Raw genomic sequence first — 136251 nt, forward strand, 5'->3', positions numbered from 1 at the left:
CTATTTTGATCAGTTTTGATCTACAGTCCTTGGGGGTTTATTCCTAATGCCTATCTATGTTTGTTTAGGGTTTCTTTGGTTAACTTGGACCTATCCTCTGACTTTTCTCTGGAGTTATTCGAATCAAGTTAAGGTAAGGACGTTCGTTCACAAATAATCTAAATTACATGTTTGCTCATATTGGAATTGAATTGCATGATCATACTATTGTTTTTAGAACTTGTTTATAATTGTATTGTTGTTTTGACTACTGTAACTACAGTAGAACATTACTCATGTGATTTGCCTCTCTATATTGAATATGAATGATTGGTTATTACTCATATGAATGGCTTATCAATTATGATTATGATTGACTGAATTGAGATGTGATTAACTAAGGTTTAACTGGGGAATGGGGAATGCCCTTTTGGCATTTCTGCCTTTGGACACCAGTGGAGGCGGTATGGGCTGCTTTCCTATGGTGCCCCTTGAAGCTTCCTTGATTACTGGTTGACATACCTAGGGCTTGTCCAACAGTGTTTGACTAGGGATACCCTATTATATTAGACCTTATCAGAGGGGAATTGAGACCGAATGACCCGTGGCAACAATGGGGATTTGTGGGCGCTCAAGACTGGTAACCAACCCGTGAGAGGACATGAATCACATTGTGAGGGGCCATTCATTGGTAGGGTCGCATTTAGTAGACCTAGGCTCATGGGCACTCAAGACCGATAACCAACTCGTGAGAGGACATAAGAGCTTCCTGTCTATTATTTGTGGATGACCAATAGGGTTAAGAGTCCATAGTCCAAGTTGGTCGGTGCCATAGGATACGATGACTCCAGAGGGAAAGATACCGGAAAGGATCGCGAGAGTCGAGGAATAGAAGTATCTAACCTTAAGTTGATATAACTAAGTAGATGACTTGCATTGGGCTAAGATTAACCTTGACATGCGCCAATACTTAGACCAATGGTGGTGAGCGATAGTGTTGACCTAAACCCCAGCAATGGAATGTCCAAGTGGGATGTAGGACCCAGTTACCCCTAGAGAACCCAGGATACCGAGACGGTTGAGGGAGAGCGATTTGAGACTTACTCAGAGGAGTATGGTGTTTTATCTTAAAGCATGTCTGCCACTAGAGACCAGCATATATAGAGTTAAAAGCATATTTGCATAACTATTTCATATCACATTGCATCATGTATGTTTTGTAATTATGTTATATGTGTTGTTTGTGAATGAACTACTTGCCGAGTTCTTTTGAACTCATTACTTTTGGACAATGTTTGTTAGATCTTTCTACAGGTACTGATGACTATGAGAACCAGTACTATGAGACCGCAATGGATGATTCATACAGTTCCCAAGGCGCTGGTGGTGAAGACTACCAGTGTGATGTTCGAATATATCAGGATTAGTTAGACTCTAGTGCTTGTGTGTCGGCGTTGGGATACTAAAGTCTTTACGTTTTGACATACTCTTTTTAGATTAGAGACATATGTTTAGTCTAGTTTTATTCTTAGATTGATTCAGTTTTAATTCCTTTTAAGATTGATCTACCTTTCCCGCTCTGTTATAGAGTGATTTTCCACTACACTCTATAATCTAATTATTCTTTTGGTATCTTATTTTCGCACTCTGATTTGATTGTAATATTTCAAAGAACCTTTATTTGATTACTTCATTAATAGTATTTAAACATTGATTTAGTCTCATTCTTGATTATATTATTGTGAATGTGGGAGGTTGATTGCTATGAATTGATCTTCGGGGTTGTGGATCACACATTCGGGTATCGCAGTTAGGGTATCGGTTGGGTGGATGTGACAATTGGTTAGCTAAATTCTTTAAACAATAAATACAAGTTCTAATCATGTGAAATTACTGATGTCTCACCTTGTTGTGGCAAAATGATTAGAGCATCGGATTTGGCTTCAACCCCGAAATCACCTGTAGCAGGGCATCCAACAGGTTTGTGTCCAACCCCAAATGTTCACTATATTGATATCTAGGTTTTAGAAAATAGGTTGCACAATTAAAGAAGCTTACAGTTAGAAGTTAGAGTTAGGATTGAATGAATTACCAATACCTACGACTACAAGTCAACAACCCACAATATTTACTTACCGGTCCTATGCAAGGGATGCATCAGATAGGCAGTCCATCGTGCATACACAATATTCAAGAAAACCTAGTGCCCTCTAGGGTTTGTTGCCTCTATAGCAACCTTCATATGCTCAAGGGGTGCATATAGGTGGGGCATGCAGGGTCCCCTCAAGGAAGAGTCCACCATATGGAAGACCTTCATAATAGGCTCTAAGGTCTGCAATAGCATAATAACATTTCTCCAGAACTCATCAGATGATATTGTATTTTGTGCCTTGCGCCCATTGGTCATACTGAATTATCACAAACTCATTAAGTCAATAGATAGTAAATAACTAGATATACAAGATAATCATAGACTCAGTATAATAATTTGTTAGATGAAATAGTAGATAGTTATCTTACTTGGATCCAACCCAATTAAACCACTCTTGGGACGCAAACATGGATCTGAAGCCCGACTTCTTCTCTTGCATACTAATCAAGGCGACGGAATTCATTGTGAATCTTGTCGGACCAGGTCTCACCAACTCATCTCTACATGATTTCCTCATCATGGCCAAAGCAATGTTATGATTGTAAATGAAGTTGGTTACCTATCTAGCCTTTTTAACTGTGTTCTAGACAATGCTAATTTTTCCAATGTCCTTCAACATTAGGTCGATAGAATGAGCTGCACAAGGTGGTTAAAAAAGATGATAGTTTGGTGAACTCATCAACACTTCACTGGCTTTCTTGAAGTTGGAGCCATTGTCAATGACATTTTGCACCACATTCTTCCTCCCAACCTCATCTATCACATCCTGTAGGAGACCAAGGATATATCTGTGGTCTTTTGTATGACAAGTAGCATCCACTGATTTCAAGTTAATTGTTCTCCTATCACAGTACACCATAAAGTTGATGATGGACTTTCTCATCGGACCGGTCCATCCATCAAACATGATGGTGCATCCATATGTATCCCAAAGGATTTCATAGTCTATATACTATTGTAGCTCTTCCTTCTCCTCTTAAAGGAGGGTGATCATCAACTTTGTAAGGGTGGGGCATTTGCAATAGCATCAATCATGTGCCTGTAGTATGGACCCTGCGCCATGTTTGCTAGAATGGAACTGTAATACGTCCACTTTGATACTGTTTTTTTAACCTTCTTGGCCATACCTTTCCATGCACTAGAAATCTTGGGCTGCTTGGCCCCCTTCTTCTTGAAAACTTCAGGTTCCTACTCTAGGGTTAGGTCCCCATGGCGTGGATAATCAAATGGTGTTGGTCCTGCTAGATCTGATATACGAGGGGCCCTCTAACTCTGTGATCTGCTAAACATGCCAAATACACCACCCCTCCCCTCAGATTTAGATGGTCTAGCCCCTGCAGCCCTAGAGGAACTAGTTCCTGAAGCTCTAGCTTTGGCCCCATCCTGATCCTGATTGTGCAATTGCCTGATATTTGCCATGACCCACCACATGTCCCTCTCCTCTTGATCTCTCACCACATCAACAGGATCAACATCCCGATCATCATCTGAATCATTTCTGTATGATGATGGTCCCGCACCACATCATCTAGTGCTTTGTTCACTCTCCTCTGATCATCTTTCTTCTTCCCCTTGGCTTTCTATAAATCCCTAAGTGCCTTCACTACATCTGGATATGCCTTTGTGCATGTGGTCACATTCTTCAAACTCCCGATGATGTGACCCTTAAACCGGTTGATGCCACCTGAGTAGATTTTCTTCCCACAAAATTTACATTGTGTTTTATTCTTATCTCCATCAATAGCCACATAGTATTTCCATGCTAGGTCAATCCTCCCTCCTACTGCTGGTTTCTCAGGCTCTCCCCATCCACTCAGTGGTCGTGGCCGTCCGCGTCCACCCTGTGAAAAACCAACTCCCCTCTGACTCCCACTAGCAAACATGATGACTATTGCATTCAAAATGATTGCATAAGTCACTGAACAACACCAAAATAATTTTCTCCACACAAATAAACAATCATGTATGATGCACTTAAGTAAAAGTGTATAACTAGCAATTCTTAAATAAAATGAATTTTTACAATTTTTTGGAGAAAAAAAAAAGGTTGCCCATATCAAAACCGGCGAGGAAGCCACATGGGCAACTCTTGAGACATACTTACATCATTATTCCATAATTTTCAAACCATTTCCCCCATTTTCCCCTATTTTCCCCTATTTTCTCTATTTATTCATGACTATTGATATTTTTATAATTTTTTGAAAAATAAAATAATTATTTATTGTGTGGAAAAATATTTTTGCTCCATGAGTCCATAGATCGGCTCATGGAGTTCCACATATGTTTTTTCTATCATCATACAACAGATATATTACTTAAAAAGTAAGCATTTTCAATGTGAAAAATACAAATTTTTACTCTAAAAAATAAAAAAAATAAAAATTTCCTTTGCGAAAAAAAAAATCCTACTTTGTGAGCTCGTAGATCGGCTCACAGTATTCAACATACTTTAATTTCATAACCATCCAACAACAATATGGCATGCATTTTGTTAAGAATTAGTTGGAGAAGAATGATTACCACTGAGATGAAAAAAACTCGCAGATCTATGCGAAATCCTCTCAATTGACAGAAACAACGTGATATCTATCAATAACGAAGCAGGATGTACTCGTAGATGTCCAAGATCATACCAAAATATGGTGAGAATTGCAAGAAATAGGAGAGAGAGAGAGGCTCTGGAGAAGTTTGGAGAGAAGAGAGAAAATATAAAAAATCAAATTGAAATTCGGTGGAAAATTTGATTGACGTTTCAATATATCATCGAATTCTCATGATATATTGAGAACGGTCGAAAAATCGACGGTTGACAATTTGTCGTCGATGTGAAATCTAGCCTTAACCCTAAACCGGAAACCCTGTTGTTTGTAGGTCCGAAGACCTGAAGTGAAGGTAGAAGACAACTATGGGCCATCTCAATGGAAGACATGGTGTTTGACCTAGAACCCATGGAAATTGATGATGGAGTCCCATACTTGGAAACTTTGTCAGAGTTGGAGAAGAAATTGCACCTTGATGAAGAAGAGCTTGGTTGATGGACTGAAGCCTAATTGGACATGGTTTGAAGGCATTCTTCCATGCTAGGTGAGTTACTTGATGAGTTGGGAGAAGCCCCATTGAAAATATTGAGGTTTGGTGCTTCAATGATCTAGGCTTGCTGTCAACCTGGATCTACTGGGCCAATCGACCCACAGTCTCAGGGTTTAATTTTAAGCTTCTGATTTAGGGTTTTGATGCTCTATTTAATAGGACTACGTGGTTTTTAGCCACTCTTGTTTCTAAAACCTCTGGAGAACGTGGAGAACCTCTCTCAAGCCCTCTCTTTGGTGTGTGGAAGATCCAATGCGAGTTCTCAAGTTCTTCGGCGATTATTCCTCATTAAGGTTAGTAATCTCTCTTAATCTTCTATGATCTTCTCTTCTATTGATGGTTTATCATCATTGTGATTATGAAGATGGTTTTGTATCCTTGCAAACACCTCTTCTTCAATCTCTGTAGTTGTGAGTGAATCTCCATTCACTCCAGTGCTCTTATGATCTACGAAATTGAATTTCATGAAGAGATCTTGTGAAATCTTCATGAAGGTGTGATCATTCTATTGTTTTTATATTTCAAAGCATGTTAGATTCACTCATATATTAGTTTCTATCATTGATCTACTATTGTTATTCTTCTAGAGTGAATTCTCATTCTCTCTAGCCTCTCCGTTGAATCCACGGACTGTTTTCTCTGAAAACCTTATTTTTGATCAATTTAGAATTCTACCATTTTGATCAATGTTGATGTCCAATCTATACTAGTTAATCTTAGATTATTGTTCTAGAAGTTCCTTTGAATTTTCGGAATGTTTTGAATACCAGAAGATGAGTTTCAAATCAAAATTCAGAATTTTGCTTCATACTATTCATTGGGTCAACTGGACCAATCGACCTAGCCAATCAGCCCAAGCTGATAGTAATGGATTTCTTCATTTGTTTCGATCCGTTTGACTTCTAATCTTCTAGGGTTTGTTCCTAATTATTGAACCATGCTTGTTTAGGGTTTGTTTGCTAACCTTGGACCTATCCTCTTTGTTCCTCCAGAATTATTCGAAGTTATTTAAGGTAAGGACGGTTGATTTTCTAATAACCTAGAATGCATGATCTTTGGTTTATGATTCGGATTTGCATGACCATACTACTGTTGTCTTAGTTTTCTTATGAATATATTACTGCTGTAATTTCTTCAACTACAGTAGGTCTTGTTCATGTGATTCTTTTATCAATTTGATCATGTATGATTGATTATCTTTCTATGTATTGAATTATCAGTTATGTATGTGAATGACTAATTTTGGGAATGTGATTGCCTAAGTATAATTTGGGAATGGGGAATGTTCTTTTGACATTTCTGTCCTTGGACATTAGTGGAAGTGGTATAGGACATTTCCTATGGTGCCCCTTGACTCTTTCCCGGATTATTGGTTGACATACCTACTTGTCTAGCAGTGTTTGGCTAGGATGTCCATGTTACATCATACCCGATTCGGAAGGGTATTGAGACCGAGTAACCCGTGGCAGCAATGCGGGTTTGTGGATGCTCAAGACCGATAACCAACCCTTGAGAGGACATGAATCACAATGTGGGGGCCATTCATTGGTAGGGTTGCAGTAGTAGACTTGGGCTCATGGGTGCTCAAGACCGGTAACCAACCCATGAGAGGACATGAGAGCCTCTCGTTTACTATTTGGGTTGATGAGTCCGTAGTCCGAGTTGGTTGTAGCGATAGGTTACGCTGACTCTAGTGAGAAGGGTATCGGAAAGGATAGTTAGAGGCGAGGAATGGAAGTATCTGACTCTAACTTGATATAACTAAGTAGAAGACTTGCATTGGGCTAGGTTTAACCTTGACATGCGCCAATACTCAGACCAATGGTGATGTGAGAGAAGGGTGACCTAAACCCTAGCCAAGGAATGTCCGAGAGGGATGCAGGATCCAATTACCACCGGAGAACCCAAGATACTGAGATGGTTGAGGGAGAGTGATTTGAAACCTACCCAGAGGAGTATGGTGCTATGACTTACAGCATATGATTGACTTAAAGCATATCTATGCTATGACTCAAAGCATAGAGTTATAATCATACATGCATTGTCTGTTTCATATCATTTTGCATTCTTTATGATTTGCTATCATGCTTTGTTGTGTTATTATGGAATAAACTGCCTTGCTGTGTTCTTTTGAACTCACTCCTTTTTGCAAACATCTTTATTAGACTTTATCTGCAAATACTAATGACTATGAAGGCCAGTATTATGAAGCCCAATAGGATGACGCATACTATGCCCAAGGTGTCGGCTACGGTGAGTATGATGGTGAAAAATTCCACAGTGACGGTGTATCGTACTAGGATTAGTCGCACCCATGTGCTAGTTCGGCGTTATCTAGATACTGAGACTTATACTTTTAGAAGTGTTCTCTATAAGCTTGAAGAGACACTAGTTTAGTTTTGATTACTTCTTTTCTATTTCTCTTATTTTGGGAATCAATTGTAATCTTTCTTTTTACTTTCGATCTACATTTCCGATATACTGTAGAGTGATTTTCCGCTACACTCTACATTTGATTATTATATTCGTATTATTCTTTTTCTGCACTCTGATTATATATACATGTGTTCTTTTGAATCTTATCTTGATCTTCTAGTTAACATAGTATAACATTACTTTAGTCTTGTTCTTGATTGTATTATTGTGAATAGGAGAGGTTGATTTCCTTGATACTGATCTTTGGGTCTGTGGATGACACACTCGGGTATGCCAGATAGGGTACCGGCTGGGTGGATGTGGCAGCCAATTTCTAGGCGACATATCATCGACTTAATGACTAAGTCATTTCGCTGGGGGGGGAATCGTGTCGCCCTCCAACGACATTGCGATATATCGCCCTGTGTCGGTAATATATCGCTGACACATTGAACTTGGCTATATGGTGGCACCTACAACTAAATAATAAAAATAAGATGGGCTTTGAGGATGGTCATGACTACTTGTTTTCTATAGACACTAGAAAGTAAACATGTCACAATACCACACTCCCATTTTCCAAATTACTTCTGGACCTCATACTTGAAGGATATATGAGGGATTTCATCTTCCTTGAGCTCCAATAATGATAACGATGTTCTTGAAGTATGGGTTCTGCTAGACTTCTTGCTGCCTCTATGGGATATATGATGCAACTTCTAAATCTTGCTGCCTCCATAAGTTGTGGTCTTCCCATCTTCTACTTTCTACATCTGTGATCGTCACTATTCATGGTTTCAGAGTGTTTGTGCAAGAAAAACCCACTTGCAAAAGTCTAGCATTGGAGTGTTTCTTCTCAGCCAAAACAATGACTCAGCTTGACCAAAACAAAAATTCACTATTTAGCATTGAAGTAAACTTTGCTTTTTGAGCAACCCGGCTTTCGCACCTGCAGCCGAGTGCATAAGCAACCAGAAACGACGCCACCTATGAGACCGAAATATATTTGTTATTAAGTATCGATGCAAATTTTGTTTTTTGAGCAAGTCTTTTCAAGATGGTTGGGGCATTGGAATGACTATGCTCGGCCAGCATTGGAGTTGTTTTTGCTCAGCCAGAACTAGACCTGTAAATGGATAGCCAAAATTCGCCTCCGAATTCGCATTCATATTCGTTTAAGGGTATCCGTATCCGAAAATTTTGTTACCGGAAAATATCCGTATCCGTCCATTAAGCAACCGGATTCGGATTCTGATAATTGCTTATCAGATCGGATAATATCTGGATAAAATTTTATCCGGATAGAGTAAAGTATTTAACATTTTTTCTGTAAAAATAGATGATAATCGAATTCGGATACCGATAATCGGATTTGGATAGCGGTATTCGGAAATTAGAAATTTATAATAAAAAATGTAAAAAAGTGACAATTATCAATCAATAATCGGATATTTTATATGATCAGATTGTTATCGGATATCCGATAAAGTTTCGGATTCAGATTCGGATGCTTTCTCTAAACTTTTGTTGGATTCGGATTTGAATTCGGATAACGGATTTGCTAATCGGATTCAGATACTGGTGTATCCGAGCCGAATCCGGTCCGTTTACAGGCCTAGCCAGAACAATGACTCAACTCGACTAGAACAATAATTCGCAATTTAGCCTCAATTCGCTTTTTGAGCATATCTTCGATTCGCTATATAGTATCGATGTAAATTTCACTCTTTAGCATCAGTTCGGTTTTTTTAGCAAATCTTCGATTCACTATTTAGCATTGAAGTAAATTTCACTTCTTGAGTAACAAATCGAGTTTGCTATTAAGTATCAAGGCAAAATTTTCTTTTTGAGCAAGTCTTTTTAAGATGTTTCGGGCACTGGAATGATTATGCTCGACCTAAACAATGACTCGACTCGACCAGAACAATAATTTTCTATTTAGCATTAGTTTGCTTTTTGAGCAAACCTTCAATTCGCTATATAGCATCCATGTAAATTTCACTCTTTAGCATCAGTTTGCTTTTTGAAAAATCTTTGATTCATTGTTTTAGCATCGATGCAAATTTCGCTTCTCGAGCAAATATGTTGTTTAGCATAAATTCGCTTTTTGACCAATTCCCAAGTTACCATTCTCGGGAGAAGTGGTCAAACATATATCTACTTATACCGAGCAAGTAACCATGGCAACTTGGCAAAGTCATCGATCAAGGAGGAGGACAATCAACGATAATTCAATAGCCAAAGAGGCGATAAAGATGACTAAAGGATTTACGAAAGGATTAACACAATCTTGACCAATACAGGGTTGACCAAACAAGCTTGCTATCAAATAAAAAAAGTTTTACAAAGGCCAACATATGAACGACTAAACCTAGCTTAGACCAAGAAAAGTTGTAGTCTGGTGGAGCCTTCTTGACTAGACTAGCCAGAGCCTCATCGAACTCATCTTGTCGAAAACACTAGTCTCTTTCTTGGTTGTTTGAGAACTGAACTTGGAATGAAAGGTCAAGAGCTTGACCACGACCAGTTTGACCAAATCAGTGGTTTGAGTACTACGAAAAATTCAGATGCATTCAACCAAAACATTGTCTTAAACAGAGAGGATGCAAACGATCTTATCTAAATGCACCTCTTGCAGTATTGGTCAAGAAAAAGTCATACCAAACTCTGCCTGACCAAATCAAAGCTTGATTAAGAAGAAGACCTAGTCTATTGATCCAAGCATGAAGTCACCATGACCAAGTGACTTATGGTCGACCTAAAATAGTCTGACCAAGGTCAACCACGAATGGACCAGACTAATCAGAACTTGGTTGAACATGGGTGAGCCACGTAACATAATGTGCGCATTAAACCACGAACACAGGTAGAGTTCAACTAACTTCCAAAGACTTTGAAATGGATTCATGGTCAAACAAGGAGACCAACAAGGACTCTATCTGGTCTTGGAGACCAGTGAGGATTCCAGATTGAAAGATCAGCAGAAAAAAAATGGCAACTTGAAAGTTTTGGAAGTCATTGATCAACCATGGAAGAATGCTCGACCCAAAAAAAAAAAAAAATACAAGAATACTGTGACCGACCACATAAAGTGAGCAAAGGCAAGAGGAATATAATGTTGTTGATTACAAAAAGCTCGACTAACTGTCAAGCATGCTGAGTTGTAACTCAGGAAAGAACAATCATATAAAATTCCATCATCCTACCATGCTGCAGGTTTTACTTTGCGCAACTGTCACATCGACATTGAATGCATGTTGGCACTGTCTTTAAAATTGATTGAACACAAGTCAAGCCAAAAATCACTCGACTAGATCAAATCCTAGTTGGGATAAACTTGGTTCCTTGGCCCAAACACGGAGTTAATGTGACCAAGTGACTAGGGGGGCTTATGTTATGGACGATTCATAATAGATCTACTAAGTCGACCAAAGAAGAACCAGACCAACCAAACCTTGGTTGGACCACGAATAAACATATGAAATATAGGCACTAAGCAACGTGTAAAATGTGAATCGTAATCAACCTCCTTAAAGATAGAGATAAGGATCTTGATCAAGTCAAATAGTTTGAATTGCTATTAGAGTCCAGATCAAATTGCACAACTACAACCCAAGTAATACTTTTACCAGATAAGATTCATCCTCCTCTCCTCTATTAAGTTAGAAACAATTATAGAGTTCAAGTTGAACACCATCACCGCACATCCAAGGTATCTCAAGTTATAACAACCCACAGCTTCACCATTATTAGGTACACATTCTTGGGTTACTCTCTCTAGCATTGTGAGCTCTACACTTCCATTGACTTGATCGTTGGAGATGTTCCTCGACCAACCCGGTCTAGCACCTTTTTTGCATGTTGTTAGCTCGCGCTACCTAAAAGGTTTTTGGACCAAGTATTGGCACTGTCACATCCTCCCAGCCGGTACCCTAACTGGCATACCCGAGAGAGTGATCCACAGCCCCGAAGATCAAGTATCGAGGAAATCATCCTCCCACATATACAATAACATAATCATAAGCAGGAAATAATCAAGGTTTAAAATATTATAAATAAAAGATTAAAGTCAAGAAATGAATAATCAATATAATCAGAGTGCGAAAAATGATACCAGATGTAATCACATCAAAAGAAGTAGAGTGAGGCGGAAACTCACTCCACAAAATACAGCGGAACGCAGAATGCAAGTCTAAAAGAAATAACAACTAAATCAAAGGAATTAAGAGAAATAACTAAACATCAGGGTTTTCTATTCTATAGATAACGTCTTCAAAATAGTGGACTTCATCAATCCATTTGAGACGTTCCACCTCCACGTTGTCTTTAATCGTAGTACGCAGCTTGATCAACTGAGGGATCATCAGAGTAATCTTGATTGTTTCCAACACCTTGCGTGTAGTACGCTTCATCGGCTTGCGCTTCATCGTACTGTTCGCCATAGTAATCAGTGTACATGTAGAATAGTCTAACAAAAACAATGTACAAAAGGAATGAGTTTCGAAGAAACTCAGTAAGGTAGTTAATCCATAACAACATAAATAACATGGAAGCAAACCATAACAAGATGCAATGCAACATGAAACAAATAATGTATGTATGCATCTAAACTCTATGTATGCTGGTCTCTATGGCAGACATGCTTTAAGTCATAGCACCGTACTTCTTTGGGTAGGTCAAACACACAACGCCTTTTGGTAGTGGGTCCGGCATCCCTCATGACAAACCATGGCAGGGGGTTAAGTCAACACACTCTCTCACAACCATTTGGCATAAGTACCGGCGCATGTCAAGGAAAAGCCTAGCCCAATGCAAGTCATCTACTCAGTTACATCAACTTAGGTCCAGATACTTCCATTCCTCGCCCCTGGCGATCCTTTCCGGTATCCTTTCCACTAGAGTCCTAATAGTTCCGGACTACGGACTCATCAACCCTATTGGTTATCTACATATGGTAAACGGGAAGCTCTCATGTCCTCTCACGGGTTGGTTACCGGTCTTAAGCGCCCATGAGCCCAAGTCTAGCCATATGCAACCCTCCAATACATGGCCCCCACAATGTGATTCCCGTCCTCTCACGGGTTGGTTACCGGTCTTGAGCGCCCGTGAATCCCCATTGCTGCCACGGGTCGTTCGGTCTCAATACCCTTCCGAATCAGGTCTGATATAATAGGGGTACAACCTAACCAAACACTGCTAGACAGCCCTAGGTATGACAACCAATGATTCGGGAAAGTGTCGATGGACAACCCCGGAAACATCCCATACTATTTCCGATAATGTCCAAGGACAGAAGTGTCAAAAGGACACCTCTCAATCCCAAACCAAACTTAATCAAACACAGTCTCAGATCAGTCATGACATATACAATCAGCAACTCATTATATAAAAGAGAATGTAAAGTCATGATCAAAACATAAAACAATATAGTAATAAGCAATCTCACATAAGTCTAAGTAATAAAAGAAACATGATAAAGAGCTACTGTTCTCACAGTAGTACATCAGAATATAAAGTGTACAAACAGTAAACAACTCATAGTTTCGTAAAGTAGAAACCAGAGAGTATGCAATCTATGTAGTTAAGGAGATAACTGTCCTTACCTTCTAATTCGTAAAGGAACTTAGAGAATCAACTAAGACCTTGACTAAACCTGAGAAAAGAGTTTTAAAATAAGTGTATACTATGAGTTAGGAAAGATACATAGAAGGAAAGATACATAGAAGGAAAGATCACAATTCAATCAAAACAGACCAAGAATGGGGTTGCTGTACCCATTGGTCGACTGATTGGTTTACTGCCCTAGTCGACCAACAGAGACAGTAGCCTTCAAAAATCAGAATTTTTAGAATATGAATCCGAATTTGGTGGTTCAAAAGGGTACAAAATAAGGGGGAAACTTTAATGGAAACATCTAAGTCTATAGAGGACAACAAACCATTAATCAAATCAAGTTTCCAGGTCACAACTCAGGAACCAGAAAGTTAATCTAATTAGGTTAAACATAGATCATGAAGGTTACAATTCTAGTAAAGAAAATAAAGTGAGAGTCTTCTAACATGATCAAAATAGGGGTTCTTGATTTTACCCAAGAAATTAGGGTTTCACCTTTTTTGGCTCCCATGAAAAAGGTTGAGAGTTCCGGATGAAGGGAGGTAAATTGATAGTCAAAACTAACAAGAAGAATCATTCAATGATAAAGTTTAGGTTCATATAAATTTTACCCAAGAGGTTTCCCTCTCATGGGGAATTACCAAAGGTTCTCCAGATGACCACACAAGGTTAGGGTTTCAAGGGTTAGGGTTTCCAGGATTCAACTGGCAAGGGTTGAGATCATGATGATGATGATCATAGATCACAAGGAACATGATGAGATCATGGAATAGATGGTTGCAAAAATGCAGCATCATCTTCCTGATCTCAATCAAGAATAGATTCAAGAAAAGAAAATCAGAGATAGAGAGGAAAGAGATCATACACATACCTTTGATTCAGGAGGATGAAGATTGCTTGAGTTCTTGCGAGATATCAACCAAGGATGCAAGGAAAGCGATTAGAATAGGGTTCTAACTCGTTCCAGAGGCTTAGGAGGCAGATGAGGCGGAGTATTCCCGAGATTAGACTTAAATAGAGTAGCCATGATTTAAATTTCAAAAACAGAATCAATTGGTCGATTGGTCCAGTCAACCAATGAGTCGACCAATCAGAACAGGAGTCCGGATCAGCTCCCTTGACGGGGAGCACTTTGTGCTCCCCCTACGCTTCCTGACCACAAATATCAGTGGGGCCCACAGTGAAAAACACTTTTTGGAAAAAATAAAAAAAGTTTTCTTTTTCACCAGTGGGACCCACTGTTTTTGTGGTCAGGAAGCCATGGGGGAGCACTCTGTGCTCCCCAGACGGGGAGAAGATCCGGATTCTCAGAACAACAACTTCAAAATAGGGAATTGAAGGCTCAGATCAAGTCCAAACATCAAGGGGTTTTGCACACACCTAAAGTGACATACCTAGTAGGTAGAAATGCCTTCGAACCAATACAGAGAGCACTCTAAGTCCATCAACTAATCAAATCTTCATCAGTGTGCAGTTTCCATAGAAGGGACACTGACATCCACACTCAAGGATTCCACTCCAGCCATCAAGTCCTCAACAGAAATGGCCCAAAGATGACTTCTTGCCTTACTTTGGGTTACTGGACCTACAAACAACAGGGTTTTCGGGTCGGGGTTAGGGTTGGGTTTCACAGGCATCGTCTATGGAAACTTGATCAAGGCTATAGAACGGGTGGCAGAATGTCTAGAGAAGATCAATCAATGCAGGTTTAAAGATAATCTAGATTCATTCGAAAGGAAAAAAGGGCGGCAAACTTCTTTTCCCTACTAGCCTCAGCCAAGTGCACCAAGTATTCAATGCTTGGACCTACATTTTATATAGTTTAATGCACCGAACCAAGTACCTAGTAGGTGAACATGGACATACAACAAAAACCAGGCTGGATAGATCCTATTGTCCAATATCTAAAGGATGGCATACTCTCAGAAGACAAGTAGGAGGCTCGCGCCAGAAGGTGTCGAGCATCACGGATACGCTTTGAAAGAAGGACGTCATTAGAAGACGTTGGTTATAGGAGCATTGTCGCGCGGCCTAGGGCTAGTAGGTGCATTAGTGGAAGTCCACAAAGGGGATATGTGGAGCTCATATGGGAGATTGAGCACTAACCTACAAGGTGCTCCAACAAGGATCCTATTGGCCGAGGATGCAATAAGACACGATTTAATATGTCCAGAAATGCAAGCAATGTCTGTTGAACGGTCCAATCCCAAGGAAGTCAGCTCTTCCATTAACATCCATTGTAGGTCAATTCCATTTGCCATGTGGAGAATGGTCTTGTTTGGGAGCTTCACCCTAGCTTTAGGAGGTCAAAAATACTTGGTCATGACAATTGATTATTTCACCGAATGGATTAATTAGAGCCATTGGCCCCCATTACTGAGAAGCAAATGGAAAAGTTCTTCCAGAAAAATATCATACATTAGTTCGGGATGCCCATAAGTCCTGGTCACAACAACCATAAATAGTTCCATATCCTGTAACTTTAAAGAATTTTGTGGTCAATAAAGCTATAACGTCGTATCCTATTATGTCCAATACGTTTCCCAATTAAGTAAGTGCGTTTTCCAAAACTTGAAATTTTGTAGGGTACTACCACAATTTTTAATGGCAAAAATCCAAAATTTCATTTTGCTAAAGGTATCCTAACTAGCTAATATATGTCTTTTGAAAGGTTACTTTGAATGGCTAACAAACAGGCCATAAGGTAAGAGAGGTTTTTTGGAGACAAGTCTAAGTGGTGTCCATTGCTCTCTTATATAAAGGTTGGATGGGTTGTTAACACAAGCATCATATCTTAAGCTTTTTCTTTCAAACATATCGCTGGAAACGGATTGATGAATGTAGTAACTTCTAGATCCTTAAGTGCTATTGCATTCCGAAATGTACCTATGCAATTAGAGGTTAAACACACTGTCAACCCATATGCACAATTTGAGGCGCTTAAACACCTTAAAGAATTCTCTTTAAATTGATTTGGGTTTTTAACCCCGTTTATGTATCAAAAAAAAAAAACACCTTAAAGAACATGCCCCCACGGCATGTCTCAACTCTCCCAATAATTGTTTGTATATATCACCAGAGGGATGTGTGTGACTATGGTTTTGACAGGTGATCGTTCATACCATTCAGAACAGAGAAATTCTTGTACTTGATATTTATCTATTTGTCTTATACAAATGCCCATGATATAACATTTCCAACAAGGGCCGGCCATTAAGAGAGATCTGAAGATCTTAATTTATTATTATCATTAAATTTTTTTTTTAATCAGACCAGAAGTTTAAATTCATTGAGAAACATATGAACTTAAAAAAGCGGGGGATCTACATGACTGAATAACCAGGACCACCACCGCCTTCTGGCACTGTCCACTCGATATTCTGTCTTGGGTCCTTGATATCACATGCCTGTGAAAAGATCCACTCGTAAAAGTAAATAAGTTTTACAGAATGATGCATGAACTCAAAACAAACAATACGGAATGATTAGTTAACGGTAGGTAGGAGTTCAGGTCAACAAATCATGCATCAAATTTCATGAAAATAAGTATCTTGATAAGAAGCGGAAAAAAATCACCCAGAAAGCCTCATCCCATCAGGGTAAAAGTAAAACTACCTATGGTTTCAGAGGGAGGTAAAAGTAAAACTACCATTTTGATGTATTTTTGTAAAAACAGAAATATGCTGGTCAGTTCCTGTTAAAATAAGTCAATCAGAAGCTAATATGCTCGAATCACCATCTCCCTCAAGACCCATACATGTATACATAAACTTGACCAAAAAGATCGTCAAAGTCAAGGGGAGGGGGGGGGAGGGGGTGAAAGGAACCCTCAAAGTACAAGAAAATCTAACAATTGAAATTAAAGATGAAATTATTCAAATGCATAGCAACACAATTTGAGTATTAAACCACCAAATTTGACATTAGATTCACAAAAAAAAAATTGAATTTGAAGTTAACTGAGGCTCTTTTTGGTATCAATTATCATTGTCAATTATGAGAAATTTTCATTATTTTAAATTGTTTGGCATCTATTCTAAATTTTATTTTTATTTAAAATAATAGAAAAAGCTCCAAAATTCATAATGAACTTTTTGTCCATTATGGATTATGATGAGAATTTCATTATCTTCCTTTGTGTAAGTTTACTTGAAGTTTTATAAATAAGATGAGGGTAAAATAGTCAATACACATATTTTTTTATAACAACTATACTTTTTCCTTCTTTTCTCACTTGTTTTCTATCATTTTTTAACAATTTTTTATCTTGACACCAAACTTATTTTCATTTCATAATTTATTTTTGATAAAATTCACCAAACCATTTTTCATTCTTGACCAATAATGAATTTTTGTACTTATTTATTTTAAATAGGCATAATAGAGAATGAAAATTGATACCAAAAAGAGCCTGAGATATCATGGTTTTCTATTTTTGTCAGGAAATCATGGGTCGGTACTAAAATGTATGTTTTGATCAAGTTTCGATACATTTCAATCAGGTTTGACTGATTGAAAAACAAGCAGCAACTATCAGAATGGCAACACAGAGCAGTGAACAACACTATCAATCTAGGGTATGAAAATGAAAAAAATCACTTCGGCCCTGGTTTATGCATATTTAGTGGTGAATAAAATATTTACTGCCAATTAAATAAGAGAGAATATACAAAAAGTAAAACTCAGCCTTCATAATGGGGAAGAGGCCCAATTTATAATATTCAAGACATGCATGTTTAGAGTTTCCACTTTGGGCCAAAATATGATCACTTAACTGATGAAATCAAGGTGGGAGATCTCGCCAAGATCTCACTATTTTGGAATAGCAAGATGAGAGGAGAGACAAGAATTGAGAGATGAGAGATCTCGCCATCTCTGGTACAACCACCTGGTTTAGGGGGTTTTAAAACCCCCTATCTCGCTTGAGAGAGGCATATCCACTCTCGTTGCAACCCTCAAAACCTGCCGAAAACTTGATTTTTAGCCGGAATTTGTTGGGGATTCAACTTTTAAACATCCTTAACATATCTATTCAAACCTATTTCAACTAGATCTTCAACAAAGATAAGATTTTCCCCAAATTTGAATTTTTTTAAATAGAATGTTCTACAATGGGTGTGAGTCTAGTATAAATATATGTTGATCTACACTTTCATGGAAACAAATTTAATTTTCTGTTATTAATTTTTTTTTTGTATTCAAAAAATATATTATCTAAAAAATAAAAAATAAAAAATATAAAAAAATACTTATGATATGAATGTGATTATCACTTATATTAAACTACATTGAGAGGGCTACAACCCCATGTATTCATATTTTGATTATCATGCTAGTTGTATTTATTTTTATTATTAATTTAAATAATTAAGTAAAATAATTATGAAAAACAATATTTTATTAAAAAATTATATATATATATATATATATATATATATATATATTATTTTTTTTTTTTAAATGATGCTCATATTATGTAGTTTATTTACTTATTTACTTATTATTATTTTTTAATTAAATACAAACATGTCTGTTTGAGCATTATATATATGTTATCTTAGAACAAAGTGTGTGTTTTGTTGTTTTGTAAATTGCTTTTACATAAAATAATTATGAAAAACAATATTTTATTAAAAGATTATCTTCTTTTTATTTTTATTATTTATTTTTATATAAATGATGCTCATATTATGAAGTTTATTTTAAAAATACATACATGTCTGTTTGAGCGGTGTATATATGTTATCTTAGAACAAAGTGTGTGTTTTGTGGTTTTATAAATTATTTTTACATGTTTTTATTTATCTAAAAATTATTCTAATGATTATTTGAGAACATTCATGTATGTATTTTAGTGTTGTAGACTTGTATCTTAAATGGAAACTAGTGGGAATGGCGGCACTGGAAATGGGACTCAGGACATTGCTTCGCAACATGGGGATCCATTGACTATTGACAAGAAAAAATCCCGATGCAAGTATTGCCTCAAGACCTTGAATTCTGGTGGTTCAACTAGATTAAAACAACATTTGGCTGGTGGCTACAAAGATGTTGCCAAGTGTCCCAAGGTTCCTTATGAAGTGCAAAAAGTAATTGTAGCAACTTAAAAGGGAGGGAGACAAAAAAAATAGGAGATGACACAAAAGCAAAGGGAATTTGAGGATACAGTGCTAGGTAGACCTTTTGTTGATCTTGATGAAGAGTGAGACAACGATGAGGAGAGGAGGAGGGTTATGGGTATTGAGTCACAGGCTAAGTAGAGACAGATGAAGGCTGCAATGGATGCTAGTAGACAGTCCTTACATTTTGAGAATGTGAGACAATATGTACACACAAGAGGAGTAGGTGGTTCGGGATAAGGGGCATCCATGCCACCTAGACATAGTTTTCATGGAAGTGAGAGGATTGAAAGGAGGAGGAAGACTACACATTATGATGCCACATTTGACCAAGACCCCTCCCCTTCAAGCATCAAGACACCTATCAAAGAAGCATTCCATATATGTTTGCTGGAGGTAGAGAAGGCAGTAGGGAGGAGGAAGCTAGGTTGGCGATCAACAAATTCATATCTACAACAACATTGCAGCTAGTGTAGCCTAAACACCATACTATCAGGGGCTGATCAATGCAGTTGCTAGGGCAGGTGTAAGGGTTAAAGGCCCAACAGCTTGGGAAGTAATGAATAAATATTTACCAAAGGTGAAGCAGGAGGTGGAGGAATACATTGGTTTATTGAAGAAAAGATGGACTACATATGGTGTTACTGTGATGGCTGATAGATGGACTGGTCCTACTAGACAACCCATCAATTAATTTCATGTTGAGCTGCAATGGAAAGACATCCTTCCTTAAGTCAATGGATGCCTCAGATAAAATCAAAGATGCTAACTACCTTTACAAGCTTCTTAGGCAGGTTTTCCTCAAGGTAGGGTCAAGCAATGTTGTCCAGATTGTCACAGATAATGGTGCTAACTTCAAAAAAGCTGGTGAAATGTTGATGAAGAAGAAGAGCAGTAGGATCCACCTCTTTTGGACACCAAGTGCGGGAAGAGAAAGTCAATCAGTGCTGTGGTTGACAGGGCTAGAAGGGTCAATAATTTTATTTACAACCAAGGTTATGTGTTGAAGATGATGAGGAACCACTGTAAGGGTGATCTAGTCAGACTTGGATTGACTAGATTCGCTGCCAACTATGTAGCTCTGAAAAGCTTCCAGAAGAAAGTGGTGGGTCTACGGCACATGTTTGCAAGTGAGGACTGGTTTAATTGGTGTGGATCTAGCCATCTTGATGCAATAGTAGTCCAACAAACCATTGTTGATAATTCCTTTTGGAGGCAGTTGAATAGGACATGGGCATTTTAGAGCCTATTGCATTTGTTTTAAGGATGGAGGATTCGGAGAAGAAGCCCACAATGCCCCACATATATGTTGCCCTCTAGCAAATGAAAGAGTTGGTTAGAGCTGCTACCCCTGGCTCCTTCAAAGCCCAATAGAGGATCATCAATGATAGATGGGAGACGCACTTGATGCATCCTTTGCACTTGGCTGGTGAGTCACTTTTAAGTCTTTAAGTTTTTGTTGTATACTTTAATTTACATTGCTAATTTGTTATAAGTTATAATTTATAAACAAGTAAACAACCAAATCACTAACCAAATTTTTATTTCCACAATACAAGCTTACTACCTCAACCCAAAGTACCATTACAAGAATGATCTTGGGCTTAATGTAAAGATAATGAATGTGGTGCAAGACGTGGTGGAGAAGCTTGTGCAAATCCCGTCATGCAAGGGACAATTAATGGAGAGGTGAGAACTTATTTAAGTATTTCTTCAACTTCTTGCATTAGTGCACTATGCATATACAATAAATAAATACAATAATTGAACAATTGGCGTACAGATCAGGGAATTTAGGAATGCCTCTGGGAGTTTGGAAAGCCTTCTACGGTTGCAACTAGGCAAAAAATGATCATGTTAAATAGGCCATTACTAATTTATTATAACTCTATAAGCGATAACTGATAAGTTATATAAGTATTCGCCAAATCTTAGGGACATAAAATTAAAGTACTCTCACACACTTGCTCATCCTCTGATTGCGAGAGGAAGTGGAGCACCTTCTCGCTTATCCATAGTAAGGTACGGAACAGATTGGGAGTAAGAAGCTTGAAGACTTAGTGTATGTGCGTTACAATATGAGATTGAGACTAGGGCACATACAAGATGATATAAATGATGAAAATCGGGAACCGATTGAGTTTACTGATATATTCCACGAGCCCCCCCGTAGATGATGAGGAAGATGATGTCATATATCAATAGGTTAGGGATCGAGATGGCCTAATGTTGGATGGGCCAGCAGGGCAGCTGGATCCTTCCATTGCTGATGCCATGGGCCCAAATGCTATGGCTGACCACGTCTTCTGATGAGGGTTAGGCTCTGTAGCAGCATCAACAGTACCAAGTGTACCATTTATGGAGCCACCTATCAACTTGAAACAAGATGATGCCGATGATACCAGAGGGTCAAGTGGCCCAAGTCAGCCATCGAGTCATGGAGGCAGTCAGGCTGGTGGTATTGCTAGTGGAAGTTAAGGTCAACAAAGGGAGTCACCTCCACCAGGTCCGAGTCATCCGACACATGCGAGCCATAGTTCCCCTATCTCCTAGGCTTATACTAGGAGCTGGAAGAGCAAATCAAACTAGGGGCAAATAAATGATGATGCAAGCATGCAGAATCTTGAATTAAACATGGGAAGCATGAGCTTAAATCATGGTCATAGTGGTTCACAACAGCAAAGTTTGGCCAGTTGGCAGTCATCGAGGTACCTATATGGGGATCACAGCACCGGGTCAGATTACATTGGGTATTCTTCTTATGGAGATCATGTTATTCCTTAAGACCCTACACCAGGAGAGTACATACTGAAGGTGGGTTGTTGACTGATTGGCTTAGAAACCCTTACCTATATATTCAACAGCAACACGAACAACAAGAGCAACAATGGCTCTTTCACCCACCCACGATTGATGGTTACCCCAGAGTGTTATTCCTTCAGTATTCTGACATGGAAACATATCTGTTCCACATAAACCGATATATGACATACTACAGTGATAAGTTGACTTCGGAGTCATATGCGGACACCATTCAGAATCAGTTGATGCAAAATGTTGAGTGATACTCTTGCTGTCTTGTAGAGTTGTAGTCTTGTAATCTTGTTACTCTTGTACTCTTGTGATTGTGAACTTATGGATTATGATTTATGACTTACTAAAAGTCTAAAACTTCTTATGATTGTAAAATTTTGAAGACATTCAAGTTCTTTGATAGTTATATGTGTAATGTATTTGATACTTGATAGTTGATAACTTGAATTACTTGATATCTCTACATTACATGTTGTTTAACCTTGCATTTCATAGCATTTCGGTTTTACACAGAGTCGACTTAGAAGACATACTTAGGGTTATTTTCTCACAAATCTAAGGCCACCATTGTGTTCAAAAGGCCTTAAATAGGCTAATACCAAGTTTCATCCCAACCGGGGCCCTAAATCCCTCCGAGATGGGCCACCGAGTTTAAACTAGAAATTTTGTATATCTCGACCAAGATCTCGCCACCTCGGTCGAGATCTCGGTATTTTGAAGTGGCAAGATCTCACTTGAGATCTCCCACCATGGATGAAATAGCCAAAGAAAATAGCCAGCTCAAACAAGCAATTCGCTGTTCCAAAAGGGGCTGGAAATTAGATGAGGGGTTTGTGAGATCTAAGGTTTTGGCTTGGCAAGTTAGGGGAAACCTAGGGTTTATAAAAATGGGAAAACAATGCTGCCGCAAGAGAGAGGAGAGGTGGAAAGGAGGAAAAGGGACTGGCACTGAATAGGGGTGGGGAATGGAAGGGGAGTGGGAGAATAGGGGTAGGGGACATGGGGTGATGCTGCCACAGGTTGGGGAAGGGGAAGGAAGGTTTGCAATGGGAGAGGGGGGGGGGGTTGAATGGAAATAGGGTTTGGGACTTGGGGGTTGGGGGTGCAGTTGGCTGTTGGAGGCAAGAGGGAGGGGAGAAAGAGGGGCTGTGATGAAGGAGAAATGAAATAGAAGAATAGGGCAAGGGTGTCGGGATGCGTACTTGTTACAGGAAGGGGTTGAAGAACTTGAAAAATTGCAGCAATTTAAAGACCAATGGCAGCCGCAGTGTTATTTCCTCAGGAGACCCACGACTCCAATATTCACCTTCAATTCCCAAGTTTATTCAATAATCAAGTCTGTCCTCTTTACAAGCTGGGGGCTACATTTATAGCCTTACGTGATGGACTCATACTAGGACTCAACATTAGAAGGTGATTCAAACTAGGACTCTTATTGGACTTAGGAGTCTTATTCTAACAAGGGACTCTGAAACTCAGGATAATTCAAGTAACAAAACATGAGTGGGACTAGACCCCTCGCAGAAATTAGAATATGATTAAGGGAACCCCTCTCTAATTGGGACTCTTCAATAACTTGACCAAAACTAAACCAAACTTCAAAACAAAAATAAAACTGAAATCCTAGTAACAGGTTGGATCCAACAAACCCTAATTTGACTCGACAAGAACAGGTAAAACTTACCAAAATGCCTGTATTCATGTGCACTCTCCTAAAGTTAAGTGTAGGGATGGCACCTTAGGCCCTGTTTTGACCCTTAGTGTAGTCCTCAATCTGGTTCACATCATATATATATCCCAGAGACCTCTTTCCAGATCATCCCACTTCTACTCCATGCATCCTCACCAATTTCAAGAAACTCTATTTTTGTCACTGCTTTCGCTCTGGTTTAGGATCTTAGCATTGGCCCTCATTCATTTGAGGCTACATTACCATAATTCTTCATACAGCAGATATTTGGGGCAATCTCTGGATGTATATGTCCGTTTATGGTTGGGTCTTAGAGGGGTTCATTGAGTATAGTTTGATTCTCTTTTGGTTGCCTCTTTGTGCAGCTTCAGCATTTATCTATTTGGTTGTATCGTGATTCTTTTGTGTAATAAATTAGTTCTCTCAGGATAAATCAATTAACAACAGGAACCTGGATTAATTACCAAGCAACAATTCCATTTCAGGTTGGTAAATCTACTTGGCAAAATGAAAACCATTCATAATAAACATCGTCCACTATGCCTAGTAAATCAGCGAAACTCATGACAACAAAGCATTACCTTGCAATGCAGGCAATTTTGAGCATTGATTTGCAACTTCTGCTGGCCTTTCTCATCTGGCACATACCTGTATAATGTTTGAGGGATATTCAGACGAAAATCAAGATAGAAAGTAAATGCAATTACAATATCAAGTACTATTGGCATTACTCATATACACGTGCTGGACAGTAACGTGACTCGGGTGCAGAAAATTCTGGCAGATTAACAAGTTCAGGAACCCTTGAATCCTTCAGACGAAGATGAGCTGGTTGGTTATGTTCATGGTTTGTATTGCTCCTACAACAATAGAGTAGAAAATAAAAATCACAGGAAAGTGAAAATGAAACCCTAAGGGAAGGAGAATCATTGCTATACCATCAAAAGTCCTCCCTGTTGGCCCCCATTATCTCTTATAAACGAACATTTTCCTTCCCCCAATTGTTCTCTCCCAAAGTTGATTCATATAATCATATTTTGTTTTTTGGACACTCACATATCATATTTCAGTAACAACTGAAAGAATGTGATGTGTTAGAGGTTGGTATCACTGGTTGGATTAAAATCCTGCTTTTAGCCCCACCTCTTTTGCCAGAGCAAGATATAATATTGGATAGATCCACCTTACATAAAAATGGAAGTATACTTGCAATCATGAACAAATAGGATAGGGCTTTACATTTCACCAATAATGAAGATTATGATGCTGACAAGGTTTCTATCAACCTGAAGCTGAAATTTAATCAGAAATAATTAAATTAAAGTTGAAACCAGGTAAGTTTTTGGTAAAAATCAACATATAATTGGCTGATCAAAGAAAGTAAAAACCATTGAAACTGATTGGAAACGGCCAAAACTTGCATTGTTCTTTCCCGGAATTGAATAAAACTTGAACCATGGTGAACATGGTATGAAATCTCAGTGAAATTTTGCCAAAATCTTGAAGAACTCAACCTTGCTGAAACAAAAGAGCAGGTTGAAACAAAAAATGAATATAAAACCAACCGTCAGTGTCTCGATCTGAAATCTTGAGATTTCAAAATTTTTGGTTAAATTCTCGAAAATTAAGGAAGACTCCACTCAAGGGATGTATTTGATTTCTGGGGATTATATCTTCTCCTACCTAACCCACTAGCCATACATGCTACCAACAGCTACTTTGTACCAAATTTCAACAATATTTCACTGAAATCTTGGTACTTTTGGTCATCTTGATCATAGTTCAAGATTTTGTTTCATCTCCATATCTTGGTCTGGTCGAGACCATTAAACTATGAAGATTTCAGCCGAAACCTACTACAAATTCTAGCAGGTTTCAGTGGTATCCTTTGGTATTTTTTTGGGTCCGGTTATACTTGGACAGCCTATTTTAAGGGCTATAAACACATATCCATGTTTGGTTGACAGGAAACAACTCACAATGGTCATTTGGGTTCGTGCTCAAGCTTGGTTGTATGCTATTAAAACTAAATGTAGTTTTACAAATCTAAACACGTTTTCAGATTGACATCAATGATAAGCAAATTAATATGAAAATTAGGCAAATCATTAAACTACAACACATACCTAAAACATATACACATACATCATCAATGGTCAAATATCAAATACAACTCATGTGCGAACTGTGTAAGTATAAGAGTTTATAGAACAACTTCGATTCATATGAAAAAGAAAAACAAAGAAATTCCTTTGAAGTATAGACTAATAGAAATTTCTTTGTTGGCCTTGCTCAATCCCACTGTAAGTCCATCGGAGTCAATGTGCATTGCGTTCTAATGGTGACACATACAAATCCCACATCATTGACCCCAAGAAGAACTGAACTTGGTTACCACAAAATTGAAGAAAACACTTCAATCATGGTGTTGGGAGCTTCAATCCACCGCAATCATGAGTTTGCCGGTACTTTTGTCGAATCTTCCCCTTGATATGAGGTATTATTTTCTCAAAAATAGTGAAAATACTGTAGGAAGCCAGGCTTCCTATCAAAATCTCGAAGAGAAAAGGTCTTAGTCAAGATCACGATGAAACCTCTTATTTCCTCCTTTTTACATAAAAGTCCCTTGAATTACCGATATTTAGGGAAATCTCGAGATTTCGTAGATTTTGGTCGAAATAATGGTCAAAATGGTTTCCACCCACCATCTAGTTTCGTGGGGTTGAAACATCTGAAGTTCACCATTTCAAAGTTTGCAAAATTTTATATCATAATGAAGTATCACGATGAATTGAGATTTAGTACCCTGTTTGTAGCTATATTAGTTATTTGAAGTTAGTGACAGTTAGTTAACAAATTTAGTGATAATGTAATTTAGGCGATAAGCCTCCAATTCCACCCCCTATTTTGAACTGCTAATCGAAAAAGCACGTTGTCATTACCTTAGGTTTAGGCTTTTAGTATTTGCTTGCCTCAATTTGATCGATTGGCTCTATCCCCCCACCCCTCTTTGTCCCACTTGGTATATATCCTCATCTACTCCTCCCCACACATTTTCCTTCCCTTGGTAATATGATTAATTATTGCCCCCAAACAAAGTAAACAAATAAATAAATAGAAGAGTATTTTCCATGAGCAAACCTATAGAGAGAGGTTGGCACATCAAATGAAAGCAATCCATCTGGTTTGGGGTATTGAATAGGAGTGTGTAATCTTGCAACCTACAAATGAGAAGTGATAGAGTTAATAAACCCATGCTGAAGTTACAGAATTGAGTATATATATAAACAATGGCATCCTTATGAGGACAACTAATATTAAAGAATCATGATTATCAAAGATTAACATACAGAAAAAACAAACGTAAGTTCATCTTTTCGTAATACAAATATACTGTATCAATTAGCAACATAATGTAATAACATTATAACATATGATTATGAACTACATAAAATTATAAATATGAAAATGATAGTATGGGGAAAATATTTTTTTGTTGTACGGGGAAAAAATATGCATGTTGTGATCCACAATATATACAATTGTTGGTTTGTTGCTTAACTTAAACATCCTGGATTTTTTCCCTGACTATTTTTGAAGTAAACAAATAATTCTCGAATCCATTAGTTGCTTAGATTTCTTAATTATGTTTTAATTCTAAAGTATGTTCGTATTGGCTGAAGGACTCCATTATAAAGCTACAAAGTTCCCAATTACACCCCACCCAGTGGGAAGAATAAGAAGTTGATCTTTATCTTATTCTTCTAAGCAATTGCTTGAGAGAATTTCTTTTAGTGGAGATTTGATGTGCTTGACATTTTTGAAGTCAAGGATGATTCCTAATGGATGCTACTATGTGGTTCAAACACTAATTCTAAGTCTGAGCATGGAATTACTCCACTTATGTAAGATCTTCATTTCTACCCCTTTTCTCTTACCTTAATTTCTTATTGATCCTATTCACCATAGCCCTGACCTAAGGGTTTCAATTGTGTACTGAAACTGTTTAACCGTACTGTACGACACCGTTTAAGCCTCACTGTTTTCAAATTCGGTACGGTATGTATCGAAAACGTCTTTTTGGAATTCGGGACGGTACAATTTTGGTTTCAGACACTGTACCGATTTACCATACACCAAAACCGCATTTATAATACCAAATACCATATATTGCACTGGTATTTGAAGGTTATTTTGTAATTTTATTTTACTTATACCCTAAGTACCTAACCCTATCTGGATCTTTAGTTCAACTTCGATTGAGAAAAAGAGAAAACCTAGAACCAAAAAAGAGAGACGAAGTGACAAACAAGGGAGAGCTAGGAGCTTACCATCTTCGTTTAAATCTTCACTTTTGTGTGTTTTGAGTTGGAATCACTGGGTGAGAGGCAAGAGGGTTACAGGACCTGAAGGTTGATTTGTTGCTATTGTAAGTGTTAAAAAGCAGAGGTGGAGATGAAAGAAGATGAGAAGGTAGTGGGTAACAAACTAATCTATTAATTAAAGCACACACCATTCAGACATTAAGCTGAATTTAAGAATTTCTGCTGGGCTCTCCTTAGCTGTATGTGTTCAGAAATTTATGACGAGCAAGGCAGCAAGCTTGGTCAGTCAAGTATTTGAGTTTATGATGTTTAATTGTTCAACGGTTGCTAACCTGTACTTAATCACACCACTTACTTGGGACCTGAAATTGTAGGCAAACAGGGTTCTCTGTGAAGAATGTGAATCATTATCAGAAACCAGCATTGTATAATCTTTGAGAAGTGAGGAAGTGACAATATCACAGAGAGATAATATGCCTTCTGTTCAAATATGTCCGATCGGTATATCTTCAGGTGGATTCCACTGAATGTCAAACATTCTTATTTAAAGAAACAAAAACCTTCATATGCCAGGGAATAAAACAGAAAAGTTATGGCTGGGAGAAAATATGCATTATTTGGCAACGTTTTCTCCAGTTTATCCTTAGTCTGTGGTATAGAATTATGAATATAAAAACCTTCGTATGCCAGGGAATAAAACAGAGGTTTGGCACAACAGAAGAAACAAAGTAAGGAACATTTACACCATTATTAGGTGCCTAAAGTAACCACTAACCGGATAAAACTAACACTAGAAACACCCATAAATCCATTTTCAAATCCAAATTAACCAAATCCATTTAGTAGCGACAAATTAGAAAATTAGAAGAATTGGTTTTTCTATACTGAAATTATACCGTACCATGTACTGAACCATGCCATTTTTCATGTAATGATTTTATACTGAAACCGTACTGAACCATTTTTTTAAAATACTGTTTTCATACCATACCGTATAAATTTGATACGATATGGTTTCGGTATGAGGTTTTGAAATTTGGTATGGTACCGTACCAAACTGAATTGACACCCTTACCCTACCTACCCTTCATCTGCCCCACTCAAGCACCGTGAACCCTGAACCATTGAGATGGGGGAGAGGCTGGGAATTGAAATTACTTGGGGGTGGGTGACGGGGGCAGATCAGTTCTTGGAGCAAGAAAACCTTCAACTAGGTGCTGCATCGATTCTCAGCCCTGAAGCACTCATGCACACTTCCTGGCTGCAACTCTCAATAATTTTAACGAACAACTGAATTGAATTACAACCATGGACCTGTATTTATAATCTGATATTAAGACTCCTACTTGGACTCTTAAAGAAAACCCAAATTGACTTCTAAGTTCTAACTAGGACTCCTATTTGATTTAACAACTGAGTCGTCCTCAACTAATTAATTATAAGGACTTCCACTAGGACTCTAACTTCAGTACTCGGACTCCAAATAACAAAAAGAAAGCAGATAAGGACTCCACAAAAGCAAGCTGGAATCATTCCAACTTAATAGTGCTTGAACTAGAGGTGAATGACAACCCAAAATGTCCCTACTAGGGTTTCAGCCCCCCCCCCCAGGGCAGTGCCGCAAGTTGCTAATGGGCCTGGGCTTTCTGGGCTGTCTCTTGATGTATACATCATTAGGGCTCCAAATGAGGGGTACTATGACCAAAATACCCCTGGCCAGAATTCAGCAGCCCTTAGTGCACCTTTTGGAGTCTTCTTACATCACATCATGCAGATCCAGCCATCAACTGAAGCCCTAACTCAAACCATAGGCTTCCCCATAAGCCCCTCCCCCCATCCCTGTTATAGTCCCTGGTCTAGCTCTAATTTCAGCAAACTCTTATCTACCCCTGCAACCAAAAAACCTTCAACTTCTATTTGCCAAACTTCTAACCATCAGCAAACTGTGCCCTTTTTAAGGAAACCTTCCCACCTACAGTACCTACACTTGACCAAAAGCCCGGCCAATAAATACCCTTCAGAACCCTTTAACAAGCCATCCCTACATGGCTTCAGCTGACCCTAAATTTTAAGGAATTCACATTTACCCTTCAGAATTCATTCCAGACCTTCCCCTAAATCTGCACGTCAGTTCCTTAGAGCCTTGTTCCCATCTGTTCACACTAACCCCAGAAAGCCCCCTCTTGCCTTCACATTTAAATCTCTAAGTTGCTACAGATTTTTCGCATCATCTCGGCAAATTGCCATTTGGTCCTCGGTTGAACCTTGAAAGCAAGGGTACATCAATAATGAGAAATACCCCGGTACCAAGGAAACTCCACATGATTACATCAGTAACCACTATAATTAGGACTCTAATACCCTAATAACTTCACAAGGGTGATATGACAGATGATGTGAAATCCCTTAGGATCCTAACCAAAAACCCTACTTATAGGCCTGATGACCTGAGGATCTAGTAGACGGAAGCTGTGGGTCAAACTTGAGACCATTAGATTAGCCTCAGAATCCATATGGACTTGGATGGTGGATGGTGGTTTTGTTGCTTTGTTGGAATTTAGAAGAAGATTTTATTGAACCTAGATGGATTGGGAAGGTGGATTTCCATCTCTCGAATGTTAAGAGTTGGGAAGTACTCAAGTCCATGTATGGGCCCTTAGTGTGTGATCCCTAAGTTTGTGTAAGTCTTTGCAATGAACCAGATCGATCGGCCATCTTGCTGCTGAAAAGTGGTGAGGACGATTTGTCCAAACAAGATGGGCATTTTGGGTTTTCGGACTCTAAACCCTTATTTAATGAACCTTAACCTCAATTTCAGGATTATTGCATTCCTAGACAGCTGAGAAACCTAGAATGAGTTAGAGAGTTCATAATGATGCAGAAAGAAGAGAGATTTGAGGCAAGAATCACGAATCTTCATTGCATTTTCGATCTTGAAGGCAAGACATCAATCTTTTCTATTGTTTTCTTACTCTTCATTTGTTTTGGGATTGATGAATGTGTGGAAGCTATTTTGGGATTAGATCCAGTAAGGAAACCCATGTTTTCCATCAATCCTAGCCAGATCTAGTACAAGGGAAGAGATTCGGGTCTCTCCCAATTGCTGAATTTTTCCTGGAGTAGAATCCATGAACCTCAGTTTCATTAGATTCTTAGGATTTGTTTGTGGGTTTTGTTCATGGTTATTTAAGGGTGTTTGAACATGCCTTAGGGACGAAATCCATGCTTGAGATCAACCTAGAACCCTTTAAGGATTGGGGATCTAAGATGAGAAATTCAGACTTGGGTGTCGTTCCTCACCTGGAAGGTCGTGGGGGCGGTTGACCACCCAAATAGGTTGGACCAACTACCCCTCTTGCTGTGTTGTTTTTGGGGCTTTTTCTTGGTCAGTTTGATTTGAAGCCCTAATTAAATAACATGAACATGTTATTAGGAGTTCTGGTAGCTTGCTAGCACTATTGATTGTAGGTGAGTGAGGGAGACAATCCTCACTTATTGGATGATGCTTGATTTTAGTTTGCTTCCTATAATATGCTTACAATATTCTGTGGTGATTACTCGTGCTGTTAGGGCATGCATGCATGGGTTTTTTTGTGGGAATATGTTTAGCATGTTGTTAAATTACTTCTCTCTTTTATCATATGAATTGTTGTATAGTGGGCTGGGTACTTATGTAGATGCATTCATACTTGCAATAAATAGGGATTGTGGTTCAGGCCATTGCCCTAGGTACCTCTTGCATGTCATGTAGATTGTATGTTGCATTCTATGGATGTCTAGATGTCTAAACGCGTGGCTAGGGACCCTTTAGCCTGCTACAACCCCTCTAGTATGGGTATTGAAGTCGAGTCACCTGTGACAACGGTAGACGTGATTGTGGGCATCCAACAATTGGTAATACTCTCGTGAGGAGACAAAATCCTACCTGCGTGTCATTCATGGCACGCTTGCATATGGTAGGTGTAGCTCGTGGGGTGCCCAATGGTCACCAGGACTCCGTGATGGGACACGAGAATATTCACCTTATTATACGTGGATGACCATTGGGTTACGAGTGATAATTCGACAGTCAATAGAAATCCCATAATGATTAATATTCCCTAGACTTTGAAGGATACCAGACCAATAGGGCATTAGGCATGAGGAAGGGTATCTGGACCTTGAGTAACATTATGAGTAGATGACCTTTTACGTTGGGCTAGGTATTTCCCTGACATGTACTAGTCTCATACAAATGGTTGTGGTGAGAGAGGGTGGAGCTATATCCCCTTACCTTGGTTGTGATGTAGACCTAATCCCCATACCTTGGTTGTGATGTAGACCTAATCTCCATACCTCGGTTGTGACGCCTAATAGTCTGTTTTGACCTACCCAGAGGGGGCTGGTAGTATCTTAATGTTTGTTGCCTAGATAGAGACCGGCATAGATGCATTCCATATGTCATTGCATATTTCATCCTGGCATCCTTATTATGTGTTCTGTGAGATTTGTTTGCCTTGTTGAGTTCTATGGAACTCATTCATTTGGAAACATATTATAGACTTTGTTGCAGGTTATGATAACTAGGTCGCACAAGAATACTCGATACTAGTAGAGACATACAAGACTCCAGTGGTGGAAGACTACGAGCCACATGGTGAGTTGTATGCATGTTTGGAGTGCTCCTAGGGCACTTAGCCATTTTGATTGGAGGGTTACTATTTATAGAGACGTAGAGAATATAACTGGAGGGAACATCATTTTGTTAGATTTTATTAAAGGATGTAACTAAACATAGTTTCACTTTCATTCCTTTTTGTTCCGGTTGATGTTCGTTATTCCTTTTGATAGTTATGTATATTGGACGTTTTATTCTTTTTGCTCACTGATTATGATATAGTGTGGATTATTATAATCTTAGCTTGTAACCTGATCTTGTGATGTGGATCATATCCACTTGTAGTCAGGTGGGTCCGACACCATCAAGTGGGGTGCGACAAATGACGTTTCATAAAGAGTAAATGTAGGATGGATGAAATGGAGAGTTGCGTCTATTTATATCATTGATGAATTCTTGTAACACTTGATAAGGAAAAGTTTATAAAACAATCATATGAGTGGATATTATGGATCATGCAGAATGTTGGGTAGCTAAAAAGCATTACATAAATGAGCTCAGTGTGGGTGGGCATACCAAATTACCAATGTTGAGATTGTTTGAGTTATTAGTTAGGAGTAAATTTAGACCAAATTAGACGGTCACCGAGTCACACTATAAGGACAAATGAAAGTAATAATAGGAGACGTGACTTCATTATTGTTGCAACAAGAATCTCCATTTCTCTCCATCTCATGCATTGTATGTTTTCTCTCTGTCATTCCTTCATTAAAGTTAGACAAGTAGCAAAGCCAGTAAGAATACAGGATGAATGATCATATTAGAGCTGATTTGGGTTAGCCCTGATGCATTAAGCAATCAAGAAGTCGAGGTGGCACGACCATGTTCAATGGAGGCCTCTAGCTGCATAGTCTAGAGGAGTGATTTAATTTGGATTGAAAGAACTAAAAGAGCAAGGAGCAGACACGACCTTAGGAGGAGTGTGAGGAAAGACAAGCATTACTAGGACTGTTGTGAACCAGATCCTAGGGTTTAGTTGTTAGAATATTGCCTTAGAATAAAGCTTACTTTGGAATCCTCTTCACTTAGAATCAGCAGTCTTTTAGGACTGAAATTTCCTTTGGTGGAGGTGTTTTGCATAGATTTAGGGTCTCGAGGAATTTCGGGAATTGGGTTATGAGTAATTTCAGGAATATGTATGGTCGGGAAGTGATGATTTCCTAGGAGGAAAGGTTAGGTTAATGTTTTGTGATCAAATATGATATGCTCTAAGATAATAATTAGGATCCTAATGATACATAACCCCCCATGGGAGATACAGGATAAATTCCTTGAGATGGAAGCTTGGGTCTATAGGTGTTGGAATGGGCTGAAACTTGCAGAGAATGTAGTTAATAATTTAGGGATATGATTCTCCAAAGTTTGGTGTGGGGGGGCTTTGGATGGCTAAATTAAAAGATATTAAGGTTCTTCTTTTTTGGGTCTTGGGAAGTACGAAAATTCAAGAAAATAATTATATCTTGAAATCAAATAGTTAGAATGGGGTCAAATTGGGATCTAAGGTAATTAGGGACTTAGGGTTAGGGGGTGAGGTTTCTAAAGTTTAGGACAAATGTAACATTTAGATTGGTGTAGAACTAACCTAGAAATTTGGATCTCTAGAAAAGTGCAAAAATTCAAGAAAATTCAAAAAAATAAAAAAGAAGGGTGTGACGGATGGGGAAGAAGTGGGAAGGCTAGGAATGGGGTTGGGCATGCAGTACTTGTAGAGGAAGGGAAGCAGAAGATCTTCAACATACTCAGTCTCACAAACCTACCCCAGGCTACCCTCCAAGAGAGCCACAACTCAACCACTCTTCCTTCAATTCATAGCTTTATTCAATAAGTCAAATCTAATTTGTACAACCCAGAGTGGTTTTTTTTATAACATACAGAAAGGAAAACATAAAAGACTCTACTTCCAAAAGAAAACAAGCTAGGACTCTAACTTGCAAACCTATTCTAAATAAGACATACTTGACTAAAGACTTTAAATCAAACAAGGATTCTATCAGATCTCACTTTAAAAGGATCCAATTTGGATTTTGGAATTTAAGGGTGGATATGGAACCCTAGTAAGAAACAGATTGAAACTAGGGGACTCCTTCACAACTAGAAATACAACACTGACGAGGACTCTTTAATAACTTGCAAATTAATGAATCAAATTCAAAAATAAATTAGATCTAGGGTCACACTAACATACTAAACCCAACTAGACCCTAAGTGGACTCAACCAAAAAACAGCAAAGTTACCAAAATATCCCTATGCTTGAACAAAATTACTTGGGTTACTGGTAGGGCTGGAGGGTGCTGATAAACCCCTTGGGCCCTCATTAGGTGGTCCTGGATTTGGTTTACATCAAGAAAAAATAAAATATGGCCTCGAATAGAGCTGATTTTAGGAGAAGGATCAGTGTAGCCAATACCATTTAATTAGAAAAAGGCAGAGCTTTTGTTGTTGAAAAACTGATAAATAACTGTGCAAGTAGACAACAAACTTCACTAAAGACAATAGACAGAAGATTAGCATATCAACTCTTACAAGGTACACAGGATAAAACTTCAGCCAAGTTCTTATGCATTACACTCTCAATAACTAGTAACCTCATAAAAAATCACAGGTTCCAGGACAAGAGGCTCACTTCTGTTGCTTCATGATCAGGTTTTCCATGTTTCAACGTCAATGGGGACCTTCCCTTTAAAATGTAGCTGTTAATGAAAACAAAATATTAAGTATTGACAAATAAATTCAAGAGCAGAGAATCTCTGGCAAATCATTAGTGATAATTGAGATCTTACTGCTCTATGGCAGAAAATGCCACACCCGGGAAAAGCCCATACTTGAATGCCTACAAGAACCAAAAAATATTCCAAGTGAATAAACAAGGATGTCGTAAAAAGTAACTTTAAATCAGTGTCTTCAGATGGTAAAAGCATAACATAGGACAATTAACTTTCCGAGTAGGATGTAAGCCTCAAAGTACAGAATATGAACCTCCTGGACACTACTAAACAATAAAAAATTGGGGATACCAAGTGCAGGAGGCTCATGTTACTGTGGGATCTGGGAGGGCGATAATGTAAACAGCCTTAACCCTGCTTCCCAGACAATGTCACCTCAAAGCAGCAAAAATCTGGACTGATGAGTGGGGTGACCATACTGAAACCTAGCCACCGCTCATCCACTTCCAATGGCTGGAAACAATCATTTTCTTATGTCTTGATCTCAAGAAAATCAGGCAGTCAACCAGGGCTCTACCAAAATGAAAGCCAAGACGTAGCCTGGACCACTCGAGTCAGCTTGAAGCAGGCCTTAAAGTGGATAGGGATCATGCAAAATTGAGCATTCATTCTTGGGTGGACCAGCCAGCTCACACGAGCTTAGTCCTTAGAGCATTGTTTTCCTAAAGTATATTCCGATTCATGGATTTGGTTGATCGAAGTTCTATTGGTAGTTGTAATTAGCAATTAAGTCAACATAGTTAGATTCTGGGATTTGCTATCCTAAGTAGGATTTAAGTTATTATAAATAGCAGTGTCAGGGTAATTAGCCATTCAATTTATTACATAAAGTTTTAAGTTTTCTTTGATGGACGCTGGACGAATCAGTAAGGAGTAAGATATCACTGGAGGACAGCGTGAATGTGTGATTGTGTACCTTATTGGGAGGAAGCCATAGTTATCCTTCTGTCTTCTAATTCTTGATCTTTTCTTCATCAATATTAACTGTTTCATCTGGTTCAGTTCAACCTGGCCGCTACCCATTTGACTGTATTTTCGGTATGCATACCATTCTCTTTCAGTGCTGATTCATAGGACGAACAGTCTCAGTTTGACCTGCTTGATACCCTGTTATGACACTCTTTTGTCAAAGATGACTTCCTTGTAGAGAGGAATCATCCACTCTTTTGTGATCACAAAGGTTCTTCTGAACAGCATATTCGATCAGGGATTATGCCCTTTTTAATCAAGCGTTTGGTTTGTATTGGAACAAAGGGCATTTGAACTGTTAAACTTGAGGTCGGTTCTGAACTTCAGACCAATCTGTTGATTAGGTTGAATTTAGTTTAAGCTTTACAATTTTTATGATCTCTGTTGAAGTATATACACTTGGGATATTTACTGTGACACTAAAAACTCCCAAAACTTATGTAGCAAGACTCCAACATTAGAAATAGAAAGTAGAATAACATCAATAGCATAATATTGTTCACGTAAACAGTACAAACAAAGTTACTGTTCACGTAAACAGTAAAAAGCAGATTGTACTGTTCACGTGAACAGCACCGTGAACAGTAAAAAACAGGTTTTACTGTTCACGTGAATAGTGTCGTGAACAGTAAATATCAAAAGTGTATATACTTCAACAATCTCCAACTGTGAGATCACATTGATTCCTAAATTATTCCCAAACCGCTCATCCTTTCATTCCCATCTTCTGGAGGTTCTAATCCTTCCTATTGATTAATGTTTGCTAGAGTTTGGTGTTATTCTGGGAGGGTTGAGTTTTGAGTCAGTTTTAGAGTTTCAGAGTGGGACTTTTTATATGGGAGAGTAAGGGAACCCATCTAGAAGGATTTTGAAGTTACTCCCACCATCATCACCCCCCCCCAACCTGTGTGGAGGGGACAATCAAAAGGAAAGTGCAATCCATCCCCCAACCAAAAGAAGACCAAAAAATAAAAAAGGGAGCTGTTAAAGGCTCTTTGTGGCCAATCTTTTGGCCATTCCTTCACCTTCACTTAAGGGAAGAGCCAGAGAGTTCCAACAAGATCTTGCCAGACTTGGTGGTATACTAGTCATTGAGTCTTTAGAATTTTAATATGTGAAAAATCATTACTTTGCACTTCATTTTATCCTTGTGGTCTCAGAAATTTTAAGTTAGTGATGGTAGATTTGGCTAGTGAGTGATCATTGTTCTCTCAATTTGAAATATGCACGTCAAAATGGTTCTTAGCAAAAACTTTGAAACTAGGATGGGGTTGTGACCTATGAACCAAAGTAGGATATTCCAAGGGATAGGGTAGTGATGTTTCACAAATTCACAAGCGCAACTAGCTGAAGAGGCAACTCGGTGGGGGTATCCATATGACCTCATCTGAACAGGGGGATTTAGGGTTGGGGTGTCTGTTACTAGGTAGTAAGGCCCTGATAGAGGAAAGGCATGACGGAAAGCATATATTCCGACCTCCACCCCTCAAAAAAAAAAAAAAAAAAAAAAAAATCTGGGGGCAAGGGACCAGGATCCACAGGATATGATGAAAAAGAGCACGGCAGACTTAAGTATGCAGGACGCAAGAACAGCAAAGACACTGGGCTCTTAGTGTATAGTATCCAAGATTCCTTGAGGGTGCTAGGGATCAAGTCGAAGGGAGGTAGAGTTCTTATAAATGATCAAAAAAGAAATAGCTATAAGGGCTACGAAATGAAGGTGGAGACTTTTACTTAAATCCAGGGTTCGAAATCTCAATTTCGGGGCCCGTTTCAACCAGCCTAGACACTGAGATGGTATCGAAATTTTGGAAATCTTAGTTGAAACCTGGAAATTTTCCCAGGTAGTCTCAACACCAGGTTTCAGGGGGTTTTATAGGGTTGTTTGGTCTAATTTCTTGCATACTACCTATTTAAAGCATAAAGGGCATAATGGCATAGGTATTTTACTAAAAGAAAAAACAAAGTAGAGTTATCATTCAAGTGTTAGTATACATGAGAGGTTCTGAGAAATTCAAAGTTTGTAAAATTGAACAAATTAAATTGCACACAATAAATGATTTATACAAAATTACAAATACAATAACTAAAAAGAAACTTAAAGGCTTCATACAAGTTGGGTGCTTAGGTTGGGACGTGTACTCTAAACAAAGTTTCACCATACTCCATATCCAACATCTCCATTATATACTCCATAAGGACTATAACTATGGAGCAAGCAACAAACAAGGTGAAGGACGAAAAAGGAGTGATGAATTTTTATTGAGAAATAGGTTGAACGAGGCAAAAATGGAAAAAAAATGGAGGAAGTCTAGGTTTTTTAGAAAACCAACACGAAATTGCTTGGGAGAAAAAAATATTCCTACGTTTTGACCGAGACGGGTCCATCAACAGTTTAAAATCCCCAATCTTGCTCGAGTTCTAAGAGATTTCACAGAATTCAAGCGACATTGTTAGCAAAATTTCAACATTTATACCCCCTTTTTTTTTTTTTATGATTTTACTTGTTTCAACCATAGGAAATTTCGGTCGAAATTGTTGAAATTTTGACAAAAATGCCTGCATTTTTTGAAAACCAAAATGAAATTCCAATTATTTCGGAAAAAGTTACAAGTTTCAACCGAAATTTTGAAAATTTAGACCATTTTGGAGGTTTTGACCATCTCGACCAAAATTTTGACCATTTCAACATTCCAACTTGTTTTTCCTCAGTTTTTGTTGATTCCTATCCCACTTTCACCTAATTTCCACAACTCCTTTGCCTTCCGGCACCTCTTTTTCTCATCTTTTGCCTCCAAACACCTTCTAAGACACAACTACAAAGGAAACTCCGGTAGCAATAAAATATGAAGAATGAGCCATACCCAACAGTTCTAAACTTCCCCCTTTTTATTTTTGTTTTGTTCATGCCTTAAATGATCTTGTATTGCCTTGAAATTTATATATGTTTAGCCTAGGACTATAATCTATGATTGTGTTTTGTTAAACTTTTTATTTTATTTTATTTTATTTTATTTATTTTAATTATTTGCTACCATTTTTTCATTTTATGATTTTAATAATTATTTTCTAAATTATGTATTTTTATCTTATGTATATAAGATATATGGGCTTCAACTTGATATATATGAGACACTGTCACTTGATCTAGTTGGTCATTTTATTTTGTTGACTTGTTGTATATGTAACCATTCTATCAAACAATTCATGTATGCTGATGATTTTATGCCTATATGCAATACAATTTGTACTTGTTGGAACCATTCATTTGTTAGTATACTTGAATGATAAATTTTCAATGGTATTTTTTTGACAAAATACTAATTCCATTGTGTTTATTATACTTTAAAATAGGAAGGAGGCAAGAAATCAGATGAAATGGACGTCATATAAGGCCCGAAACCTAGGGTCGAAATTAAAAAAAAGAGTCATGTTTTGACCGAAATTTCAGTTGAAACCTAAAAATGTCAGCCTTTCGTGGGTCGAAATCCTAGTTTCGACCAAAACTTTTTCCTTGGTTTCAACCCCATTTTCACCCAAAATATAACACTCCTTTGTCTTCCATCATATTCTTTGTTAATAACTTTTTAGGGTCTTTTTCGTTACACGTTTTCTCCTCACATTTTTTTTATATTCACTATTTTTATCTCTTTATTATAATGCCAAGTCCCAAGTTGACACAGGGTGTTGGGGAAAGCTCTTGTGGAAATGGTTGTTTATTTTACAGGAGAAGAAGCTTTTATTGGTTTGTTGTATGTTTTTATGAAATTAGAAATTTGGTTTCAGTTGCTCTATTCTCTTATCATAGGGATGGAACCATGGGTAGCATGCACAGCCAAAGGTTCTATGAATAAGGTAGAGATACGATGATATTTAATCATTTAATCAGCCAAAGTAATTACATAAATTGTTCAATTTACAAGTCTTTGTATTTAATGTTATCAGACACGCATGTCTCTCAAGTGGTATATAAATGTGATACCTTTTCATTGTCTTGAAAAATACTTGTGTCGTTGTGTTCTTTAAGCTTTAAATAGGTAGTATGTAAGAAATCATATAAAAAATTGTGTAAACGCCCTCAAAACCAGCCGTTGAAACCTGGGAATTTCCCAAATTTTGACCAAGATGGTTGAGATTTTAACACCAGCCTCAAAACCGGCCTTGAACTGAGATTTCGAACCTTGCACTAGATACATGAGATCTTGAATGGACCAGAAAATTCTGGTAGGATAAAACTCAGTAAGGGATCCTTTTGGAGCTAGTGTTAGGGTTGATATCAAGGGTTTATGTCAAGTTAATGTAAGGTAAGATATATGTTAAAAGTTACAACAAAATCAGGTTGTTAAATGTGGAATTATGGATTCCTGGTAGATATAGGACTGATGGGAAAGAGCAAGCATAGGCAATTGTCTACAAAGATGGATATGAATTTTGTATAGAGTCCCCCTAAGAATAGGAGAGGATTGGATTTATATTTTGGCAACTTTTAATGGTTAGATTTGGGTGGGAAAAGTTCTGACAAAAATGCATTTTGTATATGATCTTCTAGTAGCAAAGAAGAATACTTGCATGCTTTTCAAAGCAGCTGCTAAATAGAATTTGAAACTCAAAAAGCAAAACTTGATCAAGAACTAAGAGATTTTAGAAAATCTTGCATAACTAAACCATGAGCTAGAATACTCAAAAATGTTTGAAACTTGTTCACGAAACAAGCTGAAACAAGCTGAAGGATCCACTTTTTGGAGTGAAATGGTCTCTTATGCTTGGTTTAGTAGAAGTCACAGGGCAGTGGGCCTGCAGGGAGAAAGGGAAAGGGATTGCACAAGCAGTCTCTCAAAAAGAATGGTCAACTTATATTTAATTCACTCTGAAATTGCTATTTTAGAGCATAGTTTTCAAGGTGTCGCCTAGGTGTTCTCACCCTTTTTTGGGTCAAGGTGACTTGAGGTCACCTTGATTTTCATTGTCCACTATGGGTAAGAGACTTAGAGGCACTCATTTAAAGAAGAAAATTCAAATATATCCTTGTTAGACTATAAAAGTGAAAATAAAATTGCAACTCAAATTCTAATTTTAACTTATCCGGACATACATAACCCAAAACAAATAAATATTAAATGCAAAAACTAATTAAAACCCTTGTTGGATCCAAAAACCATTGGATTAGTTGTTTTTGGATTTGGGCTTCTAAAGCTAACATACTGAACCAACCAAGTGATACTGCACTAGCTCTCCTCCTTCAATAAGAACTTGACTCTCATGAGTTTGGATTGAGTCCATGAATGCCGTTTGTGTCAACTCACCATAGAAGGATTCATGGAAGAAAATTCGATCGAAATGGTCGAAATTTCGATCGAAATGCTTGCAAAAATCCAAATCGAAACAAAATGTAGTAGTAGGCACGAAATGTATCCATATCGTTTTGTATCGACCGAAATTTCAGTTGATACAAGTCGATATTTCGGCCCAATACCATATCGGGCCGAAACGACACTTGCGCAGCTTATAAAATACCCAAAATCGACCCAGTTTCGACCTACCGAGCCTTTTTTCCTGTTTCGAGCGATATCGCCCTGGATATTTCGACCCATGTTTGAAATTTTTTGTGATTTCTCTTGCTTTCATCCCTTCTACACCTAATTTCTAGTATTCCATTTCCTTCAAACACTTGATTTGCTCCTCCATTTGTGCATTTTCTCAAATCTTGCAAGGTGAGTAACCAACTTCCTCATTTTTTGATTTTTGTTTCATTTGTACCTTAAATCATGTTAGATTGCTTCCAGATTTATATATGTTTACTTTAGAGTGTTGATCTATGAATTTGTAGTGTCAAAATTATTTTTTTATTCTTCCTACTATTTTTTTATTTTTCTGTTATTAAAAATTATTTACTACATTATGTATATTGTGAAAAATGTTTATGTATAGTACATGTATAAGCTTCAAATGAATGTATGTGAGAGTTGAGACACCAAATTGCTGTGATGGTGTTGAATTAATTTTTTTTTCTGTTAATTATGTAATTTACTGTATTTAATATATATTTAAATAATTAAAAAAATATTTAAATATTAAAAAAATAATTAATTTCTGTTTTAAATTTAAGAATAGGAGAGTATTAGTGGAAGCATGTATGCAATTTTTTGAGCATGTTGTGGATATTTTTAAGATAGTTAGTGTGTATTTTATATATTTTAAAATTATTTATATATTAAAAAATACTTATATAGTAGTTATACATATATTTTTTTTATATTTAAAAATAGGAGGTTATTATTAGAAGCATGTATGTCATTTTTGGAGCATATTGTGGAGCTTTTCAAGATACTTAGTGTGTGTTTCTTGTATCAGGCACTCTCTTTTAAAGATGTCAGACATAACTTGGGATCATGGGAGGCCACTGACAGCTGATAAGAGGAAGAGCGAAAGTAATTACTGTAAGAAACAAATAGGAGGAGGTGGGGCTACTAGATTGAAGGTGCATCTAGCTGGTGGCAACAGGGATGTAACAGGGTGCTCAAAGGTGCCTGTAGAGGTCAAGAGAGCAATGGCCTCATATATTAGTGGTACAAAGCAAAAGAGGAAAGAGAAGAGAACACAGAGGGATGAGTTCGACGATGCCTGCTTAGATGACCTTCCAGATCCTGAGGGTTATGGTAGGGATGAGCCAGGAGACAGTGACCCTGATCCAGAGGTCGATCAGCTGAGGAGGGCGATGATGATGAGTAGGGAGCAATAAAGGATTGATGACATGAGGAGGCAACAGAGGGGTCTGGGTTGTGGGTCCTCTAGAGAGCCAGTAGGTATGGGAGGCACATATGGCTCCCAAGTCCCTATGAGGAGGTCTCAGAGTGTGAGCTAGGAGGCTCCTATCCCACGGGCCCCCACAAGGGGTCAAGCTTCCTCAACACATCCTACAGATCCGGATCTTAAGATTCTTCGCAATGATCCGGTCCTATTTGCGAGGCCTGAGCATAAACAGAGAAAGTTAAAGCACTTATGGGGGAGTGTGAAGGAGAAAGTGGGGATGGCTTTCTCCAAATGTGCGCATTACCATAGTGTTCCTGCACATACAGCCCAGGGACCCTACTACAGAGATATGATTGAGCAGATAGGCAGGGCTGGGAGTGGTGTATAGGGCTCCACTCCATATAAGATATATAATGTGTATTTGCCTAAGCATAAAGAGGACATAAATGAGTACATTAAGGGATTAAAGCCCATGTGGAATCATTATGGAGTGACTCTGATGGCTGATGGTTGGATTGGTCCCACTAGACAGTCCATCATCAATTTCATGTTGAATTGTGATGGGAGGACAGTGTTCCTCAAGTCAGTAGTGCATCCGGTGAGAAGAAGGTCTCACCGGATGCAAAATACATTTACAAATTACTGAAGCAAGTGGTGAAGGAGGTTGGAGTGGAAAATGTAGTTCAAATTGTGACTGATAATGGCTCCAACTACAAGAAAGCTGGGTTGAAGATGCAGGAGAACTTCAGGTATCTAAAATCTAAACATATAGTATTAATTTTCATTTGTAAATACATATATTTACATTACACATATACATGTACATTTTATAACTTTGTATTGATGGCTTGATGCCTTGATGGATGGACAAATATAGGCTCTTTTGGACTCCTTGTGCTGCTCACTGCATTGACTTAATGTTGAAGGAGATTGGAAAGGTCAAGCTTGTGAAGAATACCGTGGACCAAGCTCGACATGTTAGCACCTTCATATATAACCACACCTATGCATTAAGGATGATGAGGGACAAGCGTCAGGGTGAGTTAGTGAGGCCAGGCATAACCAGATTTGCTACTAATTGGATAGCACTGCAGAGCTTTGAGAGTAGAAAGATTGGCCTTAGGAGTATGTTTGCATCAAAGGAGTGGTTTAACTGGGAGGGTTCTTCATCAGTGGGAGGAAGGAGAGCTCAGTTGACTATCCTTGATGAGACTTTCTGGCACAATGTGAGGATAGTGGTGAAGATGCTTGAGCCTGTGGTGAATGTGTTGAGGATGGTAGATCAGCAAAGAAAACCTACTCTAGCACACATATTTGCTGCAGTAGATAGGATGAAGCAGCAAGTTGCTCAGGTCCACCCACGCGGCAACAAGAAAGTCCTTCAAATCATCAACAGTAGATGGGAGTCTATGTTGCAGCATCCATCGCATAACTATTTGGTGAGTTGTTAAGTCTAGTATTTAATTTAATTTTCATTATGTTATCACACTATTAAGCATTAACTATTCCCTTTTATGACATACTTTTTCTTACACAACATACTATTTAAATCCCAAGTACCATTACAAGGACAATCTTGGGATGAGGCAAGATTTGATGGATGTTGTCCAAACTGTAGTGGAGAAGTTCGAACTGGATACGGCTAAACAAGCAATCATCCTTATGGAGGTGAGATAGTGATTAGAATCATTTGATATTCACAATTCGTAGTTTTATACTAAGTCATTAACCTAGTAACTAGTTATTGTTTTTTCTCTTTATATATTAGATAAAGGCTTTTAGGGATGCCACTGGGAGCTTTGGTCGTGCTATGGCCGTATCGGGACGGGAAACCGCCCCTGCGGGTAAGTTCATTCATTTATTTCATTATACATTTAATTATTATATTCTATCTTTAATTTAGTTATTTAAGTATTAAAATGACTTGGAGTCTATGTTTGTTGCAGCTGAGTGGTGGTTGCAATTTGGACGTGATTCACACAACTTGAGTAGGATTGCAAGCAAAGTGCTCTCCCAAACATGTTCTGCCACTGGTTGTGAGCGAAATTGGAGCACCTTCAGCCTCATTCACTGAAAGAGGCGCAACCGATTGAGTGTGAAGCGTCTAGAGGACCTTGTCTACCTACATTATAATATGAGACTGAGAGAGGATCATATTAGACAGGGGATGGATAGAGAGAGCACGAATATCAAGTTGGCCGACATATTTGAGATGGATGATGATGATAACCCAGTAGTTGACTGGATCAGGGATAGTGGAGATGGATTGCTGGATGAGGATGGAGGTCTTCCCAATAGTCAGAATTGCAGAGGAGATGGGGGCTGATGTGGGGGACTTCATGGCCCAGGAGGGGGGGCCACATACAAAGCCCGCCCGTCCCTTCGTGCCACACCCTAGTGCATCCACCCAGAGTGAGGATTTGATTTTCTGGTCCGACACTGAGGATGAGGTGACTCAGGCCTCCGGCGATGACGACGATGGTGGTGATGATGACGGTGATGATGGAGGGGATGAGGAGGGTGTGGGACCTCGTGATCAAGATTCAGCTGATCCTAGGGACAGACCACCACCACCACCACCAGTGGTACGTGAGACTCAAGGGGGGGAGGACGACCACCGAGATTCCACGGGGAGAGAGTCAATTCACCCACGCGACACGGGATTCGGACCATACCGGAGCTGCATCTCGAGGCAAAAATGTTTCCTCTACATATTCGAGGAAGGGGAAGGGAAGACAGCACAGCTGGAGCACAGAGGACACGCCATCATATGGGTCCTACCGTCCATCCGATGCCGAGAGCTTGGTGGGATCTATGAGATTGATGAGCATTGATGATGCAAGAGACTCCTCCACCTCTAGAGGATCCGGATGGCATAGGCCTGCAGAGTCCTCATATGATACTGCTGTGGAGAGTATTGGTTCTACCGAGTCGACTTATGGTTATGGTCCTTATGGACCATATGGTGTCCCTCCGGCTATCGGATTCGGTGGTCGGGCCGGTCGGCCCACGACTGGAGCCTTATGGTTATGGAGCGGCCTATGGAGCTTATGGTGTCCCTCCCACTGTCGATTATCGGAGTCAGCCACCGGGACCTTATCAGTATCCTTATCCTTCTCCTAGTCCTGAGAGCCAGGGGCAGGGTGCTCTTTCATTTGTTGAGCAGATCTTCCACACTATTCCACAGCCACAAGGCCCACCACCACCAGTTCCTTTGGAGATTCACAACTTCCCACTGTTATGGAATCTTATGCATGTGGATGAGGCCACATACAAAGGTGCAGTTCTTGACTATGTCCAAAACTATATGGGGCGGGGGAAAACATCATGGGAGTTATATTGTCATTTGTATGGGGTGCAGACGGAAGAGGGAGACCTTGCGGCTTGAATAGAATAGACTTGTAAGTAATAACATTCCAGCTTCTTCTCTGATTCATGTACTATATACTTGGAATGTTGGATGTTACATTTTCAGTAGTTTTTTAGTAAACTAGTAGTTTTATAGTGTTTATTATGCTTGAAATAGCTAGTATGCAAAAATCCAAATCAATTTGAGTGAATTTGAGGCTCGAAATTGAGTTTTCAAGAATCAGGAAAAAAGTATCCAGTTTCGGTTGAAATTTCGACCGAAACCTCGAAATTTTTACCTTGGATAAGGTCGAAATGTTCATTTCGATCGAAATTTTTACCTTGGAAGGATTGTATCGCCGATATTGATAAGTTTGATAGAAGGAAGATCTTTCTCTTACAAGAGGCTTTAGTCCACCATGCTGAAGGGAGTACGTACTCTCCTCACTACAGTGCTTTGCCTTTCTTATTGTATAATTAGGGCTTCCTAGAAGAATGTTGTAGACTAGATAAAACATCACATTACAGTTGATCAATCAGTTCATCAATAGAATTCACATGCAAACACCTATCATTAACCTTAAGGATTGTGTTGTTTGCCCACGCAACTCTGTAGGGATTGAAGAGCTTTCATATTTAATCCTAACTTTTGGACAACATTCCAATGAATTAGTACAGCTGCCTAGGCCCAAGCCACATCATTGCATCGCACTTGAGTCTGAGAAATACTATCCTAACACCAACCTTATCTTCCTTATTAGAATTTTTTTGCGTAGCCGAGAGGTGGTGAAAACATAAGGATATCATATCACTGCCAATCATCACTTTCACCATCAACATCACAAGGCTCAAGCTCACCTTCAACCACCAGATTGACCATTCCCGTTAGTACTCCTTTGGTTTCAAAAGGAGTATTGTCCTTGTCTATCAACTTTACTATTCGTCGAGTACTCATATATCCATACCCTTTTGCACATGAAGCACAGAATGGAAAAAGGATTTTCGAAAACAATCTGAGGCAGAGAATATGGCTGGTTAGGCAGTGGCGTTAGTAGCGATGAACCAGTTGCACATTATTCGTTAATGGACCTCCATTGGGGAGAAGTTTATTGCTAATTGTAACTATTACCAAGGATCAGAATCTCGGTTTCAAGGCTGGTTTCAACAAGGCTAGAAACCGAGATACGCTGGTCTTGATCGAAATCTCGGTCGATACTTGGAACATTTCGACCCAAGTTACAACAACAGGTTTCAACCCCTATATGATGTGTTTTTCATCGGATTCCTAGCCCCCTCCCATTTAAAAGCATAATTAACACAATGGAACTAGTATTTTGCTAAAAATAAAAAAAAAAAGACTAAAAAGTTATCATTCAAGTATGATAACATCAGAGGTTTTGAGAAATACAAACCTCGTAAATTTGAACAAACTGAAAACAAACTTTGTACATTTGAACAAACTGTATTACATACATGAATTTTTTTTTTCGAAAAATACAAATAGAGAAAAATACAACCACCAAAAGCAAACTACCAGGCTTCAGTTGCAAGCATAGTACGAAATTTCGGCGAAATTCACCATTTTGCCACCCAGCAAAACCACCAAAACCCCTGAAATTTCAACGATATGTCGCCGAATTTTGGGAATGTTTTAGTGAAATTTCGCCGCTCAGTTTCAAGGGGTATTTGGGGTCATTTTGGGCTGGTTTATCCTAATTTGAGGCCAATAAACACATTGGGATGTTATTTTTGCCTAAAACCTAACCTAAAGGGGTGTTGGTTACTTCTGAGATGAAAATTTCCAAGATTCGAGAGAAACGCTGCTTGATCGACACGATGCATGCATTTTCCGGCAAGAATCACGCAAGAACTACCCTAGACGTCGAAAATAGAAAGAATCAAACACTAGCAGAGAGAGAAGATTGAGAAGCCTTGGGTGAAATTTCAACCGAATGAGGCGAAATGTCACCCAGATGAAGGCTTTATGATGATTTCTCAGGGATACACAAGGGCGATATATCGCCCCTGTTTTGGCGATATATCACCGAAATATTGAATTTTTTGTTTTCAGTAGGGGTTTTGTGTCGCTACTTATAGTAACACCAAAATATTGCTAAGTTTCGACGATATTTCAATGACATTTCCTACTATAGTTGCAAGTTGAGTGCTTAGCTGGAAATGGTGGATCCATACCCTGTCTATAGTAGTACTCTAAATACTGGATGAAAGCTTCGCAAGGCATGTTATGCCTAAACTTGTCCAAGAACTGATTCACTATGTTTCTATAGGTGGGATCATCAATATAATGTAGACAAGGGAAAATACTCCATACAACACCTGCTCAAGCCATAAACAAAACAAAAATCAAGACCATTTAAGCCATCAACAGAGTAGAAATAAAAAAAAATGAGAGGTCTAGAACAAACCTTGCGATAATCTTCAAAAATCCTAAAAGGATGAGCAAATGGTGTGATTAAAGGCAAAGGTGTTATTGATTTAGGCTGAAAAAAAGGTTGAAATCACAATAAACCAGCAAAAAATGATTACAGGGTTGAAACTCAACGGGCAAAATCTAGCGGAAGTTGTCAAAACCTGTGAGATCTCACAGGTTTCGAGGTTTCTACCCATCTCAATCGAAACCTGGTATTTTTTCAATTCCACCCAGGTTATGTCTTGTTCTATTCAAAAACCGAAACTTCGAGAAAGTTTGGTGGTTTGGACCGAAATTTATACCATGATTGTTACCCATATCATTAACATGCACTCACCGCTGTTATTGCATTGCTAATGATTGTTCCATTCACAAAATTATATTTTCGGCAATAGGCACCACATATGAGCTTAAAATATTCATTAGGTCTCAATATGCTTGCAAAACAATGTCTTTAAACAAAAGGAATCTTGTAATTTTCATGATAATCCTAGCAAAGTTCCACAAGACTTTCCCATTATATACACTCCTTCACAAAAATAAAATAAAAGGGAGAAGGGGCTGGGTTTAGGAACATTTTGATCTTGGATTCTTCAGATGGCTCATTAAAAGAGATTCCCCACTATTTGTACAGATTTTAGAACCATTACATGCCATACACAATAATCTCAATGTTCAGACAATGTTGATTCTTGAACACCTTACAAACAAAACTTCCGTCACTGACTCCCACCCCGCCCAAAAAAAAAAGAGGAAAGAAAGATTTTGTAACTGTCTGAAAAGGTTGTCAAGGCGACAAGGCATGGCGAGGCAATACGAAAACCAAGTCGCCTTGACCCAAAAATGAGCGGACAATTTGACAACGATGGAAAAGGCATGATGCATGAGAAGACTGGGGTCACTGGATCATGGAACCACAAAAGTGGCTGTTTGGGACACCAAAACTGATAGCCTAAGTTCATTCAACAACCACTTGATTTTCACACCTTTTTTGTGTGGCTGCAATTTTATGAAATCATGAGACTGACAGTTTTTTACACCCTTCAGTCTATAAAATATATAATAACACAGGTCGTGAACCTACTTGCTTCTCTTTTCTGCATCTACTGGTGCAGATCTGGCAACAAAAAAAATACTTTTTCTTATAAAGCAACCAAGGGTTAATATGTATATGGGTTGGGCTTTATTAGTAGGGTTCCCCTTATAATTGGCCAACTTAATGGATTACAAACATGAGTTCATGAGTTGAATACAAAATTTCCGTACTCTATTTATCAATTGATCCAACTTAAATGAGAATTAGAGACTCTTTCCGTTATCTAATGTAATTAGACTTGGAGTTCCACATATGGAAGGATTCGAGTTAATTATGTAATGATAAGTAGGAGTTTTAACAGACCTTGAAGTCAAGAAAAAGGTGGGCTGGTAGGTAGGAAGTAGGATCAGATACGACATTATCTTCATGGTGGGAGATCTCGCGAGAAATCTCGCTTTTTCAAAAAAGCAAGACAAGATGGAGATGGAGAGTAGAGAGTTAGGATATCTTGCTCGAAATTTCACCATATCTCGCCTTGGATCTCGCTGGAACTCTCAATTTTTGCCTTTTTTTGCAAATTTCAGCTAGATTTTCACTTACAACTACTCTTAGCACATCTATAACATCGAAGAAAGATCAATCATTCTTTGTTTGTCTTATGAACTTATGATTTAATGACTTATATAGAACTTCTAATGGTTATATAATTTTATTATTCTATTCTTGAAAATTGATATTGTGATCATGGTGGGAGATCTCGCTCTCGAGCGAGATCTCGCTACCATGAAAAACCGAGATCTTGACCATCTCAGCGAGATCTCAGTCGAGATATGCCATTTTTTGGGCGTCAACTCGGTAGCCCATCTCGGTGGGTTTTAGGGTCCCAGTTAGGCTAAAACTTGGTATTTAGCCTATTTGATGCCTTTTGAACACACTAGTGGCCTTGGATTTGTGAGAAAACAGCCCTAAGTATGATTTCTAAATCTACCCATATTGTGAAACCGAAATGCTGTAGGATTAGAGAATGCAAGGTTATATAACATATAATATAAAACCATTAATGCTGTAGGATTAGGGAATGCAAGGTTATATAACATGTAATACAAAACCTTAAGGCATATAAATGAAAATCATGTGTATCAAATACATCAAATAACTTAAATGTCATCAAGATAACATTCATATGAGTATTACAATCTTAACTTTCAAGAATAGAATGATAAAAGTATACAATCGTTAGAAGTTTTATATAAGTCATTAACGCATAAGTTCATAAGACAAGTAAAGGATGATTGAGCTTTCTTTGATGTTGTAGATGTGCTAAGAGTAGTTGCAAGTGAAACTTTGGCTGAAATCTACAAAAAATTTAGTAAAAATTGAGAGTTCCAGCGAGATATGGCGAGATTTGGGGCGAGATATGGCGAGATATAGCGAGATATGGCGAGATATGGCGAGATATGGCGAGATATAGCGAGATATGGCGAGATATGGCGAGATCTCGAGCGAGATATCACATCTCGCAGATCTCGCCCTTGATCTCGTCTCGGTTTATGAAAAAACCGAGATATCTCCCACCATGATTGTGATACTCAGATGGATGAAACTTTGATGACATTTAGGTTATTTGATGCATTTGATACACTTGCTTTTCATTTATATGCCTTGAAGGTTTTATATTATGTTGTATAACCTTGCATTCCCTAATCCTACATGTCAGTTTCACACTATGGGTCGATTTAGAAATCATACTTAGGGTTGTTTTCTGACAAATCCAAGGCCACCAATGTGTTCAAAAAGCCTTAAATAGGCTAAATACCAAGTTTCAACCCAATTGGGACCCTAAAACTCACCGAGATGGGCCACCGACTTGACACCAATAAATGGCAGATTTCGACTGAGATCTCGTCGACATTGTCGAGATCTCGATTTTTCAAGGTGGCAAGATCTTGCAATCTTCTACCATGATTATCTTAGAGTTAATTTAGGTTTCTTTTTATTTCTGTAATCAGTCCAAAAAGACTCCTTGTACAGCTGCCAGCCGAATATTTAAAGCACCATGTGGAAGAAAAGAAAAAAAGATAGATAGAATTGAGTAAAATTATTTGAATTATAAGCTGTTGAAGACTTGAAGCTGCAACATGTATTTTTCTCCAGGAGAACCATTACAGTGGGAGTTGGACTCCATTAAAGCATCAAGTTAGGACAATGAAGACTACTGGGCAATCGTCACCTATATTGGCCAAGCAAATAGTTCATACGATGAGTTCTTAGGCACACAACAATACTTCGGCCTGAGACCTGTTCTTTCTCTATTTATTTTTCTTTTATTTTCATATTTGAAACTTAATTCTTCTGTTGTAATTGTTGTGGAATTGCTTATTGATCCATGATCTCAAGCCCTTTATTTATAATTAAGTGGAAAGTAGACTATTACAAGGAATATAATTTTACATGAATACAAACTCTAATTGGACCCCTAGTAGAATCCTACACTCCCCCTCAAGTTGAGACATAGATATTAGTCATGCCCAACTTGCCTATAATAGGAAGGAAATCTCTTTCTTTCAAACCCTTAGTGAAAACATCTGCTACTTGGTCTCCAGATCTTACAAAAGGCATGCAGATAAGCCCTTGTTCCAACTTTCCTTTGACAAAAAACCTATCAATTTCAATGTGCTTAGTTCGATTATGTTGCATTGGATTATTAGCAATACAAATAGCAGCCTTGTTGTCACAATATAACATCATAGGGTTTGGAACTTGGACTCCAATATCTTGCAGCAAGCCTTTCAACCATAGTAGCTCACAAACTCCACGAACCATAGCTCTATATTCACCTTCGATACTAGATAAAGCTACCACATTCTGTTTCTTACTTCTCCAAGTAACTAGATTACCTCCAACAAAGGTACAATAACCTGAAATTGACTTCCTGTCTGGAGATCCAGCCCACCGATCGCATCGGTGTATGCTTCTACTTTTAGATTATCGGTGGGTGACAGAAGTATTCCTTTTCCAGGAGTTCCCTTCAAATACTGTAGTATTCTGGTAACAACCTTCATATGAGCTAAATATGGATCATGCATGAATTGCCTCACTATCCCTACAGCATAAGTGATGTCTGGCCTAATGTGGGACAAGTAAATAAGCTTCCCTACCAGCCTTTGGTATCTTCCTTTGTCTGGTTCTCCCTCTTTTTCTTTAAGTTTAGCTCTAGCTTCAATAGGGATATCAACTGCTTTACACCCCAACATTCCCACTTCTGATAATAGATCTAGGACATACTTTCTTTGGGATAGGAATATACCTTTCTTTGATCGAGCCACCTCAATCCCTAAGAAATATTGTAACTTCCCTAGATCTTTAATTTCAAACTATCTGCCAAGAAAGTCTTTCAACTTTTGAATTTCTTCACCATCATTCCCTATGATGACAATATCGTCTACATAAACAATGAGAAGTGTGATGATGACAATATCGTCTACATAAACAAATAGTGTATGATCAACATTGCTTTGCTTGTACCCAACAGAAGTCATTGCCTTCAGAAGGCGTCCAAACCAACATCTAGGAGACTGATTTAACCCATAAATTGACCTCTTCAACCGATAGACTTTCCCTGCAGCATTGTCATCGGAGAAACCATGTGGGATTTTCATATAGACCTCTTCTACTAACTCCCCATGTAAAAAGGCATTCTTTACGTCTAGTTGATGCAAGTTCCAATGTTTGTTCACAGCTACAGACAAAATAACTCTAACAGTATTTAGTTTCACAACAGGGGCAAAGGTCTCCTGATAATTAATACCATAGGTCTGGGTAAACCCCTTTGCAACTAGTCTAGCTTTCAACTTGTTGACTGATCCATCCATATTTTGTTTAACCACAAATATCCATTTGCAGCCCACTGGTTTTTTTCTGAAGGAAGTGTAACCAACTCCCAAGTGTCATTTTTCTTCATTACCTGCATTTCCTCTACCATAGCTGCCTTCCATCTCTTATCAGCATAGGCTTCCTGCCAACTTTTAGGAACAGATACAGATGACAAAGAGGATATAAAAGCACAGTAGGAGTCATACAAAGAGTTATAAGAAACATATTTAGCTATGGGATGTTGAGTACAAGATCTGATCCCTTTTCTAACAGCAATAGGAAGATCAGAAGAAGATACCTCAATAGAATCTGATTCTGGAGCATAAGACTGAAGTGGCAACGTATCACCTTTCTCCACCTGCTTTAGCCGGTTGTATTTCTTCCTCTGATAAGTTTGCACCTCCTTATTCTGGTCAATTTGGTTTTGAAAGACCCCAACAGTGTGTCTCACAGGAGTGGTCTCCCCCTGGCTAGGTTCTTCAAATGTTTCAGAAATCGAAGGGGGAGGATTAGAGTCCTCAAGTATACTAGCCGACGTCTCCCCCTGGTTAGGAAACTCTTCTAGGATTCTTAAGTTGTGTTGGTGTGTGATAGGAAGATCTAGAGTCGGAAAGAACACTTCTCCTCTAAGACTCTCCCCCTGGAGAGGTGTATAGTAAGGGCAAAACTCATGAAAAATTACATCCATGCGTACAATGGTTTTCCTAGAGAGAGGATGATAACATTTGTACCCTTTCTAAGTAGCAGAATACCCCAAAAATATGCAGCGTAGGCCGTGGGGAGCCAGCTTACTCTGGTGGGCTGTGATTCTGGCATAACACACGCATCCAAAAACCTTTGGGGGAATAACAAAAGAAGAGGCTCTCTGAAGAATCTTATTAGGACATTTAAAACCAAGTATCCTACTAGGCATCCAATTCATAAGGTAAGAAGCAGTGAGAATAGCATCACTTCAGTATTGGTCAGGGACATTCATAGCAATCATAATGGAACGGGCTATCTTTAAGAGATGCCGATTCTTCCTTTCGGCAACCCCATTTTGGGTAGCCGTATCAACGCAATTGGCCTGATGTATTATGCCAGAGTCAGAGAGATATCTTTGAAATTCACCATCAATATACTCTGTGCCATTGTCACTGCGAAGGATCTTCACAATGGCATTGAACTGAGTTTTAATCATATTATGAAAGTCACGGAAACATCAGAAAGCCTCATTTTTTTTGTTTTAAAAGATAAATCTATATAGAACGAGAGTGACAATCAATAAAAGTAACAAAGTACCTATGGCCAGTAATAGACACACGTCGGTAGGGACCCCACACATCAGTATGAATTAGCATAAAAGGAATAGGTTTTCTATTATGAAGAGAAGGTAAATAAGTAGAACGAGTCTGCTTCGCAAAAATGCAGGCTTTAAAAAAAAATTATTCTCATTACAAGAAGAAACCAAATCAGGGAATATTTTCTTGAGAGTTCCTAGAGGGGGGTGACTTAGCTTACGGTGCCACTGATGAAGGTCTGATATTACCAAACGGACCGGATTAGAAGATGTAGTCAAAGCAGACGCAGATTCTCCAATTGGCTCGAGCAAATAAAGTCCATTGTCTAGCTTACCACGTCCAATCTCCTTCCCCGTGACCAGATCCTAGAAGACACAGTAAGATGGGAAAAAAATCACTTTACAATTCAAGTCATGTGTAAGACTACTGATAAAAAGCAAGTCAGTAGAGAATGAGGGAACATGTAAAACTTTAGATAAAGAAAGTGATGGAGAATGCTGAATGGTCCCTTTTCCAGCAATGGAAGAATAGGAGTCATCAGCAATTCAAACTTTATCCTTTCCAGAAGTTGGAGAATATTGTAAGAAAGAGGAGGATAAACCTGTCATATGATATGTGGCTCCTATATCAATAATCCAAGGAGTAGAAACTGAAGAAGCTTGAAAGCTTGTAAAAGTTTTACCTGAAGTAGCAAAGTAGGAGTTGGTATGGGTAGGAGAGGAAGCAGTGGTCGAGGCTGTACCGGCAGTAGAAGACTGTAGAATACGTCGCAAAGTAGCAAACTTCTCCTGTGAAAAACCAACTTCTGCAGAGGGTGTGGTGGAAACTGTCTCAGAAATATTAGCCTTTGGTTTTCCCTTTCTTTGTGCTCGTTTTTGCTCAAAATCAGCAGGCTTCCCATGCAATTTCCAACAATTTGCCTTGGTATGATATGGTTTGTGACAGTGCTCACACTTGACAATCTCCTTAGCCGGATCAGATTTAGTGCGAACAGACTGTAAAGTTGATTTCTCCATAATAGGAGTATGAAGCATGGCTAATCGACGAGTTTCCTCACACTGAACGAAAGCATAAGACTTTTCTAGTGTAAGAAAGGGAGAACGACTTAAGACTTGCACTCTGATCTGATCGTACTCCACGTTCAAACCTGCCAAGAAGTCATATACTCGAATTTTATCAATGTGCTTCTTATACGTCGCCACATCATCTGGATTAGTGGGGTGATAATCCCCATAATGATCCAACTCTTGCCAAAAAGATCGTAACTCAGCATAATAGTGGGCCACAGTCAGTTCCTTTTGGGTAGTCTCATGAAGCTTCTTTCGTAGCTCATAAACCTGTGCATCATTCCCCAACTGTCCATATGTTTCAGTAGTAGCCTTCCAGATTTGGGCAGCAGTATCAAGTAAAAGAAATCCATGGGCAATATTTGGAGTCATGGAATTCAAGAAAAATGACATAATAAGAGAGTCATTCGAGATCCATTTATCCTGTGAAACGCCTGTGGTAGTAGGTTTGATAGTGGTGCCCGTAATGTGTTCAACAAGTCCTCTTCCAGTAATAGTCAAGTAAGCAGATTGGGACCAAATCAAATAATTTGTCCCATCAAATCTTACCGAAAGAGGATGAAGAGTGTGGTAATGTTCGGAGCCAGTGGGAGCAGGAGTATCATCAATAGTTGTCATGTTGACAAAATTATCTGCAATTCTTCAGTCTTCACCCTTTCGAAGTAACAGAAATGTCGCAGAATGCAATAGTCAAACAACTCAAACAGATCTACCTTTATTTTTCTTTTCTTTTTTTTTCTTTTGTCTCTCTCTCTCTCTCTCTCTCTCTCTCTCTCTCTCTCTCTCTCTCTCTCTCTCTCTCTCTCTCTCTCTAACAGAATAGTAGATTAGAAGAAGAAGAAAAAAAAATAATAATATAGTTTGGTCAAAGAGAACCAAAATATGGTCTAAATTTGGTTTGGAAATTTGAAAAAAAGAAAATTCTGGTTCGGCCAAAGGACTGGTCTGGTTTAGTGAGGCGATGGGCATAAAGGGATTTCATCATCGTCCAACAAATTGCAAATCACAGAGAAAGGTAAAAAATTGCAAAGGCGATGATGATCAGAAAAGGGATGGTGTACTTGGGACGATGATGGTGATGGCAGAGGCGATGGATCGATGGTGAAAGCAAATTGCAGTCTCACTGGAAAACAACTCACAGTCCCTGCAAGCTAGAAGCAGATCGATGGACTTTCTCTTTCTTTTTTTTCTTTTTGTTTCTTTGGTCGATGGCGGAAGTAGCGATGAGCGCAGCACCAGTAGCAGCAACGATAGGAGCACCAGTAGCAGCGGTGGAAGCAGCAGGGTTCTTGACGATAGCAGCAGCTGTAGCAGCGGTGGTATCAGCAGGGTTCCTCTTCTCTTCTTCTTTCCCTCCTTTTTCTTGTTCTTGCAGTGGCAGATTTCTGTCCAAAACTGAAGAATCGATAGGTGCAGAAAATTTCTGAATTTGAATTTCTGCGATAGTTGCAGAAAAAAACCTGCGATGGTTGTAAAAAAAATTCTGCAATTGTTGTAGAAGAAAGAACTCTACGATGGTATTACAGTTGCAGAAAATTCCTGCGATGGTTGCAGAAAATTCTGCAACTGCGATGGGTTTTACGGAAGGAAAATAAGAATTGAAGAAGAGAAATCGAACTTAGGCTCTGATGCCATGTTGTAATTGTTGTGGAATTGCTTATTGATCCATGATCTCAAGCCCTCTATTTATAATTAAGTGGAAAGTAGAATATTACAAGGAATATAATTTTACATGAATACAAACTCTAATTTTACTCCTATACAAACTCTAATTGGACTCCTATTAGAATCCTACATCTTCAGTAAACCAAATTAAAGCCAAATTAAAACCTCATTTAGGGGAAACCAGCCTCTTATGTCTACCCACCTTGCCATTTTAGCCTCATCTGAGCCCTAGCATGCCATAGATCTTAGATCCCTAAATTCCCTCAAGTAATGCCTACTTTTTGGACGTCTCAAGTCAGTCTTCCTCCTATCCATATTAGTGCTATCCCCAAAGCCACTGTTAAAAGGACCCCAAACAACTCCCTACCCTCAAATAAAATAATAATAATAAAAATAATATAATATAATATAATATAATATAATATAATATAATATAATATACATATACATATAACACCTACAGTGCTGTTTGAAAATAACTAGATTTAGCTTTGTTTTACGAGGATTCTGGTGAACTGCTGCCTCTGCTTGGCCTCCCAAATAAGGGCTGCATTATCTACAGTTCCCCTCTCCTCTCTTTATCCTGCTCTTCTTTGTTAATGTTATACAACAAAAAAATTATTTTCGTATTCTGTACATCATACCATACATAAAAATTTTCAGAATGCTCAATTTGAAATTGTGCACAATTGAAGTCGCATTGACCATCAAAGTATGGCCTTCAGATGACAACTTGCATAGAAGAGAACAAAAAATGGGAAGTGAAAGATAAATTTGAATGGCATTACTAACCGGGCGGTAATTCCGAGCTCCGTACAGTTCTTTCCATATCCATGACTTCCTTAAATTATCCCAATATGTTTCCATCTCCGTACCTTTGCTAATCACACCAAATGCGGCTTCTGCTGCTAGCATTCCTATAAATAGTAAGAGATTCATCAGACACAAGTTCAGATAATGACTCTTAGAAATACAATTAACAGGGCAGATAGTATTTTAAGGGTCCCATGTTATTACAAAACAATTTGAGTCTCAAGCAGTCAACAAGGCAAAGAAGTAGAATGACAAAAAAGGGACTTGATAGTGTACAGAGCCCAAGAGGATTTAAATTTTAAACAATGAAATATGTGTTAATCAAGTATTGAGGAATATGGATAGTGAAGTACAAAAAGGATGAATACCAACCATTAAGTAATTATGCTATTTCCCAGGAGAGAGAAGTTCTTAGGAAGTTTGATGGCCAAAGGGAATGCATCCCCTTCTGTTGCTATGCAGTTAGAGGAGGGGTAAGATATAGGAAGAAGAAAATGAGCTAATTCTGGGCCACACATGGTGAGGGTGGGAAGTCTGCGGGGAGTGCAAAGAAGGAGACTGCTGCAGCTGCGATGAGGACTTTCAATCACCAAGGGAGATTTCATCCCCTCTGGTGCAGGTGAGGACTTTCAGCTATCCTCCAAAATCTTCTCCCTTGGTGTCACAGAGGGAGCTGCCACAGAACTCTCTGTTCTTGGATGTATCCACAGATAACTCTGGAGGGAGATTTCATTGGGGTTGACAAGCTTCCTCTTTGCAAAAGAAGTGCTGCTGAAGAAATGGAAGATTATGGATCGATCATGTGAGTGTTCACTTGCTAGTTGCTACAGAGTGGCTTATTGTTTCCAAGTTCAACCTGGTAGTGATTGCTTGAGGATCCTGGAAATGGCACCATTGTTTGTTCAAATAAAACCACTAATAGTCTAGCCTTGGAGGCCAGAGGGGGTGTTAGAGAATTGAGTTGATCAGTGCTCCTATTTGGGTGTGATTCCAGAACCTGCTTCTCATTATTGGTCTGCAGCAAGTATAAATACGACTGGGATTGTCACTGGGAGGCCATTAGTAACTAACAATATGACCAAATCAATGGAGGGGTGGTCTTAGGCTCGGACTTGTGTGGAAGTAGATATTACCAAGCAATTACCGGAGATGATTCATGTGTATGTGGATGATGGCTCTGTGTTCCAACAGCGTGTAATCTGTAAATCAGGAACTCAGAGCTGTTCTGTTTGCAATGTGATCAGCCATGCAAGTATGAAACTATTAACCGTGCTGTTGGGAGGCCTGAAGCCTTTAGTGTATCTTCTGGCCGGAATTTTACCAACCAGAATCGGGCAGAATTTTGGAGACCAAAGGAAGAGGAAACAGAAAGCATCATAAGAAGAAAAAAGGGAATGGAAGAGAAGATGAGGCAATTGCATGGCAAAAGTTAATAGGAAATTCAAAGCTTAAGGGCAACAGAAAAACCATAATGGGTTCAAACTCCTTTGCCGTGCTAGGAGAGATCAAGGGAGATGATGGTGCAGGTGAGGACTTTCAATCACCAAGGGAGGAGATTTTGGAGGATGGACTCTTTTCAGGTTCAAATGGGGATCTCAAGAGGGAGAGGAGGCAATAAATTAGGAGTTATCCAGATTTGTCTTGAGTAGAGCAAGGGCTGATGAGAAATTCTTGGGGAAGACTTTCAAGGTGACAACGAAAGGGCTAAATCTTCCCTTAAGACTCATATATTTCAGGAGAATTGAGATGGTGTGATGTAGGACAGCCCTAGAAACTAGGGTATTCTACAAGAAACAGGATCCTAAGCCAACTAAGACTATAACAGAAAAGGGGATGGGATTGCACAGCAAATAATTGAATTCACTCTCAGAACAATATGGATTAAAATTCAGAAATCAAGATTATAAGTAATGTGCAAATATCTAATGACTCAAGAGAACAATTTTAGAATCCTTATATGATTAATCCATGCTACTATGCAAGGGAGTTAGGGGCATTACATTCAAATAAATATAGAAAATTCCTGCAAGCAATAATGTGATCAACTTTATACAATACAGGTGCAAGTATACATCCAATGGAAGAAGACAATAGAAAAACTCAAACTCCTAAACCCAAACCAACATTTTACCAAGCACCAAACAGGATCTATAGAACAGAAAATAAACAAACCAGCAGTTTAAGAAGTAAATACAGCAATGGAACTAACTATAAAGGGATGGAAAGGATGAAGAAATACTCTGGCAGAAAGCGTACTGCTGTAGGGATAAAGAGAAGAAGAGAGAAATAAAACACATGGGGAACAGAAACTAACAATAGAAAGAATGGACTGCCTTGAGGTTATGGAGAAGAATTTCTGGCCATCCAGTTGACCCAAATCAGATACCAAGGGAAAAATAATAAAAAACACCCATTAAATACTGAGATCAAGATCTGTGTACTCACAGGTAACTAGGGTATCATGAGCATATACTAGTACAAAATCTAGGCCCTAACTGATATGCTACAAGGAGTATATTGGGTACAACCGCCTATCATCCTATGAACGAACCTGATAATTACATGCTAATTAAATAATAAATGTATTTAACACTTTTTAAATCTTCTATCATGTAAAAGACGTCACTAGCATTTCATAAAAATCAAGAAGATGGCACCAAACTAGTGAATTAATCAAGATTGCACTTGAAAAGAAAAAAAAAAGAGAAATAAAACAGCATCTACATAAATATTCTTCTTATCATTTCTTCATTTCTTTATATGAATTTCCTTAAGGTAGCATTCAATGAAAAGATATAATGAAAAAATATGTGACTACTTCTTAACATAATTTTACATAAGCTAAGCCAGGGGATCTAAGATTCATTCACAAAAATACAATATGAGAATACAATATAAGAAGATAATACCTGATTTCATCGCAGTATGCGTTCCCTTTATTTTTGGCACATTTAAGAAGCCAGCTGAACATCCAATAATTGCTCCACCGGGAAAAACTGGATATGGAATAGACTGAAATTTAACTAGCATCATATTCATATTTGCAGTAACAATAACAATGACAACAACAATAACAATGAATTTGGCCAGTGGCATTGTAGCAGTGACATGTGAAATCTTCTCAATTCTCATTGAGAATCATATGGTGGATCCCAAACTTAAGGAGTGGCATGGGACTGAAATAAGGAGATCTCATTCTTATCTCCTTCTTGTAATTTGAGATTCCTCTCTACATCATTGTCAAGAAAGATAATTGATGCACCTGAAAACCGCCCTCATTCAGAGTCCGAGCACCATACTGGAGAACAGTCCCACCTTCCAACAGAGGTTTAATACGAGGATGTTGTTTCAATTTCTAGCAGAGGAGCAACAAATAATTAGGAAGCTGATGATCTCAAGTACTTATTTAAGATGTCTAAGAAAAGTTAGACTGAATTCTCTACAAGTGAATAAAAAGAGCTGGTTATATTAATTGAAAAAAAAAATCAGAAGGTACATATGAAAAACAACCATAGAGGATTTATCTTTAAAATCCAACAAGAACAATTGTAACCTGTCTATAAGCATTTAAATGATTCCACCAAAAGTTTCATCCGAGAAGGTAGCTGATACTCTCACAACACTCAACACCGCATGGGGTTTGTTTTCCAATTTTGAGTCTGGAGATGTGTTAAGCATTCTTCATTGACATGTTCAACATGACCTCAATTCTGCTGTAGAGATTTAACCATAACCATCATTAAGTGGCACCATCAAAACCACAACCCAAGACCTTGTGGACAATAATTCACATAGAATTACTTGGTCATATGATAGAAAAGGAACAATCTGATTTTAGAAAGCAAAGTTAAAAGTGCCTCCTCCCACACTAGCTTTTGGGCTAAGTTACTTACTGGGTCTGATGGGCCAGCACACACTCATTAGCCTTCTAGTTTTGGATAAGCTCAGAGCATAGTACAAATTTTGGTCAAAAAATTTTGACCAAAATTTCGGTTTTCTAGTGAACCGAGACAAAACAACCAAAGCGATATTTTTTTCGTTGGTTTCGACTAGACACACCGCCCAGGTTATAAGTTCCCCAGTTTCGCTCAAGTTATGAGACATTTTGCAAAACTACCACCAGTGAAATTTCAACCCTTACCTACCATTTTTTGTGATTTTTACCTCTTTCAACCCCATTTTCATTTAAAATCCCACACTCCTTTAGTCTTTCTTCACCTACATTGCTGTTCCTTTGGAGATTTTTAAAGATTGAAAGCAAGGTTTGTTCAAAGCTCCCAAATTTTCTATTCTTGCTTCTATAGTCCAAACTTCAGTCGAGACCCCCAAATTTTCGTTTTTTTCCTCCCAGAAAAAAAAACCAGGGAGGTGAAATTTTTTTCCCTAGTTTCAACTGAGTTTTGCGAAAATCCTATCTAAAAGTCCCAAATCTCGGTTGAGTTCTTCAAAATTTCACAAAACTCTACGTGTCGCTGGTCAAAATTTCGGGAATTTCCCCCATTTTTGCCTCCTTAGCCTCTTTTTCACTCAAAAGTCATCGGTAATTTGTCTTTCTTCACCCTATTTTCTACTTGCTTCATGGTTATAGTCCTTATGGAGTATATGGTTGAGTTGCTGGATATGGGGGTCACCCGTTGATGATGGTGGTATGTCTGCATATAGGTATAGGGATGGATCAATATTAGGTGCATCATTTGTGGACTCATCTTTGGATAACTATTATATCCAGTTAGGCCAATTCAATTAGCATCCTCTTATAGTCCATTCCCCGATAATACATTCCCTAGGTTGGGATATCTAGCTTATGTTGACAATGAGAACTACAGATTCACAGTATCTGACTACTTGAATAAATATTCCAAGACCAATGACCATGACACGGGAGTGTTGTCCGGTATTTAGAGCAATGGATCAGATCTTACCAGTACTTCATGTCTCGTACTCTTGTGTGATGTAAACTGACTCCAAGGGTTCCATAGGGCCTAGGGCTACTTCCCCAAACCCTAGGACTTCAGACTTGATGGCTTAAATGATGTTGGATGGCTTTGAGTGATGTGAACAAGGTGATGTCCCTCTATAATTGGGTTCAAACCCCAGGCCCAATTGGCACACCAAAGGGCTGGCTGAAATCTTATAGGGGAATTTTGTTCATTTTGACATAGTTCGGGTGTCTTAGATCTGGGTTTCATTGAGTCCAGTATCATCTAGACCCCTAGATTTATTTTTATTTTATTTTCTTGTTTATTATTTTGCAAGTTATTTGCGAGTTCTTTGGTAGGTGAGATTCCCAATTAGGTTGGGATCCCACAACTTGGGTGCACTTTAATCTCCTAATTATTAGGACTCCATATCTACTCGTAGGATTTGGATTTGAGTCCTCTAAAGTTAGTTATTAAGTTTTTGGGGGTGAAAATACTAAGTAAAAATTAGAGTTAAAGATAGAGCCCCAATTGGAATCGATTACATGTTATTTTCCAAGATGGTTTTTTTTTTTTTTTTGTGTGGTTATTATTTATTGAGTTGTAAAGGGGATCCCTAGTCCCTAAAGGGATTCCTTAGTTGAGTCAAGTTTCCTTATGAGAATCCAAGTCTTTTCCCTTCACTTGTAAGGCTATAAATAGCCCACTTACTTCATTGTAAGACAAGTTGAGATCGATGAATAAAATTATGAGATTGGAGGCAAGTGGGTCATGGTCTTCTTGGGAGGGACACGGCAGATTTAAAGCTCTTCTTCTTCAAGTTCAGCCATTCTTCTTCAATTTCAGCAATCAATCTTCAGGTCCCAGCAGCCATTCAACCTCAACAGCAGCTCATGTCCAACACCAAGTAATACAGCCCCTCCCTTCCCCATTCCAGCCCCTTCCTCCTTCTCCATTCCACCCGCAAGACTCCCCCTTCCATCCCAGTGATAGCAGAACCAACCCAACCCCTAATTCTCTCTCATCCCTTCCCTTTAGGACTCCCTTCCTCTGCCGAAAGAATTGCCCCATCCCCTAGAACCTAACCTACCCTTATTACCTTGACCAAACCATTAACCCTAAGTCTGAAAATTCCTGCACTTCATCTTCAACCTCAACCCAGAATTTCACCCAACTTTTGAACACCTATATCTCTCCAACCTCAAATCCAATCACCTTGCCCTATTGGATTAGCATGTCCACCCCTTCTCCTACACTCGATCCCAATCCCAATCAAATCCAAGAATCCCAAACCCTTCGGGACTTTTCAAACACATCCAAATCCATCTAGGACTGACCCAAATTTATTAGACTCAACCTGAAATTATAAAGCATTAAACAACAGCCCCCTCCTAAGCCTAACCAAACCTTATAACAGCATCCCTTAAAGTCCTAACCTGGAATTTCAATTCTGGAATTAAACTACAGCAACCACTAAAACCCTAGCACCTTCTTTTCAGCCTTAAAACCTTGAAACCAGATCCTTTACCTAGTTCACATGTCTGAAACCCAATTACAGCATAGTGTTAACCCCCCCAAACCCATATTCCTTCAACCCTCAAGCGGGCCGAAACCTCCAAGACCTAACTCTAACATTTGCCAACCTCAAGAGCTCTTCAATTACAAGCTTCCACAACCCTAAAAGACTGCCAGTTCCCAGAAAGAGGATCCTAGAGTGAACCCAATTCTAGGGCAATAATCCTACAAGTTACAACCCTAGAATTTGGTTCACATCACTAAGATTAATATATACTTAGTCTAGGAGATCGATCTATGATTGTGTTGTTAGATTTATTATTGGGTAAATATCACTTACCTCCCCTCTTAGATGGACAAATAGCACTTACACCCCCTCTTAGTTGGATAATATCACTTACCTTCCCTCTTACCTAGCAAATATATCAAACACCTCCCTTCTGTTAACTTTCTTGGTTAAATTTAACTTTTATCGTTAAATATTTTTCTAAAACCCGAAACTATCCTCAACTAAAAATATTTTTTATTTTAAACCCTATAGAAATTAAAATACTAAATTACCCTCAATTAAAATAATTATTAAAACCAAAATATCATAGTTAAAACCCAATTATCTTTAATTATTAAAAGCCCAACATTTTTTTTTTAATTTTTTATCAAACAATTAAAAAACCCAAATAGTAGTACGTATTTGATTTTATCAACATACCTTTTTTATTTAAATTGCATTTTTAATTTTACTTGATAGTAGTATGTGTTTTTTTAATCGTGTGATAAAATTTAAAAAAAGAGAGGGTATGTTGGGCTTTTAATAATTAAAGATAATTTGGATTTGACTATGGTGTTTTGGTTTTAATAATTATTTTAATTGAGGGTAATTTAGTATTTTCACTGCTAGGGTGATTACGATAATTTAGGTTTAAAATAAAAAATATTTTTAACCAAGGGTAGTTTGGGATTTTAGAAAAATATTTAATGGAAAAAGTTAAATTTAACGGAAAAGTTAACAGAGGGGAGGTATTTGATATATTTGCTAGGTAAGAGGGGAGGTAAGTGATATTATCCAACTAAGAGGGGGTGTAAGTGCTATTTGTCCAGCTAAGAGGGGAGGTAAGTGATATTTACCCTTTATTATTTTATAAACGCTCATACTTTTTACTTTTTACTTTTTAGATTTTTAAAAATACTTTCCAAACTATGCATTTTGAAAAATATTAGTAAAAATACATGATATATGAAATTGAATTCAATGCATGTGAGACATCATCACTTTATCTATGTCATGATGGGGTTGAATTTAATTTTTGGTTGATGATTACATACTATTAATTATTTGAAGATTTAAATATATTCTGGAATTATTTAACAATTAAAATAAAATACTAATTATTTTATATGTAATACTTAAAAATAGGAGAATGCCATTACAACTTTACAAGTATGTATGTAATTATTGGAAAGGTTTTTTATGATGATGATTATGTTATTAAATCTAATTTAGTTAATTATAATTAATAAATAATTATAAAAATATTTTTAAGAAGCCAAAAAATTCTAAACTTTAGGAGTAACTGAGTATATGTTTTATTTGTGTTTAAGGCTTACAACCAGAGCTTTTGTACTGCTTTTGAAGATTAGGCACATCAGTGGCTATAATTTGAAAGATGGGAGACATTGCTTGGTTGCACGGGAGGTCAATCCCCATAGATATGAAGAACCTTGAGTGCAATTACTGCAGGAAACATACTGGAGGTGGGGCACTAGATTAAAGTGGCATCTAGCTGGAGAGGATAGGAATGTAACTAGATGCCCCAAGGTTCCTGCAGAGATCCAACTATGGCTCAACATCTGTGGGGTGGAATAGAAAAGAGGAAGGAGAATAGGATACAGTAGGATGCTTGCCTAGAAAAGAGCAGTTTGCAGATGCTTGCCTAGATGACCTTCCAACTCTAGGAGAAAAAGACTTTGATCTAGAGGAGCCATGAGAGTATGCACTTTATAAGTCATGGGAAGCAGCACAAATGAGGAGAGCCATGCAGATGAGCAAAGAGCAATACAGGCTCAATGAGATGAGGAGGTGGCAAAGGGCCAAGGGTGTAGGGTCCTCTAGAGAGCCAAAGCTTCAAGGAGGCTGATCCCAACCTATGAGGAGGAGCTAGTGTCAGGGAGGAGCCAGATCCCACCCAAGCCCTACGGCCCCCACATGGTTGAGCTTCATCTGCAGCACCCACTAATCCAAATATGTAGATTCTCCGCACAAATCCCACTCTATTTAAAAGGTTAGAGAGCAAGCAAAAAAAGCTAAAGCACACATGGACCAATGTGAAGGAGAAAGTGGGGCTTGCTTTTTCCAATTTGGCTTTCTACCATAGCATTCCAGCAAATGCAACCCAAAGGCCCCATTATAATGCAATGTTTGATGAGATTAGCAAAGTGCTGGGGCCAACTCCATACAAGATCTATAATGTATATTTGCCACAACAGAAGGAAAGTTGAAGACATACACTGACGGCTTGAAGCCTATATGGGGCATTATCTAGTAAAAAGGACATGCAACTGTTGGACTAGTCCCACTAGACAATCCATCATCATCTTTACGTTGAACTACAATGGAAGGACAATGTTCCTCTAGTCATTGGATGCATCCAAGGAGAAGAAGGATGCAAAGTATATCTATAAGCTACTAAAGTATGTAGTGTAGGAGGTTGGAGTGGATTATATGGTACAAACTGTTACTGATAATGGGTGCAACTTCAAGAAGGCTAGGATGGAGATGATGCAAAATTCCAGGTACAAACTCTTATGGACTCCTTGTGCTACACATTGCAATGACCTAATGCTAAAGGACATGGGTCAACTGAGGATTGTGACAAGTGGTGGATCGGGCAACTTCATCTATCACCATGAGTTTGCATTAAACTTGATGAGAACAAGGTGTAGTGGTGACCCAGTTAGGCCAGAGATTACAAGGTTTGCTACCAACTGATTGCATTACAAAGTTTTCAGACCAAGAAGACTGGCTTTAGGTCCAGGTTTACATCTCAAGCGTGGTTCAACTATGAGGGTTCTTCAACCCTAGGAGGAAGAGCAACACAAGCCACCATGTCTAGTAATTGCTTCTGAGATAGTCCGAGGACAGTGGTATGGGTTCTTGGTGGCTGTGCTAAAGTTGATAGATCAAAAAAAAAAGCCAACTTTACCACACATAAGGGCCACAGTTAATATGAAGAATCAATAGCTACAAACAATCTACCAAAGGGTAATAAGAAATCTCTCGACATTATCCAGGAAAGATGGGAGAGGCAGTTGCAGCATCCACTATGTATGGCTGGTGAGTTTATAGTTCGTAGATTACTGTTTATAATTTCCAACTTATTATTATTAAATTTCAGTGCTTTTCACTATTTCTTCTTATTCCTTGTTAGCATATTATCTAAATCCCAAGTACCACTATAAGCATCAACTTCGGATGAGGCAAGGTTTGATAAGTGTGCACCTTAGCGGATGTGTATACATAGGGTCTAGTTGCCTACCCAGCATGCTTATCATCCAATCATTTGCATGCCAGGCATGGTTGATATCTCTGCACCAACATAGAGGGGGTATGTGGTACTTTCATCTTATTTTATCCCCTAATGGTAGTCTTACACCTAGACCTATTCTAGAAAATTTTCCAATCTATTATAGATATATTTTCTTTCTTATAAGTAGATAACCTGGCAGCCAAAAAGGGCACTGCACAGTGTACTTGATCTTCACTTTTTACTCCCTTCAGTTTTCTTATTTCATAGGCTTATCTTTACCTAGAAGTCTTCAAATGGATTCAAAATCACAAGCCATTATTCCGAATTTCATCATTTTTTTCCTTCTTTCTTCTTTTATTTTATTTATTTTTCTTTTATCTTTTTCTTCTTTTTTTTTGGGGGTGGGGGGGTGGGGGGTGGGAGGGTGAGTGTGGGGGTTGGGGTGCGGGTGCGGGTGGGAGGATCAGAAATCATTCCAGTAACAGACATACAAAAATATTTTTTGGAATAGAAACATGTAAGACAACAGAAGTGTTATCATGCAGGGTCCTAGAAACTGTGATAACCATGGTAGCCAATTATTATCATGCTGTGACAGTCTAAGAGGCTTATGGGGTAAAAATTTAAATAGGAAGCTCTTTGTATTTACTGTCTAGTTTTATTTCTTATAAGCAGATAACATGCCAGCCAATTAGGATATTACACGCTCTATTTGATCTTCACTTTTCTATCCAGTAAATATTTATGCAGGGAGCCATTACCAAAAAAAAATATTTATGCAGGGAGCTCTTTGTAGTTACTTCCTATTTTTCTTTCTTATAAGTAAATAACTTGGCAGCCAAAAAGGGTACTACACACTCTATTTGATCCTCACTTTTCTCTCCCTTCAGTTCTCTTCTTTTACAGGCTTATGATTACCTGGAATTCTTCAAATGGATTCAAGAAAGGATTTTTATAATCCAATGCAACCACAAGGCCAATTGAAACCTGCATTGTCCAACAAAAAAAGTAAGGAACCTACCAAATGTTAGAAATCAAATCTGGACAAGGATCATGCATTGACAAATTAAGACGATAAAATTGACAAAAAACCTAAGCAGGTCAATTTGGTTATATCCAAGACCAATTCCAAAACGAATCGTTATAAAAATAGATTCATAAAGGAAGGAAGTGAATCTTTTAAAAAGGCAGTATAGTTTAGCAGAACTTCATTGACAAAACCCTGCAATCAAGACTAATATCAGATACGAATTAAAGATACACAAAACAGATTGTTTCAAAATTTCTGAAATTTTGAAATCTCGATAGTTATAAAACCACTGGGAAAAAAAAACCCTGCAAATACACAAAACAGTACCAAAAATTTCTGAAATTTTTGGAACTGTTTGTACTTTGTAACATCTCACCAAAATGGGACAAAAAGGTAGATATACCACATATCAAGAGCTTCTGGTCACAATTTCAACCAGATCCTGCTGGCTTTGACCAGGACTGGGGGAAACGTACTGGAAATTTACGCCCCATTTGATAACCCATCAAGTGTTTCTACTTCGAAAAACACCAGAAATAGTTTCAAACATTGCTGGGCTTTGATAAAATTGTTTCTGGAAGCAAAAACAGTATCAGCAGGATTTTAGCAGGATTCTTATGTTTAGAATGCAGAACTCCATGGTATCTCTAAATCTGTTTCACTTAAACCTAGCCAGTATGCAGCTTTTTCTTTGAGAAACGGATGCAACAACATTGTCAAATTGTTTGTTTGTTTGTTGAGCAGAAATTTTCATTAATTGTAATTTATTTTTCAAAAAGCACCTGAAGCAAAACAAATTTATCAAATGGTGGGTGATTTTCTTGTTTCTCAAAGCAACACCAGAAACTTTAATAGGGTATCAAACGGATCCTTTAATTCTTTGCCACATAACCCATCCACACTCGAATATACAAGAATAAACTTGTAGGGATTGCCACATTAATTGACCAAAGCTTAGTTGCTTTTAACCGGGGAAGATTGCCACATTCAGCTTCCAGGTAAACAATGTGCAACTCCATAGGACCATGAGTGGACTAGATCCAGCATATCATGGTTCATGCTAGTAGACAGTCACAGGACTGCTGTTGAGACAAGGAGACCATTGCTCCCTGTACTTGAGTGTCTTTGTGTTGTTCACTGTACTTGGGCATCTATTAGTTCGCTGCAATGTTTTAAGTTTTAGTTTCTAATTTTACCATTTCTTAAATAGTTAATCAATACTACGTTCATCTGTAGATGCATAATTTAAATGGTTCACTTGCAATTACATCTTATAGTATTTAAAATTTTAAAAGAATATGTAGAATAGACAATAGAACATATGGTACAAAACATGGTGTGGTGTTTGTTGCCAACCAATCTAAGACAAAACTCCATTGACTTTATTTGAGATATGTACACTTATTCAGCCTAAAACATAATTCCATACGGTTTCTGGTGGCCATTTGTTAGGTGAAACATTATTCTCCATTTATGTTTATGACCAATAATGTTCTTCCCAAGATAAGAAATCTTTTCTATTATAGAAGAAAGAAGTACAGTATATATAATCCCCTGGAACACCCAAGAGGAGGGGCGTGGTTCCAACCAAGGAGGACATTCCCGATATCCCAGACAGGAATAAAAGCAGAATTACACTCTGTAATAACCATATGACTCTGCATCCTTCTTGATTACATACTTTAGCTAACTAGGGAACCTGAAGACTCCCTTGCAACTAAACTTTTTCCATCTGAACAGCAATGCAATCTGCCGGTTGGTTCGGTTGGTTCTGTTTTCGCCACACATGCCTAGACTCTTTTCAAGGAGGAGCATAGTATCATCTTGAAGGATTTCCTTTGTATACCTTGCACTCTCAAAAGCGCTTGAACTACAATATCCCATTAACAACATTAATTGTCAGCTTAGAGTCAGATCTGATAAGCATCTACAGGAACAGGGATGGAGCTAATCAAGGGCCACCGAGGGGTCCCCTCGATGTTTTCAAAAATTTTAGTATTCTCTTTATTTTTCCCATAATTTTCTCTTTCCATATGTGAAATACATTATTTGCCACCCCACACAAAACAAAACAAAAAATATTAGAAATCAATATTAAGGAATCACCAATCATAAGAAACGTGAATCCTAAACTTTCTCCTAAAATTTCAATCCCTTCTAATAGCAATTTCAATCTTAAGTTTTAACTACCTAATTAGCTGGACGTTTGGAATTTCAACCATTGATTTTATCAGATCTAATCAAAACCATTGAATTTTTTCCCACTTGATTTATGGAGATTGACTGGTTTCCCCATTTTTAGTTAATGGACTTCAAACCTATCTTTTCTCCTGCAATTTCTCCCACAATTTCTCCCCTACCTTCTTTCTTTCTTTCTTCTGTCCTTTGAGTATTTTCTCTCTTTTTATTTCTTCTTCTACTTCTACATCTTGTTCTTCACTTCACTTATGTCACTTCCATATTAGCATTATTTACTTTTATTGTGCCAATCTTTATCTTTGATCTTATTTCTTTGATAATTCATTCTTTCTACTTAATTGTCATGCTACTTTTTTTCCTTAAAAAAAATTCTTAATAATTTACTAATCCTAAATTTAGTAACTATTGTTCAGAATTTTTTAAAGTTTTAAATTTTAACAAATCTACTCGCACAATTTTAGCCCTCATGCTTTGTTTCAATATATTTTTAATAATCTACCTATAATTTTGTATTACCTGCATTTTTTGTCCTCCTAATAATCTACCTATATTTTTAAGTGTGAGCACCCATGTTTGAATATGATAAAATAATTGGGAGGTGGAACCCCAGTGGGCCCCACACAGTATGTGTGCTAAAAGGCATTAGTGCTTGCCCGTCGGGGAGGTGATTTGGATTCTCATTACTCTCCCTCCCCCCCCCCCAATGTTGAATCCTCGCTCCGCCCCAATGCAGGATGCCTTTGTCAATGGAGTATAGCAATGTTATATTCTTCTTTATTCCAAAAGTTTATTTCCATGTGTATCCTGACTATCTCCACATGTATTGCACTTTTCAAAATGTATCTCCAATAAGATACAAAATGAAATTATACATACATTCAAATCATTCAACCGATACATCTGAAACTGAAATTTAAACCTTGCTCCTAATCACTCACACCATTACCCTAGTTAACAGATTCAGAACAGAATGCTTAGTCAGATATTGATATCCTAATCTGACTCAAAATATTCTAGCTTAGAAGCTAAGACATCTATCCAATCCTAATTTTGTGCTAAGATGTCAGATCATGCCCATAACTTGTTGACTTATTAGGCCTAGTACACCAAGACCAAATAACCCATAAACAACAATCTCAAGGCATCCATGGTCCATATAAGGTCTTTCTAAGCCAATCGGGCAGCCTTAGCAGTGCAAATATCACATATGTCATTCATACCCCCACATAAATCATACAAGCAGCTCAATTGAAATACTTTGGCAATTAGCAAAGTCTCAAACCATCAACATTAGCAGAGAGGATGAAAGAAAGGAGTCACTATGTAAATAAGAATTTTAAAAATTTAATCTCAATAATTAATAATCAGACAAGCTTATTCAATCAGAAGGCAAGCTACATCAACCATTCATTAATGTATCGATAGGTAGAAAGAAGTACCTGTCTATCTTTCATGTGGTACAAAAACGATCCACCATATGTTTTACTGTCAAGCGGCCAACCCAAGGTGTGAAGCACAGAACCAGCTTTATGCTTCCCTTCATCAATTTCCCACACCTAAAAATCTTACGAGTTAGGTATATTCTAGATTCAAGAGAAAGGTTTTTCTCACAGCTATAACGGAAAGGGAAATCTACCCTAAGAATGCTAATCACCTTTGGCCACGTAGGTGGCCCAAGGCTTTCAAAAAGAACATGGAATAAGCAAAGCAGAAGGGCATGATGTGAAAACTAAAAGCTAGTACCTTTTTTCAATCCACCAACTCTACTCATGTAGTCAATTCCATTACATCTGTTGTAGTCTACTAGGAGTCCAACTCTATTAGAGTTTGTATTCATGTAATTTTCTATTTTATTGTTACCCAAGTAAGGGTATTAATGTAATAGTGTTATTTTCACTTTATTATAAATAGAGGACTTGAGATCACATTGATCATATTAAGCCATTCTACCACAATCGGCTTTTTCAACATGGTATCAGAGCCTAAGTTCGACTAGGAAAAGAAAAGAGAAAAAAACGAAGACCTACCTCCTTCGTCTGAATTTTTTTCAAACCCATCGCAATTCTCTGATTTTTTTTTCAAACCAATCGCAATTTTCTGATTCTTTGCAAAAAACCTATCGCAAACATAATAAGCAATTATATGAAATTTGCCGCTGCACTATCGTTTTTCAGTTCTGACTGAAATCTGCTGCTGCTACTGCCGCTGCTTCCTGCGCCATGGAGAGAAAGGAAAAAAAAAAAAGGAGTGAGCAGTAGAAAAGCCGCTGCTACCACCGTTGCTTCTTGCGCCTTAACTCTTAACACAGTGAGTGAGTTTAACTCTATTTTTTTCTCACAATTTCTGGTGTTTAGTCTCACTCCGTTGCGGAAGTCCCTGCGATTGTGATTCTATAGAGTTCCATTAGACTTGGGGCTGCTTCTATGGATTGAAATTCACCGTAGGCCAGAAAAACAAAAAAACGATGATTGAGGGGTTTAGTTTGTAAATTTGAATTCTTTTAGGGACCTATATAAATTAGCTTAATTTCAGGGACTTATGCATAATTTTATATTTTTAAAGGACCTATTTGCAAATTTACATAGTTTCAGGGACTTATGTGTGATTTTGCATATTTTTAGGGGGTTTATTGTAATTTCCCAATTTTCAGGGGCTTATTTGTAATTTCCCAATTTTCAGGGACTTATTTGTAATTTCCCATAGTTATAAAAAAGATAAAAAAAATGAAAAGGAAGAAGAAGAAGAAAAAAAATATATATATATATATGGTATTCTTTATAAGCATTTTTTTAATCCTATTATTTTTTTGGGTGGTTTGGCTATTGCATTCTGCGACATTTCAGTTACTTTAAAAGGGTGAAGATTGAAGAACTGCAGACAATTCTTTCAACATGGCAACCATCGATAGTACTACTGCTCCCACTGGATCCGAACATTACCACACTCTTCATCATCTTTCGGTAAGATTTGATGGCACAAATTATTTGATCTGGTCTCGATCTGCTTACTAAATATTGTCGGAAGAGGACTAGTTGGACACATTACGAGCACTACTATCAAACCTACTACCATAAGTGTTTAACAGGATAAATGGATATCAAATGACTCTCTTATTATGTCATTTCTTTTGAATTCCATGCATCCAAATATTGTCTGGGGATACCTTATTACTTGTTACTGCAGCCTAAATCTAGAAGGCTACTACTGAAACATATGGACAATTGGGGAATGATGCACAGGTTTATGAGCTACAAAAGAAGCTTCATGAGACTACCCGAAAGGAACTGACTGTGGCCCAATATTATGTCGATTTGCGATCTCTCTGGAAAAAGTTGGATCATTATAGGGATTACCACCCCACTAATCCAAATGAGGTGACTACTTATAGGAAGCACGTTGATAAGATTCGAGTATATGACTTCTTGGCAGGTTTGAATGTAGAGTATGATCAAATCAAAGTGCAAGTATTAAGTCGTTCTCCCTTTCCTACACTCGAACAGTCTTATGCCCTTGTTCAGTGTGAGGAAAGTTGTCGATTAGCCATGCTTCATGCTCCTATTGTGGAGAAATTAGCCTTACAGTCTGTTAGCACTAAGTATGCTTCGGCTAAGGAGAATGGCAAGTGTGAGCACTACCACAAACCATATCATACCAAGGCAAATTGTTGGAAGCTCCATGGGAAGCTTGCTGATTTTGAGCAAAAAAGAGCACAAAGAAGGGCAAACCAAAAGCTAATATTTCTGAGACAGTTTTCCAACACCCTTTGCAGAAATTGGTTTTTCACAGGAGGAGTTAGCTACTCTGCGACGTATTCTACAGTCTTCCACTGCCGGTACAACCTCTACTACTACTTCCTCCACTACCCATACCAACTCCTATCTTGCTACTTCAAGTAAAACTTTTATAGGCTACCATGTTTCTTCAGTTTCTGCCCCATGGATCATTGATAGAGGAGCCATAGATCATATGATAGGTTCTCTCCTTTTTTTCACATTATGCTCCGACTTCCAGAAAAGATAAAGTTCGAATTGCTGATGACTCCTATTCTTCCGTTGCTGGAAAAGGGACCATTCAGCATTCTCCATCACTTTCTTTGTCTAAAGTTTTACCGTTCCCTCTTTCTCTACTAACTTGCTCTCTATTAGTAGTCTTACACATGACTTGAATTGTAAAGTGACTTTTTCCCATCTTACTGTGTCTTCCAGGATCTGGTAACGGGGAAGAAGATTGGATGTGGTAAACTAGACAATGGACTTTATCTGTTGGAGCCAATTGGAGGATCTACTTCGCTCTTGATTACATCTCCTAATATGGTCCATTGGGTAATATCAAATCTTCAACAGTGGCACCGTAGGCTAGGTCACCCTCCTCTAAGAACTCTTAAGAAAGTATTTCCCGATTTAGTTTCTTCTTGTAAAAAGGATGAATTTTTTTGTGAAGCCTACATTTTTGCAAAGCAGACTCGTTGTACTTATTTATCTTCTCTTCATAATAGAAAATCTAATCCTTTTGAACTAATTCATACTGATGTGTGGGGCCCTTGCTGACGTTTGTCAATTACCGGCCATAGGTACTTTGTTACTTTTATTAATTGTCACACTCGTTCTACTTGGATTTATCTTTCAAACAAAAAAAATGAGATTTTTCGATGTTTTCGTGATTTTCATAATATGATTAAAACATGGTTCAATGCCACTATGAAAGTCATTCGTAGTGACAATGGCATAGAGTATATTGATGGTGAATTTCAGAGATATCTCTCTAACCCTGGCATAATACACCAGACCAATTGTGTTGATATAGCTGCCCAAAATGGGGTTGCTAAAAGGAAGAATCGGCATCTTTTAGAGATAGCCCGTTCACTAATGACTGCTATGAATGTCCCTGACCAATACTGGAGTGATGCTATACTCACTGCCTCTTACCTTATGAATAGGATGTCCAATAGGATACTTGATTTTAAGTGTCCTAATGAGCTTCTCCAGGGAACCACTTCTTTTGTTATTCCCTCAAAGGTTTTTGGATGTGTATGTTATGCCAGAATCATAGCCCATCAAAGTAAGTTGGCTCCCCGCGGCCTACGCTGCATATTTCTCGGGTATTCTGCTACTCAAAAAGGGTATAAATGTAATCATCTTCCTTCTAAGAAAACCATTGTCTCCATGGATGTAATTTTTAATGAGTCTTGCATTTACTATACACCTCTCTAGGGGGAGAGTCCTAGAGGAGAGGTTTTTTCCAACTCTAGAACTCTCAATCACACCACCACAACACAACTTAGGAGTTTAAGAAGTGTTCCCTGACCAAGGGAAAACTTCAACCAATATACCTGAGGACTCTAATTCTCCCCCTCAGTTTTCTGAACCATGTGAAGAACCTAGTAAGGGGGAGACTACTCCTGTGAGACACACTATTAAGGTCTTTCAAAATACGATTGACCAGAATAAGGAGGTGCAGACTTATCAAAGGAAGAATTACAACCGGCTAAAGCAGGTGGAGAAAGGTGACACATTACCACTTCAGTCTCCTGCTCCAGAATCAGATTCTACTGTTCCCCTTAAGGTATCTTCTTCTGATCTTTTTATTGCTGTTAGAAAAGGAGTTAGATCTTGTACTCAAAATCCCATAGCTAAATATGTTTCTTATGACTCTTTGTCTGACTCTTACGTGCTTTTACATCCTCTCTATCATCTATATTTGTTACTAAAAGTTGGCAGGAAGCCTATGCTAATAAGAAATGGAAGGTAGCTATGGTAAAGGAAACGCAAGCAATAAAGAAAAATGATACTTGGGAGCTGGTTACACTTCCTCCAGGAAAAAAACCCTTGAGCTGCAAATGGGTGTTTATGGTTAAACAAAATATGGATGGATCAATCAACAGGTTGAAGGCTAGACTAGTTGCAAAAGGGTTTATGGACCTATGGGATTGATTATCAGGAGACTTTTGCCCCTATTGCAAAAATGAACACTGTCAAAGTTTTGTTGTCTATAGCTGTGAACAAAAACTAGAACTTACACCAACTAGACGTAAAGAATGCCTTTTTACATGGGGAGTTAGAGGAAGAAGTCTATATGGAAATCCCATATGCTTCTCCGACGACAACACTGCAAGGAAAGTTTTTCGGTTGAAGAGATCAATTTATGGGTTAAACAATCTCCTAGATGCTGGTTTGGATGCCTCCTAAAGGCAATGACTTCAATTGGGTACAAGCAAAACAATGCTGATCATACACTATTCGTCAAGAAATCAAGTACTAACATCACACTTCTCATTGTCTATGTAGAGGATATTGTCATCATAGGGAATGATGGTGAAGAAATTCAAAGTTTAAAGGACTTTCTTAGCAGAGAGTTTGAGATTAAAGATCTAGGGAAGTTACAATACTTCTTAGGGATTGAGGTAGCTCGATCAAAGAAGGGTATATTCCTATCCCAAAGAAAGTATGTCCTAGATTTATTATCAGAAGTGGGAATATTGGGGTGTAAAGCAGTTGATACCCCTATTGAAGCCGGAGCTAAACTTAAGGAAAAAGAGGGAGAACCAGTGGACAAAAGAAGACACCAAAGGCTGGTAAGGAAGCTTATTTACTTGTCCCACACCAGGCCAAACATCACTTATTCTGTGGGGATAGTAAGCCAGTTCCATGATCCATATTTAGCTCATATGAAGGTTGTTACCAGAATACTGCAATATTTGAAGGAAACTCCTGGAAAAGGAGTACTTTTGTCACCCAGTGATAATCTAAGAATAGAAGCATATACTGATGTAAACTGGGGTGGATCTCCTGACAGGAAATCAATTTCAGGTTATTGTACCTTTGTTAGAGGTAATCTAGTTACTTGGAGAAGTAAAAAACAGAATGTGATAGGTTTATTCAGTACTGAAGCTGAATATAAAGCAATGGTTTGTGGAGTTTGTGAGCTACTATGGTTGAAAGGCTTGCTATAAAATATTAGAGTCCAAGTTCCAAACTCTATGATGTTATTTTGTGACAACAAAGCTGTTATTAGTATTGCCGATAATCTTGTACAACATAATCGAACTAAGCACATTGAAATTGACATGTTTTTTGTCAAAGGAAAGCTAGAACAAAGGCTCATCGGCATGCCTTTTGTGAGGTCTAAAGACGAAGTGGCACATATTTTCACTAAGGGTTTGAAAGAAGGAGATTTCCTTCCTATTATAGGCAAGTTGGGCATGACTAACATCTATGCCTCAACTTGAGGGGGAGTGTTGGAGTCTACTACAAGTCCAACTCTATTAGAGTTTGTATTCATGTAATTTTCTATTTTATTGTTACCCAAGGGTATATATTAATAGTGTTATTTCCACTTTATTATAAATAGAGGGCTTGAAATAACATTGATCACATTAAGCCATTCTACCACAATCGACTTTTTCAACAACATCCAATGAGAAAATTGTAACAACACTAAAAGAAACATTAAGGGAAGAATGGTAAAATGGCAAATAACTGGCTTCACAAGCACGACAATAAGGAAAATGTACAATAAGTGATTTCAGAGCCTTGAAACACTCTAGAGCCAACAATAAAAGTATTTCAAAATGCTGATAATCAGATAAATTATGTTTGCTAATTATTATAGGTACCTCTTTAATGCCTAGAGCATAAGTCTGATGTTGTGCTTTCCCTCTTTCTCTCAACTTGTAATGTCTAAATATTTTCTGAAATGCATGAGATAGCTCCAAGTTAGTGAAGTAAACAGTAATATCAAAGAGGTCAAGGAAGCAAACATGAAGTCGACAGTTATGGTCGCTGTTTTGTCAATGAGGCGTCCACGTTTTCACCACACCTCTGATAGCGAACCTCGACATCCTTCAGCAAGAAGTGTAATATGTCCTGCACCTCACACTTAAAATTTCAGGGAGATAATCTTATTAATAAATCAAGATTCCAGAAAATAATTCCTGGGAGATACTTATCTTCACGTTGTTGTGTGATTGCTTTTATGCAACTAGAGATTTATGCATTGATCCATGTAAACGTTCACCAAGATGCATCTCACCTATCTTAATAGTTAAAGCAATTGGTCTGTCCTGGTTTGGTATGGTGATTAGGATTTAGGAGACAATGTGAAGAATATTTTGGGAATCAAAGATATGCCAATGTGACACAAGCTCTTTACTGATAGCAAGATGGAGAGTACAAGTCAAATATACGCCTAGGTCAACAAAATGAAACTCATGGACTACCCTTCTACCCATATTACAGAACTTTCCCTTGAGCTGGTGCATAGATATTAATCATGCCCTCCAACTTACATTAGAAATAAAAGGTAGCTAACACTTCAGTAAAGACATCCGCTAGCTGACTATGAAATGGAACACAGGTAATGTAAATAAGCCTGTTCAATATTCACTTCAATAAAATGACCATCAATCTCCACATGTTTAGCTCTTTCGTACTCAAAAAGACTAGGTAATGCTGACTAACATCAAGTTTTGGATGTGTCAGTTTATGCATAATAAAATGAATTTGCCCCACATGATAACAAGGTATATGTTTTGAAAAAAATATTTACAGCTACTAACATGCCAGTTAAATTATCTAAAGTAGATTCAATAGTGTTAGCCAATATTACGGGTACATGGGCCCAGGTGTACCATGGGGGTAAACTTACACCTACGCCCATGTTCACATTAGTATAGGTTTCCTCTTCTTTACCCATGATGTCTTGGAATGTAAGTGATCTGTTGTAGGCATATATTGCGGAATATTGTATTTTATTTCGTTCCTTTTTGTATTGATGAGATGTTTAAGGAACATTTCCTAAACCCAGCCTATTAATAAAGATATCATGAGGGGGAGATGCTTGCTGCATATTGTGGAACTCTTGCTCCTCCTCTTTTGCCTCTCCATCCATCTCTTCTCTTCTTCATACTTTGTTTTCAGTTCTGGTTTCAGGTTTAGTTTAGTTACAAATATTAGGATGAGGAAATTATCAATGTATAACTCAAAAGGGTACCTCCAGAATAGAGATTCATTCCAATTGGATGATTGAGAATAACAATAGGAAAAGTAGATGTTCAAGAATAAATCCAAAAAGCCACCTTTCAGTTCAACCCCTGGCTGAAAGTTTTCCATTTTTGAACCATCTTTAGCAACACCCATATCTTTTGTTGCAATTCCAACAACCTTGTCATTTCCATCATATAATATCTGCATTATTCTGGAACTTGTTAATAAATAATACACTGAATATTTAGCATTTAAATTTCTTTTGGTAAACAAACATTTAAATTACAACAAAGGAAATGGAAACAATTGCCTCCATCTTCATTAGGACCAAAAAAGAAAAACCAATTACCTCACTAGCTGAAAAGCCTGGGTATATATCAACACCTAATTCTTCTGCCTTCCTTCCCATCCAACGTGCTAACTCACTCAAACTGCATCATCAGGCCACAATCAAGATCCTTAACAATAAGAAATGATTTTGAAAAGGAATATGGACAAGATAGGAAAACCGGAAGGCAACAGAAACAAAAACAATCTCAAGCTATTACATATAGACAAAAGCAGAGAAAATTAGTGAGGACAGTTAAAGCCAGATAGGAGAGAAAGTGAGAAAGGTTATGATCCCAAATAATGAATTTTGTGCAGCTTATAATTTTAACATGGAAGGAATGGAAACAGACAGTGTGCACCTAATCATAAATATATGAAGCAAGAACCTTTCCAGAAATTAGAAAACATGACCAAGTGACACTGGACTCAATGCATAATGAGTCATTCATGTGACTAAAAGGACTTGACCACAGTCAAATTAGCAAATGATTCTCAATGGGAAGGGGGGGGGGAGAATCAGGCAGGACTATCACATCAGATGCAATTCCATTTGTGAAATAGAGAAGCAAAAGTAGAAGAAGATGGAAAAGAGGACAAGCTAGACCAAATAGAGGTTTCAGTAGAATCTGAGGCTCTCTCCAACACGTATATATAACCAATGGACCCAGCAAGTTACATGTAATGAATGAAAAAGACCAAAAAAATATCCCCAATCTAATCCTCTTGGGATTTGACCCTTCATTGTTCCCCCTTTTGCCCTTTATTCTAACACTCTCCCTCAAGTTGGAGTATAGATGATTGATGTTAACATTGCCCAGCTTTTACAAATATAGTCAACTCTCAGAGACTTGGAAGCAGATCTACTAGCTGTCCTCCTATGCGCATAGTATGAGAATTCATGACATCTCAGTGAGACATCTCATTTTTAGCATAGGCTAGACAAGATTTCAAGCACAAAAAACCATAGTAAATCTTGGCTGAGCTGAGATCATCGTTCGAGTTTTGATCAAAATGGGCCACAATTTTGGTTAAATCTAGGTTTTCCAAGAACCGAGATGAAACCGAGGTTTAAATTTTTTTTTATATAGAATGGTTTAGTAATTAGACAGGGGATGGTTAGGTTTGGCTTCAGAGGAAAGGGGCTAAGTTTCAAAGAGTATCAAGGACACTAGCCCATCTCAAGATCCCATTTACCTTGAAACCAAACCTAACCATTGCTTGTGTGATTACTAAGCCATTCTTTATCAAGCATATCCAACCTTACCAGCAAAATGATCCCATCATGGTACATACCACAAAGACCCCCTCACACAACTTAAATTTCAAGAAACACTTTCTTGGTCCAATTTGAGTTGGTTCTCATTAAAGATCTTAGAAGAACTGGCACCCATTGAATTGAGGCTACATCACTATCTCAATTCTCAAGACTATAAAAATGTTAGAAAGAGCAGATTTCAAAAGAATAGGCAGCAATGGAGGAGAAGGCTGTGCTATAAGCCTATAACTTGTGGAACCACACCCTGAACGGTATAAGTAAGAAGATCATCACCAAAGTTACAATATTAACAGCAGCAACTGAGTAATGTGTAGACTCAGAGAAATGAAATATTAGCAGTAACAAAATATTTCCTAAGTTTAAAGAGTAAAATTAAGAAACACTTTTGACTCTGGGAATACCCAACAAGAATAGAATATACTTGAAATTCTGAGGATCCAACTTGGAAATCTCGGAACAAAGAAGACACAAACAAAAATATCAGGTGGTAACACCAAAAGAGGAATAGAAGGAAACAACAAGGACCAAGGAATACCACCATGCAGAATAGAAGCAAGCATGTGGTTAATGAGATAAAAAATAGTAACAAGGGTATCTGCCCAAAAGATTAGGCCACTTACATTTCAAGGAAAAGAGATATGTGACCACCATTAAATGCCTATTCTCCCTATTAGCCACACATCTATTGAGGAGTGTCAATGTTGGAAGACTAATGAATTATACCATTTTGTGTTAATAAAGCCACTAAAAGGGCCTGACAAAGGTTCAAGGTCTAACAAGATCTCGGGATCTCAAAACCCAAGACAAAACCAGTTGCGAATTCCAGAAATTTCTAGAACAGGGCTGAGATCTAGGAAAAGTTGAGATCTCGGTTCGACATATTGATTCAACTGGGATCTCGTCTCAACTCCATTTCTTTTTACCCCTACTTGAGAGAGGTTGAGACGAGATTCCTTATCTTGTCTCAACTGCTCTCACCCTCATCTCAACACCCAGCCTCTATTTTCTTCATTCTTGGCTGGATTCTTGGTCGGAAACTTGTCAGATCTTCACCTTTTTCTGTTCCCCTTTTTACCCTTTACTCGAACAGCAGCCAAATCAGTCTATGTTACCTGGACTGTTATCTACTTCACTTTGACTTGTTTTATACAAAATAGGGCCACATCATACAATCATTTGATCCCAGCAATAACCCCAAAACCTTTTCTGTTCCCCTTTTTGCCCTTTATTACAACACCTGCCAAATCAGTGCATGTTACATGGACTTTTATCACCATTCACTTGGACTTGTTATATACAAAATAGGGCCACGTCATGGAATTACCTGATCACATAGTTGCCAGCATTATCAAATGGGCACGGAAGCGAAAAAGCATGATCCTCCGTGAGGAACCAAAATTTGTCGTCAGAAACAGGAACACTGATTGGAGCCTTCAAAAAAAATTAAAAAATAAATGCATATGAATGAAACAAAAAAATTTGCAGCTCAATTGAAAAACTTCAGGTAACTGGCCCACTAACAAGAAGAATAAAATTAAAAAAGGAATAACCAAGTCTTAGGGCACCATCTGAAACTGAATACAATTCAAATCAGCTTTCACCTATAAAAGAAAACTAGGTAAGAAAAAGTATGTGAAATGAAGAGGAGCTAATAAATCAGGATGAAATCCAAGAAGAGTATACACAAATAATGTCAAAAACAATAGTGAAAGTTCCACAGATTGAGAGAACCTACTTGTGTTGGTCTCAAAAAATAGACAAAAAGAGGAGAATACCATTCCCTACGAACAACAGAAAGGCTAAATTAACCACACCAAGGTTCACCCACCGTGATGAATGGAACAATATTCATTGATTCCTTACAGATCAGAAGAGATGAAATCTCCAAATCATTCACTCAGATTCCTTACAATGGTATGGCCCAACATCCAAAACAATCATGCAAGGTAACGGGATCTGCCTCAGGGAATCTGGGTTAAGAGTAAGGCTGACAATTGACCCAGCATCAGCACAGACCACGATTCATTGTAAAAACAGGTTTCGAGACTCTGCCGCATCTTCATTGCTGAAAATTGCGTGTTTATAGACTGCAACCATGAAGATCCCTATAGGCCATGAAGATGATTCAAGATGACTACTCTTCCTTGAACCCACATAGTTATTCAAATTATAATGCTTGTTCATGGTTCGAGAACTCAATCTCAATGACCATTTCAGTGCACCAGAAAACCGAGATCTTGTCAAGATGGTGTAAAAAACAAGCCAACTCGGTGGCCCATCTCGGTAGGTTTTAGGGCTCTGTTTGAGCTAGGAATTGATATCCAGCCAATTTTGGGCCTCCTAAACATGGTGGGAGATCTCGTGAGATATCTCGCTAATTTGAGATGGCGGGACGAGAGAAGAATCGAAATGGGAGAGATAGGAGATCTCACCATCTCTCAGCGAGATCTCACCAAATCTGGTCCGACCACCTATTTTAGGGGGTTTTAAAACCCCCTATCTCATGCAAGAGAGGCATATCTCGCCTCTCTCTTGCCGCCACCCTCAAAAGTCACCGGAAAATTGATTTTTTGGCTGGAATTTTTTGGGGATTCAACTTCTAAACATCCTTAACACCTCTACAACATCAGATTATCATCATTCAAGCTTTTTTGATGATATTCATATTCATAGTTTTCACTGCACCAGCAAACCAACGCATTGGAGAAGGGCAAAAATCAATGAAACCAACAAAGCATGCAAGGTATTCAAGGTGCTGTCTGGAGGATGATCAAAGAGCTCAAGTTGATCTATGCACTTGGATGCCAAGGCAACACCTAGACAACCAAAGTTCAAGATCTTGTCTCATCTCGATACCTCTACCCTACCAATGCAACCGAGATACCGAGATTTCAGCTGAAATCTTGTCAAATCTGGTAGAAGGTATGCTAGATTTCAGTGGTATGTCTAGGTGGGAGTTATCTCTATTATGGGTAAGATTCTTCTTGAGCAGCCTATTTTAAAAACTGCAAACACATCAATGGTAAGCTTTGTTAAAAAACAACCCACATTTGATCTCATCCTTGCTTGTAGCAGTTGATTTTGAATGTACATCCACACATATAAACCTTTTTTAAGTATAAATCTACATTCATGGAAACCCTATTTTAGGCTATATTAACACATCCAAATTACTATAATGCAAAAATAGTCACCTAAAACAGGTGTTCAATATTCACCGTCGATTGGTACTATACTATTGATTCTTCATGTATAATTACACATTTATACATTGCATAAGTACTCAGGAGCATAAATAATAAGCAATAAAAAATTTTACACAAATAATGAAGTGAATCATTATTACATGTTGAAAAAGTAAATTACATAATTTCAAGGACATCAACACCATGGTTCAAGAACTCGCTCTCGACACCCATCTCGCCCCCTAAAAAAAAAAGAGATCTCGAGCAAGATCTTGCATTTTTGGACGGACCAACTTGACAAAACTCGAGGGTCCATCGCGGGGGTTTTAAGGCCCAGGTTGAGCTCAAACTTGGTAGGTAGCCTAATTTAGGCATTCTGAATACTTTGGTGACCTAAGATTTGTGAGAAAACAGCCTTAAGTATGAGTTTTAAGTTGACCCTAAGTTTGAAACTGAAATGTTAAATGAATGAACATGCAAGGTTATAAAACATGAAACATAGAAACATTAGGACATATAAATGAAAAGCAAGTGATAAGATACATTAGATAACTTAAGTAGCAATAGAATCTCATCCACATAAGCATAACACAACATCATATTCTCAACTCTCGAGAGTACAATAATACAACCATCATAAGTTCAATATAAATCATAAGTTCATAATAAAAGTGTTGGGTATGGCTCATGCTTCACATTTTGTTTCCAATGACCTTCCCCCTGACGCACACGGGGGTTATGATTTTAGGCCTCAGGATTTCCTTTGCAGTTCGGGCTTAGGCCCATGAACAGCTGTTGTGGCCTTGGTTGAAGAACTTCTTCAAAGGGCCATGTTTGATCTTCCTTTTTTAATGTAGATGTGTTAAACCTTGTTGCAAGTCAAGATCTGGCGTCAATCCAACAAAAAATAAGGCAAAAATGAAGGTTTGGAAGGTCTTGGCAAGTTGGGAGGCAAGGGAGAGCGAGACAGGTTGAGCTCTTGACATGTCTCAGTCGAGAGATGGAATTTCAAGTGCCTGAGTGGACCGAGATCTCAATCAAGATTTAGTAAAAAGGAGATCTCACATGGGATCTCAACTCGCCATCTCAAAATAGGAAGATCACTCGAGATCTCAAACCGTGATCAACACATCACACTCCGAAAATCTTAGTACAATTGTTTAGTATTTCATGCAAGTTTGTTGGAACTAACGTGCAGTATTCTTTAAGTACCTGCCATAAGATATAGATCAACAAATTGTGAAGATATCCCTAAATCCATTCTGATAAGTCATATTATGCCACTAGCAACACGTACAGCCGGTGCATTAGGTAGGAGATATCATCCACAAAAATCGATTTAGTACATCCCTTTTGAGTGGCATGACTTAATTTTAAAAATTCCTAAGTTTTCAACCAAGTGTTTCAAAAGATCTGAGATTTCAACCAAAAAAAATCAGAATTCCGGACTGAAATATTAAAATTTTCTGAAATCTCGATCAAGTTTTGCTCCAATTTTTTTTCAACCACCATCTCATTTTGGTGAGGTCAACATTACCAAAATCTGCCAAAATTTCAGTGACATTTCACGAGACTTAATTCCATGTTGACAACCATGTTCAAATTATCAGTTCCCAATTAGCAGCTTCTGAGCTTGTCGTAGGAGTTTTAATTATTTCAGGCATACGAAGGATTCAAAATAGGGCCTATATCATCGTACAGAAGATTATTTAGTTAAATTTATTTTCCTTTCATTTCCTGCTCTTTGATTACTCGCTCTCTTCTAAATTTTCAGTTTAGACACTCTATTTCAAATTTCATCCTCTATTAGTTTTAAATATTTATTATGTCAATTAAAATCCTACAAAAAATTCTCATTCATGAACTTCTAATTTAAACCCCTACATATCTTCATTACACAACATGGAATTCTATTCATATCCCTTCCAGATTAAATCACACCTGTGTATAACCCTGACTGTATATACCACCATAAGTGCATGAACACACTTTCCTAACAAATGAGAATTTGCAGATGCAACAACTTTGTAAGACAGAAATAGATTCAGAAACACACCTCCTCCTGTCTCCATTGAGGAAGAAGTTCATCTAGTGCCCGAGGCTCAAAAACATTTCCTGATATGATATGTGCACCTGCAATTACAGGACAAGAAAAGCTGTGATGGTCAAAAGAAACACCAATAAGAATATACGTTGAAAAAAACAAGAATCTAATGTTAGGACTAGTAGAAACAATATATCATTGTGGAAAACACTTGTAGGCTGTAGCAGTAGCCTGAGAAACAATATATTACACACTGACCAACACTTATAGCAATAGCCCAGCAAAGAAAATTCACAGTATTTAATTAATTAAGTTAAATTTTAGGTAACTATCAGACCACGCAGATAACAAATAATTTGGTTAGGATACACAAGGGGTTCATGTTCTCTGTATTTTTGGGGTTGGGGGGACGGAGAGGGGATTGGCTGAGAATAAATAAAAATATGTTAATACCTTTCAAGGATTCAAGCTTTACAGACCATCCCCCAGAGATATTTCTAGATAAAACTTAGGTGAGACACTCTGGAAGATTTACAAAGTTAAAAACAGAAGGAAAACACTATAGTACTACAGACTGCAACTTTGACAAAATGGCTGCAAGCAGTCTAGTCCAAAGACCACCAAGGCACACTCATCTCCCCCATTGGAATGCTGAATAACAATCTTAAGTCAGAATAAACAGCCTAAGAGTAGCCATCTCAAGATTCTCAACAACAATCTGTAAGTTTCTTCCAATAAGAGTTTCAGCCCGAGAAGAATCAGCTGCAACTAGAAGGGCCTTCTAATAGAGGCCATAGTTCAATGCTGCCAAAATTTTGAAAATTTTGGATATTTCTGCCAGGCCAAAGCAAGAGCTATTGTCGATATAAAAAAAGAAAAATACAATATTTTGAAATTTTCAAAAATTTCATGGGATCATCTCATTTCAGATTTCAAATAGTTGGATAAATCGGTCTAAGATATGCACTGTTTAAAATTTCATTAGTTCAGTTTTTTTGTTTCAGTATTTTGGTCATTAGGCATTTTTCACCTCAAAACGGTCAACTTCATTTCATAGGAAAAATACAACATTTCTACAAAATGGCCAGTTATTATTGTTATTTCATTTTTCCTATTGGCACTTGCTGGACCCTCCTTCCCCTTGGTCAAATATAGAGGGCAGCCCCTTCAGGTGATCTGATTATGTCTTCCCAGCTAAGATTCAACATACAAGAATTCAAGAACAAAAGAAACAAGTTAGTTCAAGGGAAGTAAAGAAGAGAGGCTCTATTGGAAGTGTCAACAAAGTTAGCCTGGGCTCAGCCTATGCTCAGCTACAGCTTCCTCATCCTGCTAAATGGGATTCGATCACCCAAAATCAACCTAAAGTCTCCAACCTTTGTTGTTAAGGTTGGGAACTGTCGTCAGATTCTGCATTTGACCAAGCCATACCAAACCTCAATGATGGTTAGTAAAGATAGAACTGATGCAAAAATCTCTGAACAAATACAGAGAAAACACACTCCCACAATTAGCAATCGTAAAATGGTCAACGCACAGAATGAGCCTCTATTTATCAATAGCTACAAAAGAGGAGTAGATTCAACAAAGATCAATGAAACAGATTTTCATGGTTATTCACCCCAAAGTGATGTAAAACCCAATTTTAGGGTTAGGGTTTCTTGGAAGAATACCCTAAAATGAAGGGTTTGCCTAGAATCTTCCAGAAATCAAATGGATAGAATGGTTAAATTTGGGTTGGAGAATTTGGTTAGCCCAGAAACAAGGGAGGGTTATGGTCTTAACGAAACCTAAGATGGGATGGTTGGGAGAAGTTTAGGGCTTTAACAATTTCTTATGGGTTTTGACAATTTCTTATGTGTTGACCTTGGGTGTCTAATATATTCTAAGGTTGGTAGAAAAGAAGGATAAATATATCGGGTTCGTTTCCAAAGTGAAAAAAAAATGAAATCACTTTTGGATAGGTATACTCCCTATGTATCCTCTACCTGTGCACCAGGGTATGAGTTGGGTACCCACCTGGAATGGGGATCAATATGGGTTGGATCTTGGAGAAGGAAAAAGATTCTTCTTTTTTTTTTCCTTGCTCTTCCTTTTCTTTCTTTCTTTTTCTTCTCATTTCTTTCTTCTTTTCTTTCTTTCCTTTCTTCTTCTTTCTTTTCTTTTCTTTCTTCTTTCTTTCTTCTCCTTTCTTTCTTCGTTCTTTCTTCTTCTTTCTTTCTTTTCTTTTTCTGATTTTCTGTTTCTGGTTTGCTGCAAGGAAGAGAGGACAGAAAGAAAGAGAGGCCAAGAGGGTGGTAAGAGAGGAGGTAGGTACCATAGGGTACAGGAGGGGTAGGAAAAGGGCTGGAGGGAGTAGTAAGGGGTAGGGATGGGGGTTAGGGGTGTCGTGGGGGCCTCTGGATGCTGCTGCCAAGGTGTGGCAGCAAGAGGGAGGGGGTGTTGGGTCTGCACAGAAGATGGGAGGGTCTTGCGGGGGCAGAGGAGTGGGGTGGGGTGGTGGAGAAGGGGCTGGGGGTGGCTACAATTGAAGGGGAAGGGGTGGGGGAGACCTGTATCGTAGAGGGGAGAGGGGAGAGGAGTTAGGGCTTGCTTACTTACTTGGAACTTGCTTTTTTTTTTGGAAGAAAAGTGCTAGACACAGTGTGTGGCTGATCTTTGAAGAGGAAGCTTACTTTTAAATCCGCTGTGGACCAATCTAACAGGAACCACGGTCCTCAACTCAAATATTCTTGTCCAAATAATCAGACTTAAGAAACTTACAAAGAAAGAATAGGGTTATTTATGGCCGACTGAAAGACTCTGAAGTCTAAACCTATGTGGATTTCCTTTATAGATTAGGATTCCCTTATAATTTATTTCAACCATCCAAATAATTATTAAAGAACTGACGGAATCTCCTTGAAAATAGATTCCCCCTAAGACTTAAAACACTAATAGAACTCTTTTTGTAAATAAAGACTGATAAGGGTCTATCTTTAAAGTAGAATCCCAAAGACTCAAGAGCATATCTTTAATTCAAACTAGACTCCTAACTGATCAAGACTCCCCTGAAAAATAAAAGGAAAATTCTGAAATTTAAAATTAGAAACTAATTAGGGCAGGATTTGACCCAACCACCCCTTTAAGAGGGTTTGGCCAGCCCTAGGTGCGCCACCTTAGAGTGGCCTTGGGACGGGCTGAATTTTGGTTCACATCAGTAAGGAAAAGGCCTTTGTGGTTTTCCCATCCTTGGAGCTTCTGAGCAGCCTTTAAAGGCAGACATGTGCCCCTACAAAACGCCTATTATTTTACAACATTCCATATGCTCAAGAACAAACCAGAGCAAGAAACCTTTCCGCCACCTTTGCAATCCCCAGAAGACTGTATGTTTTTCAAGGCACACATGTCCCAATCTTAAAGGTCCATCAATTTACCCATTTCTGAAGGCTATTCACTGTTCCCGACATGAATCATGAGAATCCCAGCCACAAAGAATGTTGCATCAACCAGAATTTCAGCCAAACTTGAGCTAACATGAACGGCTAATGAAAGGAATCCAAATAATCTGCTGGCAAGTGCGCTTCAAGTAGAAAACAGTCCTCATGGAATCAAAGGCTGGACAGAAGAAGAAGAACAAAGTCCATTGAACCAGTTCCAGATGGAATAGAACTGGACCAGGTCAAACCAACCCAGATGCCCTTTGTGTGTTTTAACAAACCAAAAACAGCAGAAAAGTGAGGAGAAAGGAGGAAGAAGTGAAGAAGTGAAGGAGATGATAGAGTTGTGCAGAAAGTAATCTCTTTGCCTCATGCATGCCCATTTATTTTATGCAAACTCTTCACCCTTCATGCATGCCATTTATTTTTATTGGAACCCCAAATCCTCAGCATATTGAGTCGTTGTTTTGCTATGAAAGACCTTGGCACTTTGCATTAAGTTATGGCACTGAGGTTTCACATACCTCTCAAGGGTTGTTTTTATCTCAACCCAAGTATGCCACCAATCTACAACGATGTCACATAAGAGACATCAAGCCTCGTGTCACTCCAATGGTTTCCAATTCTTTTTTGGGTTAGACTACTTTTTCTGATGTAATTTTGTTCCACAGTATAGTTGGGGGTACTTGATCATGACACGGATTTATCCTACACCGTTTTCATAGTCTGTCCATTTATGCATTCTCCAACTCTTAGTCACTCCCCCCTTGGTCAAGCATAGTCTCTGCCATGTAAAGTGGTACTTCTGATCATGGGCTTCATATTACTCGTGACAATTCTCCTGATATATATGCTTTTTAGATTCAGATTGGGCTGAATGTCCTTCTACTTGCCATTTTATCACTGATTTCTACACTTCTCTTGGTGATAACTATATTTCCTAGAGCACCAAGAAACAGCCGACAGTGTCTTGCTCTAGCAGGGAGGCAAAGTATTGTGCCATTGCCACAACCGCGGTTGAGTTGACATGGTTATCTTTTCAATGATCAACATGACCCGGCACTTTTGTTTTGTGACAAAACCCATGCTTCCCTTATAACTGTCAATCCTGTCTTCCATGCTTGCAGCAAGCATGTTGAGGTTGACTACCTTTGGTTCACAAGAAGATCGCTCTAGGTCCCTTGGTTACAACATCATTCTGTCAAATCGGCACTTGGCTGATGTCTTCACTAGCCCTTTTTGTCGTCAAGAATTGGCCGTCATTTGTACCAAACTGGCTCTGAGCCCATCTCATTTGCCAGAGGATATTAAGATAGGACTACAAGACCCAGGTGTGACATTGTTTGTAGGCCCACATATACTGTAACCTTTTATATTTCCTATTGTAAGTTCTAACCATACTTCAAATATATCAGAACAATCTCAGTGGACTAACTCCACACACTTCATTTCATCATTTTTAGCTCTTCTGTATTTTATTTCTGTAACAGACTTACAGTGGAAAGTAGCACAGTACTTCCAGCCATTCAATTTTCCATGCTGATATGCGTCATGAGGTAGGTTGGCCATGCAAAGCCCATGCTTACACACTCTCACAATCAATGGTGGCATAGATCTGAGAAAAAAAGAAGTTAAATAGAGCAGGGGGGATGAAACAAGGGGAAAAGATGAAGAAGAAGAGAGTAAGATGCCACCAATGAAAAAGATGACAGAAGAGCAGTTTTCTCTTACATGGCCCACCCATAAAGGTTCTTTATGGCCAAATACTTGACATGTGCTAGGTCCATGAGACCTTTATGACAGGTAAACCCCATAATCCACTGCTAACATGTCAAGTTTCAGCCCTAATGGTGTCAGCATAACTGAAAGCTACAATGATGGTACATATTCTGTCAATATAAATGAATGAAAGGTATATCATTGAAGTAGGCTTCAAAATTATGTGAATACAAACAAATGGCAAGGGTATATCAATAAATTAGGCTTTGAAAGTAGAGTTCCTCAAAATCCTCTATTTCCTGTCATTCACTTATGCCACTCTCAGTCCCTCACCGAATCCTCCCATAAACCTGATCAAAGCTTCTCCAACTAGGATGAAACTTGACAAGTGCAAAGGAGACCATGGGATCTACCTCTTCACAAAATTTGGGCCCCATCCAACATGTGACAGATTTTTGGGCTGATCAGCTAACTTCAATAAGTTTGAGGTAGGTAACTTCTCCTACTTACTCTCTTCTGTTAAGACAGCACTACAGAATCCAGGTGTAGCATAGTTCTATAGGCCCACATATATTGCAACATTTATCGTTCCTATTGGAAGCTAACATTGCTTTATAAATATCAGAACAGTCTCACTGTGACTTAACTTAAGACACTTCGTTTCATCATTTTCAGTTTTCTACCTGGTATCAGTTACCTCTTCAAAGTAGACTTCTCATTTTTGCTTTTTTTATTATATTGTTCTTCATTTTCTTGATGTCATCCATAGTGTTTCCCCACCCTTGCTTTCAAAATATCACGAATTTTGTTATCATGAAGCTCACACTGAAGAATTTTTTGCTCTGGCGGACAAAAATTACAGTCTTTCATTGGATATGCTCCATTTATCAACGGTGACATCTCTGCTCTAGATCACAATGTCATCACTCCAGATGGTTTTAAGGTTGTAAATTTGAGAAAGAATAAGGTCAAGAACGAGGGAGAGGAGAAGATGGAAGTGATGATTTTGCACTCCTCAAAATAACTCCACTATTTATAGGCTAATTTACAAGTATATTCTATATATGAAACAAAGTAGAACCAAAATAGGAGAGCATCAACCAATTTCAATTGGTATAGAACAACTATTTACTGCCTCTTTTTCCTATCGACAGTTAGCGAAAGATGGAACTTTCCTTTCCCAAATTGCTGTTCCTAACACTCCCCCTCAAGCTAAAGCATATATATTACTCATGCCCAACTTGTTACAAATATAGGTAACCCTTGTACTCCCTAGAGCATTGGTGAACAAATCTGCAAGTTGTTCTCCAGTCCTCACATACTTGGGGGATATCATGCCTTGTAGTAACCTCTCACGAACAAAGTGGCAACCAACTTCAATATGTTTGGTACGTTCATGAAAGACTGGATTTGATGCTATATGAACCGTAGCTTGATTGTCACACCATAACTTCATTGGTGTGTTATCAATAATTCCTAATTCCTAGAGTAATTGTTTTATGATTTATCCATACCATCTCGCATGTTGCCTATGTCAAAGCACGATACTCAGATTCTAAGCTTGATCTTGCTACCATTGTTTGTTTCTCACTCTTCCACGACACAAGATTTCCTCCAACAAATGTGCAATAGCCTGTAGTCGATCTTCTATCAATAAGTGATCCAGCCTAATCAACATCAGAGAATCCTTCAACATTTCTATGTCCATGATTAGTGTAAAGAAGTCCACGTCCTAGTGCTTTCTTAAGATACTGCAAAATTCGAATAATTGCATCACAATGTGTTGTACGTGGGGCAGACAAAAAATTGACTCACAACACTGACAAGAAAGGCAATGTCAAGTCAAGTCACAATCAGATAATTAAATTTCCCAACAAGCCTTCTATACTTCTCTGGATCATCAAGAATGGTTCCATCTTCTGGCATTAACTTTAAGTTAATTTCCATGGGAGTGTCTAGGGGTTTTGATCCCAACATTCCTGTTTCAGAGAGCAAATCTAGTACACACTTCCGTTGAGACAAGAAGATGCCCTTTGTTGATTAGGTGACTTCAGCTCCTAGAAAAAACTTTAACTTGCCCAAGTCTTTGGTCTGAAATTTCTTTTGTAAATAGGTCTTTAACCTATCAATTCCTGAAGTGTCATCTCTTGTAATGACAATATCATCAACATAAACTACAACAAAGATTTTGCCTGCATCAGAGTTTTTAAAGAATACAAAGTGATCACTTTCACAGCGGGTCATCCCAAATTCTATTACAACAGTAGTGAATCGTCCAAACCATGCTCGAGGTGATTACTTTAGACCATATAATGATTTGTGGAGGCGACAAACCTGATTCTTCTCCCCCAGAGCAACAAACCTAGTTGGTTGCTCCACATACACTTCTTCATGCTGATCTCCATGAAGGAAGGCATTCTTCACATCCAACTGAAGCAAGGGCAACTAGTAGGTAGCGGCAAGAGAGATTAAAATGCGGATGGAAGTAAGTTTGGCAACAGGCGAAAAATATCTACATAATCCATGCAATAAACTTGAGCACAACCCTTTATAACGAGATGAGCTTTCAGGTGAGCTAAAGAACCATCAAGATTAACTTTCACAGTGAATATCCACCAACAACCAATAGCTGTCTTTCTTAAGGGTAAAGGCACAAGATCCAAAGTCTGATTGTCTTCTAAGGCTTGTAATTCTTCGTTCATTGAACTAACCCACCCAAGATTAGACAAGGCTTCAAGAACATTCTTAGAAATAGGATAAGTCTTTATAGTAGATAGAGCAGTAGAAACCCAGGTGATAAAGCAGAATATAAAATAAAGTTAAAGATGGGATACTGAACACAAGGGCGAGTACCTTTCTGAAGAGCAATGGCAATCATGGTGGGAGATCTCGCGAGATATCTCGGTTTTTTCATAAACCGAGACGAGATTAAGGGCGAGATCTGCGAGATGGGATATCTCGCTCGAGATCTCGCCATATCTCGCTATATCTCGCCATATCTCGCCATATCTCGCCCCAAATCTCGCCATATCTCGCTGGAACTCTCAATTTTTACCAAATTTTTTGTAGATTTCAGCCAAAGTTTCACTTGCAACTACTTTTAGCACATCTACAACATCAAAGAAAGCTCAATCATCCTTTACTTGTCTTATGAACTTATGCGTTAATGACTTATATAAAACTTCTAACGGTTGTATACTTTTATCATTCTATTCTTGAAAGTTAAGATTGTAATACTCATATGAATGTTATCTTGATGACATTTAAGTTATTTGATGTATTTGATACACATGATTTTCATTTATATGCCTTAAGGTTTTGTATTACATGTTATATAACCTTGCATTCCCTAATCCTACAGCATTAATGGTTTTATATTATATGTTATATAACCTTGCATTCTCTAATCCTATAGCATTTCGGTTTCACAATATGGGTAGACTTAGAAATCATACTTAGGGCTGTTTTCTCACAAATCCAAGGCCACTATTGTGTTCAAAAGGCATCAAATAGGCTAAATACCAAGTTTTAGCCTAACTGGGACCCTAAAACCCACCGAGATGGGCTACCGAGTTGACGCCCAAAAAATGGCATATCTCGACCGAGATCTCGCCGAGATGGTCGAGATCTCGGTTTTTCATGGTAGCGAGATCTCGCTCGAGAGCGAGATCTCCCCCATGATGGCAATATCAAGGTCAGCAGGAACGTCTGCAGGATCAGCAAAGTCAGCACAAAGGTAGAGACTGTAGGTGCAAAGGGGGAAGCAGGTGGTTTCAGATGGCATATGTACACTTTGGTGATGCCTGGCGGAGGTGGATGTGAAGGAACTATACCATGTGGAAAAACACTTTGAATAATACATAGATCATCATTTAGGTCAATTAACCTAACTGATTCAGTAGAAAAAGGAGTGGACTCAAAAGATGACACATCTGCAGTGACAAAATATCTTCATAAGTTGAAAGAATAACAACGATACCTGTGGAAAATCTTAGAATCATATCATAATATTTTATTAGTATCTTTAATCTAAGTAGATCAGATTGTAATATTCTATTACAAGTATTTTTCTTATTATTGCAATCTTCTATTCTAGGTAGATTACTCATTGATTGTAATCTTCTATTCTAGGTAGATTTCTCATTGATTGTAATCTTCTATTCTAGGTAGATTTCTCATTGATTGTAATCTTCTATTCTAGGTAGATTTCTTATTTATTCTAATCTTCTAGGTAGGATATTCTTTCCTATTTCATATATAGCAGTTGTGTATATATTGATTGTAAAGTTCTGAATAAGACACTGAAGAATCAAACATTTCAATTCCTATTTTGTCATGGCATCAGAGCCAACCAATCTTGGGATTGCTGTTCAGCTTTCAGGCCTTCATTGCCTTTAATCTATGGTGTTTCTGACACACAGAGATTATTCTTCCTTTGGCCTTTATCGCCATTCTTTATTCAGCTCTGTTCTGTTTATTTTTCCTTACCTGAAAAACAGATTTATTATTTCTCCGCCTTATCTGTCATTCTATTGCATCTTTGGTTACTGTTTCACATACTATTTTTAAGCACCTACAAAGAGTATATCAGAACCAAGAGAGGTTACTTTCGGGACTGCATTTGATTAGAAAATAAAAAATCTGCAGAATGGAGAATTGCAAAACAGAGACAATCTATGGTGTACCTACTACAAGAAAGCTCGTCACACACGGGAAAGATGCTGGAAACTTCATGGTAAACCTCCTTGCCGAGAGTGGCGGCACAAAGGAGAGCAATCTGGAAATAATGGTCAGGCGCATGTTACATTTGCACAGCAACCTGAAGTCACTAATAAAGAGGTTGCTAGCCTTAATCAGGAGGACATAGAACGTGAAAAAACTCTTTTGAGCAACCTTAACAAAAAACCAGGTACATGTTCTTTGGCATATTCAGGTGAGTTTCCACTTTCTATTGGATTAAATGTCTCTAGTAATTCTCTTCCAAGCCCCTGGATCATAGATTCAGGTGCAACTGACCACATGACACATTCACCAAATCTTTTCACCACATATTCTCCCTGTCCAAGTAGTAGGAAGATAGCTACTACTGATGGCTCGTTAACTACTGTGGCTGGAACTGGAAATATTGAGCTCAACTCATCCCTCACCTTGAAAAATGTTCTACATGTTCCTAGACTATCTATAAATCTCGTTTCTGTGAAGAAACGCACGCAAGATTTACATTGTAATGTAGTCTTTCACCATAGTCATTGTATATTTCAGGACAAGGATTCGGGGAGGACGATTGGACATGCTAGAGAAAGGGATGTACTCTACTACCTTGAGGCACCAAGCCAATCACATGCTACTAATGGTAGTCCTTCTCAAACCAATAAATAAAAAATCTGGCTTTACCATCATAGACTTGGAAATCCTTCCTTTAGGGTAATCAGTCTTTTGTTTCCTTCTTTGTTTCAAGGCATACATGTCGATGAGTTTCATTGTGATGTGTGTGAGCTTGCTAAACACAAGCATGTACCACTTCCTTTAAGCAAGAAAAGAAGTTTCATCCCCTTTTATCTCATTCATAGTGATATTTGGGGTCCTTCTAGAATTCCTAATATGTCTGGGGCTAGGTGGTTCATGTCGTTCATTAATGATTGCACTCGTGTCTCATGGATTTTTCTACTCAAAAACAAATCCGATGTTAGTTGTGTTCTTCTCAACTTCCATTCCATGGTTAAAAACCAATTTGGAGTTAGTATAAAAAGATTTAGATCTGATAATGCCAGAGACTATTTCAATCAAATTCTAACTCCATTCTTTCAAAGGGAGGGAATTATACATGAGTCATCGTGCGTTGATACCCCACAACAAAACGGAGTAGCTGAACGGAAAAATGGCCACCTTCTTGATGTAACTAGAGCCTCCCTATTCCAATACAATGTGCCTAAGTCATTTTGGGGGGAAGCAGTCCTCACAGCAACTCATCTCATAAATCGGCTGCCTTCGAGAGTCTTAGGATTCAAGAGTCCAATGGATGTCCTTTCCCAGTTCTACCCAAACCTAAAAACGACAAATAACCTTGTTCCTCGAACTTTTGGGTGTGTCTCATTTGTTCATATTCATGGACCACATCGGGGTAAATTAGATCCTAGAGCACTCAAATGTTTATTTATAGGATATTCCTCCACTCAAAAGGGCTATAAGTGCTATCACCCTCCTTCAAAAAGGTTCTATGTTTCCATTGATGTCACTTTTCATGAACATAAGTCTTATTTTTCCACACCTCATCTTCAGGGGGAGCATTCAATAATGGAAGATAAGAATGGGAATTCCTTACTTGACTTAGAGTTTACTCCCAAATACTTCATTATGTCACCTGAGTCAAACTGTGAACAACCTAAACTTGTGTCAGACTCACCTGTGTCAAACTGTGAACAACATGAACATATGTCAAACTTTGAAATGAATGAGCCTATTTCTGATATTGAGCATGTGAGATTTGGCAAAGGAAAGGTGTACTCAAGGAAGAAGAATCTTGTTCCAGAATCAGTGCAAGTTCAAGACTCCAATCCAAATTCTGGAAATGAGGTACAAATGACTAATCCTTCACTACAAACCAAATTCGATGTGCCCACAGATAGTAATGAACTAGACCTTCCTATTGCCATTAGGAAAGGCACTAGAGAATGCACAACGAAACCCCATGTACCCTCTTGCCCAATTCTTGTCCTTTAAACATTTTTCCCCATCTCATAGAGCCTTTCTGGTAAGTTTAAACACCATTACCATTCCTAACACCTTATCTGAGGCTTTATCCAATAAGGAGTAGAAGCAAGCTATGAATGTGGAGATGGAAGCATTAGAAAGCAATGGAACATGGGAACTTGTAAGATTACCAAAAGGGAAGAAACCTGTGGTGTGCAAATGGGTATATACATTGAAGTATCGAGCAGATGGATCTTTAGAAAGGTACAAAGCAAGGTTGGTAGCCAAGGGCTACACACAGACTTACGGGATTGACTACCTCGAAACATTTGCTCTAGTTGCAAAAATGAATACTGTCAGAATCTTACTATCCTTGGCGGCAAATTATGGTTGGGACTTGCAACAGTTTGATGTTAAAAATGCATTCTTGCATGGTGAACTAAAGGAAGAAATTTACATGGAGGTTCCACCGGGTTATAAGAAGGATTTAGCTGCTAATATTGTATGCAAGTTAAAAAAGGCTTTATATGGACTCAAACAGTCACCGCGGGCATGGTTTGGCAGATTTACTAAAGTCATGATTAGTATGGGTTACAAGCAAAGTCAAGGAGACCATACATTGTTCATCAAGCACTCATCATCTGGGGGAGTCACGGCACTACTTGTGTATGTTGATGACATAATAGTGACAGGAAATGAAGAAAAAGAGAAACAAAATTTGACTCAATGCTTGGCTAAGGAATTTGAGATCAAGGCTTTAAGAAGATTAAAATACTTCCTTGGCATTGAAGTTGCTCACTCTCAACAAGGCATTTTCATCTCTCAACAAAAGTATATCACTGATCTCCTTAAAGAAACAGGAATGGCCGCGTGTAAACCAACAAGCACTCCAATAGATCCCAACAGTAAACTTGGGAATGCAGAAGAAGATGTTGTTGTGGACCGAGAGATGTATCAAAGACTAGTAGGAAGATTAATCTACTTGTCTCACACAAGGCCAGACATAGCATATGCAGTTAGTGTAATCAGCCAATTCATGCACAGTCCAAAGGAAATTCACTTGCATGCAGCTCACCGTGTGCTACAATATTTAAAAGGGACGCCAGGGAGAGGCCTTTTATTTAGAAGGAATAAAGGAATGATACTAGAAGCATACACTGATGCTGATTATGCAGGATCAGCAGTAGATAGAAGGTCGACCACAAGATATTGCACATTTCTTGGTGGCAATCTTGTGACATGGAGGAGCAAGAAGCAGAATGTTGTGGCTCGGTCGTGCAGAAGCCGAATTTCGTGCAATGGCTCAAGGAATATGTGAATTACTTTGGTTGAAGATTATCTTAGAAGACCTAAAGGTTGAATGGGGTGGACCAATGAGACTCTACTGTGACAACAAATCAGCAATCAGTATAGCACATAACCCTGTTCAACATGACCGAACCAAGCACATTGAGATTGACAGACACTTCATCAAAGAGAAGCTGGACAGCGGACTGATTTGTACGCCATATGTGTCTACATATAGTCAACTTGCTGATGTACTTACTAAAAGATTGAGCAGCACAGCCTTTCAAAAATGCATATCCAAGCTGGGAATGGAGAATGCCTATTCACCAGCTTGAGGGGGAGTGTGGAAAATCTTAGAATCATATCATAATATTTTATTAGTATCTTTAATCTAAGTAGATCAGATTGTAATATTCTATTATAGGTATTTTTCTTATTATTGCAATCTTCTATTCTAGGTAGATTACTCATTGATTGTAATCTTCTATTCTAGGTAGATTTCTCATTGATTGTAATCTTCTATTCTAGGTAGATTTCTCATTGATTGTAATCTTCTATTCTAGGTAGATTTCTCATTGATTGTAATCTTTTATTCTAGGTAGATTTCTTATTTATTCTAATCTTCTAGGTAGGATATTCTTTCCTATTTCATAAATAGCAGTTGTGTATATATTGATTGTAAAGTTCTGAATAAGACACTGAAGAATCAAACATTTCAATTCCTATTTTGTCAATATCCCTTTTGGGTTCGAAAGTACCCACAAACATACACTTAGGTGCACGAGGATCAAGTTTAGAGATTCCAAGGCGATGATTACGAATGTAACATATACAACCAAATATGCGGGAGGGGGGGCAAGGTAAATAAGGGAGATGAAGGAAATAACGGAGAATGAGGAATGCCACCTTTTAATACATAGGAAGGCATCCAAGTTAATAAGATAACAGCAGTTGAAACTACATCAGTCCAAAAGGATTTAGGAACATTCATCTCAAATAAGAGAGAACGGGTGACCTCCAATAAGTGTCTATTTTTTCTTTCTGCAACCCCATTTTGTTGAGGTGTATCAACACAGGAGGATTAGAGAAGAATTCCATTAGAAGCCATAAATTTATAAAAGGGATCAGAGAAATATTATTTAGTATTATCACTACAAAAAGTACGAATATGAACACTAAAATTGAGTACAAATTTCAATAACAAAATTGCAGAATATGTCAAATAATTCTGAACGATTTTTCATTAAATAAAGCCAAGTGACTCTTGAAAAGTCATCCATAAATGTAACAAAGGATCTGTAACCTGAAGTAGAAGTAATAGGACAAGGTCCCCACACATCAGAATGAACTAAAGAGAAAGGGTGGTCTGATCTTTTATTTATACGAGGGGGAAAACTCTCTCGATGAAGTTTTCCAAACTGATAAGACTTACAGTCCAACTTAAAAAGAGAATGAAAACTTTTATCTACCAATTTTAGGTTTTCCAAAGAGGGATGCCCCAACCGACAATGTATTTGATGGGGGATGGAAATACTAGAACAAACAGTAGAGGATATCTCCTCGAATAGATACAACCCCCCTAACATACGACCTCTACCAAGCATCTTCTTTGTCATAAGATCCTGAAATAAACAATATCTAGGAAAGAATTTCACCAAACAGTTATTAGTGGAAGTAAATTTATGAACAAATAATATGTTAAAAGGCAAATTAGGTATATAAAGAACTGAGGATAGAGTAATGGATGGAGTGAGTTGAATTGTACCCATTCCTTTAACATTGATATGAGAACCATCAGCAACTCTAACCAAAGAGGATGATGGAACAAAAGAGGAAAATATACCTGTAGCCCCGATCAGATGATCAAAAGCTCCTGAATCAATGATCCAAGGGCGAGATGTGGTTGAAAGGCAAGCAATAGCATTACCTGTCTAAACAAGGTGGTAGTGGCAGATTGTGGTTGAGTAGCCTGAAACTGAGTGAAACGAATATAAATCTTCTTCGGCCATCTTTATAGTCTTACGACTCTTACCATCAAGATGAACTTTAGTAGTTGCAAAGGCTGATTTAAAGGTGGTGACCGCATTAGCCATGTGTGGGGGCTTCCCATGAAGCTCCCAACAATATTGTTGAATATGTCCTGGACGACCACAATGATGAAAAGTCTTAACTTGTCCTGAAGAGTTGTGTGAACCTGAATAATTTCTAATATTATTTCCTTGAGTTCATCCTATATTCTGTCCACCAAAGGTCTGTCCTCCAGAAGTGCAGCGGGAAATTGTTGCCAAAGCTGAATTTTATGTAAAGTTATTGGTACTCTCCCTTGCAACATGAAGAACTCTTGAAAAGGTGTCAGCTAGTATGGGTACATCATCACTACCAAGAATTTGTGCTCTAACTGCCTCAAACTCCTTTCCAATACCTCCTAAGAAACTCATAACAACTAATTGCTCTCTTTGATTTTGCATAGTTTTGACATCAGAGGATATAGGTAGAATAGAGTTTAGTTCTTCATACAGTCTTTTAAAATCTGCAAAATACTGAATTATATATCTAACTTTCCTATCTACTCAAATAAAATTCCTGACACAATTCGTAGATTCTAGCTAGATTTTTCTGACCAAAATACAACACATTCAAATACTCTCATAATTCCTTCACAGTTTGTAAGTGAGTAACCAAATCTACAATATTATCAGCCAAGGAATTAAAAATCTGCCCAAGTATTCAAGCATCAACAATTGCCCTAGTATCATCATCTTTAGGTATAGTCTTAGTCAAATGATCTATCTGTCCCCGTCCAGTAAGAACAATTCTATCTATAGCCCTCCAGTGGTGAAAATTTGATAAACCCTCCAATTTCTTCTCAATTAACCAATGAGAGGATGAAGAAATAATTACACTCATGGTATTTTTACTTTAAGTTTCTCCCATATCCAAACACAATTAAAACCAAATTAAATTAATCTCAGAAATCAAATCCATATTAGTTTCAGAAATCAAAATCAGATTAATCCAAGAATTAGAGTAATCCCAAAATCAGAATTAATCCCAGAAAAGAACCAGATATTGGACAACCTGAACCAATAGATCAAACCAAATCAGCAAACCAACTCAAAACCAATTTCAAAATTAATCAAATTCCCAAAAATGTGATTCACTCGGCCCTAAATAGATCAAGAGTGAGGAAGACTACGGGTCACTCTTCCTCAGCCACAAATCACACAAAAATTCTCTCCATCAATCACAAATCTATCGTACCTGAGAATGGCAAATCCCGACACAACTCTAGCACCAATCATGGCAACGATCTTAAGAAGAGGTCATCACATAGCTCTCCCTTTGAAAAGGAAACTTAGTCTAGGTTTTCACTTGCATCGATCTTCAACAGAGACACCAAATAATGGCAGTGTAAGAAGCTGCATCAATCTTCAAACAAAAACCACCAACAAGTGCAACGTAAGGTGCTGCATCCCCTTTAATTTCTGGAAACGACTCTCATACCAATTATAATCTCTTTCCTTTCTATAGAATCAGCTATTTGTACTAGTAACTCTTAGAATCGAAAGGAACAAGAGGACCTACAGCTCTGATACCATGTAAATTTGAGAAAGAATAAGGTGAAGAAACAAGGTAGAGGAGAAGATGGAAGTGATAACTTTGCTATGGAGGCTCAAATAGATCACATGAGCACTCCTCAAATTAACTTCACTATTTATAGGCAAATTTACAAGTCTATTATATATAGGAAACAAAGTAGAACCAAAATAGGAGAGCATCAACCAATTTGATTGGTATAGAACACCTAATTACCGCCTCTTTTTCCTATCGATGGAACTTTCCTTTCCCAAATTGCCCTTCCTAACAAAGGTCATCAAGCCAAAGTCTAGACTTCATGCCCTAGATCTGCACCAATAGCCTAGTGAAAGCATGGATCACCAACACTCTCTCCGAAGAGGTCCTTCGCCTAGAAGTTGGTATCAAGACCATGGTTGTCGAGGCGACAAGGCGAGGCTAGAGGGCAACAAAAACCAAGGCAACACAAAGCAAGGCAACAAAGCGTTGTCTTGACCCAAAAATGGGCTTAGGCGTTTAGGCAGATGCTTTGATAACCATGGTCAAGACTACTAATCTATAGCAGACTTTGGCTTAGGCCTTACCCAAGCTTCCGAGGCACATGAATCGAGCTTCCTTTGAGCTTTATTTCTTGCAGAAATCTCTTACGTAGTCAAGTTCAAGTGTCTTTGTGATCAGTTAAGCTCTATCGTAAACCAGAGCTAGATTAACAGAAGGCTTTATTGTTACTCACCAATCTTGGCTCTTATTAAGAGAATTTCTCCACCAACATACTCAAAATTTTCAAGCTACGGTGAGCTGATCAGTTGTTTTGTAGCCATGACTTCTGTAACAAGGCACATATTCTTGATTCTGTTGCTCCTCACCTGCTCTTCTTGGTGAAAAACACTGCCTTCTCTGGTCATCGCTGTCGCAACAGGGCTAAACCTCATGATTGCTCTTTCACTTCTCATGGACAAGGTTTTCACCAGAGTACCAGATATGATTCTGGTAACGAAAAAATGAGATCTATTAATTCCAAGACAATTGATTTTGAAGCTTCCATGCTCGATCTATTATCAAATGCCAAACTTGTCATAAACTTGCTCATGGGGCTCTCAAATGGTTCAACACTGGCTATCAACCTGAGGATGTCCCTGTCACTTGCTACTGTTTCATTTGAGCAATACCCAAGATTTCGCATAGTTTCCTGATACTGATGCTAAAGCTTACATCTCTATTGCAGCAGGAAATCTTCATTCTCTTGTTCCCTGTCAAGGTTCCCATACTGTGATGGCTGCTAATGGCGTTCTATTGCCCATTACACATGTTTGTTATGGTAGTATTCACATCTGCTTCAACTACTATTCGTCTGGAGAATATTCTTTCGGTTCCATTAAGAAAAAATTACTCAACGCCGCAGCTTGCTGGTGATTATCCTGACTGTTTTGAATTTGATAAAACCAGTTTTTTAATTAAGGATCTTCAAACCAGGAAAATTTTGGCATCAAAGAGTAACACTGAGGGCTTGTATTATTTTGATTCTGTTGATGGTTCTTCTGTGTCTAATTAAGGCATTTTTCTTAAGGGTGCAATTCATACCATATGCTGTTTATCAAAACCAAAAACTTCGTTTGAGAACAAAACAAACCTTGAGAGGTATGTGAAATCTCAATGCCCAAAAATTATGTGAAGTGCCAAGGTCTTTCATAGCACAACGAAATGTGGTAAGAGAATTCTCCAAAATTAAGAGTCAATCCCACTAAGAACAATATCTTCCACATATAACAGGAGAAGAAGAATATGAGCAATATCAAGCCTGTAAAGAAACATAAAACAATACAAGGAACTAAAAAGAAGCCAAGAAATAGCCCACAGTTTGCCAGCGGGTGTTAAGATAGGAATACAAAACCACCCACGTGTAACATAGTTCTGTAGGCCCACATATACTGTAACCTTTATCTTCCCTATTGTAAGTTCTAACCTTACCAGAACAGTCTCGTTGGGGCTTAACTCAAGACACTCTGTTTCATCACTTTTAGCTACGCTGTTATCTTTTCTTTTATTTCTTTTACAGACTACAGTGGAAAGTAGCGCAGTCCCAGCCATTCAATTGTTTTCACGTTAATATGCACCACAAGGTAGGTTGGCCAAGCAAAGCCCTCGCTTACACACACTCACATTCAATGACAGCACAGATGAGATGAAAAGAAACCATTGATATGAACCATTGACTCCATGCCACTAAGCTCATTGATACAATTACTTCCTACATAGACTCATATTTTCATCTTCTAATTGCACCACTGTCTCATCTTTTAATGTTTCCAAGTTCGCCATATTGACGCAAACTGTGAGCCAATTCAGAGAATTAAAACCTCAAAATCAAATAATTTCTCTTCCCAAAAATATAGAAATCCGTGAAGACAAGTGATAACATAACTAAGTAGAAGTTATTGAGCTAAAACCAGCAAAACCCTTGTTACCAAAATTCAAGACAATCAAAAACACTTACCAACTTCGGCACCTTTCTCAACCACGCATACGGATAAATCAACATCTCTTTCTTGGCACAACTGCTTCAACCGAATTGCAGCTGACAACCCAGCAGGTCCCGCGCCCACAATAACAACATCATAGTTTATTGATTCCCGATAAGATTCAGTACTGAAGCTTCTCGTTTTTCCAGAACTGATCCGATTTCTACAACTGGTCCGCTTTAGAAGGGACCCAGATAAGAAAATCCTAGATTCACCACCCAAATAGAAAAATAAGGAAAAATCAGATGCTCTTCTTGTGAGGTTGGGGAAACTCATCTGTTTAGATTGAAAGCCAAGTGTAGAACCGGAATTGGCTCGAACAGAGCGGGAAATAGTTGAGTTAATCGAATTAGATAGATGAGCATGTCCATAGGATGATTTAGATGAAGCATTTCGTAAAACAGAGGCCACGCTACAGCTTATTCTAGATTTAGATTTGTGGATGATAGATTGGAATCCAACCATTCTTGCTTAGCTATCTCGCTGTGACAACTGAAACGATCTTCAGGATGAATTTAGAAGCCGCAGCTGTTCGTCTTGAGAATCTTGACGTGGAATTGCAGATATACTGAGTTTCCCCCCAGGAAACGTGTCATTATTTTCTCATTTTTCAAATAGGCTGGACGCCCACCAAATAATTTTAAATAAAAAGAGGTTCTACACTTCTACAATTCCTTTTTTTCTTTTCTTTTTTCTTTTTCTCTTTTTTTGGGTGCTGGGCAGAGAAGAGAGTTTTTCTATCAAAATAGAAACCTTTTTAAAAATAGAAAACTTTCGTTAGGATCGATTTTGTTTAGAAGAGGGTTTTTCTATCAAAATAGAAACCTTTTTAAAATAGAAAACTTTCGTTAGGATTTTGTTTAGCAAAAACAATTATCACCCCCCAATTTTATTTTATGTTTTTAACAAAAAAATTTAAAAAAAAATCGTTTGGGTGAAGATTGATTTCTGTTGTTCGTTTTGAGAATTTTGACATAGAATTGCAAATGTATTTTCCCTCCAAGAAACGTGTTATTATTTTCTCATTTTTCCAATTAGGTTGGACACAGCCGAATCTTAAACCTTTTTTACCTAAAAAGCAATAAATTTTTTACTGAAAATAGTATTAAATAAGAAGAGGCTTTTTCCTTCTTCTTTTTTCATTTTTTTTTTAGTTTGTAGTCTTTTATGTAGGTCCTCTTAATAAAGCATAAACTAATGTTACGTCCTCCTAATACAATAAATTATATTTAGGTCTCAAAGCTACTAACACTATCTTCTACAATTAAGTTTTTTTTCAAATTTTAAATATGAATGGACCAAAATATTCCTTAATTGTTTCATTACCAAAATAACCCTCCTCTAAATATCCTATTTTCATTTTTATGCCAATGATCTTCATGCTAACCAAATCGTGGCTTTTGAATCTTGAGCAACACCTGAAGTCTCACTATCACTCTCCCACTCCTTCGCAACTCTCACCAAGACCTCCACTAGACATCGAATGGAGGAGCTAAGGGCGACAATGTGATTGTTATTGCCTTTGCCTTTGGCTGAAGGAGATGACAATGGGGTCGGAAAGTTGCAGAGGTACCGAATTCCTGCGAGCCAAACCAGATCGGTTCTTGCGGCAATGCTTGCGTTTGAATCGCTTGGAACCCATACAACCCATTATCGAATAATTAGAGAAACAAGGAGAGAATAAGAAGTAATCTAATTGAGCAAGAGGTAGAATGGGGATAAACAAACTGCTATAAAAGAGGGAAATGGAATTAATTAAAGGGTGTATACATAAATTTGAGACTGGGTCAAGAGGAACCGTTGGGATTTATTAATTTTTTTATTAATAAATTATATGCCAATGACAAAGCTGGAAAATAACTTTTAGGCAGTTACAAAATATAGGGTTATATATTTGTAACCACCGCATCACTTGAAAGTGAATTATTTGTGCATGAGATTTTTTTCCAGAAAAAGGAGGCTCCCATCTCTCCTAAAAACGCAGGAAGGGTTTTCTTTCCTTTGCTTTAGATCTCTATACCATCCTTCCATGGCGTTTGAGTTGTGGAATTTATTCCCTTTTCTAGAGATTGTGGAATCAAACTGATGAAGCTTTGGTGGAGGAACGAGGACGTGGAATCCAGATTACTTCCGCTGCGGTAATTCTATATTTAAGAAAGCGAATCCAAGTAAGGATCGTTCCTCTATCAATTAATCGAATTGAGATATATGGAGTTATTACCAAAATTGGCATTAAAGCCTAAGGTTCCCGCAATTCTGGGTTCCTCCCTATTGTTTTGCTTTCTTGAATGGACCCAATGGGAAGATCCAAGGTTTAATAGAAAACCCATGGGAGAATTAAGAGGGATTTTAGAAACCCTTATTTTTGTTTGGATTCGAGTAGGAGGATCTTTGATTTCCCTTATGTAAAAATTGCATGCATTGATGATCCATGATGAATGTTTTTGTTCAATGTTTGTTGGATTTTCCATGCATATTTTTGGAAGAATTTTTTTGAGGAAAAAACGTGATTTTCCGTTTTTTTGAAAAAAATTCATTCAAGGGAAAATGACGCCGTTTGGTCACTGTGGACTAGATGGACGTCCGTCTATTGGTCTGATCAAAGTGGCCCAGACGGAAATTCCGTCTGGACCAGACGGCAATTCGTCTAGGAGATGGATTTTTGAAATTTTTGGTCTATCCAGTTATGAATGTGTTTCTAACTTACTGGACACCAATGGCCCAACAATCTGTGTGATGTCTGGGCATTGAGGGCCTAGTGGGAGCTGGTGAGGTAGAAGTGTTCTGTATGAACCACCTCATAGCATAAACATGATTGGATGTTTTATTTTATTAAAACCGTTTTAATTATGGGTCTTTTAATCATTTACTAGCACAGAAAGAAACTAGTATATAAGTCTATGTGTTTGCATGAGAATTTGATTGAATGTTTGTTAGCATCTCTTTTGGTTTAAATGCTTATCTCATAGGTTGATTATGCTAGTGTGATTTGTTGTTGCTTGTGTTGTGTTTTATGCTAGAATAGTTGAACTCATCCTTATATATATTGTCTCTAGTTTAATGGCTACTACCAAGAGTATCGTTGTTGACCTCACGAAAGGAGATAAACTGATTGAGAGGAATTATGATCTCTGGCACCGAAAGGTGCAGTATCTCCTAGAAGAGCAAGACATGCTAGAAACCATAAACCATACCATGTCCCCACCTGATGGAGGTACCACTGCACAGCATCGCAAGGACCTTGAGCTTTATAATGCCTGGAAGAGGAAAGGCCAGGTAGCTAGGATTACCATCTTAAGCTCCATGAGGGATGACCTGATGCTTCGATTTGAGAAGCACAAGACTGCAAAGTCTTTGTGGGAGGCAGTGAAGTTCTAGTACGGAGGCACTTCCACCACAAGAGGCCGCCAGCTCGGACTCACTTTTGACGGTTATAAGATGCGCCAGGGCCACACCATGAGGCAGCATATAACCATCATGTCAAACATGATTAGTGAGTTGAGCGCATGTGGGTGCCAAAAGACTGATGAGGAGCAAGTCTCTGCAATCATTAGGTCACTGCCGAAGACTTGGGAGCATATGAAGATCTTCTTGACTCATGTTGATGATGTAAAGACTTTTGATCAAGCTACCAATCACCTTGAGCTGGAGGAGGATCGGATGTTGGCCGATGCCCCTCAAACTGAAGTACTTGCCGTTGAAGCTAGCACTAGTAAGGGGTAGGCTCTAAGCACAAGAGAGATAAAGCTCAACCTCAGCGGTCCAAGCAAAGTAACTAAGGTGGGAATAGAAATAAGAATGGCCCCAAGCGTTCAAGGGGACTAGAGTTGGCAAGAAGAAATCACCTTTGATTTGCTTCATCTACCGAAAGCCTGGTCATTTTGCAAGTGATTACACTGAGCAGGAGGTATGTACTGTGTGTTATACCTCATCTTGTTATGTAACAAGTTCTACTATGCTTGCTGAACTAAATCCTTTGTATATCGTTGATTTAGGTGCGACAGAACACATAACAAGGGAACGCTTGAGCTTCGTGGAATACCGTCGTGTTCCAAGAGGAAGCAGGAGAATAATGATGGGGAACAACTCAAGTGTAGAGGTTCATGGCATAGGCACATGCACATTAGTTTTATGAGGTGGTCGGACACTGTTACTCCACGATGTGTTGTATGCTCCAGACATTCGGTGGAATCTTGTGTCTGTTATTTTTCTTATAAGACATGGTTTTAGAGTTGTATTTGAGAACAATTCTTTGGTTTTGTATTTAGGTGATACAATTTATGGTTATGGTTTTCTTTAGAATGGTTTTATTATATTGGATACAATTGATAATTTATCTATTTCTAGTAATGCTTTTGTTTACCAAAATACTGTGTGTATTGATTCTAATATGTGGCATGCTAGACTAGGACATATTGGCTTAGATAGGATGAACAAGTTGGCAAGAGAAGGTCTCTTAGGACAAGGTTCACTATCTGATTTGCCAACCTATGAGTCATGTCTAGCAAGAAAAGCAACTAGAAAACCATTCAAAAAGGCTTTGAGAGCCTCTCTTCCTCTAGAACTTATTCATTCAGATGAATGTGGACTCATGAATGTGCATACTAGAAAAGATCAGGCTTATTTCATCACATTTATAGATGACTATACACGATATGGTCATATTTATTTAATTTCTCATAAGTCAGAAGTTCTAGAATGTTTTAAAAAATTCATGAGCTTAGTTGAGAATTAATTAGATAAAAAGGATTAAAACTCTTAGAACGGATAGAGGTAGAGAGTATCTCTCCGATATGTTCAAAGGGTTGTGTGATGAAAAGGGGATATCTAGGCAACTTACTATTCCAGGGACTCCACAATAAAATGGAGTTGCTGAAGGAGGAATAGAACCTTGCTAGACATGGTGAGATCCATGATGGCGCAGCCAAACCTACTCATCTCTTATTGGGGAGATGCTTTGTTGATTGCGGCCTATATCCTCAATCGAGTTCCAACCAAATCGGTTCCTTCCACACCATATGAGTTGTGGACCGGAAGGAAGCCAGATTTGAGTTACTTGCGCGCATGGGGATATGCAACATATATTCACTCTACATCTCACCAATATGGGAAGCTTAGACCTAGAGGAAGAAAGTGTATCTTTGTAAGATATTCTAAACTCTCAAAGGGACATGTCTTCATTGGTCTAGATGAGAGTGAAAAGAGAACATAACTTGAGTTTAGGGATGCAACATTCTTGGAGAATGATTTTCCATCTCTTTCAGGAGTTAACAAAGAATCATCGAAATTCTTTGAGATACAAGATGGTGATCTTGTCACTCCACGGATTTAGACTCTATATAATGAACCTAGGGTTCATTCAGAAGATCCTAGTGGGAGTGGGAATGCAGATGTGATAGCTACCTCAGAGGGTGAGCAATCTGACATGCACTTGCGCCGACATAGAAGATAAAACCTATATGGTAACTCCTGAAGAGATACACTATGAGATGGCTCCAGTCGATGACCATGAACCGAAGAGCGTGCAAGAAGCTCTTGCGGGGACAAGCTCAAAGGAATGGTTGAAAGCAATAGAAGAGTTGGAGTCGATGAAAGTTAATCATGTCTGGGAGTTGGTTGACTTACCGCCGGCCCGAAAGGCAATTGGAAACAAGTGGGTTCTCAAGATTAAGAGAAAGGCAGATGGATCTATTGAGAGATTCAAGGCTTGTTTAGTGGCTAAGGGCTACACCCAACGAGCGGGCATTGATTATGAAGAAACTTTTTCCCCTGTGGTTAGGTTTGCCTCCATTCGCCTCATACTAGCCATTGTTACTCAGTTGGACTTGGAGCTTTATCATATGGATGTAAAAACTGCTTTTCTCAATGGAGAACTTGAGGAAGAGATCTATATGGATCAACCTCAAGGCTTTGAAGCTAATGGACTTGAGCGCAAAGTGTGCAAGCTTAAGAAGTCCATATATGGCTTAAAGCAAGCATCTAGATAGTGGGAATGAGTGCTTCCACCAAGCTATGATGGAAAATGGGTTTTGCATGCTTAAGGAAGACCACTGTGATTACACCAAGAGATCTAATAGTAATTATGTCATTCTGACACTGTACGTAGATGACATACTCATGGCTAGCAATAGCAAGGAGCTATCGAAAACCATAAAGAAATGGTTGTCCTCCATATTTGATATGGAGGACATGGGTGAAGCAAGCTATGTACTTGGTGTCAAGATTGTCAGAAATAGGCAAAAGAGATTATTGGGTTTATCTCAGGAGACCCATATTGACAATGTCTTGATGAGGTACCAGATGCACAATTGCAAACCAACTGATACTCCAGTGGAGATGGGTTTGCATTTGAGCCTTGATATGGGTCCTAAGACTCTAGAGGAGAAAACCAAGATGGAAAGAGTTCCATATTCCAGTGCAGTGGGTAGCCTTATGTATGCTATGATGTGTACTAGGCCGGATATTTGTTATGCAGTGGGTTTGGTTAGTTGGTACCAATCAAACCCAGGCATAGAGCACTGGAAAGCAGTCAAGAGGATATTGAGATATCTCAGAGGAACGAGTAACTACATGTTGTGTTACCAAGGATTGGATTTGCGCTTAGTTGGCTATAGTGATGCCAACTGGGCTGGAGACATCGATGAGTGCAAATCAACCTCTGGATATGCTTTCTTGCTGAATGGCGGGGCCATTTCGTGGTGTAGCAAGAAGCAGGCTTGTATATCCCTCTCGACCATGGAAGTAGAGTATGTGACATGCTCAGCTGCGGTTCAAGAGGCTGTTTGGTTAAGGAGATTCCTTCGACATACTGGGATTGCGATGACATCCAAAAAGGCTGCCCTTGTCTACTGTGATAGTACGGCAGCTCTTAGCTATGTCAAGGACCTCAAGTATCATGGGAAGACCAAACATATACATTTGAGATATCACTTTATTAGAGACATTACATCAAGGAAGAAAGTTGTACTTAAGCACATATCTACTAGTCAGATGGTAGCTGACCCTCTTACCAAACCTAGTCAAGGATGTTTTTATTTCTCATGTAAAATCCTTAGGCTTGCGTAGATTGTGGCTTACTTTTGTACTGAAACTTTCTTATTATTGAGTAATATGAGTTCATTCCAGCATTTATTATATCCACTTTCTGTGGGATTGTGTTCTTCTAGCATAAAACGAGATATGTCAATAGGCAAGAGAATGGCTCACTCACATGAGCATTCGCCTCTGGCGCCTTGGAGGCGAGCAGAGATGAGACGAATTGTGAATGACTCTCTGTAGGTCAATTCATAATCATGATTTCGCCTTGATTTGGAATCAAGATGAGTTTCTCTATTGTGAAGAGAATCGACATGAATGTTCCCACTATTCATCTTGTCTATAGGAGTCAGGTGCGAGTACTTTATATGGCACTAGGGTGGCAACAATAAAGAAACTCAGGTTAGGTGCAAGAGGTTGCGACTAGACTAAGACCTGTATGGTGTTGAGAGGGACATACATTTTATTGTGTATAGAATGCTCCACCATAGCACGTATATCATACTATGTGTGTTTAGCGATCATTGGAAATGAGACGATGGATCGCTCCTCTCATTGTGTGAGTCATGGACTTTATGGTCTGTTAGTGTTCTTAGTGACTTTCGACGACATCATGAAACGAAGGGTTGATGTGGCTACTTTGGGGTGTTACCTATGATCATATTTGATTCAACCTAAAGTGTGAAACCCAGCCCTAACCTTGACCCGGAAACCCTGTTGTTTGTAGGTCCGACAACCCAAAGTAAAGCGAGAAGTCAGCTATGGGCCATCCCAATGGAAGACTTGGTGGCTGGCTTGGAATCCATAATTGTTGATGTCAGTGTTCCATTTATGGAAACTGCACCCTGATGAAGATGGAATTAGTTGATGGACTTGGAGTGCTCTCTGTTATGGTTCGAAGGCATTTCTACCTACTAGGTAAGTCACTTGGTGTGTGTGCAAAACCCCTTTATGTTTGGATTTGATCTGAGCCTTCAATTCCCTGTTTGGACTTGCTATTCTGATTGGTCGACTCATTGGTCAACTGGACCAGTCGGCCAATCCAATCGACCAATGGGATCTGATTTTGCTAATTAGGTCTTTGCTTGCTCTATTTAAGTCCAATCTCGAGTCTACTTCGTATTTTCTGCCTTCAAACTCTTTGGAACGTACTAGAGCCCTCTGCAAGTCATCTCCCTTGCATCCTTGGTGATTATCTTGACGGATCTTCGTCAAAACTCGTGCTTTTACACAAAAAGGTATGTGATCATCCTCTTCTATGTTTCATCTTTGATTCTTCATTATTTTTATTTCCTTTTCTGATTGAGGACAGTAGTAGTGGTGTTGTATCTCTGTTGCAACCATCACTATACTCTTTCCCTCTCTTTTCCTAAGGATCTAAAGCTTGGTGGATGATCTTCATCAAGATCATCACTCACTTTTGAAGGAAAGCATGTATTCATTCACTTTCCTTATTTAGATTGATGTTCTTTAGTCTTAGATCTAATTTTCTTGAAGATCTATGCATGCTATTCATGAATCCTTTGTCACAATTAGTGATCCATCATCTTATTGTTTTTGTCCATAATTTTTGCTATGAATTCTTCAAGAACCATGATTCATCTAATTATGGTAACTTTTTGTTTCCTAATTTGTAACTTGAAGACTTGATTTGATTAGTGTTTTGGAGTCCTCTATATACTAGTATACTGCCATTGTAGTTTCCCCCTTGTTTAGTACCCTTTTGAACCACCAAATGCGGTTTTATATTCTAAAACTCTGATTTTTGAAAGCCACTGTCTCTGTTGGTCGACTCATTGGTCGACTGAGGCAGTAGACCAATCCAATCGACCAATGAGTACAACAACCTCATATTTGGTTTGTTTTGGATGTTTTGATATCTTTCCTTCTAGGTATCTTTCCTAATATGTTGTATATACTTGTTTAGGACTTTCTTCCCAAGTTTAGTCAAGGTCTTACTTGATTCCCTAAGATCCTTTGCGAGTTATATAAGGTAAGGATGGTTATTTCCTTAACTACATAGATTTCATGTTTTAGTTTCTATATTTGAATCTTGTTAGTTTATTTCCTTAATTAAATGCTTACACTGATATACTACTGATGCATTACCTTGATTACAGCAGCATTACTTGTTTATACTAGATTGATTCATGTATGATTTACTTACCAAATATATGCAAGTTGGATGTTATTATTGATTTCTTTCCATATAAGAAGTTACCATATATGTGAGATGATAGAATTATGTTTGTGTATGATTAAGTATGGTTTGGAAAGGAGAGGTATCCTTCTGACACTTCTGTCCTTGAACAAATACGGGAATATTATGGGATGTTTCCGGAGATGCCCTTTGGACACCTTCCTAAGCTGTTGGATGACATATTTAGGGTTGTCTAGTAGTGTTTGGCTAGGATGTCCTGTTATGTCAAACCCTAATTGGAGGGGGTATTGAGACCGAATGACCCGTGGTAGCAATGGGGATTCATGGGCGCTCAAGACGGGTAACCAACCCGTAAGAGGACAGGAATCACATTGTGGGGACCATTTATTGGTAGGGTTGCTGTCACATCCTCCCAGCCGGTACCCTAACTGGCATACCCGAGAGTGTGATCCACAGCCCCGAAGATCAAGTATCGAGGAAATCATCCTCCCACATATACAATAACATAATCATAAATAGGAAATAATCAAGGTTTAATATTATAACAAATGATTAAAGTCAAGAAATAAATAATCAATATAATCAGAGTGCAAAAATATGATACCAGATGTAATCACATCAAAAGAAGTAGAGTGAGGCGGAAACTCACTCCACAAAATACAACGAAACGCAGTATGTAAGTCTAAAAGAAATAACAACTAAATCAAAGGAACTAATAAAGATAACTAAACATCAGAGTTTTCTATTCTATAGATGATGTCTTCAAAATAGTGGACTTCATCAATCCATTTGAGACGTTCCACATATACGTTGTCTTTAATCGTAGTACGCAGCTTGATCAACTGAGGGATCATCAGAGTAATCTTGATTGTTGCCAACACCTTGCGTGAAGTACGCTTCATCGGCTTGCGCTTCATCATATTGTTCGCCATAGTAATCAATACCTGTAGAATAGTCTAACAAAAACAATGTACAAAAGGAATGAGTTTCGAAGAAACTCAGTAAGGTAGTTAATCCATAACAACATAAATAACATGGAAGCAAACCATAACCAGATGCAATGCAATATGAAACAAGTAATGTATGTATGCATCTAAACTCTATGTATGCTGGTCTCTATGGCAGACATGCTTTAAGTCATAGCACCGTACTTCCTTGGGTAGGTCAAGCATACGGCTCCTGTTGGTAGTGGGTCCGGCATCCCTCAGGACAAACCATGGCAAGGGGTTAAGTCAACACTCTCTCTCACAACCATTTGGCATAAGTACCGGCCCATGTCAGGGTAAAGCCTAGCCCAATGCAAGTCATCTACTCAGTTACATCAACTCAGGTCCAGATACCTCCATTCTTCGCCCCGGGCAATCCTTTCCGGTATCCTTTCCACTAGAGTCCTAATAGTCCCGGACTACGGACTCATCAACCCTATTGGTTATCCACATATGGTAAACAGGAAGCTCTCATGTCCTCTCACGGATATAACTCACCGGTCTTAAGCGCCCATGAGCCCAAGTCTAACCATATGCAACCCTCCAATACATGGCCCCCACAATGTGATTCCCGTCCTCTCACGGGTTGGTTACCGGTCTTGAGCTCCCGTGAATCCCCATTGCTGCCACGGGTCGTTCGGTCTCAATACCCTTCCGAATTGGGTCTGATATAATGGGGATATCCTAGCCAAACACTGCTAGACAGCCCTAGGTATGACAATCAATAACTCGGGAGAGCGTCGATGGACAACCCCGGAAACATCCCATACTATTTCCGATAATGTCCAAGGACAGAAGTGTCAAAAGGACACCTCTCAATCCCAAATCATACCTAATCAGATACAATCTCAGATCAGTCATGACATACACAGTCAACAGTTCATCATATACCAAAGAGAAAATAAAGTCATGATCTAATCATTAGCAACATGATAATAACCAATTCATATAAGTATGAATAATGAAAAGATAACCTAAGCAAGTGCTACTGTTCTCACAGTAGTATATCAGAAGTAAAAGTATACAAACAGTAGTTAATCTCATAGTTTCATAAAGATAAAAACTAGAGAGTATGTGATCTATGTAGTTAAGGAGATAACTGTCCTTACCTTCTAACTCGTAAAGGAACTTAGAGAATCAAGTTAGACCTTGACTAAACCTGAGAAAAGAGTCTTAAACAAGTGTATACAATAAGTTAGGAAAGATACATAGAAGGAAAGATCACAATTCAATCAAAACAGACCAAGAAAGGGGTTGCTGTACCCATTGGTCGATTGATTGGTCTACTGCCCCAGTCGACCAATGAGTCGACCAACAGAGACAGTAGCCTTCAAGAATCAGAATTTTTAGAATATGAATCCGAATTTGGTGGTTCAAAAGGGTACAAAATAAGGGGGAAACTCTAATGGAAGCATCTAAGTCTATAGAGGACATCAAACCATTAGTCAATTCAAGTTTCCATGTTGCAACTTAGGAACCAGAAAGTTAAAGGTTGAGATCACAGGAGGGAGGGAATTAATGATAGGCCAATTACAACAAGAAGAATTAAAGAATATTGAATTTAGATCAACCTCCACCTTACCCATGAGGTTTCCCTCACATGGGGGGTTTACCAAAAGGTTCTCCTGATGACCACACAAGGTTAGGGTTTCCAGGATTCATCTGGCAAGGGTTGAGATCATGATGATGATCATAGATCTCAAAGAACATGATGAGATCATGGAATAGATGGTTGCAAGAATGCAGCATCATCTTCCTGATCTCAATCAAGAATAGATTAAAGAAAAGAAAATCAGAGATAGAGAGGAAAGAGATCATAAACATACCTTTGATGCAGGAGGATGAAGATTACTTGAGTTCTTGCGAGATATCAGCCAAGGATGCAAGGGAATCGATTAGAATAGGGTTCTAACTTGTTCCAGAGGCTTAGGAGGCAGATGAGGCGGAGTATTCCCGAGACTAAACTTAAATAGAGTAGCCACGACCTAAATTTCAAAAACAGAATCAATTGGTCGATTGATTGGTCGACTGATCCAATCGACCAATGAGTCGACCAATCAGAACAACAACTTCAAAACAGGGAATTGAAGGCTCAGATCAAGTCCAAACATCAAGGGGTTTTGCACACACCTAAAGTGACATACCTAGTAGGTAGAAATGCCTTCGAATCAATACATAGAGCACTCCATGTCCATCAACTAATCCAATCTTCATCAGGGTGCCGTTTCCATAGAAGGGACACTGACATCCACACTCAAGGATTCCACTCCAGCCATCAAGTCTTCTACTGAAATGGCCCAAAGTTGACTTCTTGCCTTACTTCGAGTTACTGGACCTACAAACAACAGGGTTTCCGGGTCAGGGTTAGGGCTGGTTTTCACAGTTGCATATGGATAGACTTGGGCTCATGGGCGCTCAAGACCTATAACCAACCCGTGAGGGGACGTGAGAGCTTCCCATTTACCATATGTGGATGACCTATAGGGTTGATGAGTCTGTAGTCAGGGACTATGAGGACTCTAGTGTGAAGGATACCGGAAAGGATCGCCAGGGGCGAGGAATGGACGTATCTGGATCTGACTTGATGTAACTGAGTAGGAGACTTGCATTTGTCTAAGCTTTGACCTTGACATGCGTCGGTACTTAGACCAATGGTGATGTGAGAGAGTGGTGACTTAACCCCCAGCCATGGAATGTCCTGAGGGATGCCAGACCCACTACCAAAAGGCGTTGTTTGATGAGACCTTCCTAAAGAAGTATAGAGCTATGACTTAAAGCATGTCTACCAATAGAGACCAGCATACATAGAGTTAGAATCATATTGCATCATGTGTTTCATATCATATAGCATTTTACTTTTCTTTGAAATCCTGCCATTTATGTTGTTATGGATTAATTGCTTTATTGAGTTTCTTTGAAACTCATTCCTTTTGTACAATGTTTTGTTAGACTACTCTACAGGTACTGATGACTATGAAAGTCAATATGAGGAAGCACAAACTGAAGAGGTGTACTTCACGCAAGGTGCTGGCAACCATAAAGATTACATTGAGGATTCCTCAAGTGGTTTTGCTTGTTACCAGGAATAGCCCTATTGTGGAGTGGGAACGTCTGAGCGTCATTGATGAAGTCTATGTTTATGGAGACGTTCTTTATAAGATAGAATAGACTTTTAGTTTAGTTTGTTATATCTTTCTTTCTTATCTTAGAACCATATGTACCTTTCTTTTGACTTGCGATCTACTTTCCGCTGGTTGTAGAGTGGGATTCCGCCTCACTTTACTTATTAATTTAGACATTTTGGGTGTCTTTCGTACTCTGATGATATATGATTTATTCTTTCCTTATTTTGATCTTTTGTTTATCTTTTGCACATTGATTATTTATGTTCATGATTATGTTATTGTCTATGTGGGAGGTTGATTACCTTGATACTTGATCTTCGGGCTGTGGATCACACACTCGGGTATGCCAGGTAGGGTACCGGCTGGGTGGATGTGACATAAAGGGGCATTACTGGGAAAGAAGTCAATCCTAAGTGTAGTGATGGTCTAGGGCGAAAGAAAATGTTTGATTCAACTGTACCCTAAAAGTGTTTGTTGGCAGCAACTGTATGTGTTACAGTAATGAGCATTTTAAGGACAAAAAGGTGATCTCTCAGAGGGATTGAGATACATTTAGTCTGGTGAGTTTGAATAAACCTAGGACACTGTGGTATACTAATCCTTATTTGATGTGTTTCTTTGAGTGATGCCATTCTGGCATTTTGGGAAGGTTTCTAGTTTGGGGCTCACACATGGAGGTATATCACTGGTCGCACAACCCATTTTGCCAGCATGACTTATGGATGTTAGTGTTTGGGACACAAGTTGTGAAATCCAACCCTATCCTAACCCTGACCTTGACCGGGAAGCCCAGTTGTTTGTAGGTCTGAAGACTCGAAGCAAAGGAAGAAGCCAACTATGGGCCATCTCAGTAGAAGACATGGTGTTTGACCCAAAACCCATGGAGATTGATGATGGAGTTCCATACTTGGAAGTATGTGCAGATTTGGAAAGAAAGCCACAGCTTGATGAAGGTGAGTCTAATTAATGGACTTGAAGTATAGTTGGACATGATTCGAAGGCATTTTTCTATACTAGATAAGTCTTATGTTGTGCTGGGAGAAGCCCAGAGGTTTGGACTTGAGTTGGGCCTCCAGTTCCTTGTTTGGGCCTTGCTGACCAGCTTGGTCAATTGATTGGTCGACTAGGCCAATTGACCATGTAGTCGACCAATAGGTTATTAAATCCGAGAAAATCCAATTTTAGGGTTTTTCATTTTCTATTTAAGTTAACTTCATGTTTCTTAGTATCCTCTGCCTTCAAAACTCTCTGAGAACGTGGGAATACTCTTCCAAAGATCTCTTTGGTGATTTTGAAGGATCTTTGCGAGATCTGAAGCTTCTCATCTCTGATCTGTCAACCCAAGGTTAGTGATCTTTCTGTGTTGTGAATTATTCCTCTACAATCTTATTCTTGATTGAGATTGGGAAGAAGATGCTGCATTATTGCAACCATCTATTCCATGATCTCATTCTTTTCTTAAGGGTTTATGATCAACATTATAATTTTAACCCTAATCCTTGATAAACTCCTTTTGAAACCGAAATTTTACCCTTTCTAATCCCTTTCTTAACATGATTGAATCCAATTCTCATGACGTACTTGTGTTTGATTTTGATTACCTTCTTCTAGAATTAGATCTAATCTCCTTTAATCTTTTCCGTGAATTCATAGTACATTTTTCATCGAATTCTAGGTTTTTCACCCAATTGGGGAAACCATGATTTCAAATTAGAAGGTAGTGTTTTTAATTATTATTAAGGCGTAATATATACTCCTTTAGTGTTAGAATACTGTTCTAAAGGTTTCCTCCAAGTTTCGATAAGTCTCGAATCTTGTAGATTGAGTTTCGGATCAAAATCCACTGATTTGCTTCGTACTGACTCAGTTGGTCGACTGGGTCAGTAGACCAACCAATCGACCAATCAAGTCAGTAGCTCTGTTTTTTGCTCAGTTTGATTCATTTTCTCTCCAATCTTTTAGGCCTCTTTCCTAATGTTGTATCTATGATTGTTTAGGGTTTATTTGCTAGGTTTGGAACCTCTCTCTTTGATCTTTGGATAATCATCAATGCTAATTAAGGTTAGGACAATTATCTTCATAATGACATAGATTGCGTGTATGTTAGTTTCTGATTTCGGAAACTCTTTGATATGATACTGATATTGTACTTTTTATTTATGATGTACTACTGTAAGTACAGTAGCACTTTACTTATGTTCTCTTTCATTATTCAAGTATATATATGTATACTTACTAATGTATGTTGTTAATGAATTGATCATGCTTTTACATATTCTTTTATGTGATGAGATGTCGGTTATTTATGATGTGACTGATTTGAGAATGTGATTGATTAGGTATGATTTGGGATTGGGGAATGTCCTTTTGACATTTCTTTCCTTGGACATCGAAGGGAATAGTATGGGATGTTCTCCGAAGATGCCCATCGACGCTTTCCCGGATTATTGGATGTCATACCTAGGGTTGTCTAGCAGTGTTTGGCTAGGATATCCCCGTTATATCTGACCCGATTCGGAAGGGTATTGAGACCGAAAGACCCATGGTAGAAATGGGGATTCATGGGCGCTCAAGACCGGTAACCAATCCGTGAGAGGACATGAATCACATTGTGGATACCTGAAAGGGGCCATTTATTGGTAGGGTTGCATATAGTAGACTTTGGCTCATGGGCGCTCAAGACCGGTAACCAACCCATGAGGGGACATGAGAGCTTCCCGTCTATTATATGTAGATGATCAATAGGGTTGATGAGTCCGTAGTCAGGGACTATGCTGACTCTAGTGTGAAGGATACCGGAAAGGATTGCCAGGGGCGAGGAATGGACGTATCTAGAATTGGGTTGATATGACTGAGTAGATGACTTGCATTGGGCTAGGCTTAACCTTGACATGCGCCAGTACTTAGACCAATGGTGATGTGAGAGAGCGGTGACCTAACCCCCAGCCATGGATTGTCCCGAGGGATGAAGGACCCACTACCAACCGGCATTGTGAGATGAGACCTTCCTAAAGAAGTATGGTGCTATGAATTAAAGCATGTCTGCCTATAGGGACCAACATACATAGAGTATAGATGCATACATACATTGTCTGATTCATATTGCATTGCATTTTGTTATGTTTTGCAGCATGTTATTTATGTTTATATGATTTAACTTGCCTTACTGAATTCATTCGAACCCACTCCTTTTTGTGCAACCTCTTGTGTTAGATTCCTCTACAGGTACTGATTACTTTGAAGGGAAATATGAAGAAGCACCAGTTGAAGAAGCGTACTACATGCAAGGTGCTGGCTACAATGAAGATCCATTAATGATCCCATGTTTGGTCACGATGCGTACTACGATTAGATCTAATGTGTAGTGGGAACGTCTTAGTATGATTGATGAAGTCCACTATTTTGAAGACGTTATCTATAGAGTAGAAGACTCTTAGTTTAGTTGATTTCCATTCCTTTACTTTCTTTTGAGAACTTTTGTATTCTTTTAGAATTACGTGCTACATTTTTGCTGTAATTGTGGAGTGAGATTTCGCCTCACTCTACTCCTTTTTGATGTTTACATCTGGTATCATTTTTCTGCACTCGATTATACCTGTTATTCATTTCCTTGTTTGGATCTTTTATTTATAATATTACACTTGATTTTGTCCGTTCATGATTATGTTATTGGTTATGTGGGAGGATGATTTCCTCGATACTTGATCTTCGGGGTTGTGGATCACACACTCGGGTATGCCAGATAGGGTACAGGCTGGGTAGATGTGACACAAGTGGTTTGTGTATGTGGGATACATAGTAGAGAGATCAAATATGTATATATGGGATATACATGTGTGTCTGAGACACACTGTGATAGAGAGATTGAATGTTTATATCTGGGATATACATGTGTTTCTGGGACACACTGTGACAAAGAGATTAACACTTGCCCTTGTGCAAGAGGGAGATGTTGGGATTTATTAATTATTTTATTAATAAATTATATGCCCAAGGACAAAACTAGAAAATCACTTTTAGGCGGTTAAAAATATAAGGTTATATATTTGTAACCACCACATCACTTGAAAGTGAATTATTCGTGCGTGAGATTTTTTCCAGAAAAAGGAGGATCCCATCTCTCACTCTCTTAGAAATGCAAGAAGGTTTTTCCCCCCTTTGCTTTAGATCTCTATACCATCCTTCCACAACATTTGAGTTGTGGAGTTTATTTCCTTTCCTAGAGATTGTGGAATCAAACCGGTGAAGCTTTGGTGGAGGAACGAGAATGTGGAATCTAGATTACTTCCGCTACAGTAATTCTATATTTAGGAAAGCTAATCCAGGTAAGGATCTTTCCCCTATCATCCATTTCATCAACCATTCTTTATTGGAGTTGCAACTTTTCAGATATAAATGTCAAATTTATGGAGGATGAAGAGAGAACCATTTAATAATTGCAAGGATTCAAACAAAAAAGAAATTAGAACACGGATCAACAAATGTCAATCCAAATTCGTGAGTACCTAGAAAGGAGAATCTAGTTTATCTTTCTTTCTCCAAGTGAAGGGAATAGACGAACAGGAGATTTCAATGGCGAATGACCTTAGTGAATCCCTCCTACTTTATTGTACTCCCCTTTACCCACTGCACCTTTTCCACATTGCACTTTAGCCACCCTATTCTGGGTGCTTCCACTTGATGTTCCTTCTTCCAGTAGTTAGACTTGATAAAGGGTTTATGCACTTGGTCCAAGCTTCCTCCACCTGAGTGTGCCCGTATAATTTCCAGTCCTGTCCCTGGCCTGGTGAACTAGACCTCATGAGTTTCACAGTTCCTCCATCCCGAAAGAAGGTAGAGTGTCACTGCAAATTTGGTTGTCCATCCCTTCTGCTGCCTATTTGCTCAACGACAAATATTCTAAGTATAACCATTCTCTCGACCACAACCAAAGAAGCTTCCTTGCTGTGTCCCTGGGACCAAACTTAACCATATTCCTCTTGCGTACTTGCAGTCTCGAAAGACACGAAGGCTCGTTTAAGCTTCAGTCGTGTAGAATTATAGAATGAGTGGTGCATGAGTCTCATTCGTCATTTCCTGTCATTAGTTGAAAGTCGGTTTGCGCTTAAGACCCATATGAAGCAACATACTTTGTACGACACTTTAAGTTTCCAAATAGCCTCCCAATATTTACTATCAAGCACTCCATCCAAGTCGTTTCCACCTATGTCTTTTAGGACTTTGTAAGCAGAAAAGATTATAAAGCAACCATTCTGCGATGGGCTCCATAGTACCACATCCTTCCCCCTTCCTCCTATGGGTAGTGAGCATTCTTCTATTTGGTAAATTTTGCTAGTAGAAATTGTTCAAACCACTCCTTCCTCCATTTGCCATTTTTGTTCACATATGATAACAATTTATCTTTGCACATTTCTCATGAGATATACTCCACGACCTTTACACTTGAGGTTCAAGCATGCTGCAAGCCAGTTATCTTCCCAGAAAAGAGTTGAAACACCATCGCCTACGTCAAGCTTACTATTGCTTAGAACTGTAGGAGCCACCCTGCTGAGATGGCCTTCCAAATAGGGGAATCACTAGGACTTGTGGCAAACTTCTCTTTCCTTTCACTGCTTCCATATTTTTCTTTTAAGGCTGACTTCCATAAGGTATTGTGATTTGAAGGCCCCCATGCAAGATTCATTTGGGATGCTTCATTCACCTTCATTAAGCTCCTAAAACCCACTTCACCCTCTCCTTTGGGCTTGAAAAGAGTTTCCCACCCAACTAGATGAGTTCTCCTTTGGTCTTGGGTGTCTCCCCACATGAAACTTCTTGCCGATTTCTCAACATCCTGGAGTATTCCTATTGGTAAAGGACCTGACTCCATTAAGTAAATTGGGATGGATATACAACCAGATTTAACAAATGTGATACAACCAGCCAAAGAAAGGGAATTCACCTTCCATGTTGATAATCGGTTCTTCACTATAGCTAGTGTTGGGAATTTTGAATATGCCCAAGGGCAATTCTGGAAATTCATTTATTAGGCAGTTACAAATATGAAATATATTTTGGTAACTGCCGACCCACTTAATACACAAGTGACATACGGGATTTGTTAAAGTGTTTGCTCTCTCTCCAAGAAACCCAAGAAAGAAGGAAGAAGATTTTCTGGAGATTTTCTTCTTCCTATCTTCGATCTCACACTTCGACCATCCATCTACAATGGTATTTGGGTTGTGGATTTTATTCTCTTTCCACAAGATTGAAGAGGATTTACCGGTGACGAATTTCGTGGAGGAACGAGTACGTGGACCTTTATTTTCTTCCGCTGCATCTTTTTTTTATATTTGGGAAAAGCGAATCCAAGTAAGGATATATCATTTCCTTTTTTAGAACAATTAACTTGATAGATCATGCTATCTCCCATGTTAGATTAGAGAACTAACATTGGCATCAGAGCCAAGTTCCCACGTTTCTTTTTTCCTCCTGACTTCTTTTGTTTGATTTCTTGGATTGGATCCAAGTGGGAGAATCAAGGGTTTTATAGGAATCTTAAAGTATTATTGAACTAGATAATTTGATTTTTTTAAAAATCCCAACTGAAAGGATCCTGTGTGATTGTCCTTTCATTCTTTTGGATCCAAATGGGATCATTGTCATAATAAGAGTGTCTAATGTGCATTAAGTTGCTAATCCATGAAAAAAAATTATTTTTTTTCGTGCATTTTTTTGATGTATGGGATGGTGAGATTGTGGCATTTTGGGTTCGTTTTTGGAGAAAACAGAGATATTTTTTCGTCCAGACGGAGCTTCGTCTCATACAAGACGAACTTCCGTCTAGTCATAGTAGACCAGACGGAATTTTCATCTAGTGAGACGGAAGTCCATCTGGGCAGACGGACTCCCAGACGGTGATCCATCTCAGAATCCATTTGACAATCTGTTTGGTTCAAAAGGTGTTTCAACTTTCTGGACACCTGTAGCCAAACACTCTGAGCGATGTTTGTGCATTAAGAGCCTAATGGGGCTAAGTGTGAGCTACTGGGGTAGAAGCGTTTAATGTGAACCACCTCAATGCAAGAGCATGACTTTGTCTCTTACTTTTGTAAGTAGTAAAGCAATTATAATTTAGGTTATTTAATTATTGAATCATGCTTCTAATGTAGAATGAAACTAGTATATAAATTCTATGTGGATTTGCATGAGGATTTGATTGGATGTTTGTTAGCATTTCTTTTGGTTCAAATGTTTATCCCGTAGGTTGACCATGCTAGTGTGAATTTGTTGTTGCTTGTGTTTTATGCTAGAATTTTGGAACTCATCATTGCATGTATTGTCTCTAGTTGATATGGTTAAAACTAAGAACATTGTTGCTGACCTCACCAAGGGAGATAAGCTGAATGAGAGGAACTATGATTTTTGACACCAAAAGGTGTAATATCTCCTTTGTAGGTAAAACTCCATATATCTCAATACGATTAATTGAAGGGGAAAGATATCCTTACCTGGATTCGCTTTCCCAATAATATAGAATATCTGCAGTGGAAGTAATTTGGATCCATGTCTTTGTTCCTCCACAATCTGATCACCAGTTTGATTCTGCAATCTCTAGGAAAGGGAATAAATTCCACAACCCAAATGTCGTATCTCAATCAATTAATTGAAGGGGAAAGATATCCTTACTTGGATTCGCTTTCCCAATAATATAGAATATCTGCAACGGAAGTAATTTGGATCCACGTCCTCGTTCCTCCACAATCTGATCACCTATTTGATTCCGCAATCTCTAGGAAAGGGAATAAATTCCACAACCCAAATGCAGTGTGGAAGGATGTTATGGAGATCCCAGATATATATACATTGATCTCTTTGCTATGTATCCCAGATACATAGACCACTTGTGTCCCAGACACTAACATCCACAAGTCATACTGGCAAATGGGTTGTGTGAACGGTGATATGCCTGCATGTGTGAGCGCCAAACTAGAAACCTTCCCAGAAGGCCAGAATGGCACATCACTCAAAGAAACACATCAAATAAGCATTAGTATACCACAATGTCCTAGGTTTATTCAAACTCACCAAACTAAAGGTATCTTGATCCCTCTGAGAGATCACCTTCTTGTCCTTAAAATGTTCACTACTCTAACACATACAGTTGGCGCCAGCAAACACTTTTAGGGTGCAGTTGAATCAAACCTTTCCTTTCGCCCCAAACCATCACTACACTTAGGATTGACTCCTTTCCCACTAATGCCCCTTTAGATTGAATCAATCATGACCATAGGTAACACCCCAAAGTAGCCACATCAACCCTTTGTTTGATGATGTCGTCAAAAGTCACTAAGAACAGTAGTGGACCATAAGGTCTAGGACTCACGCAATGAAAGGAGCATGGATCCATCCTCTCATTTCCAATGACCGCTAAGCACACATAGTATGATATACGTGCTATGGTGGAGCATTCTATACACAATAGAATGTATGTCCCTCTCAACACCATATAGGTCTTAGTCTAGTTTTAACCTCTTGTGCCTAACTCGAGTTTCTTTATTGTCGCCTCCCTAGTGCCACATAAAGTACTCGCACTGGCTCCTATAGGCAACATGAATAGTGGAAACATTCATGTCGATTCTCTTCACAGTAGAGAATCTCATCTTGATTCCAAATCAAGGCGACATTATGATTATGAATTGACCTACACAAAATCATTCTCAATCCGTCTCATCTCTGGTCGCCTCCAAGGCGCCAGAGGCAAATGCTCGTGTGAGTGAGCCATTCTCTTGCCTATTGACATATTTCGTTTTATGCTAGAAGAAACACAATTACACAGAAAGTGAAAAATAAATGCTGGAATGAACTCATATTACTCAATAATAAGAAAGTCTCAGTACAAAAATAAGTCACAATCTATGCAAGCCTAAGGATTTTACATGAGAAAATAAAAACATCCTTGGCTATAGGTTTGGTAAGAGGGTCAGATACCATTTGACTAGTTAGATATGTGCTTAAGTACAACTTTCTTCCTTGATATAATGTCTCTAACAAAATGATATCTTAACTGTATATGTTTAGTTTTCCCATGATATTTGGGGTCCTTAACATAGTTAAGAGCTGTTGTACTATCACAATAGACAAGGGCAGCCTATGAAACCCAGCCCAAACCTAGCTAGGACACCCTATTTGTTTTGAGTGAAGAAAGGCTTGTTTGTGTTTGACCTTGAAGTGGGACCCAAAGTTCCGTTTAGATATGTTTAGAAGACCCTAGAAAGTCAAGCCAAGCCTCTCCCTTAGTGTTGATCAAGGTGTTTGACCCGAAACCCTTGGATATTGTTGATGGTGCTCCGTACTTGGAAGCATTGTCAGTGTTAGTTTTGAATCTGCAGCCTGAAGAAGGAGAGCTTAGTTAACATACCTAATGCACTCCCGGACATGATTTGAAGGTAATTTCCTGACCTAGACTTGTTGATTGACTTGTAGGAGAAAACCCACCTCAATTTGAGTTGTTCTAGCCCTCCTATTCCCTCCCCCAAGTTACTGTCATTGCTTGGTCGATTGATTGGTCGACTGAGCCAGTCAACCAACCCCAGTCGACCAAAGGAATTATAAGCCCGAGAAAACCTGGTTTTTTGGTCATTTTGGGTTCTATTTATGTGGATCTTCGGGGTTTTAACCCCATTCAACTGTTGGGACTCTCTTGGAACGTGGAGAGAGCCTCTTGAGACCATTCCTTGGCTTTGGTGAAGGTCTAATTCAAGAAGCATAGTCTCTCTTCTCAAATCTCTTCCCCAAGGTATGGATTCTCTCTCTCTTACTCTCTAATCTACTCTCACCTCTTCTCTTTATTGCTGTTGAGGCCATGAAGATGGTGCTGCAACCTTGCAACCACCTCTTCATGTGTTTCCCCCTTTTTATTTGCTTAAACTCCTCTCACCCCATTAATGCTATGCTCCCATTTGATTCTTATCATTGCATTACCATGATTTCCTTCCTAGCATCATGATTTTATCATCTAATCTGATTTCTATTGTATGCCAAGTCTGATTTTAGGTTAGTAATTGATCCTAATCTGTTGTCCATCATTTCATTGCTTGAATTCCGTAATGTCCCTTGCATTTACATTTGATTTCAATTGATGCTATGAGTCTTGTCTTTAGAACTTAGGGTTTCAAATTGGGGGGTTTTCAATTGGGCCATTGGATTAGGCTAAGTCTTGTTATGTAGTGTTCTTATACTGTTACAATGAATCCCTCAAAGTTTTGGATCGATCCGAGCCCCGGAAGATCGATTTTGGGCCAAAAATCACTATTTAGCCCCGGCACTATTCACTTGGTTGACTGCTTGGTCGACTGGATCAGTCGACCAATTAGTCAAACAATTGATTGCTAAATTGTGTACTTCGCCGATTTGATCCGTTCGACCTCCGAATTTTCCAATTTCTTTTCTAATCTTTTATTTATGTTTGTTTAGGGTCTTAATACCATATTTGGATCATTATTTTGTGGCCTATGGATTATCATCATCGCGGCTTAAGGTAGGCTTAGCTTATTAGTTGTTTTAGACATCATATGACTATTGTAGTTACCTTATGACAATAGCACCATGTTTATTTACTTTGTTATCATGTTTATTCATTCTTGTCATTTACTTATACACTTGATCATGTGATGTTATGACGTATCTTTCACTATGATGATGTATCATGTACGTATGATATGATGAAAATGAGAATGTGATTGGATAAGTATGATTTGGGATTGAGGAATGTCCTTCTGATATTTCTGTCCTTGGACATCGGAGGGAATAGTATGGGATGTTCTCCGAAGATGCCCATCGGCGCTTTCTTGGATTATTGGATAACATACATAGGAGTTGTCTAGATGTGTTGGCTAGGACATCCCCATTGTATCAGACCTGAATCGGAAGGGCATTGAGATCGAAAACCCTGTGGTAGTAGTATGGTTTGATGGGCGCTCAAGACCGGTAACCACCCCGTGAGAGGACATAAATCATACTAAGGATACCCAAAAGGGGCCACTTATTGGTAGGGTTGAAAATAGCTAGACTTGGGCTCACGGGCACTTAAGACCAGTAACCAACCCGTGAGAGGACGTGAGAGCTTCCCGTCTACTATTTGTGGATGACCAATAGGGTTGATGAGTTCGTAGTCCGGGACTATGCTGACTCTAGTGTGAAGGATACTGGAAAGGATCGTCCGGGGCGAGGAATGGACGTATCTGGATTTGACATGATATGACTAAGTAGATGACTTGCACTGGCTAGGCTTCACCTTGACATGCGCCACTACTTAGACCAATGGTGATGTGAGAGAGCGGTGACTTAAACCCCAGCCATGGATTGTCCCAAGGGATGCAAGACCCAATTCCCCCTACTTGAGTGATGGAGACCTACCTAACGAAGTATGTTGCTATGACTTAAAGCATGTCTACTATAGAGACTAGCATAGGTAGAGTTAGAAACATACTTGCATCATGTGTTTCATACCATTTTGCATCTCGCTATGATTTATGTCATATGGCTTATGTATTATGGAATAACCTGCCTTGCTGAGTTCTTTTGAACTCACTCCTTTTTGCAACATCTTTTGTTAGACTTTCCTGCAGGTACTACTACTGTTGACTACGATGGTCAACACTTTGAAGACCAAATTGATGACTCATACACTACTGATCATGGTGACTACGTTGGTGAAGACTATCAGTATGAGGCTGATATTTGTTAGGAGCGGATTCAGCCTTGTCTAGTTTCATATGATTATGTTATTGAGGAAACATTGTATAAGTTAGAAGAAACTGTAACTTATGCGCTTACCTTTTTATTTCCCTTCTTTTGAGAACTAGTTGTGACCTTTACTTTATTTCGATCTACCTTCCGCTATTGTTGTAGAATGGTTTTCCCTCTTCATTTCGCACTTTGATTATCTAATCTATTGGTATCAATTTCTGCATTCTGATGTTCTTTTATGATCCTTCTGAGATCCTTCTTGACTTTTATAATTAAATTAATTGAATACAAAGATTTGTTCTTGCTTTTGATTATATTATTGTGCTAAGTGGATATGATCGTTCCAAAACTTGATCTTTTGGGCTGTGGATCACTCTCCCGAGTAATCCAGGTAGGGTATACCCTGGGTGGAATTGCGGGATGTGACATAGCCTCTTTGGATGTCATCACAAATCCAGTAAGTTGTAGGAATCTCCTCAACCAAATACCCTCTTGAACCGCAGCTGAGCATGCCACATACTCTGCTTCCATGGTCGAGAGTGATATACAAGTTTGCTTCTTGCTACACCACGAAATGGCCCCACTATTCAGCAAGAAAGCATATCCAAAGGTTGATTTGTGCTCATCAATGTCTCTAGCTCAGTCATCATCTCTATAGCCAACTAACCGAAAATTAGATCCTTGGTAACACAACATGTAGTTATTGGTTCCTCTAGGATATCTCAATATCCTCACTAAGATTGAATTCAACAAAACTAAATTTATATTAAATCTACTAATTAATGCAAAAACGTTAACTATGAATATATGAAGATCTTTGGGATTTCGAATCCCCAATGCTTTTCCCTAACCGATATAACTCTACACTTCAAAGTAAATTATGGATGGTCTTCCTAGATATGCCCTATCTTCGCAAGACTATCGTCCTTCGCGGATGCTTGGCACGCTTAGTTTGCTGAGCTATAGAACATATTTGGCCAAACTCAAACACAATCCACTAAAAGATATAGAACAATCAAATTAATGAAATAAGCATGGTTCATCTACATCCCAAAGAAAAGGAACTAGCTACTCATTATCAGAAAGTTCATAAGAAAAATAAAGATGAAACATAGGGGGGGAGGGAGAGAGAGAGAGAGAGAGAGAGAGAGAGAGAGAGAGAGAGAGAGAGAGAGAGAGAGAGAGAGAGAGAGAGAGAGAGAGATGTAGTCTTCTTCTTCAGCAATGAGATAGATGAGAGCCGCGTTCGCCGTCTTCCTCCTCTTCTCTGTGGCTGTCTTCTCTTTTATGCATCCCGCACACAATGAATCCCCTCTTTTTACCCATCGATTGGACATTTATTCGTTCGAATTTTGGAAAAACTCAAAACTATAAAGTTGTAGATATTTTTAATATCGTTCCATAGCATCTTGAATCATCAAAATCCAAGCTCATACGAGAGAGATATTTCCAAAATACTGAAGGTAGGTCTGTTTACCCGATTTTCTGATTTATTACCAATTTTGTTCCTTAGACCTCCACCTGTTTCCAATTTGGTTAAGATCTCACTTTTCATGATTTCTTCGGCAGCAAGATTGAATGTCATGATTTAAAATCCACCAATATCTAATATATTTGCGAACTTTACTCTATATTATCTCTAATAACCAAAATCACCTTATTCCTGAAAAATACACAAAAATACTCCATTAGCTCTCTTTAATTAAATTAAGTATGGGGAATTAAATCAAATAAATAATGGTAAATGCATGCTTATCAAATACCCCCACACTTGAGTGTTTGCTAGTCCTCGAGCAAAATGAAACAATAAAAGTAATACGAAAAATAAAGAAAGAGAAACCTAACTCACTTTCGTAGGAATCACGGTTGCACTTAGCATGTGCAAAAAGCCTTTAAACCCCTAGGTTACCCTAATGGACGAGTTGTGTCTCGTGAGTGTGTGCAAAGAATATACACACAAAATTCTTAAGTGCTCTTCTAATTATTCTGGCAATAGTAAGAGTAAAAAGACAGATTCCAAGACAAAGACACTCCATTAAAGATTAAAGGGAATATAGGCATCCTCACACTTAAGCTCTTTACACCCTCTCTTGAGTCTAGCTCTAGGCAAACAATTCAATCGAGAAGTCTCCTCTTATCTTCAGTCTACCAGTTCTAGTCTGTGCAATTTCTTGCCTCTTATACTTTCTAGATGGCCTATGTAACGAGTGTTAGGTCAGCCGCTCTCAAGCTAGATGGCCTTAAGGGACTAGGTGTAGAATACCCCTTGAACTTACTCAAGCCAACTAGGCTACAGGCAAAGACTGGACCAAAGACACCCCAACTGTTTGACGCGAGGCATGATGTTGGTGACACTGAGACTCGGTTACTAAGAAGGAGGTCTAACCTTTAAACTTCAGCATTTTACTTCAATTCACTTCAAATTTAAATAGTCTAAAATCGGTCTCAACTTGTCACCATAAGCACAAGGCAATACAAGATAACTAGATGGTCAAACCTTTTGGACTACCTGAAGTTCCTATTTTTCGATTCAACCTCAATCTCAAAATGTAAAACCCATTACTATTCTCTCAAGAGGGTGTTCATTACATTAGATGGGATTTCTAAAACACTTAAACTCTCATTTTGTATCTAAGCAAGGAATTAAAACATTTATCTTACTAAAGCCAGAAAAAATTGGGCACTTTTTATCTTTGTGACAATGCTTTACCAACTATCAACAAGTCATACTCGAGTTGACACCCCCCCCACACACACACTTAAATTATGCAATGACCTCAGTGCATGCAAGATATATAATAATAATAATAATAATAATAATAATAATAATAATAATAATAATAATAATAATAATAATAATAATAATAATAATAATAATAATAATAATAAATAAATAAATAAATAAAAAACAAAAGAAAAAAAAAACAAACATGATAGAAGCAAATAGAGGAAAGAGTGTACCCGATGTTTGAAATCATGATAGAGCACGCAACAGTAAAACCTAACAACAAACAAAGAAAAGAGAAGGAAAAGAACAATAAATAACATCTAAACAAATGGGTTGCCTCCCATAAAGCGCTAAGTTTAGAGTCTTCAACCAGACTCAGTGAGATGCAGCCAATGGAGGTGGAGGCTCAAATCTAAATGTGAATGGTGACTGCCCCAAAGAAGTGGAAGAGTCCAACAATGTGTTGACTTCCTCAATATTTAAGTTAGATTCCCCAAATGGCAAATAATATTGTAGGGGATAATCAATAAACATGTTTGGAGTATAATCAGCCACTACCTCATCAATAAAGTTAATCGCAAAGCACTCTTCATCCCTATTTGAGCTTAACGATGCATTGAAGATGTTGACTTTAAGTTTCTTATTGCCAAATGATATGTCCATGACACCCGATCTACAATTGATGCAAGCATTCACAGTGGCTAAAAAGGGACGTCCAAGAATGACTGGTGGTAACTTATTGGTAGTTGTATTGTCCATATCTAGGATAAAAAATCAACAGGAAAATATAGATCCTCAACCTTTACCAAAACGTTTTCAAGTAGCCCACGGGGTCATTTGATTGAGCGGTCTGCCAATTGTAGAATTACATCAGTGGATTTCAAATCTCCTAGACCAAACCTATCATAAACTGAACCAGGTAAAATATTCACACTGGCTCCCAAATCAAGCAATGCTTTACTTATGGATAAATCTCCAATGACACATTGAAATTAAAGGTGTACCTGGATCTTTAAGTTTGGGGGACAGTTGGCTAGAAATTACCAAGCTGACTTGTTCAGTTAGGTGCACAGTTTTAGGTGTTTGAGTCTTCAACTTACGCTTTTGGGTGCACAAATCTTTTAGAAACTTAGCATAAGCTGGGACTTACTTGATAGCATCTAATAGTGGGAGATTGATACGAACTTGTTGGAATAAATCAATCATCTCTTGCATCTTAGCATTCTTTCTAGAATCTGGAGTTGAGGACTCAAGAGCTTCAGGGAAGGGGGCTTTGGGAGTGTAAGATTTAGGAGTAGAACCCTCTACAATCGGAATGTGCAACTCCTTACAAGGAAATTGATGGGGAATACTCACAGGTGGTGTTTCTTTACTAGGCTTGTGTGCATCATCGCCAATCTCATGGGTCAAATCAACCTCCTCTCGACTCTCAAGATCAATGGGCAATGGCTTGGGAGTAG

The 136251-nt window shown here is 38.4% G+C and overlaps 1 protein-coding gene across 3 annotated transcripts; it reads right to left on the minus strand.

Annotated features, from left to right (window-relative positions):
* Positions 1-16261: 16261 nt before the first annotated feature.
* ETFQO (electron-transfer flavoprotein:ubiquinone oxidoreductase) lies at positions 16262-107647 on the minus strand. 3 transcript variants are annotated; one of them, XM_089155487.1, is made up of 19 exons: positions 107002-107085; positions 92732-92850; positions 87829-87905; positions 83912-84018; positions 81331-81412; positions 81074-81182; positions 79816-79862; positions 79613-79687; positions 73440-73556; positions 69690-69758; positions 62076-62168; positions 61723-61825; positions 58793-58917; positions 35639-35688; positions 35482-35548; positions 27017-27096; positions 24607-24735; positions 24457-24523; positions 16262-16659 (listed from the first exon to the last, which is right to left on the minus strand). In XM_089155487.1, exons 2-19 carry the CDS (start codon positions 92844-92846, stop codon positions 16576-16578), a joined length of 1596 nt encoding a protein of 531 aa, XP_089011613.1. In that variant the 5' UTR covers positions 92847-92850; positions 107002-107085; the 3' UTR covers positions 16262-16575. The 3 variants fall into 3 exon arrangements, with proteins under 3 accessions (XP_089011613.1, XP_089011612.1, XP_089011611.1); XM_089155485.1 differs by lacking the exon at positions 92732-92850 and having other exon boundaries at positions 16264-16659; positions 107002-107647; XM_089155486.1 differs by lacking the exons at positions 73440-73556; positions 92732-92850 and having other exon boundaries at positions 16263-16659; positions 107002-107647.
* Between the last annotated feature and the right edge of the window lie 28604 nt (positions 107648-136251).

This window comes from Hakea prostrata, chromosome 5 (assembly GCF_041222555.1).
Source record: "Hakea prostrata isolate BN-2017 chromosome 5, UWA_Hpros_2, whole genome shotgun sequence".
NCBI lineage: Eukaryota > Viridiplantae > Streptophyta > Magnoliopsida > Proteales > Proteaceae > Hakea > Hakea prostrata.

Coding starts and splice junctions, on each gene's coding strand:
- ETFQO (XM_089155485.1), bottom strand. CDS start 107,491: ATGGTTGGATTCCAATCTATCATCCACAAATCTAAATCTAGAATAAGC. Junction 81,183..81,330: donor CAGGCTTTTCAGCTAGTGAG/GTAATTGGTTTT, acceptor AGAATAATGCAG/ATATTATATGATGGAAATGA. Junction 24,736..27,016: donor GTGCCAACCTCTCTCTATAG/GTTTGCTCATGG, acceptor CTATTGTTGTAG/GAGCAATACAAACCATGAAC.